Consider the following 101802-nt stretch of genomic DNA (forward strand, 5'->3'; position numbering starts at 1 on the left):
GAGGGAGGCTGCCGGCTCCTTTAGCACCGAAATGGTTAAGACCAAACGGCTGCAGCACCAGGGGCCTCACCGGCCCTTTTAAAAGCATCTGCTTGTTGCTCTTTCCCTGTGTAAATTAAATCGATCAGCTGCGCTCAGCCCCCCTTCTCCCTGCCCCCTCCTAAATTAAGTAGAGCTTTTAATCAAGTGATTTATGTTGAATTCACCGTCCTAGATTAAACTCGCAGCCAGGAGCGGGGGGCGGGGGGCTCCATAAATCACCCTCGCCCTGGGACTGGCTTGGCGAGGCGGCTCAGAGAGCTGGAGCTCGTGTTTACATCACCAGGAACGGCTGCTATCACCATCTTCTGCTCATTTCCTGGGGTTACCAGGAGGGCAATTAAATATGATAATAAGCAGAGCGGCTCCGGCAGCGCTGCTAGTGCAGGGAGGGGAGAGGCACCCACAGCTGGGTACCCCCTGCATCCCTTGGACCCGGCGCCCCAGGACACCGCGATGCCCTCTGCTGAGCCAGAGCCTTGGAATTCTGTAGGTCCTGGAGCAGGGAGACCTGGCTCCTCAGCTCTTCCTGGTGCAGCATCTTCTCATGGGCAGAGGTGGAGGCCCCCTGAGGTGGCATCGTACCCAGAGCTGGCGTCGGCACCGCTCACCCACAGAGCAGGGGTGCAACGCCGTCCCCATCACCCAGCACTGTGGGGTCCCTGCCCAGGGATGCTGTGGCTCCTCCAGCGCTGAGCAGCTGAGCTCAGGAGGTGGGTGGGATGGGGACCCTTGGGAAAAGACCCCGAAGCAACAGGGGATCTGGAGCTGCCGCCTGCAGGGGCGGCCAGCGGGGCAGAGCATTGGTGGCCACCAAGCGCTCAACCTGCGACAACACATTTGGCTCTCACAGCATCCTTTGTCTCTTCCACTCCTCACCTTCCTCTTTCTCTCCTTTTAAAGCCCTCCGGCTGTGCAGGACCACGACAATCCCTTGGCCCTGGCCCAGGACGTGGCTGCTCCGCTCGGCGCGGAGCCGGGCTTTGTCCGGCTGCCAGCCAGGGCAGGAAACCTCTGCGGCTCCACCGTGACGCGGGATTCCACAGCCTGGATCCCGGAGCACGGCTCGGCGGGCACGCAGGGACTGACCCCCCACCCAGAGCCATCGCCCTCCGCCCCACGCGTCCCACCCCGAGGCAGGGCCAGCAACGACGTGGGGCAGCGAGACCCAGGGGCTCAGCTCCAGCCCCCCGGCCACCCACGGATGGAGCCAGATGTGCGCAGCTGTGGGCTGCAAGGGGTGAGCGGCTGCCCCAGAACCCTCGCCGTGTGCGAGGCAGCAGGGCTGCCAGGCAGCTCCCCAGCAGCACCAGCGAGCAAGAGATGGGATGGGATGGGATGGGATGGGATGGGATGGGATGGGATGGGATGGGATGCTCCCAAATCCTCAGCCCGGTGGTGGCACCACAGCTCAGCTCCAAGTGCAGGGAAAGCCTGGGAGCAGGGGATTGGCACCCACGCCACAGGCACGAGGACGGGCAGGGGTGGGACAGGGTGATGCTGCCCACACCCCGTAACGCTCCACACAAGGTTCGGCCATCGCGCCCTCCTTCTGCATCGCTTTAAGCTGGGATACGGCTCTGTCTCCTTTGTTACAGAGCTGTAACAGAACTGAAATCCTGCTAGGAATGCGCTGCTCGAGTACAGGAGGCTATAAATCTCAGCCTTTGTTGTGCTTGGGCCTCACTAACTCAGTGCTTTCCCCTCTGAATATTAATCTACTCCAAAAGTGCTGATCAGGCATCTTTCCCCGACAGCTTCCAGGGGAAGGGGCTGATGCGAGGCTGATGCGATGGCTCTGGCACGGGAGATGGGTCTGAATCCAGCACAAGTCCCCTCGTCCCCCAGGGAAGCGGCCGCCCTGGTGCCAGCGGGATGGAAGCAGCGCGGGTGCCACGGTGCCCGGCGCAGCAGCCGCGTCCGAGGAGCCGAGGGGAGGGCTGAGAGGTGTTTGGCACCAGCGAGGCTGGAAAAGCTCTCCCCACGCCAAAGCACACACGGCCCTGGATCTCTGCAGCGTTTCATTTGCCCGACGCTGCCGAGCAGGACGCGGTTATTTATGGGGCTCCGCTGGGGTCGTTTCCTCCCCGCGCTCAGGGGGATGCAGCAAACCTGCTGCCTCGCCCCTCTCTGAGCCTGTGGGGCACAGGGGTCCCGGCGTCCCAGCCAGAAGCAGGACTCGTGCCCCGTCCCACCGAGAGCCCCGCAGCAGCCAAGGAGCTGTGAGGGCTGGGGAGAGGGGGAGCGGCCGGGGCGCACGGATTTGGGGCTGGAAAGGGGTTTGTTTAGAGAAGCGAGTGACCCAAGGCTGCTCTGGGTTCACAGACATCTGCCTGGCTCCAGCTGCCCCTGGAGAAGGGTGGGTTTGCTCACACACTCTGCTTGGTCTCAGGCCGAGCACCCGAGGTGGAGGTCAGGAAAACCAGGGGAGAGTGAACCCCAGCATCCAGATCTTTCTAAATTAACAATACAGGAGGGAAACGGGCACCCCCGTGGCCAGGGCTGCAGGGAGAACCTTCCGTGGAATCACAGAATAGGTTGTGCTGAGCACCTAGCCGGGAGAGTTCAGCCAGGTTCAGGAGTCAGAGGAGGCAACACGACTTGCCTCATTATCCTGCTTTATGTGGTACGAGATGTTGTCCTCAGGTGTGTTCAAGGACTATCAGAGACTTCCAAGGGAACATTACACATTCGCAGGAAATTAAGGGCATTATCTGTGTAATTTTCTGCCCACCTCTCGCACAGGGACCATAAAAGCCCCCGACAATTCGAAAAGCAACTCCAACTCCTCCAAACACCCTGGAAACTTCCCAGGCTGCCAGAATAACGCGGCACTCGTCCCTCAGGCATCACCTCATTCAGCATAGAGCCCAGCGGTGGGATCCCACCTCGAGGTGGGGATGCTGGGGACACTGGGGGCTCCTCGGGTGCTGGATTTCCACGTGTCCGCAGCCCCATGCTGCTCCCCAAGACCTCTGGGCTCCAAGCAGGACCCCTGGCAGGCTGGGGGTCTCCTCTGGCTCCTGGGTTGGGTGCAGCCCAGGATGCTCCCCAGCCACCCTCACAGCCAGACTGGTCCCAAAGCAAATCCCTGCTCCCCCAGCACCACCTGGCTCTGCAGCCGCCCCCACGCCCAGGGGCGGGATTTGCCCTTTAAACCCAGAGCCAGAGAAGGGCTCCTGCCCCACAGCTGCCCCACAGCCCCCAAGCAGCCCCAGCACCTCCGGTAAGTGCTTCTCATCTCTCGTTCTTATTGTTTGTTAGGGAATGGTTTATGGTTTTGCAGACCTGAGGCTGTGAAATGGGCTGAGAGGGGTCTGCTCCCCACGGCTCCTGCCTCTGCCTGAGCTGCTTGGCTGCCAGGGCAGGGCTGGGCTTTCCCTGGAAATGCTGCTGGTAATTTCTGGCTGGTTTGCTCTGTTTGTAGCCCTTGTCTCTGCAGAGGGCTGTGGGCATGGGCTGGAAACCCTTGTTCCCTGGCGTTCAGACCCCCCAGGTGACCCTTGCAGGGGGATCAGCCAACTGGACAGCGTTTATTCCACAGCTCCAGAAGCAAGGGCAGGAAAACCCCAACTCCTCTGGGCTCCTGGCTCTCCTGCCAGCCCTTTCCAGGGCGGCTGGCACTGCTTGGGCACACGCAGCCTGTGACCCCCTCAGATTTGCAAGTGAGTGTTTGTATGGAATCCAAATCAGCTTTTCCCAGCCTGCCCCTGTTGGGTTGTTTACCCTGCGAAGCTGATGGCCTGATCCTGCTCAGCTGTTGGTGCTGCTGGCGTTACAATGTCGGATGCAGCTTTGAGGCAGGGGAGGATGAGCCTGAGTGCTGTGCAGGAGGTCCCTGCCAGGCTCACCCACGAGAGCAGTGATGCTGAGCTTGGTGAGCTCTTCGGAGCGGAGAAAGCATCCGTGTGCTCGCTTGGGGGCCTGGGGCAGGGCAGCGATACCCACACGTGGAGCTTGGGGAACCCACGGCGATGCCCTCGGGGCTGGGGAAGGGGCAGGAGGGGGTGAGGAGGCTGGGTTGCTGGCAAGGACGCGCGGGGCCAGCTCCACACGCATCCCAGCGGGCTCCGCTTGCCTCTCTTGGCTGGAGCAGGTCTGGCTGCAGCACCAGGGTCTGAGCTTTGAAGCTGCTGCTGCAGGCACGGAGGGAACAGAAACCTTTGAAGTCTGGTCAGTGAGGAAAACACTTCATTACCCTGCGCTAATGAACGGCTGATTTGGGAATCTGAAGTTCTTCAGCCGTGATGGGCGCCTTCAGACGGGCTCCAGCAAGAGGGGATTTCTGGGCAATGCTCCCTCCTGGGGCTCTGTTGCCCCTGGAAATAAAAACAATTCCTCCCCCAAGCTTTGCCTGCCCTGGCCCAGGCGCTGGCTGCTCTCGCAGGGTTGTGTGCGAGGACCGGGCTCTCCGTGTGCTGCCCTGTTGTTACAGGGCTGCAGCCAGCCCTTTAAAATGAGAAAGGACTCGCAGTGCGCCTGTACATGTGGCTTTTGTGTGCTGCTGGGGAGCTGGAGCTTGAACCGAGGGCCGTGGGCTGGGTGAGCACTGCCAGGGGCAGCTACACGTCCTGCATCCAGGCTGGGTTGGACACCAGGGAGCAGCAAGTGGGAGCCCAGTGCAGTTACCAGTCTGTACAGGATCAGAGTGATTTCAGGCCTGGGTGACTTCAGCCTGGAGAAGGCTCTGGGGAGCCTTCCAGGACAGAAAAGGGCTCCAGGGAAGCTGGGGAGTGGCTCTTGATCAGGAATTGCAGGGATAGGATGAGGAGGAATGCTTTTCAGCTGAAAGAGGGGAGATTAAGATGAGATCTTAAGAGGAAATAAGTGAGTACCTCACACTGTGCGAGAAAAACTTGTCTCTTGGTAACAGTAACTTAACTGTTGACTGCTGGCAAAGAGTGGAAGTTGAGGGAAAACTCATTGATAGTCATGGAATTGCTTTTGTGAGTGTGGGACAGGGATCAGCTCCCTCAGATTGCGTTGGTGTTCGTAAAGCTGTGCATCCTGCACAGACAGCTGTGGAGCTGCAGTTATCGGCACCACACGCAGGCAATTGGAGGAGGGCTCAGCCCTGGCGCAGTGCAGCGACTCTTTGGGTTCCTGCTCTTCCACTGTGTGCGTAGCTCTGTGAAAGCACATGAAACCTCCTCTGGCTTCTGAACCGACACAGCAGCTTCCGTGGCTCAAAGCTTGCCCATCTGCATGGCTGGGGTCGTCCCAGTCCCCACAGCAACAACTCAGTCAGGTTTAGCTCTCTGCCACTTCTCTTTCACTTGAAGAAATCCTATCCCATTACACCTTATCAACGAGACAAACTTTCCCCCTGGTGGTGATGTTCTGGCTTTCAAGTGTTCAATGACTCAGGCTGGCTGCGGAAGCCCAGTTCATGCTCTTTAAAACAGGGAGATTTTTCCCTTGGGTAGCTCTTCGCACTAACCTCGTGGGAATTCCATCTCTATTCACATGCTTCAGCCATAAGACAGAAATCACCTGCATTCTTTTACTTCTGGAACATTTGTATCCAGCCCCTGATGAGGGGCAAAATGCTGTTTGGGAAGCAGAATGTGTTTGAATAGCAGCGACTATCAGTGCCAGCAAGGAGAGGAGGCTCCTGCCACACAGACAGCAGCCAAAGGCTCTTCCATCTCAGCAAAGCCATGGCTACTGCTAACCTCTCACCTGTGCAACAGAGACACCAGTGACACGTGAGCAATGGGGTTATTTTATTGAAAGAATGCGTTCTCCTTCACTCACCACCACATACAGACATGCAGCAGGGATGCTGGCTGGGCTAACGAGGCAGGGGTGCGGGTATAGAGCTACGAATGCTGTACAATGATAGCTGCCGTCCGCAGGCTGTGGCTGCGCTGCTGTGAAAGTTGGGAGTCACAGTTAAAGTGCTGATAACACCCAGCCTTGAGCTGACTGGCTTTGGGAGTGGGACGGTTCTCAAGGCTGTCTGACCTCTAGAAAAGACGTTTTATTTTACTTAGCACCAAGTCTAGCATTAATTTTACAGTAAGTATAAATACACGTATTTAAAATCCATGATGTAATTTCTAAACTTTTATAGAGGACAAAGTAAAAAAACTAACAAATGCTAAAAACAGATCCTCATAATCCTCCTATGGAGTCTACCAAAACCAAGCCAGCCCTGGAGTGTGCAAAGAATCATTTTGTACGGTACCAGCAGTCAGAGTGCTTGCTGATGTACAGCTCTGAGCCTGAGAAGGTTTAGCCAAGTCTTCCATCAGACTTGGGAAATGCCTGTGGGTCCCTAACCTGTTCCCTCATACAACCCACTGGGATTCTAAAACTGCAAGGCTCTGCCATTCTTAACAGCCTCTGACACTAGCTGCAGCTCTTGCTGATGAGTGCAAATACTCATGTCGTGGAAGCTGCCCTCTCCACTGCTCTGCTCTCCTCCAGCCATGGAAGGTGCCCTCTCCACTGCTCTTCTCCAGCAAGTTCTGTCTTCCTGAGCAGTTCAGTTCAACCACAGCACTGAGGAGAGCACTGGTCCTCCCTTTGTGATGGTTATTCTCCTCGGTACAAATGTCATCGCTGAATACAATGGCTCCATGGGTCATTCTGCACTCTGGTTATTGGTTAAACCACGCTAACCAGGATCAAGAGCTCAAGCTTGCAAAGCTGCAGCAGCAGGGTAAGCTGCAAGCCCTGGATGTGCGGGTGTGCTCCTGCAGAGGACTTCCAACTCCAGGACAGGCTTCACTGGACTTCCAGCCTATCCCATCCCACACGCAGGCCTTTATGACCATGAAAAGCTGCCTTTCCTAAAGTCTGAGAGCACAAACGCTGCCTGGCACCAGCACAGACAGCAGTATCGTTATTAAAATCTTTACAACATAAGTTAAAGTGGCAGGGATCCAGTACAATGAGCCATCGGTGCCATCCCCACAGTCCTAGCACAGCCTGGCTTGGAACAGACGGAGAGGACCCTGAGGGCTACTGACACCTTGTGTCCAGCAGCTTCCTGGAAAATCACCTTTCCCTGTAAGGAGGTGCAGAGATGAAAGCTCTTCCCTCCCAGTGTTAGTGTGTCCGTGCTGGCTCCAGGCTAGACTCCGTTGGCACCGGCCTTGCTGCTCTGAGACGCTTCCATTTTAGTCTAGGTGTGAGCAGAAGCGCAGATTTTAGGCAATATGAATATAAATGCTTCTCAAAATTAAAATACTTTTCTGAAGAAGGTATCTTCCCTTCCACTAAGAGAAGCTGCTCTGGAGAATAACAGCTGATTAAGAACAAAGTGCTTCAGAGACAAGGCGCATTCTCCTGTCGGTTAAAGTCAGTCTGGACTCCCTGCTGCCTCAAGTGGGCAGCTACATCAAAATAAGATACCCCCGGAAAAAAAATGGGCAGAAAAAAAGGCAAGTTTGAGAGACACAAATGGCACCTAATGCTACAGCAGTTCTGACAGAAGGCTGGTCTATCCTCACAGTCTAAAGCAGGTTGTTAAGGAGGAGCACAAAGCATGGACCTACAGGTAATTCCCCACAGCACTCTGCTGCCTCCCCCAGTCTGACTGCAGTCTCGCAGTCCCACGTGGCAATTTTTGTATTTAACGGCCCTAGATGCAGATCTCATCCACAGCTTCTCCAGTCGCACCTTGAACTTGGCACCCAAAGCATCCCATAGCACCAATTTCCAGTTTGTCTGCAATTTTGTGCAGAACAATCCCTTTGGAAAGCAGAGAGACTGTGAAAAGCTTACCTCTCTCGGGGGAGGCTGAATGGACACTGTGGAGATGGGCAGTTTGTCTGTCAGCTGAGATACAAAGTCTTCATTCTTTAAGGAAAAAGCAGCTTCAAGTCACAGCACCCTCTTGGAAAGCAAAGCTCTAGCTACACCCCATCCCATCCCCTCTCCTTTCTGAGCAAGGCTATTCCTGCATGTTTGTGAAAGCCGTGTGTCAGCATTTCTATCATTTCCTCTACGCAATTTCACAGGGCTGTGTGGAAATCTCTCTAGCAGTGGACACAACAGTCGCCTTCAATGTCTGCACTGCTTTTATCAGCTTGGACTAATCCAAGGAGTTCGCTTTAGCTTTAGCTTTCTTACCCTAGGTGTTTTGGACTACTCAGCCCAAGTTCTCCGGGAGAGCTGAAAACAAGTCACCTTTAATTGGCTCCTCTGAGCTAAACATGCCTGGGTTGAAGTTGCTTTATTTGCATAAATAAAGCAACTTAAAAGGTCCAAGCGCATCTCTGCTGGACACCAGTAACATGGTGTTGAATAACCAGCTGTCACCAGCCGGACAAGATGTGCCACAGCAGCTCTTGGTGCCCTTTCGTTGTCTCGTAACTCAGACTATGCAGCTGTGAGGCTCTTGGGCAAAAATGTATGTGCAGTGGAAGAACATGAGCTCATGTGCCCTTCACACGCTGGTTTCTCTCTACCCTCTCTGCTTCCATGCTCTTCCCAAGGATTACAGCGCTCCACACTTATTTCCCTACTTGTAGACTGCTATTTTCTAACCTTTCTTCCCTGCACAACAGGGGCAGGATCCACCAGGGTCTCTTGACCTTCAGGAACAGATGTCGCCGTTTCAGCAGCTTTGCCTCTCTATGGAAGAACACAGAGTTCAGTACGGTTACAGCTTCAGTCCGATCAAAGAACCAGATTCACATCACAGTCCTTCATTTTTATAATGTGTAATGGTTAAACCATTAACATGAAAGTTTTATTCAAACAACTCACCTTATTTTGTGGAATGGGAACAGATTGTGGCTTTACATCTATTAAGTATAAGGCACGGGAAAGCAGAAGCAGAGAAGGTGGAACGTTCTCTTTTAAATGCAGATCCAGCCACTGTTAGAAGAAAACAGAAGGAAGTTATTTCACAGTGGATCTACTTCAGTACTTATTAATAAGCACTCTTTTCCCTACAGATCTTAAAGCTATCTTGAATTTGGCTAATACAGTTTTAAATTACCATAATGAGAAGAAACTGTTTTGAAGTGTAAGGAGTATCATATGGAAAACACTCCAGAGAAGAGGTTTCCAGCTACCAGCGAGGTACCAACATCACCACCACCAACATTGAAGCGAAGTACTTTGAGTTATCTACAGATACAAACTGCAGCACCTGCAGCAGCATCTGTAACCTGTTTGAACACTTATAAAAGACCAGTGTTGGCTTTGCTACAAGTCTCTGAAGCTTAAAACATATTCGACCCTTCCACTTCACCTTGCTTTTGGCTGGTCCTGATGCTACTTGGTTTTCCCTTTAGTCAAAGACATAACCTGGATACTTCATGGCTCAAAGCGTAGCCACACATGTAAGGATCCATCTGGAAACACCTGGATGAGCTCCTAGTGCAAAACTTCCCTGCTCTATCTGAATATTCCATTCTGTCCTAGCAGAAACCTCGTCAAATGAGACCAGAGCAGCGCATACTTGCCTGTCCAAGCTGTTCTTTTAGTTGCTCTTCCGAGAGACCCAATGACCGCATTCCTCTGGCTCTGCATGCACTCTGCAGCTCAGACACACTTAGGCCATTGACTCCTTCCCTGGCAATCATCTGAAATGAAGAGGAACGTCTAAGCCAAAACCATGATGAACTTGAGCTTGAGTCCAAAGGAATGCCTGTTTAGGTCACTGTGCATAAAGTCATACCAACGCATCGCTGAGACAGACCTGGCTTTGTACACAATTCACCCTGTCCTTGGAAGCTGCCAGTCTTCAGCTACAGAAAAACTTTGATCCCGATTACTTCCCCTCTGCCTGGTACTGGGAATTTCACTTTTACATGTGATCCTACAGGTGTGAAGAAGTCATTCCAAGACAGGTAACCCTGAGAGCTGTCAAGACTCTAGGCTTCAAAGCTGAAGCTTCCGAGCTGGTCACTTCTTACCAGCAAGGTTTTCCCATCTCTTCTGTGTCCTAATAGGATTTTTAACACCATTTCAGATCACAGGTCCAATGCACTCATAAAAAGTTAGGAAGATGAACTCCCATTCTGTTTCTTTCTGTAATCTCTCATGGGAATAATCACACTCCCATCAATATTAAGCTTTAAGGCGAGGACAGAGCGTGGGCAAGTGACACATGCCTTACGCAGTGGAGGCAGTTGGTGATTCAGAGGGCAGAGCCTGAGATGGCGAGATGCGTGTGTCCCACCAAAGCAGTTATGACTGCGCTATTTTAAACTTACTTCGTCATCTGCCTTGATAGTTCTGAGTCTCAGCAGAAGCTGAAAGCGGAGCAGGTTGTTGGTGCCGATGGGCTGCAGCTCAAGCAATTTGCAAAGAGCTACCAGTTGCGACCGTTCCAAGTGCTCCAGTGTCAGCTCATCCTCAAACAGCTTGGAGAAGCGTACGATCTCCTGGGTGCTGGGCTGATGGCCAGTGTAACGGATCTAGGGGAAGCAGAGGCATCAGGGCCAAAAGCCAAACTACACCAGTCACAGCTTGCGAATCCTCTTACCCCCCTGAGGAAGAAGCCCTTCCTGTTCCTCATACTGATGTTCCAGTCTCTCAATGGAAACAGAATGATATAGTAAGAAGGCCAAAATGAAACAGTGTTTTTCAGTAGCTGCTTAAAGAATTCACCGGGGTAAAGCTTACACTGTTGCTCCTGGATGGCAATGCTTGTTTGCATAGGCAGCTCTGAGAGCTGGGATCACTGCTAGCTCCCCAGGTATCAGCTGCAAGGGGGGATCCAGGGAACAAGAATACCCACAGGAGAAGCTCTGTGCTGTCAGATCTCTACAGCCTTTGTACAACACCCATGCTCTCTGCCTAAACCAGCAGCAGTAAAGCTGGTCTGAGTCCAGTCACTGCCATCCGCAGTGCGGCCCCTTTACCTGGTGCACATAAGAGGAGAATTGTTTCCCTTGTCCTGTATCCGCTTTGTTCCTTTTGGCCATCTCTGTAATCGTCTCCCGCAGGAACTTTGCCAGCTCCAGCTTTGCATTTAATTTCTTTTTCTGCTTTTCTTCCTTCATTTGGGAAAGAAAGAAAACACAATTATAAATTCCACTTGAAAATTGGCAGGGAGGGGATTCTTGGAAAGAGATGAAATAAGACATCAGTACTGAGAGTAAGCAGGCCTTGGCTACTGGGAAAATGAAACTGCTTTGCACTTTCCTGCTGATCCCTGTTCACATGACAACCTTCAACTTCTGCTGTGCTGCCTACGAATAAGGTAGGAATGCCGGACTCAGGTATGTGAGTGAGGCCAGTACTTGTTCACAGCAACAGGCAGGAAACAAGAGCTCCTTATGCAGATGTTCTAACAAGCTGGAGGCTACTGCTGCATCTCCAGAAATGACACAAACCCTTTTTGATTCAGTCTCAAATGTCGAAGGCAGCATTTCAGGAAAGAGCTTCAGGAATACAGGTAACAGGAACTCCATGAAGGGGACAATGATGAACACCAGGAAGGGAACCAGCCGGAAGAGATCTGCGCAGGTTCTTAGCAGCTGCATGGAGAAAAGCACAGCAGAAATTAGTACTCAACCAAGCACAGACAACCAAAGCAGCATGGAAATTGAGCAGTTCTAGTCGGACTAGAGCTTAGAGGGCTTCTCCAGTCTCTGTGAATCTATAGTTTTGTCAAGGTGTTGGTGTGCCTGTCACTTACCCTTCGTCTCTCCCTCCGTGTGAGGACCTGGCCATGTAACAGCCTCCACACCATCCTGGCAGCCACCTTGGTGTCAATCCAGAGCAGGTGGAATCCATTGTAATAGTGCTTCAGTTCATCCACGATTCTCTGGCGTAAAGGCTTCTTCCCCAGGGGTGTCTCTATGGCTTGTTCTGTTGGGGTTTTAGCCAGCTTACTGCCCTGGTTTACGGCACTGCAGCGGGGCAGAGGTTTGTCCTGGAGCTCCTGATGCAAGCAGGCAGCTGTGTGAAATGCTGGCACAGCTCTAGGCAGTGAGGGAGGCAGGGCAGGGCCCAGCCATGCATGGTGCAGCAGTGGCCAGTTGGCTTGTGAGCAAGTCCAGTGGAAATGAGAACCCAGTAGGTGGACAAAAGCAGCTGCTGGAGCGTACGGAGGACTGGAGTGCACAAGGAGGTGGGAGCCTCTGAAACTGGAGAGGGATTTAAGAGAAGAAGAGGGAGTTGTGGCCAAGGTACCAAGCATTACACAAAGTTAATGTTCTTCGTGCCAAATGAATCTCATTAAACTGATCTTGTGGTTGCCCCAGTACTTCTCTCTCCCCCCGAGGACCCCCATACCCTTTCTGTCCCCTCCTTCTCTCCGAGGACCCCTGCCTTCCCTCCTCCCCCGGGGTCCCTGACCCCCTCTACCCCCTCTCCCTCAACAAGGGCCCCCGTCCCCTCTCCTCGGCCCCTGAGGACCCCCCCCCCATCTCCTCTCCCTCCCGCCGGGGTCCCCTCTCACCTCGCCCGGACCAGCCCGCGGATCGCGCCGCACCCGCAGGCAGCCATGGTTCGCGGTGTCACCGCCCCCGTCCCTCACAGCCACCGCCGGGGGGCGGGGCGGGGACGGGCCAGCAGCGCTGACGGCGCCCCGGGCAGAGCCGGTTCCCGGGGCCCAGGCCCTCCCCGCTCCTCCGGGCCGGCCCCATCGCGCCCCACCCGCGCCGCTCTACCCGCCGCGCGCCGCTCTATGGTTCCCCAGCCGCGCCCTCCGGCGCCGGCCAATCAGAAGGGCCGGAGCGCGGCGCGGCCCGCCGGCCGCCCAATGGGAGCGCGGAGGGGGCGGGGCCGACTGGCTGCGGGGACGTGCGGGGCGGCAGGCGGCGGCGCGGTGACGTCACGGAATGGGGCGTGACGTCACCCCAGGGCGTCAGGGCGTCATGGAGGGAGTTGGGCTGGAATCACAGAATCACAGAATAACCAGGTTGGAAGAGACCCACCGGATCACCGAGTCCAACCGTTCCTACCAAACACTAAACCATATCCCTCAGCACCTCGTCCACCCGTGCCTTAAAAGGAAGGGGCCTCAAAGCCCATCCAGTTCCACCCTGTGCCCTGGGCAGCGATACTCCTCCCTGGATCAGGGGCTCCCAGCCCCATCCAACCTGGCCTTGAACCCCTCCAGGGATGGGGCAGCCATGACTTCCCTGGGCAACCTGGGCCAGGGCCTCCCCACCCTCATGATGAAGAAATTCCTCCTTATATCCAGCCTAAATCTGCCCCTCTCTGGTTTATGCTCATTCCCTCTCATCCTATCTCTCCAAGCCTTTGTGAACAGTCCCTCCGCAGCTTTCTTGTAGCCCCTACAGGTACTGGAAGGTGTCTAGAAGGTCTCCTTGGAGCCTCCTCCAGGCTGAACAACCCCACCTCTCCCAGCCTCTCTTCATAGCAGAGAGGAGCCTGCAGGGAGCCCTGCAACTCGCCCTCCACGCCAGCCAAGTGCAGGAGGCAGGCAGGTGTCCCTGGTGACCTCTCCATTCCCCCACCCTTTGTATCGTGGCACGTACAAACGCTGGGATCTGCTGCTGATGGGGCTGTGGTTGCTGACTGGCGTAAGCCGTCGGCTGGGATCTGCTGGAGCTGGGAATGCAGGGCCTGGCGGCGAGGTCCCACTGTTGGCAGAGCAGCAGACGGGGCTTGTCTAGGGCTGGGATCAGCCGCCCACAGGTGCAGGGGGGTCCTGGTAAAGTTTGGCTCCCCTGTGTGCTGCTTCAGCATTCTGAGGAGTTGGGGCGCTCCTGCCTGCGTGGTGAGGCTCAAGAAGCTCCTTCGCGCCCTTTCATTTATTTAGGAGAGCAGAGGAGAAGCCAGGAGCCATGCACAGGATGGGCGTCTGGCCAGAAAGGAGACTCTGGTTCTGCTCCGCACTCCTGCTGCATTCCATGAAGCCTTGGCTCCAGTCCTGGTGCAAGGTAGGAGAGCTTGTTGAGCAGTTCGCATTGACGTTGTTTGATCTGCGGCCACACTGAGTGTTTCCTGCTGTGTTTGTAGGGGTTTGAGAAGAGCAAATGTCATCGGTCCAAGCAGCTGCCTTTATGACAGGGTGTATGGGAGCCAAGTCTCCCTCTGTGTTTTCCCCTGAGGACAGATTTGCATGGAATTAGGTGTCAGAAGGTAGTTTCAAGCCCTGACATGTTGGAGACAAACACTACCAGTCTGATGAAACACAGAGGCAGATGGAGAAATGTCCTTGGTAGGTGATGGGAGGCTCAGTCTCTCATAATGTCTTCTCTGTCTGAGTGGGGAAAAGCATTTTCTTGTCCCTGGAAAAAGAATGTTTGCGACCTTTTGGTGCCTAAACAGGTGAGCAATGTTTGAAAAGTAGGAAATTGGGAAAGATGGGTAGGAAATGGGACAGAGCGCTCCCAAGGTTCCAACCAGAGCTGTAGGTGCATTGCTGTTCTCCACTGACTGGAAAGCACATTTCCCGTGAAGAGCTGGTCTCTAAGCCCTTTAAATTCTGGGAAAACCCCACCCCACTTTTTATCGAAATCCACTGTCCAAAGCATTCCTGTGTTAACGCAGACCATGGAATGGAGCGATTTACTTCCTGTGCGCTTTGTCCTGCTGGAGTTGGTTCTGCTAAATCACATCCCAGGAGGGCAGAGGGGTTTTCCCTTGGGAGAGGCTCTTGCCTGAGGAGGTGACGGAATGGGGATTTAAAACCAAATGAGCAGGCAAACACAGGCTCCTGCCATCCAAACCCAGCCTGGGAATGTGGCCTCTGCCCATCTGCCTCACCAGCCTAGCACTCCAGCTTTCCAGAACTTGGGAGCGCTGAGTTTGTCACCTCATTTGTCTCCAAGGTGAAGTTGTGAGGTGGTTTTGAGGCCATGCAGACCGGAGGCTGTTGGATCTTATTGACCTTCCTGCTCTCACAGTGTTCAAAGCTGTCATTTAACCATATGTCCATGATGTTTCCAAGCATTTTTCCTGCGTGAATGAGGGCTTGATGCTTCTGTTTTTAAAGGAGCCTGGTGGATGGGTGCTCCTGCGCTGTGCTGAGCATCTGTGAGGAGGAAGGGAGTTGCCTTTTAAATTCACTTTATTACAGCAATTCCAACTCCCACAGACATGGAAAATGCCCCCTCACTGTGGGTGTGGAGCCTCTGCTTTCTGGGCAGTGGGAAGCATTGAGGATTTGGGAGTCCTGGCTCAGCCTTTGCTCGAGGACTAGCAAAGTATGTGGCTCTGGCTTATTCCTTCGTGTTGGGTCATGCCTCTCTCTACCTAATCCTTCTTGGTTTATTGTCTGACTGGTTCTTTTCTGATACAGCTGGCATGGTATCTTCCCTTTCGTTTACTTTCCATGCTCCTATGCTTCTCTTGCTTTTCAGCCTGGAAAAGAGAAGGCTCCAGAGAGACCTTAGGGCAGCCTTCCATTTCTGAAGGGGACAACAGGAAAGTTGGGGATGGAGAGAAATTTTTTGATCAGGGAGGGCAGGGAGAGGATGAGGGGGAACGCTTTGAAGCTGAAAGAGGGGAGATTGAGATGAGATCTTAGGGAGAAATGTTTTGCTGTGAGGGTGGGGAGGCCCTGGCCCAGGTTGCCCAGAGCAGGGGTGGCTGCCCCATCCCTGGAGGGGTTCCAGGCCAGGTGGATGGGGCTTGGAGCCTCTGATCCAGTGGGAGGTGTCCCTGCCAATCGCAGGGGGCTGGAAGTGGATGGGCTTTGGGGTCCCTTCCAACCCAAACCATTCCATGATTTTAGTTAATGTTTTTGCTGTGGGGAAGGTTTATCGAGCGCACATCAGTTGTGTTTTCCCCAAAAAAAAGAAAGGCCTGAGGGTTGTGTAGGAGGGGAGTTAAGTGCATATTTTTCCAGGCAAAGCGGCATCAGGAACTGCGAAAATGAGCGCGACCGGCCCCTCGCTCCATCCCCGAGGCCGAACCCCCGGGGCCTCCCGCGAGGACTACAACTCCCGGCGTGCCTCGCGGCGGGCCCCGCGCGGGCGGCCAATGGGGCCGGGGCTCGGGGGCGGGCCCTGCGGTACCGCGCATGCGCGCGTCGCGGCGGCCAATGGAGGGCGGCGGCGGGCGTGTCCCGCGCGGCCGCGCATGCGCGGTGCGGCGCGGCGGCGGTGGCGGCGGGGGGGGCGGAGGCGGAGGCGGCGGCGGAGCGGGGCCGGGAGCCGGGGCCGAGCGGCTCGGAGCGCCGCCTTCCCCCGCCGCCAGCGCCCGCCCGCGCCCCGCCGAGCGCCTCCCCGCGGCCGCACCGGCCGGGAAGCGGGCGGCGGTGCGGGGTGGGGGGCGGGGGGCGCGCGGATCGAGGCCGGGGTGTCGGTCGCGGCCTGGTGGCGCCGCGCGAGGAGGTTGAGGAGGAGGCGCCGCGCAGGCCCCGCCGCCCCCGCCGGCCTTTGTGTGCGCTGGGCTGGGCGGACGCGGCGGGGGCCGTTAGAATGGAACAGACTGAAGGTGAGGGGCCGCCGGGCTTTAAAGGGGCCGCGGCCGCCATGTTTGGGGCCGGGGCGGCGGCGGCGGAGGGGGAGGCCGGGGGCCGGGCCGGGGACCCGCTCGCCTCGCCCGCCACGAGGGGTTCCGCGCAAGTGGCGGACCCAGTGCCCTGCTCCCCCCACCGGGCACCGGGGGAGCCCGTCTCGGCGGCCCCCAGCGCCCTGTTCCCCTCCTGGGCACCGGGGTTTCCCCCCCCGGGAACCGAGGGAGCCCGTCTCGGCGGTCACTAATGCCTTGTTACCCCGTCGGGCACCGAGGTGTCGTCTCCCGGGTACTAGGGGAGGCCCCTAGCGCCCTGTTCTTCCCTGGGCACCGGGGTGTCCCCCCCTCGGAACCGGGGAGCCTGTTTCAGCAGACCCAGCACCCTGTTCCCTTCTGGGCACCGGGGTGTTTCTCCTGGGAACTGGAGGAGCCGGTCTCGGCGGTCCCTAGTGCCCAGTTTCCCCCACTGGGCACCGGGTGGACTGGTTTCGGCGGGCCCCAGCACCCGGTTCTCCCCCTCGGGCTCGTCTCGGGGAGCCCCCATCACTCGGTTCCCACCCCGCGCACTGGGGCGCTGGTTTCGGCGAGTGGGGAGAGCCTGGGATCAGAGCTGCACTCCCCGGGGACCAGGCCGGGCACTGTCACCTGTGCTCGGGTGGCAAAGGTGCTCAGAGTGCGCCCCTGGGAGCTGCGTGTGAGCCGGCTGCTCCGCAGGGGGTGTGGGTTGAGGAGCTATCACACTCAGTTCTGTTCAGTGTCTTGCTGCTTGGTTTTGGCTGTTGACATGCTTAGCAACTCTAGCACCGATTTAAGATTGTGAGTTTGTTGTTATAAAAAAATTCGTACTGATAGCATCGTTGTGTTTACACCAACCACCCCAAACATCGATGTAAAACAGCCTGGAGTCATAGATGAAGGAGAAACTGTAACTCCTTCGATGACTGTTCAGGTATTCCAACGGTTTCTTGTAGAGATGCACAGACGATGTGTCCGTGGTTCCATTGTTTTAAAAAAATAACTTATAAATTAATTGCTTGGAAAGGTTTTGCTCCAAAAAAGTGAGCAGAAGTGTGCTTGGTGAAGTTAGGGGTGAAGAGTTAGAGGGTTGTGGTCAGAGACTGTGTGTTTTGTTCTAGTGCAGCTGGGCTTTGTGGTTTTCAGTTTGCTGGTTTGAAGGGACGTGTGTGAGGCTATTGCGGGGTTTTGTGGGAGCATGTCCTGACTCTTCAGCGTTTGGTGTTGCTGAAGATCTGACCTCTGGGTTTGTGTCAGTATCAATCCATGACTCTCCCCGAAGAACTGCGGATTTTCATCCTCATTCACTGTCTGAGTCCCAGGGCTCTAACATGAGCACGCTACGCTCATCTTCAAGACAAACCCCTTTTTCTCTCTTTTTTCCTTTCATTTTAATGCCCAGCATTTCCTTGTCCAAGCTGCTTCTTCCCACATCAGCATGGGAAACATTCAAAGCAGCGTTATCGAAGCCCTGTCACAGACGTGACTGTTTCTTCTGGCATTTAGAAAACCCCACACCACCTTCAAAAAGGTACCTGGGGCAGCAGTCAACCTTGCTACGTGCTTTAAAGTTTGTTGAGAGGGCTCTGATTCACCAGTGGCGCCTGCCAGGAGAGCCTGCGCAGGCCAGCTGAAGGCTGTGGGGATCCACGGGCTGCAGATTTTCTCCTGGTGGATCTGTGTGCTTGTGAAAAACTTGGTGTTGTCTTAATGTATGTAGCTAAAACTTCACATGCATGGTATGTTAGGGACATCCAGAATGGAACAGGTGGTAAATACTGTGCGCAGGAATCAGTAGGAAGAGTTCTTTTAGGAGTCTGGGCACGGTGGGATGCTGCAGTTGATAAAGGTGGCTCTCCAGGTGATTTGTGACCTGGCTGTGGACGCAAACATGTCCAGTTCTGGCCAGAAGTTTGGTGGCTGTTGCCTGTGCTGCCCTGCAGCGAGAGCTGCAACATGGTTCCCATGGTTCCCAGTTGTGACAGTTTTGAGGGGAGGAATAAACACACGACAAAAGTCGATTGCGTCACTTAGAAGTCCAGACCAATGTGGGCTGCTCCAGCGGCCTGGCAAGCACGTACCGCAGGGAGCGTCTGTTGAGAACAGTCGCTGTGCAGGTCAGATGCTGGAGATGCCCAGGGCCGGCCCAGGTTGGATACAGGCGCGCGCGGGAGTGGAAAAGCATGGAACACGGCAGTAAGCGTGTGCGTGGTGACTGTGGTGGTGAAAGGGCAATAGGGCACAAACAGATCCTTGAATCCCTCCAACTTAGGTCTGCGTGGAGAGAAGCTGGATTGCTGTTTGTGCGTGAAGGTGGCCTAGAACCTCGCTGAGTGATGAGGCAGTGACACTGCTCGCTGAACACGTAAGGCTGACTCAACCTGCTGCTTTTCACCTCAGTCAGTGAGCCAGTGGGACAGTTCCTGTTCTCACCACAGATGCTTTCCTTTTCCATGAAAGCCTTGCCTCGAACAAGCGCTTACCCAGCTGCTTCAGGCAGGGCCACCCACCTGGGGGTTGTCAACAGAAAAGGGGAAAATTAATGCAAAAAAAGGTTTTGTGGGAACTGGGTTTTAAATCTGCGTGTGCTGTGCGCGGCATCAGTGTGTGTTGTGCCAGCTCCTCGCTGTGGCCATAGCCAGCTGCAGGCCACCAAGCCTCTGTGCCTCTCCTGTCTGGAAGCAGTGGGCTGAGGTGAACAGAAGCCTGCAGATCACAGTTGTTCAGGGCAAATGCTCTCATTCTGCACTGGTGCCTGGCTGGGTACGGGCAGCTCCTTAGAGTTCTGTGTCCCATAGGCTTTGGAGTCAGTCCTCCAAACCCTCCTACTGCTGGGAGCTGTTACCTTGGGCTGGTGAGGAGCCGGGGTGCCTCTGGCCTTTAGGGAGTTTCTCTTGTGCGTTGCATAGTTCCTCTATCTTTTGTTGCTGTTTCAAGCTCTTCCTGGTTGAGCAATAACTTGTTGGATTGATGCACACCCGTGTGTGCGCTAGGCCAGTCTGACACGATTGCTGTTTTCAGGGCAAAACTCCTTCATGGGAGGAGAAAAAGCTTCCATTGGTAACAAAGGGGATCAGCAGGGTCTGACAGTCTGAGAAGTTGGTTCTTGTTTAGTCTGGGCATGGGTGTTAGAGAACTTCGTGAGTACTTTGTTTTCTGTCAGTGAAGCTGCAAAATAGGCTGAAAATGGCTGCAGATAAGCATGGTTGTTGAAGAAGACTGCCAGCCTTGGAGGATTCCCAATCTCTCTGAAACTTTCTCACGACCGAGCACTCGCTGTCGAAGGTGTGGTGGGGTGTTTCGAGTTCTGCACAGTCAGGCTGAGAACCTCGGGGTAGGAAGTGAAACAAGCACGGTGTTAAGACAGGGAAGGTCACTGTAGATCTGCGAGGCTAAGCTGCCTGCCTTGCACTCTTACCTTCTTTATTTCATTTACTTTTTTCTCTGATACTTTGAGTCGTGACTCTCCATGGGCAACGTGAAAATGTTTGCTCAGTCAGTGTCTGTAAACAGCCCTGTTCCCTGCTCCATCAGGAGATCCTGCAGCCGTGGGAAGGGATGAGTACCAAATGTTGGCTGCCTGGTTTTAGAGAGCAGGTTCCTTTCCCTCATTTAGTTGCAGTTGTGAAAGAAACCTGATTTCATGTTGTTTCTCAGCTGCTCTACAGTATCCATTTCCCTAAGCCCTGACATAAAGAAATTGTTTCATTTTCTGTTGGTTGAGTTTCAGTGTATCAGCGCAGTGTCTGCTATGGGTCAGATTTGGAAGCTAAATTCCACAGGCTGCAGGAGGCTACTACTGTAATTAAACAGATTTATTGCTGTTGTAGTGAGAAGAATTTATTCCCAAATACTTTTCTTGATCACTGAAAATCCTTCTTGCTGTGGATGTAAGCAGCGTTCCTCGGCCAAGGAAGGGCAGGGGTGAATTCTGCGTCTGCTGTTGATGTTTCAGCCACAGTGGGGTGTTCTCTACATTAGGAATTGGGAGCGACTTTCACAAAGCAGTCCTTTCTTTGGGTTAAGCACAGAGATTCCTGTAGGTCCAGGATTCGTTGTTCTGTTGTCACAGCAGATCCAGGGGGGCCCTTCTACCGTAATGCAGCCCCAGCGCCACTTGCCCGGGTGGCAGCTGAACAAACTGATGCAGAGTTTTGTTAATAGGAAGAAGGGTGGGAGAATCTGGGTGTATTCACCGCGATGACAGAGAGACTTGGAAGGAAGAGGCTGTGGATGATGTCAGCTCTGTGGGAGGAGAACAACTCCCTGTGTTTGAAGGCTGCTGAGAGCAGTGATCCGGTTGCTCTGACCCTTGTGGCTGCAGCCTGGCAGGGTGGTGATGAGGCAGGGTAGGGATTGTCCCGCCTGTGGAGCGCAGACTGGCGCCAGGTCTGGCTACACAGGTGAACTCCAAAGGGAATTGCTTCCAAAAACAAGATCAGAACTGTTTCCTTGTGCCTGTAACTCCTAAACCCATTGTGAGGAGGGTGTTTTGGAGTTCATGAGTCCACAGCTTCTCTAACAAAACTAAGCACAGTGCTGATCCCCCTCCTCAATGCATGCACAGACAGCTTTGGGTGCTGTTGTGCTGTGAGAAGCAGCGCAGGCTGGGCAGTCTTTAACCTGGAGTGGATACAAGGGACCAGGCATTGTCCCACAGCTTTTAGGTTTTGCCAATGCCACGTCGGGATCTCATTAATGCTAGGGCAGGGGTGGCTGTGTCAGGGTATCAGCACAGAGCTCCTGCTCCTCAACACTGACAAAAGTGCATTTTGCTGCTGTATTTCAACCGTTCCAAGAAAGACAAGTTGTCCTGGTGAGAGCATTCTTTGTGTATAGGGATCGACTTTGCTGGCTGCATTGATCAGGTGTTGCCTCTTTCTGGAGACCCAGATGGACATGGCCATGAAAAGCCTGTAGTGTTGTCTTGGCTTAGTGCTTTTGCCTCGTGACAGGGAGTTCTTCCTGTTGGGGACAGGGCTGAGGCTCAGCAGCAGCCGTTGTGAAATTCATTCGGCAGCCTGGAGATCATCAGCTTTTGAATGAGGTTTGTGGATGGAATTAGAGCAGGTGAGTGTGTGTTGTTATCAGCCAGGTAGATGCAGGTGACATCCTGGAGAACAAACCAACCTCCTCATCCCACTGAAACGCTGCACACAATGTTTTGGATTCTGTTTTAAAGCGTGGAAGCTCTTTTAAGGAGAGGCTGAAAGTTGACAGTGTTGACAACCATTGCTGGTTGGAAAACAGGTTCCTGGAGGGTCCGAGTCCTCCAGGAACTGGATCCAGTGGTGACTGGGTGAGGATGAGTTGTTCAGGTGATGACAGGGTTTTCCTTGTACACAGTAACAGGTTGTAAGGAAGGCCAAAGCCTGCACCTTGGGAGAAATGCTTTTTAAAGGAATTATCCTCTCTCTTCCCTCTTAGGAAAGAAATGAAAGCATTACAAATATATTACCACATCATCTACTGGCATCCTCCAGCAGGATCCACAACTTACGGAGTTCCCGCTCTTTATCAGACTTCTAAGCTGGCAGACAGAAAGGGCAGTTATTGAGGTGCTGTGTGACCTTAGCAGAGCTGCTCTTAACGAGGCACAGAATGCTGTGGAGTTTGTTGTTTTATTGAGTTTTGCTTTCTACAAGTTGATTTTTGCATTTTGTAGTTCTGATGTTGCCTCAGCGAAGCTTGGGTCCTGGTGCGATAGACTTGAACAGAGCCCTTAGTTAACGCTCTGGGGCTTGGTCCTACTAAACTGGATGGGTGGTTGTACTGTGGGTGAGAGAAGGCAATTTAATTACTACTGAAAGAAAATAACAGCAATAAAAAAGTGGGAAGTTGAGTGGTTCTAAAATTAAACTGTTTCTGCTTTGCCTCTGTCCCTCCAGCAATGGAAGTGACCAAAAGCACTGGTGCAGCTTTGCACATTAAGGAGGTTTTAAGTACTCAAAAGGAAAAAAAAAATTATTGAACCTGGTTGTAGTAAGAGATAAAAGCAGCCCAGGGCACAGTTTGACTGGCGTGAGGAATCCGCTGTTTGCTCTTCAGCCTGGCAGATGTATTGAACAGTTAATTTGTGCACAGTATGAGCAGTCCCACTTCCCCTTCCTAGAATGGGGGTGGTGATGTTGTTCCGACCTCGGCCCTGACTGCCCTGCGTGAGGTCCCTCCGCAGGAGCTGTTTGTGTTGGTTTGTGGCTGCTGGAGAGAAGGGGAGGCTCTGCAGCCACGGATTCACCCGTTACCGCAAGTAGGGAATTCCGCTGTGGAGCACTGGCTGTTAAGCTGTTTCCCTAAGTCGCTTAATTACGGCGACGAATGTGCCCCTCGCTGACTGCACAGGGCAGTGAAGATGAACACAGTCATGGATGCAGTCTGTCCAAGTATGAAGGGCACACAGCAAAGAGCAGGCTCCTGATCGAGTTCTTGTTGCTGTTATCACATCTATCAGCAGCCTCAAAGGAGGGAGGGGCTCTCGGTGGTTTGGAAGCCGCTTGGTGAGCTGTTGGGATGTGCTGCACTGGGAGGACAAGAGCCCAATGTGGGCAGGGTTCTGTGTCGATCCTTGTTAGGAGAAGTGTCTGTGGGATGTGTTAATGGCACCTCAAACCCTGACCAAAAGGGCATGGTAACCCTGCTTTGTGCCTACAGGGACAGAATAAATAACACAGAGCTGTGTTTGCTTTGGAAGGGCCAAACTGATCTCACTTGGGAGCAACCTTGTGTTTCTCACCTGACGTTCGGGTCACTGGATATTTTTCTCATTAAACATTTTTGATTATTTAAACAACTGTGAAAGACTTCTCTGAGCCACTAGTTGAGATCTCGCTCTGATTTAGTCCAATTTTGATGTTTTAGTGTGCAATGGAAAATTGAAAGCATGTATGATAGCTTTCCTGGCTGAAATCGAGTTCTGTGAGTGACCACAGGTTTGGGAGACTTTTTAACACCGAGGCTGTTTTTCTCCATCAGAACCACATGGTAGTTAAGCCCAAAGTGTTTAACATTAAAGTAACGCAGAGAGTGAGGATAATGACCTTTCACACTTGGCTGCTTGGAACCAATAGGTGCAAACTCTGCTCTGCTCTTCTGGTGAGGGAAGAGGTTGGGGAGCCCCATCTGAAGCTGTCCTGCACTGTGTAGGTTTCCCAGCAGCTGAGGTGGAGTTGCCCATTCCCATTAGCTGTGCCAGGTTCAGAAAGCCTATGGCTTGGGTCTCCTTCTGGCCAAGGGCCCTCATCTGTCCTGGATTTTGAAAGAGGTGGGGAGGATGAGGTTTCTCTCATTTGAGTGGCCTTTTGGGACTGGGCGGGGGGGGTGGCTTGTTCAGTTTGCAGCAACCATGGTGTCCGGAGAACTTGGTGTCTTCTGTCTGCTTGAGGATCAGAGTCTGCTCTGCATTACAATAATGCTTTCTGACATCAGACTAGGGGGCCTGTAAGGAGTGGTTAAAGCTTTAGCACTGTTATTCTGCCTTTCTAACACTCAGGCTCATTGTTTTTGAGCATCTGAAGGTGCTTACAATATTTCTTTAAATATCTTGGAAAAGAAGCAAGTGGTGGTGTAAAAAGCTGCTCTGCAGAGCTGTGTCAATAGCAGTTTCTAAAGATTTGCTCTTCAGATTTCTTTTTCTCAGCAATTTAATTTGCTTAATTATTGTCTTTTGATTCACACTGACTTCTTGTTTCCTTCCCCCATCTCTAGGCCCTATGAAAAAAAGGGAAAGCTAAGGATGCTGGAGCAGAACAATGGATTTCTCTTTCTCTTTCATGCAAGGGATCATGGGAAACACAATTCAGCAACCACCTCAACTCATTGACTCCGCCAACATCCGCCAAGAGGATGCCTTCGATGCCGGCAGCGACATCACTGAAGGTGGTGGCCAGACGCCGTACGAAGCCGCCCTGCAGCAAGGCTTCCAGTACCCCCCGCCCACGCCGGAGGAGCTACCGCCCATCGCCAATGGCTACCCACCGGCCATCAACGTGTACGAGCCGCAAGCCAAGTACCAGGCCTACAGTCAGTACCCCAACGGCTCAGCCAATGGCTTTGGGACAGGCAGGAACTTTAGTCCCTCTGAGTATTACCAAATGGAAAACTCCAACACAAGGCCGCACGAAGTCCTGGAAAAGCCTTCCCCTCCGCAGCCGCCGCCTCTGCCGCCCCCCTCAGCGTCACAGACAGTGATTCCAAAGAAGACTGGCTCACCAGAGATCAAACTGAAAATAACCAAAACTATCCAGAACGGCAGGGAATTGTTTGAGTCCTCGCTATGTGGGGACCTGTTAAATGAAGTCCAAGCGAGTGAGTACACTAAGGCAAAACATGAAGGGAGAAAGGAGAAAAGGAAAAAGAGTAGCAAGCATGACTCTTCCCGGTCGGAAGAGCGCAAGTCGCACAAAATTCCAAAATTAGAACCAGAGGAACAAAATGTAAGTGGAATTGTGGCTTCAGCCATCTTTGTACTGGTATTGTTGTGCAGAGTGCGTTTCCTTCCTTTTAGCCATGTGCCTGCTTAAAAACAGGAGGTTTGATTTGCTGCTCAGGTGCTCCGTGTTAGCTTGCTAGGAACTGCATTGGTGAGACAGCAACAGTGCTGGGAGAACGACTGCACGTGGAAAGTAAACATTAGAACAGGTGCTGTAGTGCCTTTTAATGTTCTTTAAAACAGAGCTGGGGTACAGCCTGGAGAAAAAAAAGCTCTGGGGAGACCTTAGAGCAGCTTCCAGTACTGAAAGGGGCTCCAGCAAAGCTGGGGAAGGGCTTTTTACAAGGGCTTGTAGTGCTGGGATGAGGGGGATGGCTTTAAATTGGAGGGGCGAAGTTGTAGGTTAGATATTAAAAAGAAATTCTTCATGCTGAGGGTGATGAGGGCCTGGCCCAGGTTTCCTAGCGCAGTGGTAGCTGCCCCATTCCTGGAGGTGTTCCAAGGCCAGGCTGAATGGGGCTTGGAGCACCTGCTCCAGAGGGAGGTGTCCCTGCCCATGGCTGGAGGTTTTGATCTGGATGGGCTTTGAGGTCCTTCCAACCCAATGCATTCTATTATTCTGTTTATTGTTCTAGCATGCTTGGGATTTGCTGCGCTGTGGATGGTGTTGGAGCTTTTGGGCAAAAGCAGACAAGTGTGTGTGTTTCTGAAACTGCCTCTTAAAGTAACACTGGGATATTTGGTGGAAGGTCGGGTGACGTGGGGTGTTCACTGCAGCTGTTAATTTTTGAAGGGTACTCTGAGTACCCTGAGGTTGCACAGGTCCCTGGAGCTACACAGTGTGTGGAGAGGCCGGTAGAAATCAGCGTTCTAAACCAGCTGGTGAATTGGAAATACTGGTGACTGGGGCACCTTTGGGAAAGTTCAGCATTGATATTTGTTACCGTTTCTGTCAAGTTCTGTAACATAGTTGTATGCTTATGGGGGGTGTGTACATAATACATCTATATGTGGTGGTTTAGGTTAAATTGCTGCTACACAAATCACTGGGTTTTGGTACTCTCCACTGTTGTTCTTTCCTCACTTTTGTAAGCCATTTCATTATGCACATTTCCTTTTCTCTTGCTATCCCTTGCCATCTCTGTGTCACTGGGTTCTGAATTTCCCAGCTGGGGATTCAGGTTGTGGGGAGGGTACAAGTGTCGGGAATGGGGAAGTGGCTGTTTCTGCCCGGACAGAAACGGCCCAGCAGGGCAGGATTGGGTGGTTACAGCACAGAGCAGGGTTTCCCATAAGCTCGGTGAAACCCCTTGGTCCTTGCTGCTTTTGAAGGTCTGGGAGAAGATGCGGTCCTGTCAGGAGTGAGACTCGGGTCTGGTATAGCAGGTTGGTGGATTATGGTGATGATTTGTAGACGCATTGGTTTCACCCCCCAGGAATGTTTACAGGTTTTAGGAATGCTTATTTGGAGGGTAAGTGTCATCACTGTCTTCTGGCCCCTCCAACCTGTTCCTGTCCTGCTCTGCCAGAGCAGACTGCACATAAGCCTCAGTGCACTGTGGGCTCTAGTTGCTGGCTTTTGATCCTCCAACTCCGTCTGTCAGCCATGTGCAGTTTAACATCAGTTTTACAGATTTCACATTGTTTATTTAATGTGATTTTGGTAATGTAGATTTTGCGAATACCTGCTCTATAGCAAGACTCATCCCAGTCCTTCGGATATCCTTCATGTGTTCTTCTGTGTCTCCTTGAAGCTGTGTGTCCTCCTGTTACCTGTACAGGAAAAGAGTGTAGGGGTGAGGGTGATGTAAATAGCACAGGGGAAAAGGTGGGATTTGATTGTGCTGCTGTGTTTTGATTTGGCCATTCATATTTTTTGGGTTTGTGGTTGCTTTCTCTTTGTGAATTATTTTTTCAGCCTGGTTTCATTCCTGTGCTTGGTTTTGGTTTACTCTCCCCTTACCTTGTGTGTATTTGTTTTCCTTTTCTCTCTCCATTGTTACCAATTTCCTAGAGACCAAATGAGAGGCTTGGCTCGCTGTCCGAAAGGCCCAGAGAGGATGCAGCACTGGAGGACACGCCGGTTAGTACACGTGCTAATTAACACCTTTGAACTTCTAGCCTGTTACTATTTGTGGACTGATTATCGCATGGCAATTTGTCCAATGGATCAGTTGCCGTTTCTTTGGAACTCTTGTTAATCATTAATCATTACTGCATCAAAACATCTTATTTTTTATTGCTTTATTGTATTTCCAAACCAACATTCTGAAGTGGATGAAGCAGAAATGTTTTTGGGGTGGTGGTGGTTACTGTTGTGTCTTGGTTTGTCAGTGACTCTCTTGTGTAAATCCTACTCCTTTCTCTTGTGTGTCTAAGGAATGTTCAGCTTGTGTTCGGTTATTAAACGCCAGGGATACCTGAGAGGAAAATGAGTCCCTGTGGGCAGGGTGTGCCTCGCTAAGAGTGCTGAGTTGTCTCCTGTGGCTTTCAGCTTGCGTTTTCTTTGCAGGTACAGCAGCTTTTGCCATCTCTTCCCACACAAGTCAGCCACGATGTCAAGTTTCAGGTTGGCGATCTTGTTTGGTCCAAGGTGGGAACATACCCGTGGTGGCCGTGCATGGTTTCGTGTGACCCACAGCTTGATGTTCATACCAAAATCAATACAAGAGGTAAGGGAGGGAGAGCTTTGCCAGAGTACATTGGGTGTCTGTGGTCCTTCTTTTATTGAAGATACATTATCTTTGAACTCCCATTGTGGGATGAATTCTTCTTGTGGATGTGCTAAATGGGATATTCCTGAAGTGTATAAAACCAGCACTAATTAAATTACCTCTGCAGATGAGCCTGCACAAGCGATGCCCGCTTTTCTCAGGACAGTGTATTTATGAGAAGACACTGATCAGTGCCAGAGTGCTCAGTGTGGGCAAGGCACACTTACTTTCCCATCTCAAACTGTGCTAAATCTAGGCCTGTCTTCCTTCTAAACTTCGTCTAGGTGCTTCCACCTGCAGGATCTGAGCAGTTTGGAGGAGGAAAGTGTAAGCTAAACCAGCAAAGCGCTGTCGATGAAGCTGCTGACTAGAATGTTTCCCTTTCAGGTGCCCGCGAATACCACGTTCAATTTTTTAGCAACCAGCCAGAGAGGGCATGGGTGCACGAGAAGCGGGTTCGGGAATACAAAGGACATGAGCAGTATGAGCAGTTACTGGCTGAGGCTGCCAAGCAAGCCAGCAACCACTCTGAGAAGCAGAAGGTACGGTGAACACTGATCATGCCAAGACTTCTCCGCAGAGCCTGTGCGAGTGAAACTCTGGCAGGGCGGTTCTGAAGCACAGCAGGACTGTACTGTGTTTAGGACTGGCTGCTTTTTGCTGGCAGGAGTGTTTTTCACAAAGATAACGCCAGTGTTTTGATAATTTGGTAAATGTGGGAAGGCTGATAGCCAGCCCTGTGTTATTGGCTCCACATGGTGCTTGTCACCCTGGGCATGGGAGATAATTTCACATGTGCATTAGAATACTGAATACCAGCAGTGCCTGTGTGTTTCCCAGTAACCTGTTCTTTGGAGAACACAGTTAAAGGACACTTCCAGCCCCTGATAACAGAGGATATATTCTTTTCCGTTGCTTTATTGGAAGGAAGCATTAGGTACAGGAATTGCTTACTGTGTAGATGGACTTACTCAGTCAGTAGTTGTGCTCATCAAAATACTGGTGTGTAAGGAAAGGAGTGTTTATAGAACACTAGGGAAGATTTAACAAGTAGCTAAATTAGGATTAATTGTGTGTCTTATCAGAGTTATGGGCTTGACTCCTGCCTGTTCCTGCATTTAGTGAAGTTGTGGCTCAGGGCAGATGCTTCTAATTGCAGTGGTCTTATGATCCAGCTTGAGTGTCTGCCTGTGCTCTGAGCAGGGGGCTCTCTGCCCGCCTTTCCCATAGATGGAGCGCAGACTTAGATATGCTGCTTCAGAGACTGCAAAGCCCTCAGGATTATGTTTATGTGCTATACATGGCAAAATCTTCTGTGTAATGAGCTGCCTGTCTTTGTTCCTTAAGATTCGCAAACCAAGGCCACAGAGAGAGCGTGCTCAGTGGGATATTGGTATTGCCCATGCTGAGAAAGCATTGAAAATGACCCGGGAAGAGAGGATAGAGCAGTACACCTTCATTTACATAGACCAAGAGCCAGAGGAGGCTTTGGCAAAAGCCAAAAAGACTGCTGTGTCCAAATCAGAGACCAAGAAGAACCGGCGACCGAAGCCAGCGCTGAATGCCCAGCCGGAACACGCCAACGTTACAGCATCTCCTTCAAGTGCTGAGATGCGAAGACAGAGCCAGCGGAGGCAATCTAGTGTGGACGAGGAGGAGCCACCTCCTGTGAAAATCGCCTGGAAAACAGCTGCAGCTCGGAAATCCCTACCAGCATCCATAACCATGCACAACTTGGATCTCCAGAAATGTAATATGTCTCCAGTGGTTAAAATTGAACAGGTTTTTGCCCTGCAGAATGCCGCTGGGGATGGAAAGCTCATCGATCAGTTTGTTTATTCCACTAAGGTGCGTACTTCGTGTGGTGACCCCTCTTGTCCATGTATTATCCCAGTCTGTCTCAGTACGGAGCTTAAGCTTGTGCCACCAGGCGTTCATGATCAGTGTTCCTTTCGTTGGCAAGATTAAACTGAATGCAGGACAGATGTGACAGCAGAATCCTTTAGTGCGCTGAGCTCCTGATTTCAGTGCATCCCAGAGTCTGGCAGTAACTGTTCTGAGGGGAGCAGCTCCCTGTAGACAGTCACGTTTTAGCTCATAACACACTCAAACTGTTAAAGCTGTTGAGTTCCAGCTTCTGTGTTGAAATAATCTCTGTAAATCTTAAAACCGGTGAATTTGTGGGGAACAGATGAGATGACAAAACTGTTAACAATGTACTAAAAAGTGATGCCTCCTTTTTGTGTGACAGCCATTCACAATGAGTTCTGCCTCGCAGCTTCCCTCAGGTGCAGCTTCTCACAGTCAGTGTCAGGAAAAGGTTTAGGACTATTTCTCTGCCTCCTTCTCCTGCCTCTCCCCAGAGGGCGTTTATTGCATCCTAAGCGTTATAGAGAAGGTAATGTTTAGAAAAGTCATTGGAATACTTTTTTTAACTTGTGTGTAAGGGGAGAGTGAGAGGGATGGGAAGTTCTGCAGGGAAGCAGCTCAGCAGTGTGTGTCGCATTGAAGAGCGCTGAGTGTTTCTGTTCTGAGATTTAGGGGTAGATAATAATGCCTGTTAACAGCAATGCATGTGTAAATAGGTTAAGACAATTTTTTTTCATTTTTTTTCTGTTCAAGGGGGTATGTAACAAACCAGAAATAAATGTGAAGGGGCAAGAGAAACTCAATTCTTCGTTAAATCAGAGGAATGAGAAAGCAGCAGTGCAAAACGTGTCCTCTCCTGAAATGACTCCTGGGTCAGCAGGTAGGAAAAATTGCAGAGTCCTGCACTGAACTTTAGCACTGAAATTCAAACATCAAACCCAGTGTCTTCTCGTTTGTTAAAAATGATCATTAACATCTTTCTGTTTGCATAACAGCTATAACAAGCACGGCTGATATCACACAGGGTGAGCCCAGGGGCTTGAGAAATGGGAGGTCTTTGTTTTGGGAGGACGTGGTTTGGCCTCAGAACTTCTAGTGTCTGCACCTCCCAGTCTTTGAGTTAGAACATCAGCAGGGTGGTGCCTTGTGGAGAGCAGATGGGAGGTTAGTTTAGAAGACAGCATCATGGACGTGTGTTAGCAGAGCACTGTAATGGCTTTAGGAACCAAATGTAGAGCACACCAGCTGGGATCACAGGAGGGAAGTCTGGAAGGGCATAGTTCAGCACAGAATGGCTCTGAATCAGGATGGGTGCTGTCCTGGACTTTGGTGTTGAGTTCCTGCATGACCTTTGTAAAGGACAGTGATTTCTTTAAACTGCTTCAGCTAACTCCGTCAGCAAAATGAGACAATCCTTGCCTCCCAAAGGTGTTTCAGGGACCCCACCACGAAGCACTAAGGTTTGGAGTGTTCTGTTGGAGGGAGAAGAACCACTGAAGCAAATAATGGAGGTTGAGCTTGGAAAGGGGAAGTCTGGAACAAGCTGTTTGATGTTTGATTTGTAGTACAGTAGTAGAGAAGAATGAGAAAGATAAACGGTATGAGGGCTCTCTAGGCTTGGAGCAGAAAACAGCAGTGTTTTCCTGTTCTGATTTCTGAGAAATAGCTGATGGGAGCCCTCCCCAAGGGGCTGAGCTTTGCCCCAGCAGCATAAGGTTGCCTGCAGTTTGTCCTCTCGTCATCCTCAAGAGGAGGAAACGCCCTTTGGGGAAAGGACAGAGGTTCCTGAAAAGAGACAGCTTTGAGTCATCCTAAACCAAGAGCTTCTCAAGTTCCTCCAGCCACTGCAGTGACTTCTGATCTAATGTAAAATCTATTAACTCTTGCAGGTTTGTTCCTGTGCTTGTACCCATCTCCTTGGTACAGTCTCAGGCAGACTCAGTTTTACATTGGGTGTGTAAAAAACAGTTTCAGGCTGCAGCAGAACCCCTTGATTTTCTCTCACAGTGGGATGTGCCCCTGCTTAAACACCAAAGATGGGCAGTTTGGTTAAACATTACCCAAAGTGGAGACTGTGCTTGAGAGGGATGTTGGGAAAATATGTACCCTATTCTGGATCCCAGCTCTATGTCTCGCTTTGTTACTGGTGTCCCTTTCCCAAGCTGATCCCTATAGAATCGGAACGTGCTGTTTGCAGCTCTGGCACTGGCTGGCAGAGAGCTTGGAACTGGAATGAAAAATAAAACATTTGAAAGAGGAAAGAGTCTTAGTTTCCTTACTTTATCTGTTGATCGGGTGCTGAGCACCTTGCAGGGAATCACATAACGGAAACCTTTTTCCTTCTCCAGGTTCTGTAGAAAAGAAGCAACAGCGAAGATCGATTCGAACGCGCTCCGAGTCTGAGAAATCCACTGATGCTGTGCCAAAGAAGAAGATCAAAAAGGAGCAGGTTGGCTTCCTCCATGTAGAGAGTTAAAATATATCGTATTCATAAATGTTGTGGCTTATCTTGGTGCCTTTTTATTTGTCTCCATTTTCCCCACCGGGTTCAGTTTTGGACTATCCTCCATGATCCCCCTGTCAATGCCATTGCTGTCACTCTGCTACTGGCGTCCGCACAGTATCAGTCAGGCGATGGAAAATGGGAACGCAGTGATGCAAGACTCCTAACGAACCTGCCACGTTTACGTTGAGATTTGTGTTATAAGCAAACCGATCCTGTTTCAGTAATTTCTCTTTGATTGAATTGCCACTAAGGCTCCTTCCTTTGCTCTTGATTCAGCTGCTGGTTTGTACTGAGGTGTTGTTTTTAGACTGGTTAATCTGAGCGCTTCTGAAAATGGACTCTGAATGATTTCATCTCACGGCGAGTAGTCAGGCTCTTATCAGCCAAACAGACCCTCTTGGCTGTGCGGTTGTTCCTTCAGTAGATCTCACCTGTACAGGGCATTCCCTCAGTCTGGATGTCAGACACAAATGTTGTTGCTTTACAAAAAAATTACAAACCATTCTGCATGGAAACAAGTAGGGGAGTTCAGGGGACGGACATGAATGTCAAAAAATGAATGCGCTTTTTAACAAGCTGGTCAAAGTTGTTGGTTCTTTTCCTTACATGGTCGATTTTCCTCTGCAAGGGCCTCTCCGCTTGAAACCTGAGTTTTATATCAATATTTGATAGCGTAGATTTACCAGTGAGAGCTTTTTAAAAGGGACAGTCAGGCTAAAGATTTATATGGGAAAAGGGGAAAATGGGGTTTATCGTCTTTATTTTAATTTATTCTTTGCTCTTTGCGCTTTGTTTTGCACTTCATTCACTTCCGAGATGGAAAGTGGACCCAGTTGCTTTGTTTTTCTTGTGGGTGCTGTAGCGCTCGCATCCGTCTGCAGCAGCAGAACGCTTCAACTCTGGGAAGTTTCTTGCTGAAACTTTAAAGCGACTTAAAAGCTGGGTGTGAGAACCTGGCACAGTCCCTTCGGCCTCTCAGCACGGGGCATTGCAGCCTCTATTTCCAAAGGAGATATTTTGTGTTCGTAAATGTTTCTTGATTTAACAAAGGTAGAAGAACCAACAATGCGAACTTCATGGATCCCCGTTAGCTTTGCTTGCTGATACTCCCCAGCTAACGGCGACTATGAACGTGAAAGTGCTTTTCTCAGGAAAAGTGTATGACTAAAACTTACGCCCAGGTGCGCTGCGATGCGCTTAGTCCTGAATGTATTAAGTTATAGCTAAAGAGAAAAAAACCTTACTAACTTCTTACCGATATGCAACAATATTTGTTACCCAGAAGTTTTCTTGCAACTGATTCCCAAATTAGTCTGCAACAGCTTGGTATGAAATTATAACTGGAACGAGTACAATTAATGGGGCAAACTGTTAATGCTACTGTTACAGTGACGAGTGGAGAAATAAAAGTGATTGTTTAGATTCTATATTTGTATTACAAATTGTATCCTACACGAATCCTTTGTTGTATGTTTTTACCTATTGTACAACCAAATAAAATATTTTTTAAAAAAATTATAGAATAATCCTTACATATTTACGGAACGTGTTTGTACCTGGCAATCTAAAGCACCCTGTAAGGAGAACTCGTAATTCTTAACCACAAAACAGGCTCTAGGCAACCGCTTTCTTCTAGCATTGTGTTGCAGCTTCCAGACTCCACTGTATTCCCTGTGCGTGAGCAGGGCGGTCTCTGGACGTGTCCTCCTGCCGCGGGACCGAGACTGGCACCGTGCTCGCATGGTTGTGACCTTGCCTGCTTGGCTCCTGCCACCGTTGAGTTTCCAGCTGTATAGAGCTCTGTAAGGCCATGCACGAAGGCCGTCGCCTTGCAGCGCTCTATACAGGGAGAAAGCCTGGTCCCAGGAGCCGGAGTGCCCACGGGGTGGAAGCGCCTTGGCTGGCGGTGCATTCTGAGTCCCAAACCCGAGTGTCAAGCCTACCAAGGGGAGTTCGAGCTGACACAGGCGTGGGGTTGTTCAGAGGCGTCAGGGCTGGCTGCCAACCGAACCCCGCTTCTGCCTGCTGGACATGGATAAAGCTTTCCTGACATCTTCATGCCCAAAGAGTGATTGGAAGGGCCCTTGCTAGAGAATATTTGGCTGCCTTCTGTCCTCGTGCTCAGCATAGGCAGCTAGGATTAACCCAGTGGGACATGCAGGCTAATGCTAAGGAGGGGATGGCAGCCTCCCTTCGGGCTCAGAGATACTAACGCTTAACCTGAAATGTTTGGTTTTTTTTTTATTACTAGGGATAAAAGTTCCTCTGGTTTTAACTGTGGGTTTTCCTATTCAAACAGGTTGAGATGGTTCCGCTGGCAGCGGTGAAGACGGGACTGCAGAAAGGTGAGTTACACAGGAAACCAACCACGCTAAAAGCTCCTGGCTCATCACGCTGTGGCAGTGGTTTTGTTCTGTGTAAACACAAGAGCCCAACGCTTGCTGGTGATGAACAGGATCGATGCTGGGCTGAATTTTTTGTTGTTCATTTGTTTATGCATCACTAGTTGGAAAGATGGGGTTTGTTACTGTGCTGTGTAAACATGTGAGGTCAGTCCTGGGCATTTCCTAATGTGAAAAAACAGTCTTTGCTTAGCCATATCTTAATGATGAACAATGAAGAAGTGATTTCCTAAGGGTTTATCCTCTGGTGTAGTTGTTTAGTAGCTTCCTCCACTGTGTCACCATATTCACAGTGTGTCAAAAGGTTTTCCCAAGGCAGGTTTCAGTTCATAGCTTTTCAGGAGTTCTACTGAAAATTAAGGCTTGCAAATAATGTAGAATTTCAGGCTGTCTCTCATCTTTTTTTTTTCCTTTATTGTAAGCAGAGAGTTGGGAACTCTATTAAAACTAATTGCAGTGTGTTGTGTTAAGGTGCCAGCGAGATTTCAGATTCTTGTAAGCCTTTAAAGAAAAGGAGCCGTGCCTCGACTGATGTGGAGCTGGCGAGCTCGGCCTACCGGGACACATCTGACTCTGACTCGAGAGGACTCAATGACCTGCAGGTAACGGCGTGTTGTTTCTCATTCCTTTACTAGGTAGAATAGCCTTTTCACTGCAGATTCTGAAATACTTGAACACTTTTCTACAAATTTTGTCTTTTATTGCCTAGGGAATAACCCCAGCCTTTTTCTTCCTCACCCTCTTCATCACTTTGATAAAAAAAAGACACAGTTTTGTTTTACAAATGTTCCTACTTCTTTGGCAAAACAATGGTTTAGATCACTGGCTTGATTTGCTCTGTGGGAGGTGATTGAATTCTTAGGAATTGGGGAATACTGACGTGTGTTGGTGTAATTTAGAGACATGTCTTGAAATATTGAAATAGCTGTGTGTTTTGGCTTGTACAGGTAAGAGATGTCGGGAAGGCAGCACTTTCATTTTTGTAAGGAAATTCAGCTTTCAGTGATCTCGGTGTCTCTTGACATATTGAGAGATCCTCTTGTCAGTGATGACATAACTCTTTCAGAATGTGGTTGTCCTTTGCAAGTGCCTTGTTTCGATTGCCTGGTGTTTCCTCTTTGTAGGGCAGTTTTGGAAAGCGTTCAGACAGCCCATCCGCTACTGCTGATGCTGATGCTTCAGATGTGCAGTCAGTGGACTCCAGCTTGTCCAGGAGAGGAACTGGGACAAATAAAAAAGACACTGTTTGTCAGGTAAATGGTGGTCCTGTAAAGGAATGAACACTAGAGATGTCACCCATTTCCATTAGTGTGAGCTGACGGACTTCAAATGACACTGTTTGGTGTTAACTGTCTCTCATAAGTCAATATCTTGGATAAAATACCAAGGCTTTGGGAAGTTTTTATGCTCTGGAAATGATTCATGACCGCGGTAGTGCTAGAAAACTTGAAAGCTAATCCATACGTGCTAGCATAAATAGAAAAAGTAGAAGTTTTCTGCTCCATTTGATGATTTCAGATAGGACAGAGTGAGAATTTTCTAGTGTTTCAGAGAGAGAATCCTGAAATATTTTCCTGGTCAACAGTGAGGGAACAAGTTGCTCACTCTTCAGGTGTGTGAAAGAACAAAGGGTCCAAATGGGTGCTGTAGTTCCTCTCCTGTCTCTGTCCTGGCTCGTGCTGTTATGAGAGCAGGATGCAGAACTTCTGGGATTGTCTCCAGCCCAGAGACTTGCCAGGCCTGCTGTGGCATGTAGGCCAGTTCTCCTGCCTTATCCTGACTCTGAAGAGATTCCAGCCAGTTTCTGTTCGTTGTTAACACCTGCATTCATGCGCATTGGGTGCCCATTGTTCTCTGACCATCTCTCTGTCTGTTTAAGATCTGCGAGAGCTCTGGCGAGTCCCTGGTGTCCTGTGAGGGCGAGTGCTGCAGCGTCTTTCACATGGAGTGTCTGGGCCTGAAGCTGATGCCTGAGGAGAAGTTCATTTGCACTGAGTGTAAAAACGGTGAGTCTGGAAAACAGGGAGGGATCCCTGACTTTAAGGAGCCGTGTGGCGGTCAGAACAAATGGAGATGGTGAGTTCCCAGGTGTGGGGAGTGCGTTTGGGTTATTCTGTCACTTTTTTAAACTCTGAGGCCAGATTTCTATTTGCCATTTAGGATGTGGGGAGAGCTCTTTATCAGAGACTGCAGGGATAGGACAAGTGGAACAGTTTTCAGCTGAAAGAGAGGAGGCTGAGATGAGATCTTGGGAAGAAATATTTTCCTGTGAGAGTGGGGAGGCCCTGGCCCGGGTTGCCCAGAGCAGTGGTGGCTGCCCCATCCCTGGAGGTGTTCGAGGCCAGGTTGGATGGGGCTTGCAGTCCCTGATCCAGTCCCTAGTCTCCCTGTCCAAAGGGATGAAGCCTCTGCCACTCAAACCACTGCAACTGTTCACTTCAGAATGTTTTTAACAACATCTGTGCTTCAAAGACTTGGCCGTTACAGTTGGGCTTCCCTATTCCTTCTTTTTCAAGGAGAACATACATGCTTTTCATGCAAACTTCCTGGCAAAGACGTGAAGCGCTGCTCTGTCAGCACGTGTGGTAAATTTTATCACGAGGCCTGTGTTCGCAAGTTTGCCACCGCCCTGTTCGAGTCACGAGGGTTTCGCTGCCCTCAGCACTGCTGCACTGCCTGCTCCATGGATAAGGACATTCATAAAGCAAGTAAAGGTGAGAGCGGAGCGGGCTGCAGGCACCGGGAAGGAACTCAAATATGTCATAGCAATAACAATGTGTGTAACTATGCCCTCTGTGATGCAGCATGCAGTAAGGAACGAGAGTTTCCTCATTACTGAGGTCATTAACTTATATCTGTCTGTGTGGGAAGCAGTCTGAGACCCTGTGTTGATCCGCGACACCAAAATAATCTGTTGTTGCTGGGTTTGATTGGAGCCAGGGGTTGGTAGGGCAAGGCCAAGGAAGAGGTTTGTTAAGAGACCCTTGGTGGGCGCCGATAGAGCAAATTTTTGTCATGAAAAAGAGAATCGTGTAGAAATTAACCAAAATACTTGAACAAAACAAGAAGCTTGTGGAATGATTAAACTTGTGTGCTTTTTCTTAGCGATTTTAAAGTGAAAGTTGAGTGTTAACTTCTGTGAAACTTTTTTTTTTTAAAAGATGTAAATGTCTCTCTTAAATCCAGTTCTCTGTGATAATTACTGTGATTGGTGTCCTCTGCCATATCCTGACTGTGGGTGCATTTTTCTGCGTTTGTGTTGCCCAGGTCGCATGGTGAGGTGTTTCAGATGTCCCATCGCCTACCACTCAGGGGACGGCTGCATTGCTGCAGGAAGCTTGTTTCTGTCATCCCACATTCTCATCTGTAGTAACCATTCCAAAAGGAATCACTCCTCATCTGCTGTAAATGTAGGCTTTTGTTTCGTTTGTGCAAGAGGTGAGCACGCTGGGTTTCCCTCGGGTTTACAGTTCTACTGTGGTTGTTTGTGCAGTTTAGCGATAAAAACAATGTATTCCATAAAGAAAAATTCCCTTAGGGCTCTCTGGGGTTCAAATGCTGCCTGTGATTGTTTTCCTTTGGCCTCATAAGGCTCCCACTCCCTTATTTCTGTCTGTTATATTTGCTACTCAGGCCAACTTGTGTTGCCAGTAGGGAAACATAGGTGTGAGCTGCAATTCCAGCCATTGCGAGCTGAGTGTGGATGCTCAGTTATTCACTGCTCACAAAACTTTAACTTCTTAAGGGTAAGAGGTCTGATTTACTCATGAACTGGAAAAAATGATTTTAATTTATAACTGCCATCCCATTTGAGAACTCTGAAAGAAGAACATTTGCAATGCCGTATAAACACGTTTCATGCGGATTTTCCATGTGCCAACGTTCTCCTTTGTTTTTTCTTTTCCTTTTTTTGCCTATTTTTCCCACTTTTTACTTTCATGGGCCTTAAGTCACCTGTGTTCTGCCAGGCAGCAGGTGGAAAAAGCTTTGGGTCATCAATTGCTTCAGTCGCACCATGCAAAGAGATCATCATTCTGTCAGATTAATGAAGTGACATATTACGTGTTTGAATAATAATGTGTATCTTAGGCAGCGAGTCTGTGTTGGATGTGTGCTTTTCAGCAGCTCTCCAAGTCATAGAATCATAGAATTGTTTGGTTGGAAATGACCTTTGAGATCATTGAGTCCAATTGTACCTTTCCACTGCTAAACTACATCCCTGAGCATCTCATCCACACGTCTTAAGTCCCCCTAGGGCTGGGGACTCAACTACCTCCCTGGGCAGCCTCTGCCAGGGCCTAAGTCACTAATAAGGAAGCATAAATGAGATGGATCCTGTCGTTTCTTGTTTTCACTCGTGTCCATTCAGTTGGAAGTTTAGTATGGGAAGTATTGCCTGGGATTTGGAGGAGCAGAGTGGTAATTACAGACCTTTGAAGAGCAAGGGAAAGATGGTACCAGAATAATTTCCTTTCTGCCTCTCTCTCCTCTCTTCCCCTTTCCTTGTTTCCAGGCAATTTAGGAGCCATCACAAAGAATCAAGTTTAAAATAAATATTTCACAACCCCAGCAGCTTAGTGAGAAACAGCCAAGTGTCAGAATGAGCCTTAGAAAAGCTCCTCTGAATGTGTAAAAAGATGTTTACATCACAGGTCAATGTTTCTCCTTTTGTGGACTTATCTAAACATTTCAGGGCCACCCCTGAACAGGACTCACATGGTGTGAATCACAGCAGCGCTGCCTAAATGTACCTGTGCAGACTGGACACTGGATGTGTCTATGCCCTTCATTTTAGGTTTTAGAGAGCCCCATGTGTGCTTTGTGTTTAATTTTGGTTGATATATTATTACACGTGCAAACGCGTGGTCTGAACAACAAACCCACCATGTTGCTGTGTCTTTGGAATGGAGCTGGTGGGAAGCGCGTGGTGCGGTGTCCTATGAGCAGAGATGCCCTGGGGCATCCACATCGATGCTGCCAGTCGGGAAAACCAATACCTGTCCTGGAACATTATTAACTGAAGTGTCCAGAGCCCAGCATAATATGTGGAAATGAGTTTGTTTTCTAGACCTGGAGTAAAACAACTGAAAATGGCTTTTGCAGTAGGCAAAGGAGTTCTGGAATGTTTTAAGCCCTTTGGGTTTATTACATTTTTTGTCTCATCTGTCTGGACTCAGGCTAGCACTGGGATCAGAGATAGGGTTATAGCAGAAGAGATTGTGTGGATCTTTCTGGGTTTGAATGTCAGGTTAGGAATGGCTCTTGACAAGGTCCAGCAGTGCCTTTAGTCAGCCCTGTAAGTATGAGTGTGAAGAATTCAGTGTGGTAGGATGCTGTCTGCTTCCACTGCCCTGCTCCAACATGAGGTAGGTCATGGGGTTGTAGCTGTTAGAGAGCCACGGTGATGGCAGTGGTGCTGGTCTCAGTTGTGAAGCTGTGTTTGCACTCAGATGCATGTGGGGAGTGGTGACAGGCTTCTGCTGTTGGAGTTACCCTAAATACTTTGGTTTCTATCACTTTCAAGAAGCAGGAAACAAAGTGCTGCAGGAATACTGGGGCATCTGGGTGTGAGACCTGTTGTTTAACAAGACTGAGTTGACGTTTAGGTGTTTAGATGCAAAACATTACTGAGGTGAGAAAGTGGAGGTAGGAAACAGTCCATAAAATATATGAACTCGCTTAACATGAGGTACTTGAAATGCAGTGTATTTTTAAAGCATCTTGTTCACCTTCCTGGCATACTCTTCCCAAGCCTGTTATCACTCACCTAACCTATGTGTGTCACCTACAGCATGCATAGGAGACACTTTCCAGGTAGGGTGAGGCCGTTCTCCACGCAGCAGCAACAGGCACTGCGTTTGGAACGCTTCCCTCCAGCACTCAGCTCTGCCTGTGTCCCACCCAGGAAGGGAAGTGGTGGCTGTGCTGTTCGTTCACCTTTTCGGCTGCTCTGGGTCCTGGTTGCTCCTCTCGTGCCCTGAATCACTGACCCAGCGCTGCTCTGTAGCCATGGGGCCCTCACTTGGGCTGCTTGGCTCTTCAGAACAGTGAGGCAAAACTCTTCTTGGTGGAGAAAGCCAGAGGAGTGCAAAACACTGCGCTTGAACTAAAGGCAGATGCAAGAGCAGGGAGCGTGGTTGCTCTAAGGGTTGGGTTTGGCAGATGTGGGAGGGCAGGGAGCTTCACTTAAAAACAGGAGGCATAGGGCAGAGCCTTCATCCCTTCTTTCCCTTCTGGTGCCTTGCAGAATCACTCCCCCCCTCTGTTATTTTTACCAACACCGTTATAAAGGCAAAGCACTCTCACAGATAAGGCCTTGAGGCAGATGTGTGGTTTGTGGGGTGCTGAGCTCTCGCATGCAGCATCTGCTCTTTGGGCCTGGAGCCCCAGCTGGCGGCGTGGCCATGAGTGTCACCCCCAGATCCTCACACCAGCCTACGCTTTTTGTTTGGGAGGGAAGGTGGTTCACACAGACAGAGAACTGATCGCTGCTCCCGTGCTTTTCTATAAAAGCACAAGTACAGGCATTCCTCTCAGCAGCAGCTTGTAGATTTTCCCAGCGACACTTCTGGCTTCCAAACACAGCCTCTTTCTTAGGGAAGAAACCTGCTGTCAGACTTTTCTTTTTCTTCATTTTCTCCTTTATCCATTCCCACACAAATGCATTAGCAGTGTCCATTTGGTTTGTTTTATGTTCTCCTCGATGGAATCATGGGTAGTTTCATTGCAGCTCACCTCTCTCTGTTTGTTCCGTATAGGGCTGGTAGTGCAGGACCATTCTGACCCCCTGTTCAGTTCCTATGCCTATAAGTCCCACTACCTCCTGAACGAATCAAACCGGGCTGAGTTGATGAAATTACCTATGATTCCTCCTCCTTCGTCAGCTTCCAAAAAGAAATGTGAGAAAGGTAACCAAAATAGTTTCTTTCTCTTTAATTTACTTTTGCTTTTTCTATTTCTCTCTCTCTGACTCAAGAAATGCCTGCTTGTCCAGCACCACTTACTGCTTTGCAGTGAAATTCACTCATTGATTGTGAGCCTGTGTTCATGTGGTTGGCAATTTTTTTTAATTACAAAAGGGCTTAAAATAATTACTGTCACTAAATTCTCCTTGGAAGAGGTCAAATCCCCTTGCTTTTGGAAATCTCTGTGTACCTGGCCTGGGCTGTTCCAGCTCCAGGGAAGCTACGGACCCAGCAATGGGAAGAAGTGGTGAATGGAGCTCGACATTGCTGCAGTTCAGCCCTTACTGGAATTATGTAAACTATCTGCTTAAATGGGTTTTATATAGGGAGAAAGAGGGGGGGATGTTCTGTCTCAGAGCTTTTAGGCAGGGTATGCCAAGTCTGGGAGAAGAAAGGGCTTTCCAGGCTGCATGCGGGTGGGTCATGTTGCCATCCGAAGAGTGTCCGAAGGGGAAGGCAGTGAGGGTTTGCCTGCGTACGTGTCCCTTAGTCCCTGGGCTCGCGTTCCACCTCTGCCAGCTTGGGACAGCCAGCGCTCCTTCCCCTCCTGGTGGGATGGGCACTCGCATCCCAAAGAGGTGTGGGAGTGGGAATGGTGGGAAAGGCTTTGTCTTGCGCAGAAACCCTGCGGCTCCGGGGGAGACCGGGTGTTTATCCCAGAGCAGGGGGAGCAACAGCATCTCAGAATGCCTCTGGGGAGGAACCTGTTGTCTGTGTTATGCACTGAGATGTGATATTTCATTCCCAACAGAGGGTTCAGAGTCAGTGCCCCATTAATCATTCCGAAGCCAGGTCTCTTTCAGTATTCCTAGGTTGAGGCATCCTGTAGCTCCTGTAATTCCTGGAAAAAACAATTATTTTGAGCCCTCTGCTGAGCTTGAGCAATATCTTTGCTAATGCATCCTGAGAGCAAAGTGTTGATGGTTTTCCTCGCTTAGCACTGGAATTTGTGTTTGGTTGTGTTTGATTTTGCATCCCTTGGTGTTTGAGCGTGGTGGGTGCCGTTCCAGTAATTCACCCTGGGGCTGTATTTCCTCTGAAGTAACGTTCACAAAAAGACACACTTTAAAGGTTAAAATGCTGTTACAGGTTTTGAGAGCTCAGGATACTCCATGTGGTTGGATTGGTCTGGTTTGAGCAGAGGAAATACAGTGCTGGCCATGCACCTGACTTGATTAAGGAATGCTTTCTGTGACCGCAACAATCAGTGTGACAGTTTCAAAGTCTGTAGGTGGACAAAGTATGCTGATAAATGTTTGAAAGTTCTTTTAATATTGTGATTGAAAATAGCTTTAAATTCTCAAATCTCTCCAAGATTTTCCACCTGGGACACAAATTTGTGGATTCTGAAAAAGGCCATATATCTATAAATTGTGAATCTATATTTTATATACTTGCATATATAAAATATTACAGCGTGCAGTGTATTGAGGCCTATCGTGTGAGCTGCTTTGCTTGCTGAGTGGCTTAGAGCTGTGCTCTGGCTCCCCACATTTCATACACCTACCAAAATACCCGCCAGCCAAAACAACTTTTGCCCGAATCAGCGTAAACCTCAGAAATTGTTGTTAGCCGCTGTGCTCAGGTTTCCTTTATGCACAAAAGGAACTTTGGGGATGGAGACAATTGCATGGTGTCTTGTTCTGCATTGCATAATGTGCTCATACTGGTAAACGCTTCACTCTGTGGGATGAACACCCATACTGCAACTCTTTGGTGCTGCCCTTGGTACAGAAAAGCGTTGATCAACCTATGGTCCTTGGGGTTTGATGGGCGCTAGCGGATCGCTGGGGGATCCAGCCATAACAATGTTGATTGGAAAAATGTTGCTGAAAAATCTGTTTGTCTGTGATGGGCTTGGCCATCGCCAAAGACAGAGAAGCAAAGAGCACTGCGTTTGGATGCGATGCTTCCCTTGGGAGCAGTGCTCTTCTGCCAGCTCACCTGCTGTTTGACAAACTCCGTGCTGCCTAGCCGCAGCAGTGACGTGCGGTCACAACCTGTGCACCAGACTGCGCTGCAGCTCCATAACCAACATTGTTAAGGTGACTCAACCCCTTTCTTATGCCTTTTTTTTTTCCCTGTGGGGCAAATGAGGATGTGGAGTGGGTGATGTTAAATTCCTGTCTGTTGCTGTGCACAGGGGATGCAAATCCTTACCTCTATAAACCAAGCAGGGTTTCTTTGTTTAAAGGTGGAAAACTGCTGTGCTGTGAGTCCTGCCCAGCTTCCTTCCACCCCGAGTGTCTCAACATAGAAATGCCCGAAGGATGCTGGAATTGCAATGACTGTAAAGCAGGCAAGAAGCTGCGTTACAAGCAGATCGTTTGGGTCAAGCTTGGGAATTACAGGCAAGTTGGCTGGTTTGGGGTTTGATGTTTTGGATGTTTTCAATGCACTACAGAATTACAGGAAAACAATGCAGTGAACAAGAACTGGAAATACAACCACTCCATCTGCTTTGTGTCAGACCTCAGCATCGCCCCTTAAATTAAATTCTTTTGCTTTTACCAGGGATGGTGGATACTTCGTTGTGCTGGGTTCACTTTGTAGAGTGCAGCAGGTGTGCGGGAAGCCAGGGGCTACTCACAGAACCAAGATGTCCTGGCTTGTGTTTGCTGTTGGTCACCTGCAGAAACACGAGCATTTGTCTTGGCCTTAGAAACCCACTCACATGCCACCCATGTTCTCACAGGGATTTCCCCAAATCTGGAGTGAGAACTTTTCCTCTTTTGCACAGTGCTGCCCAGGCATTGCCAGAGGGAGCCTTGACTGCATACGGAAGTAGTTAATTCCTTTAAGAGAGGAAACCAGGCTTGTATTTTTCCATCCAGCCAGGCAAAGTGGGAAGCTAAGGCTGTGGGTCAGGGAACTTACGTCCTTCTCTTTTCCCCTGCTTTCCAGGTGGTGGCCAGCAGAGATCTGCAATCCCAGGTCTGTGCCTCTCAACATACAGGGCCTCAAACATGATATCGGGGACTTCCCAGTATTTTTCTTTGGTTCACATGACTACTATTGGGTACACCAGGGCAGAGTTTTCCCTTATGTTGAAGGAGATAAAAGCTTTGCTGAGGGGCAAACTAGTATTAACAAGACCTTCAAGAAAGGTAAAATCAAACAAAGTTTATAGCAGTTTATGACAAATTCCACGTGTTTGTGTCTCCATCACCACTTAACCTGCATGGGAATATGATGTAATTAGTGTTCTGTGTTCACGTAGAATTGCAAACCTTATGTAGATCCCTTGACTGCAGATAAAATGTGTTTATTTAAGTGCCTACTCATTGTTTATCGTTGGGGGCAAGTTCAGTTCTTCCACAAATTGGGAAGGCTAAGATGGAACTTGGGCTCTGCTGCATGGTGTCATTGTTTGGTATCTCAGTACCTGGCGATAGATTCATGATATAGTACAATAACTCATTTTTAGCTTGTGTTTTTCTTTATAGAGTTCTATTCCTAGCTTTTAAAGACATATAAATGTGCATATGTGTGTACATATGGTTAACAGCAGCTGGTGCTAATGGTTTCCTGTTTTGAACTCCCTTCACAGCACTTGAAGAAGCAGCAAAGCGCTTCCAGGAGCTGAAAGCACAAAGAGAAAGCAAAGAGGCATTAGAAATTGAAAGGAATTCAAGGAAACCTCCACCTTATAAACACATTAAAGTGAGTTGGCTTCTTTCTTTTCCTTTTTTTATTCTGTGCATGGGTGAGCTGTGTATTCAAACAGATGTTCAGAACAATTCCAGCTTAAGGAGATTCCAATAAATCCTTTTGCTGCTGCTGCTTTCAAGAAATTTTTGTTCTGTCTTATAGCCCCATAAAAGAGTCTTTTAGCAGAATATTTGTGCGAGTCAAAGGCTGAAGAACAGTTTTATCTAAGCGAGAATTTTGCTGGATGTAAGCTTGTCTCCTGTCTCAGACGCTCACTGGCTGTTAGAGCTCACTGGATATCACTAATGCTGAACTCAGTCAGAAAACCAACTGCTCACCCTGCTGCAGTCTAACTCTCGCCAGCAGCTCTGGAGACACGGGGCTCTCTGTTTTCTGTCACGTCTTTAGCTTTAATTGGAAGAAGTCCCAGTGAGGTGCTAGATAACCTCAGTGTGCGTGGGGTTACTGGGGCAGGAATTTTTCTGGGAGAGGCTCACACTGTACTGTCTGGAGTCACGAGTTTTGATGCTCCTCACTCAGACCGCTAGCCGTTGGGCTCTTGGACCAGTTGATGTCACCGGTTAAGTAGCAGTAGAGTGGCAGCTGCCATATCTGAAAACCCACGTGTCTGCTGCTGAACTGCAGGGACATGTGATCCTTCAAAGGTCTGTAGGAAAATGGATGACATAACCATTATTTTCTTGCCTTCTCCTGTTGGTTGATGATTGGCCTCTGACAAAGCTGTTAAGTGTGTGTTCTCTGTGTGTTGTAGTACTCGTGTATTGAGTTTTCCTTTGTTCCGCAGTCCAACAAGGTAATCGGGAAGGTTCAGATCCAGGTGGCCGATCTGTCAGAGATCCCTCGCTGTAACTGTAAGCCGTCAGACGAGAACCCCTGTGGCCTGGAGTCGGAGTGTCTGAACAGGATGCTGCAGTACGAGTGCCATCCCCAGGTGTGCCCGGCAGGCGAGCGCTGCCAGAACCAGTGCTTCACCAAACGCCTCTACCCAGATGCTGAAATCATAAAAACCGATCGGCGTGGATGGGGGCTCAGGACAAAAAGGAGCATTAAAAAGGTAGAATCGCAAAAGAGGTTGCTCAAGTTTGTCCTTACAGTAGCATGTGGGCAGCATTTTCCTGTCAGTGGTTGCTTGAAGTTGTGGCTTGCCTGTGAGATGGTTCTGTTTTAATGCTTTGTGATGAGTAGAATATATTTTTATAGGAAATGCTTTTTTCTGTGCTGCTTCTCTGTATCACCTTAACGAGTAGTAAGCATGGATTTCTTATTTATGTTTTCCTTTACTTTTCAGGGTGAATTTGTGAATGAATATGTTGGCGAGCTGATTGATGAAGAGGAGTGCAGGTTGCGGATCAAACGTGCACACGAAAACAGCGTAACCAATTTTTATATGTTAACCGTAACCAAGGTGAATATTAGAGCTTGGTTGGCATGAACTGTCTGTGATTGGAAGCGGAGGAAAAGTGCTGGCAGAAGCATCCTTACAGGGTTGATGTCCTCCCATGGACATGCGGGTTGGGGCGTGAGAGTCACATCTGTATTTCTTGATACTGGAATGGGTGAAAAAATGGAATAAAAAGCTGTATATCTGGGGGGACACGCTGCACCTGTTTCACTGCTGTAAACACAAATACTCAGATACTTCTCCGTCCAACTCACTCTTAACTAATTCACAGTAAGCATGTGCTTTGCTGCCTTAGCCATTGCTAGGTACTCATCAGCAGGAAACCTTTTTTATTTGTGATTACTAAACGTGTCTTTGTCTTTTTCTTGGAAGGACCGGATAATCGATGCTGGCCCGAAGGGGAATTATTCTCGCTTTATGAACCATAGTTGTAATCCAAACTGTGAAACACAGAAATGGACGGTGAACGGTGACATTCGAGTGGGGCTGTTTGCTCTCTGTGATATTCCTGCAGGTAAAACCCATGGCACTGCTTTGCACGTGTACTTCTGTCTCGAAACAGATGAGGTCCTGACTTGGCCAGGTTTTTTTACTGAAGTTAGTTCATACCTGTGATGTTTATAGGGATTTTCTCATTCCCTGTAGTGGAGACAAGTATTTGAGTTGCAGTTCTAGCAGAGATCTTACAGTTAGCAGCTTTCAGCTCTGAACTCTTTCTGTTGAAGCTCTCTGAAGGGCTTGCTGCAGTACAGTGTTAACTCTGTCACATAAATGCTTACCATAGCATTGATGCTTTCACCAGTTACCTTTCCCCTGATCTGTCGTTTCCCTGAATCGCTGTGACTGTAGAGCTGCCCCTTATGTCTGATCTCGGCAGAATTCGCTTCTTCTAAAGCTCATTAAACCAATGTGCCGGGTCAAGCGTGTTCTTTTTAAACACATTGCTGCTAGATCTCGCAGACCGTGAAGAGATAAAGGCTAACAAAATGCTGTTGTCACCAGCCATTCCTCAGAGTCTGTGGGTGAATTATTTTCCTTTATGTTTTAGGGATGGAGTTAACATTTAATTATAATCTGGATTGCCTGGGCAATGGCCGGACTGAATGTCATTGTGGAGCAGAAAATTGCAGTGGTTTCCTGGGAGTGCGGCCGAAGGTATGTAGGTGAAAACTGGTGCTTCTCTTCCCAAATCGAGATCTAGTGAGAGCAGGGCGAGGAGAGGGGTTTGATTTGCTTAACATTTTACTTCATGTAACGCATTCCACCCTTGAAAGTCTCTAAAGATTTTGCTGTCATGCTGTCATGTCAAGGGTGAGGTTACTTTACCAAACTGTGTTTGTTCAGATACTTGTGGATGGGCATTTCTGGCTTTTATAGCTTAAAAACTTCTTGGAACAGGTTTAATTTAAAGAGCATTCATGCAAATGATCACCTGAAGTTGATGAAGTTAATTCTAAGGGCAGGGGTTTATAAAGTGACTGTGCGCTGTGATCCTTGTCATTGCTAGACAGCATTTGCAACGGCAAATGAGGAGAAGGTGAAGAATGCAAAACTAAAGCAGAAGAAACGGAAAATAAAAACAGAGCAGAAGCAGATGCACGAAGACAACTGCTTCCAATGTGGAGATGGGGGAGAACTGGTCATGTGTGACAAGAAGGACTGTCCCAAAGCGTACCACCTCCTATGCCTTAACCTGACTCAACCACCTTTCGGTAAGGGCAGTCCCGTCCCTTCCTGGTCATCTTCCCCTTCCTGCGGCCAGGCAATGCTTGGGCTGAAACACAGCGTGCATTTACATCAAATGCAGCACATTTGCTTCTCTACACCGCTCATCTTTTAGAAGCAGGACAGGTGGCAGCGTTCCTAAAAGAGAACCCGTGGATAGAGAGGTGTTGCCGTACTTTTAATGTTCTTGTTACATTTCTTTCTTGGATCACATTTCCTCCTCCTATTTTGTTTGAAACCTAAGCATCATTTTGGTGTCAAAGGTCACCAAATGCAAATCAAATGACAGTTCAGACCGCTGACATAGTAAGCATGAGGTGTAGGGCTCAATTAATCAGTAAATGTGTTTATATGCTGTATCCTGATGACACAAAACGTCCATTTGACTTTTCCCATGCTAAGGCATAGCTTTTTCTAGCTAAGGTTCACAGTATTCCGCAATATAGCATCTTAATCCGATTGCAGGATTTTGTAAATACCCTTATCTCTTTAATCTTCCTGATTCCAAAGACTTTGGTGAAAATAATTGGAAGTCCAGATGAGTCTATGATTGAATTAACTAAAAGGCTGCCATGAATGAAGCTGAATCTGTCACATGCCTTTTCAGCATGTTAGAAACAGGGAAGCTGTCCTCATAATAGCCGATATGCTGGAGGGGGACATGATAGTACTGAAAGCAGCCTGAGTTGGGTTTTTGGTTTGGCTTTATTTTCCTTTGAGGTTCAGGGTGGGGTGAGGCTGGCCTGGAGGCAGTAGTTTAAGCTCTGGTTATGCATGCAGTAATGTTTTAAAGCGTAACAAATGCAGAATGATTAAGAACTGTTTCCAGTCAGAGTCCTCTGAATGAGAAGCAGAAGTAGCAAGATGTTTTCTGAGTGTTCTTGGCATTCATCTGAATGGTTACAGCTTGGAGGAGGGGTTAAAGGCCAACGCTGTCCCCAAAATGCACTAGTCTCAGCTTTCTCTCTCTCTCTCTCTCTCTCTCTCTTCTCCCCTCTCATCCTCAGGAAAGTGGGAGTGTCCATGGCATCAGTGTGACGTCTGTAGCAACCCTGCGGTTTCATTCTGTGAGTTTTGCCCTCGTTCCTTCTGTAAGGATCATGAGAAGGGAGCCCTGGTGGCCTCGGCGCTGGACGGCCATCTCTGCTGCTCCGCACACGACCCCAAATCTCCTGTGGCCCCTGAGTACTGGAGCAAGATAAAGTGCAAATTGGAACCACAGAGTCCTGCTGAAGAAGGAAAGGAGTGAATTTGCTCAAACACAAACAAGGGAGGGGAGGAGAGGGGCAAACAGGCAATGAACTTGGAGAGACTGCTATGACACATTCAGTCTTTGTCATCGGAGCCGTCGCGTGTGAGCTGGGAACGGGACGATTTAACCTTAGCAAGCAGAAGCAGGCGGCGGTGTTGGGTTTTTATTGTTCAGTCTTTCTTTTACCCTTGAATGTGCTGCAGCAGCTCTTACCATCAGAAACCAGAAACGTCTTGGCCTTCAGAGGAGAACGTAGATCTTTTGACAGTGAAAAGAATATTCTTTTTAAAATATGTTCTTTGGGTGTAGAAGGCGAAGCATAGCAACATATTTATTTATTTAATTTTTAAAGGGTATTGAAGATCTGGTTTTGATCAATCAACGTGTCTTTAAAAAACAAAGTGGAAAAGCCAGTGTAACTTCTATGTCTGGTTTATGGCAGGAGTAAAGCCTCCCCACTCTAACATTGAGATGCCGTAAAGGCATCAGACCAGGTGGCCCCGAAATGCCTCCATTCCCGTACTTGTTTTTAAAGGCATTTTGAGAAGGTAGGGGATGTATCACGTTAACTTACGATTATCATCGTAAAGCTTTTCCTAGGAGAAATTGGGTGCGTGGCTTCCTGGGAGTGCTTGTAACAGAAAACCTGGCGTTGTTTGAGGAGAGGAGAAATCATGGTTCCTGGCTGGAGAGCTGTAATTGGTGTTTGCAGACAGGTGGAAATTCGGAAGGAGCTCCATTGCACAGTGGCAATTGCTTTATCCAGCTGCCTTTGGAAAACCTCTGCAGTTAGGAGAGCCACCTGGCTTCGGTCATGTCTTGCAGCACGCTGGGAACTGAAGTCTTCTCGCTGCCAGTGGGAGCTCTGCCGCTGATGTCTGTAGGTGGAGGGCTGTGCTGTGCTGCACATGTGTGCGTCACCTGCCCGCTCTGCCCTTTTTTCACAGCTGTTATCCTGGTGGGATTCCTTACTGTCACCTTTTCAGACTCCCCGTGGCTTCCAAGGAAACTGGAGCACTTATGGAATCCAACCCTTGTTTGCTTTGATGGAATGTTTGGATTTTATTTGCTGAAATCTTCCAACTTTAATTTTCATTGTTAATGGAGGGAAGAAAAACCTCAGCGCTTTTGAGTGCACAGGGTGTTTTTCTGCTCGGGAAATGGGCTGTAGTCACGGGAGCCTCATGAGGCAGCGCTCTCTGTTCCTCAGCAGAGACAGGCGCCTTCCATGAGGCTTCTGAAGTGGTTTAGCTGGGCTCATGCTCCATATTTTCTTTTCCAAATCTATTTTCCTCCATTCCTTGTGCAAGGAGCCCAGGGAGACTGGTTTTCCCAGATTGCAGTTGGCTTGGTCAACCTCCCTCCCTCTCCCACCATCGTACAAAGCACCACGCGTCCCCCTGCCCTGGCAGTGTTAGAAAGGACTCAGGGCTTGTACATGGCTATTTGCTAACCTCGTGCTGGCTTTGTGCTAATGGGCATTGAAAATAATCCTGAATGAACAGAATTAATCTCAGCTGTTGCTGGCATCTGGCTAAATTAAGCCTCTGAATTAAGAACCTTGTCTCTCACGAACCTGCAGGAATGTGCTGACATCTCAGCTCGAGAAAGCAGTGGGTAGAAAAGTCCCATGGAGTTTCTGGGCACATCTTTCCCCTGGCTACTTCCTTCAGTTTATCAACAGGGGGAAACGCTTTGCGTGCAGCTGTAAAATCCCAGAATACACTACAGTCTGCACAGCTCCTGTGCTGCTGAGCCGGGCTGGCGGCTCCCTCCTGGAGGCTCCGCGGCAGCCGTGCTCGGGGGGCAGGGGCTGTCAGGATCCGCAGAGCCCTTGCTCACGGTGCTGCTGCCGTGGGGGTCAAACACTAACCTTGCTTGGAAGCAGCTCTGTATTTTAGTGTTTTTTACGAAGAAAATTTACAAAAAGGATTTTATTTTTCTTAACACTTTGATCAAATGTCTCTTTTTAAGCTCTTACTGGGGTTGGTGAACCTTTGCAGAACTTCCAGCCACAGCTTTTGCTGCGCCATCTGCGAGGCCTGATGTGTTTACCTGTAATTATTTATGAGGCTTGGTAACATTTAAATTATTTTCTCTTGAGAACTCAGAGCATTTGGAATATCAGATATGCTGTTGTGCGAGCACACCTACGTGCTCTCTTTGTTCCGTGGCTGTGGTGACTCGCTGGCTAGAGGGCAACGGTGTGGTGGCACCAGAACGCCCTCATGAGCGTTTGACAAGCGTCACCACGCCTGATGATCTGCTGTGCTGGCTCGCCAAGTGCCACGGAACGCAGGAGGTGCACAGAGGGCTTAAAAACACATAAAATGCTGTGAATTGAGGCCTGCTGCTACCCTGGTGCCACAACACCTGGTGTCTTGGGTGACTTTGCTTTCAAACTTATAACGGGTGCTCCTTTTTTCCACCAAAAAAAGATTTGTAACAGCCAACAGCTGGGCTCAAACCTAAGGGGAAAATCAGAGAGAGATTTGAGAGCTTGTACACCTTAGGCACAAGAAGTCTAGACAGGGTTTTGTGCTGTTGGAGAGGAGGTGAATCTTTCAAAAACCTTTAATGTTCAGAGATAAGAAAGTACCCAATTCCGAGTGTTCTGGTACCTGTAGGGAGTTATTTATGCCAAACAAAATGTTAAAATATGTATTTTAATCATGTCTTTGCAAACTAAATGACAATAACGGGATTCCTTTCTAAGGGCAGGATTTCACAGCTGGGGAGGGTGATTTAGCAGAGGGGGAGGCATCTGCTTGGTGGTGTTTGTGTGCTCCCCAAGGTGGGATCAGCGACAGGGGCAGCTGGGCCGGATCCTGCTGGAGTCAGGCAGAAAACCTGCTGCTGATTTCCCTGGAGAACTCCAGGCTGCAGTTGGAAGCCGTCAGTTGTTCCTTACCCAGAAGGCTGTCACGCCTTTCCCCTTCTTTGGTTTGAAGTCTCTGGGATAGCACCACGGGTCCGTTGAGCCCCTGGCTCCAGCTCTGCCACGTGGGCCACCTGCGTGGCTCAGCGAGAGGAATGGGGTTGGGTTTCTCCAAACACGTGGTGCAAACAGGAGTGATCGTAGCTTCCAGATTATCAGTGTGGACCTGTCCTGCCGCCAGGCTGTGTTTACAGCTCAGGAAGGATGGCTTAAAGACAATTTTGTGGGCAAATTACCTTCTCCGGTCAGCACCGTGGTCTTGAGAATCTGTTAACGTGGAGTTGTGGGGCTGGAATAGTTAATTTTGGCCTTTCTGCTAAAAAAAACTTCTTATATCTTAATTTCAGGATAGAATGGGAAAGACACAATTACCAGGCGTAATTAACAGTGAGCATAAAATCTGTATATATTGAACCTTTACAGAACTAGGGGGTGAGGGGTGGGGGGTGTCCAGCGCCGGTACGAAGTCGTCACTTTAACATGGAAACCTCTGCCTCATTGAATTCAGGGTTTAACGTACTTGAAGCTCTGCGGTTCCTTACACGGCTTTTTTATTTATACATGACTTGTTTTGTACCCATTGACGATGTCTTTGATTTCCCCGAGGTTCCTTTCCCGCTGTACAGTGAAGCTATGGCAAACGGGAGAGTTTCCCAAAGCGGCTGTCTCGGACCTGTGTGTGTTCCCGTGTCCTGCATGCGAGACGGCAGCCTCGGAGCGATGCTGTCCGTTTGCTTTCCGTTTTCCATCGCCTTTTCCCCCCACTACCATTTACCTTTGTGTAGCAGAAACATTTGCACTCACAGTACACTCCTAGACGTTGGATGTGTTCACAACATTGTTCTGAGGAAAAAAAGCAAAAAAAAAGGAAAAAAAAAAAAGCTGTTTGCTATTGTATTCGATTCCTGAAGCTCGGGTCCGTGTTCCCCTGCGAGGGGCTGACTCCCTGCTCTGGAGGAGCCGCCGAGCTGGAACTGTGCGTGCTTTGCCTCGAAGGCTTCTGTAATCAATGTGAACTCCAAAAGGGAAAACACGTGTGAATTTGCCAAAGCCATTGATCTCCTCATTCCCCGTTCCTGGTGTGGCGCGAGCTGCCGGGGGTGCTGCCGTTCCTCGGGCTGTCCTCTCCGCCTGGAGAAGATGCCGGTGTCCGGCCCTCTCCAGCCGTCCTCGCGCCGCCGGGCTCTCCGGAGCGATGTCACTCACTTTGGGGTTATCGACGGGCTGGATGAGGCAAAGGTTCCCGGTCACCGGTGGGGCCACCTCTCGTTTCTGGAGTGGCCGTTCCTTTGGGAGCCGAGGTGATTCCGCGCTGTTCCCGCTGCAGGACGGGCTCCATCCAGCGTGGGGCTGTCGCGTCCCCGGGGCTGCTGGCGGAAACCGCTGCCGCTGGTGTCTGCGCGAGCGATGTTGCACAACACGGATACCTGCGGATTCCGTTCCCGTGTGCTCTGTGAGGATGCCCTTTGTAGAGTCGTTATTTCTGTAGACTTTGTTTATCTGTAACAAACTTTGTAGATTCTGTGAAATGTTATTTTACCGAAATCACTCAGTCTTCACTAGCGAAGCATCGATATTCACCGACGTCGATAACTCGGGAGTTCTTGGAGGTTGACTGGAAGCTCTTGACACTAACGAAGTAGCGTGGAATTCCCTGGCGCTGCTCCGCGGGGGCATTACCGTTCCATGACTTGATGTTGCCGCATAGACTTTGGGATATACGATATTTTGGGGGTTTTGTTGTTCGGCCGATGTTCTCTTGCCTCGTGTGAAGCCCGTGAAGCCGGGATCCCTGTACATAGCCACGTCCCGGCGCCTGCGCGTAGCGTCCCTAGAGCTGCCTGTACGATTTTAGCTTCTCCTCAGTGTCCGTGATGGTAGAACATATAATTTTTGTACATTATATTTACTGAGATGTCGCCCCTTTTTTTATTTTACAAATACTTTGGAATTCGGATGTGGTTTTTTGCTTCCCGTGAGGATTCATTTGGAAAGGTTTTTAATGACATTCCACTGATTTGAACGTTTGCTTGAGGTTGACTTCAATAAATCGTTCTGAATGTGCTGAGGTCCCAGTGCTGTTCCGAGCCCAGGATGGGGGGGTCAGGGGGGCTCCCTGTTTCCAAAGGGGAGGGAAGGGGTAAGGAGGGAAGGGAGGGGGCGAGAAGGGAAGGGAAAGGAAAGGAAGGGGTGAGAAGGGATAAGAAGAAATAGGATGGGGTGAGAAGGATGGGAAGGGGAAGGGTGATAAGGGAAGGGATGGGGCGAGAAAGGAATAGGGTGGGATGGGGTGAGAAGGATGGGAAGGGAAAGGGTGATAAGGGAAGGGATGGGGTAAGGTGGAATGGGGTGAGAAGGTATGGAGGGGCAGGGACAGGGTGAGAGGAGACAGGATGGGGTGAGAAGGAAGAGGGGAAGGGATGGGGTGAAAGGGAAAGGAAGGTGCAAGAAGGGATAGGATGGGGCATGAGGGAGGAGAGGGGAAGGGAGAGGGGAGAGGGGAAGGGAGAGGGGAGAGGGGAAGGGAGAGGGGAGAGGGGAAGGGAGAGGGGAAGGGAGAGGGGAGAGGGGAAGGGAGAGGGGAGAGGGGAAGGGAGAGGGGAGAGGGGAAGGGAGAGGGGAGAGGGGAAGGGAGAGGGGAGAGGGGAAGGGAGAGGGGAGAGGGGAAGGGAGAGGGGAGAGGGGAAGGGAGAGGGGAGAGGGGAAGGGAGAGGGGAAGGGAGAGAGGAGAGGGGAGAGGGGAAGGGAGAGGGGAAGGGAGAGAGGAGAGGGGAAGGGAGAGGAGAGGCAGGGCAGGCTGCAGCGGAAAGGGCCGGGCAGGGGAAGGAAGAGAAGGGGCGGCGCGGGGCGATGCGATGCGGCGCCGAGGGATGCGGCGCCGGGGGATGCGCTGGGGCGCGGTGCGGGCGCTGCTCCCCGCGGCGGAGCTGGCGCTGCGGGCGCTGCTCTTCGGCGCCTTCGCGTGAGTCCGGGGCCGCCGCCCGGCGGGGACGGGGAGGGTCCCGGCGCCCTCGGGGCTCGGGGCTCGGCACCGGCCGCTCTGCCTTCCCCCCGCAGGGCGATGGAGCCGCTGCCGCCCTCCCAGCGCCGCCCGCAGCCCGAGGAGCTCTGGCTCTACCGCAACCCGCACCTGCGGGCCGAGCGCGTCCCCGCGGGGCTCCTCTTCGTGAGTCCCACGCTCCCCTCCTTAGCCAGGCTCTTCTTTAACTGCTCAGCTTTTCCCCTAGTTTCTCAGCTTTTCCCCTGATTGCTCAGCTTTTCCCCTAATTTCTCAGCTTTCCCCCTAATTATCCTGCTTTTCCCCCCGTTGCTCTGCTTCTTCCCTGTTTATCCAGCTTTTCCCTTAATTACTTAGCTTTTCCCCTAATTGCTCAGCTCTCCCCCTAATGCTCAGCTGTTTCCTTAACTATCCAGCTTTTTCCCAATGCTCGGCTTCTTCCCTAGTTGCTCACTTTTTTCCTTAATTGTCCACATTTTCCCTAATTGCCCAGCTTTTTCCCTAATTATCCATCTTGCTCTTTCCCCAGTGCTCACCTTCTTCCTTAATTGCTCAGCTTTTTCTCTGATTCCAGTGCTGAAAGGGGCTTCAGGAAAGCTGGGGAGGGGCTCTGGATCAGGGAGGGCAGGGATGGGATGAAGGGAATGGTTTTCAGCTGGAAGAGGGGAGATTGAGGTGAGAATTTAGTCAGAAACGTTTTGCTGTGAGGGTGGGGAGGCCCTGGCCCAGGTTGCCCAGAGCAGTGGTGGCTGCCCCATCCCTGGAGGGGTTCAAGGCCAGGTTGGATGGGGCTTGGAGCCCCTGATCCAGTGGGAGGTGTCCCTGCCCGTGGCAGGAGTTGGAGCTAGATGGGCTTGGAGGTCCCTTCCAGCCCAAACCACTCTGTTATTCTATGAAATCGCCGCTGGGATGTCATCCGTGGCTTTCTCCGAGTCAGCAGCTCCTGTGTTTTTTGCTGACGAGGAGCGTGGGTGCTGCTGGCACGTGGGGAGAGCTGAGGTGCCGTGCAGGGACGGGGATCATCGGGGTTTGCTGCAAACACAGCTGGGGCTGGTTCTGCTCTGATGGGAAGGGGGTTGTGTGGAGAGGACAGGGCGCCGCTGGGCTTTGGGGAAGCTCTCCTCCAGCAGCGGCTGTTGTGTGCGGTGAGGGGGCCCCCATCTACCTCGCTACAGACCCCCAACAGCGACCTGGTTCTGTGTCAGGTCATCGCGTTCCTCTCTCCGTTGCTGCTCATCGTCCTGGCACGCGTGTTCATGGGCGCCGACCGCGAAGACACGCGGGACGCCTGCCTTGGTGAGCAATTCCTTCCCCTGGGAGCGGCAGCTGAGCGGTGTCTGTGCCCTCTGGCCCCGCAGAGGGGTTCTTGCCTCTCGCTGGGGCGCGAGGCTTGTGCCGGGGCAGCAAACCTGAGCCCTGCAGCTCCAGCTGAAGGTTTCTTGTGCCTGGAAGCTGCACGTTTGGGTGGGCGCGGTGCTGGCGTGACCCCTCTGCTCTCCCCCAGCTGCCAGCCTTGCTCTCGCCCTGAACGGGGTTTTCACAAACACGCTGAAGCTCGTCGTGGGCAGGTGAGACACCGGCTCCCCCCGAGCTGCGCCGTGCACGGAGGGGACGGGAGGGACGACTGCGCAGGGCCAGGAGCTGATGTTGGACTCAGTCTGGAAATATTGTGGTTTTTCTAGCCATAAAGGCAATTAAATATTAGAGCAAACACCAGCAGGGACCTGCTGTAGCCAAGCGTGGCCGGTGGCTGCACTGGGACGGGGCAGCGCTCTGGGAGGGCTGCTCAGATTCTCCCGAGAGCCTCCTGCTTTGCTTCTCCACCCTAGGCCACGGCCGGATTTTTTCTATCGATGCTTCCCGGACGGACGAGCGAACGCGGAGCTGGCGTGCACGGGCGACCCCGGCACCGTGAATGAGGGACGCAAAAGCTTCCCCAGCGGACACGCGTCGTGTAAGTTTTCCCCGTGCCCTCCCCGCTGCAGCCCCAGGCAGCGACCTGTGGGGAGCAGGAGCCCCTGGGGAGGGTAGCTTGGATTGGCTTTCATGCACCGCACAGCTCTGGCTGCACCCGCTGCCTGTTTCGGGGTCGCAGCTTTCCTTCTGCGAAGCAGCGGGGTGAAAAATGAAACGCAAAGCTGTGTGTAACTCCTCGATGGGAGGAGGGATGCTCGCCGGGTTCCAGCTCCTCATGAGCTGCGTGAGCCCCTTCAGCCCTCCAGCATGGCAGGGGATGGGCAGAGGGCTTGGCCGAGGGCACAGGGCAGGGCCCGGAGCTGTTTCTGAAGCCACACGCTCCCCTTCCAGTCGCCTTCGCTGGCCTCGCCTTCTCTGCCTTCTACGTAGCCGGGAAGCTGCGCTGCTTCGCTCGCGGCCGGAGAGGCAGCGCTCTGGGGCTCTGCGCCTTCCTCCTCCCGCTCTTCCTCGCCACCCTGGTCGCCGTGTCCCGCACCTGCGACTACAAACACCACTGGGAAGGTGGGTCGGTGTCTGCGGACCCGCACAGGGAGCGTGTGGGGATCCGTGGGGGCGTTCGGAGCCCACGATGGCAGCAAATTGGGGGGTAAGGTTTTAATTACCCTCCTCCAGGGGTAATTTTGCTGCCTGCAAGGTGCTGGCGCCCTTTCTATCTGTGTTGGAAATAACATGCTGCAGGCTTTTACAGCTCAGGGTGCGGTTGCTGCTCCTGCTCGGCTCTGATCAGGCTGAGGAGCTGCGCGACGGAGAACTCGGAGGGGACCAGGAGGGCAAAGGGGAGTTAACTCTCCTCTGCTCTTCCCGCAGATGTGTTGGTCGGCTCGGCGATCGGCTTCATGCTCGCCTACCTCAGCTACAGGCAGTATTTCCCTGCTCTGACAGACCCCGCGTGCCACAAGCCACTCCTGTGCAAAGCCAAACAGCTGCCCGCGCACCAAGAAAAGCCGTCGGGTTCCAGCTTTGACCTGGCCGTGTAGCGACCGCTGCTCCCTCGGAGCTGGGACACGGGGAGGCTCGGGGGTCGGTCGTGGTCTGCGAGAAGGGGCTGAAGCGAGGGTGAGCCTGGAACGCGTGCAGGTGATCTCTGCGCTGCTGGTAAGCTCTGTCCAGGGGCCTGTGCTGCTTCGTTAAGGGAATTTTCGAGGTGTCGCTCGCTCTGGGCTGCTGGGAGGCACATGGCTGAGGCCACGACTGGATCACAGCAGCGATCGGGTGTGCTTGTCGGCAGCCGAGTTAATTTGGACTAACGAGCAGGAATCGACAGTCTTTAACCAGGGATTAAGTGGGGAGAGGGAAGATGGAACTAGCGCGATTGTTATTTGTGTTACTGTGCCAGCCCTGATTTATTATTTGCCAAATAAAGGTGTTTTTTAATGAAGTGCGGTACCAAAATCTTTACTGCAAGGACCAGATTTACTGCTGGGCAGACCCTCCCCTGCAGGGGTTTTTAGGAAGGCGTTTATTTTGTGTCTCTTTTCTCGCAGCTTTAATGCAGTTGTAGAGATTCCAATGAGTGGGGAATGAAACAGTGTCTGAGAGCGTCCCTCGAGGTGTTTGTTTCTCTGAGCTCTGGTTTGTTCCCGGCGAGGGACAGAGCAGTGCTGGGAGCCCCACGGCACGGCCGTTGTCTGGTTTCTGCCGCTCGTCTCCTCTGTGGCTTCACTTGTTCTTATCAGGTGTGTGGAGCGCAGAGAGCAATGGGGAGGCCAGAGCGTGGGGACAGGATCAGGACACGACAGCAATGAAACCGCCACCCCCCTCGCCTTCAGTCTGGGCTGCGTAAGCGCTCCGTGCCCCTGCAGCTTCAGCAGAACTGCAGAAAGGGCTTTATTTCCCCCTAAAATTGTGCACAGGTGAACTCCTCAGCCTCCTCTTTCCCCAAGACGTGCACACGTCACAGTCATCTACTTATTTATTTTGGCTTTTACTGGAAAAGACATTAAATTACATTTAAAATGTATTTAACTTTTGTTTTTTTACAAAGTGCACAACTTAAGCAGCTGCTGATGAGTGTCCCGAGTTAATCCTGTCCCTGTTCTACCCCCCGCGGGAGCCGCGTTACCGATCAATCAGTTCAGGCGCCGGCCGAGCAGCGCATCCGTTCCTGCAGTCCGGTAAAAGAACAGCTTCGGTTCCTGTGGGATGGGAGGAGGGGATGGAGGCTGCAAACAAAACCCTTCAAATAGTGCAAATAATGCAGCGCAACACAGAACAAACACGGGTGGTGGGGAGAAGGCTCCTTACCCCATGCAGGGCAGCAGTCAGCGGGAGGGAAAGGGGTTTGGCTCTTGCCCAGAGGCACCAGTCTGGGGGGTTGGTGCCCAGGAAGGGCTCCTCAGCTGCTCTCAGCCCCGTGCCCTTCAGAGCTGGTGAGAGCAGGGTCAGTGGGACGCGGCATCCAGGCTACGGATCCAGGCTCTGACTTCACCACCTGCATTTGCCTATTTAAAACCTAAACCAATCCCTGGTACCTGGCTGGCATAAGATCCCTGTGGCCCCTAAAAGCCACACGACAGCAGGATGCTCGTGTGGCTCCATGCCCGTGGTTTGCCAGCGCCGTGAGGATGCTGAGGAGTCACTGCACATGTTCTACAGCGGTCGAGTGCGCTTTGTCGAGCAGTCCTGCTAGGGCACAAAGCAACAGTGACTCGAGGAGATGAGGATGGCTGGTAAACGCATTCCTGTTCGTGCAAGAGCAGCCGCCTGTGCCCTGGCTTCACCTCCCAAAGCCTGCAGCCCTTATGCCTGGCGCTCTGTGTTACGGCAGGGAGAATTCCACGCTCCCCACGGGACAAGGCTGCTGTAGCTCTCTCCATGCTGCATGTTTAAGGCTTTTGTTCCTCGAGGTCACGAGCTGCGAGTTCCCTCGCTGTGCCAGGAGCAGTCAGGCCCTTGATGCCGGTTCCCAGCCCCGTCTGCTTCCGTGCTGGAGGTGCTGGTACGATACCTCACGTCGTGGAGGGTTAATGAACACGTTGCCACAGGGGTTGCCACAGGGAGTCACGGTGCAAGTGCTGGGTGTGTCCGAGCAGAAGTGGTTTCTCTTGGTATTTCCCTCCCCAGCCCCTACCCAAAATGGAGGAAAATCATCCTGATCTCCAGGGAGCAGCAAGGACCGGAGAAGTGGCATGCAGGACACAGCAGCAGAGGAGAGAGGAAGGCAGAGATGAGATCTGGACTTTCCTGGTGAGTACTTGGTGGGACTGGATCTAGGAAAGCAAAAGGAGAAGGTAGGAATAGCAGCACTAGGGCAGACCAGAATCCACCCATCCCAGCCTCCCATATCCAGGAATTATTAGGGCTTTGAGGGCAAGAGAACAAAGGATGCACCCCATCCCTGCTCCACTCTAGGCCAGCGGAGGAGAAAGCAGCCCTGTAAGAACCGCAGGGCCCTCGCTCTGCTGCGCTGCCTGCGCTTCTCCACAGCAGCAGTGGTTCCTTTGCTCTCCTCGTGTCTGGTAGAGCTTGTGTGTGGGACAAGGGGACAGGAGGCCAAAGGAAACCCAACCCAAACTCCTGCCCTCAACCCAGCACTGGAAATGAGGAATGTTCTTCTCTCCAACAGAGCAGGTGTCGTAGGAACTTCAGAAGGAAGATGAAGGGAAGGTGACTTACGTCACAACGGCGTAGGGTGGTCAGTGGCTTCCTGGCAAAGGCTGATCCAGTGTAATGCCTTGTGTCTGGTAGATCTCCTTCAGAACCAGCAGAACAGTGTCCTCCGACTCCCTGGAGCAGGAGGACATGGGAATTAGAAGGGAGGATGCTTCCCTCTGCTCCATCAGGACATCTGCGATGGCTACGGGGTAGGTGCAGCACTCAGGAAACACAGGTGGCACCGGGCAAGGAGAACCAGTCTCCTTCCCCCACCCTCTGCTGCGCTGCTGCGTTACAGGCAGGAGCAGACCTTGTTTGCTCAGTTAATATATGTAATATGTAAGAACCCATAATATAATGGCTTTAAAACTTATGGCATCCTGCTTTGAAGCTTTGACAGTCACACAAAATCTTACCAATAGCAGAGGTGTCCCTGTAGTGCAAATAAGTACTCGTTAAAGCTCTCTATCGGCTTCTCCTGCAGCACGTAGTCGATGCGGTTCCCTCCGTTCAGCATCCCCACATTAATCGGGGTGGCCTCTTCCTTCACTGCTGGCGGGGTCTCCTCTGGCTTTGTGTCTGAGGGAATGAAGAGCGATGCGGTTCGGCCACAGGGCACCAGCGGCCACACAAATACAGCAGCATCACCAAGCCCTCCCTTCACCCCACTGTGGGCTCCTGCAGAGGAGAGGCATGTAACGTGCTCAGTCCTTCCCCACAGGGCTTCCTCTAGGAAAACAGCATCACAAGAGACAGGTAGAGAAGGACGAGGGGTTTGGCAGGACTGTAGAGCGGTGTGGGTGTGCCAAGAGCCCCAGGAGGTCATTACCGCCCAGGCAGGCTGCCTCCTGTCTGCCTTCACCGGGCAATAATGAGGGAAAGCCACCGCGTTTGGTGAGCCGAGCGCATCCACAGCTCAAAGGCAACCGCTTTGCCGAGCACCAAAAGCGGCAGCAGCATGGGGGCTGGACGCCAGGCTGGGCGCCTCACCAGAGCCCACTGCTCCGTGTGCAGCCCGCGATGCTGCGTCCCCACCACCCCACGGACCTGGCTGCTGTTGCTGCTCCGCGCTGGCCTCGGCCTCAGCCTCTGCTTCAGCGTCGGCGCTCCCTGCCTCCACGGCCGGCAGCGGGGCTCGCGTGAACGACTGCCAGGCGACACGCAGGGAGCCCAGCAGGTTGTTCTTGAGGTCCACGCTCATGCGCGTCAGCCCTTCCTTCAGCTCTGCAAGGTGGGAGGGTTCGGTGTCGGGCTGGAGCCGCGACGGCGGCCGGGGCAGGAGAGGGGTTGCCCGAAACCTTACCAAGGTGCATTCTCTTCCTGCCCTTGTGGTGAGGCAGCAGCATGGGCTCGAACTCCAGATCCGGGACGATCATGGGCTCGATCCTGTATGCCACTGGGTCGAACTGCAGGGAGGAGGAGGATGGTGAAGTGGGGCTCATGCTCCATGCCCCTCATACAGGAAGGCTCTGGATTCTATACCTACAGGGTGGAAGATGTTGAAGAAGCCTTTGCAGGTGGGGAGGCTGTAGTTGGGGTTGATCCGCTTCACCCCTCGCACCGTGAGAAACATCCCGATGGGAGACCCGAAGGCAAAGAAGATGGTGGGCTTGTAGTTCAGCTGGGGATAGTTTGCTGAGACCTAGGAGAGAGGAGAGCCAGGTTTGTTCATGAGGCAACCTCGCTGCTGATGTTATGGGTGCCTGGTTGCTGCAGTTAGAGTGAGCTCAAGAGTTACCTGTCCTAAGCCAACGTCCCGGTATTGGCAATTCCTGGCGTCATCTGTGCTGTCCGGGTCATGCTGCGATGGGGACGCAGGCTTGGCTCCCTGCTCCCCACTGGTCCTGGGAGCTGCTGTGCTCTGGTCCTGCAGCAACACAACCGGGAAACCTCGCTACCACGGCTCCGGCAGAGCCCACGCCAGCAAGTACGTGAGGTAGCAAACTGCCTGGCACCTTGCATCCTCCAGAACCAGGGAGGCCCTGGCAGCCTCATCCCTTCCCAGCCAGCTCCCTCTCTGGCTGGCATCACTAATCCCAGTCTCTACCACTGCTAACGAGTCCTGCTGCTCTGTATCACCCTTACAAGCCACAGGATAAAGTGCCCCTGCAGTGGGTTAACTCCAGTGGAGGCCACGGGAGCAGCGAGCAGCTGGAGCGAGGATGGCCAGGAACGAGGAGGCTGGGGCGCTCAGGGACTGAGGTCTCACAGCCTGGGGACCCGGCTGACCACAAAGGCCGAGAGACATGGGACGGGACCTGGAGGAGGACAAGCCGTGCAGTGGACAAACCTGTGTCTCCGCCTTGGAGCTGATGTAATGAAGTATCTTCATCCTTGGTCCTAAGGGAATTCCCATTTCTTTAAGGTTTTCCTCTGTGCACAGGAACTGGAAAATAAGAAGCCACGTATCAGCGCGGAGCGGAGGCGGGCAGTGAGGAGTTCCTGTTCTAATCCTGTTCCTGCTGTGCTCCTGAGGTGCGTCCTTTGTGAGTGACTCAGGACCAGGAAGATGCACACAGGATGGGAGGGCTGGGAAGAAAAGCAAAGAAGAAACCAGAGACAGCAAAAGAGGATTGCACCTTACCAGTGCCTGCCTGTCCATTTTCTCCTTCTCAAAAACATCACAGTATTCGGAGAGCTCCAGTTTCTGCAGGATGTCTTTCACCTCCTCCGTACCCCTGCTGCTGGAGGCTGTCCTGGAGCCCTATGGACAGAGCCAGCAAGGATCAGGCTTATTTTGCATGTATTTTGCAGTCTCTCCCTGTTCCCCAAGCAGCTGCAGGAGCACGAGATTGGTGCACCCTCGCACAGCCCCTCTGTGAGAGCCCCATGGGTCTGGATGCTGCCAGAAAGCACGTACCTCTTCACTGTGCTCATCCTCCTCGGGATCAGCCTTCTGGTTCGTCAGGAGATCAAACAAAATGAGCGACCCTAGAAACCAGGCACAGGCAGACAGAGCATCAGCATCACAGCAGGACAGGCTGAGAGTTGGGGTTGTTCAGCCTGGAGAAGAGAAGGCTGCGGGGAGAGCTTAGAGCAGCTTCCAGTGCTGAAAGGGGCTCCAGGAAAGCTGGGGAGGGGCTTTTGATCAGAGAGGGCAGGGAGAGGACGAGGAGAGACGGTTTTTAAGCTGAAAGAGGGGAGATTGAGATGAGATCTTAGGAGGAAATGTTTTGCTGGGGTGGAACTGAATGGCCTTTGAGGTGCCTTCTAACCCAAACCATTCCATCAGGGCAACGAGCTCCTGGCCATCTCCTTTCTGGGACAAAAGCTCCTGGTGACAGCCCTTACCCAGGCTGTGCCCCGCAATGGAGACCCCCCCGCTGAACAGGGGGTTCCTCTGCAGGAAGAGCTCGTAGAGGCGGTTCATCTCCGAGGCCACCGTGTCCACGATCGTCTGGCAATAGGTGGAGCTGTTGTAGAAGAAAACGTCCAGGATGGTGTCGTTGATGAAGTGACGCAGGCGGTTGATGCTCGGCAGAGTGATTCGCTCCAGGTCACTGAGGGGGAGAAAGGGAGAGGGAGGGGAAAGAGGAGAGAGAGGGGATAGCAGTCAGAGGTGCCAGCCAACCCCACCACCTTCCCAAAGCAAAATCTAAGTCTGCAGAAGGACTGGCACCAACTCAAAGGATGCATGTTGTAATCCAGACCATACCAGGAGCCGAGGCAGGGCACAGCCTGGGCTCTCGCTCCAGGCAGGAGCCTGCTCCTTCTTTCCCAGCAGCCAAACCTGCCCCCTCCCCTTCCCAGGGCACCACAGAGCAGAAACAGGGACTCGATTTCCTTTGGCAAGGTGCAAAGGCCCACGGTCCCTCCTGACATCAGCCAGGAAAAGGCAGAATCCTCTCCCGCTGGATCAGAGCAGATGGCCAGGAGGGGGCTAGCATGGAGACCTGTGTGTCCGGCTTCCCCGTGTGTTTTGCCATTCCCACGGACACCGCACCAGAGGAGGGGGCTGCAGGGGACACTCACACATCTACGCCGGTGGAGTGGAGGGCGCTGTGCCAGTTGACGGGTAGGAATTCCACGCGGCCGATTTGCTGCTGCTCCTGAGCCTTCCTGAAGTGCGCCTGCAGCATGCTGTGGGAGACGGCCCTGAAGTCGTTCACTGGAAAAGAGCACGGAGCCTTAGCGGGATCCAGGGCCAGCAGGCTCCATCCACACGGCTTAATGAGATAAAGGGAAAGATCATTACCAGGGGCAATCCCACTGGGGTCTTTAAGCAGCTGCTGCTGCTACCCTAAGACCTTGCATCCTTAACCACAAGATCAGGGAAGGCTTCGTGTCCTTACGTGTGTGTTTACAGGATTGTCCCATCTGTAAGGAGCCTCCCTCCCACAAGGGCAGGACTTTACTGGGGCAGGCAGGGTAAGAAAAGCACTTTTAGGAGTTTAAAACAACTAAATCTGTTGCGAAGATGCGTGTGTTAGAAAAGGAATGCTAAGAGGGGAGATGAACTTGGAGTGACTCAGTCCTGAGGGAGAAAGACTGATTTCCTTCAGTTCACACAGTGAGCGGCCTTGGAAATGGGATGCATGTGTGGAAGAGGAGCCTGCGTGAAAGCAGAGGTGCATCCACAGGAACTGAAGACAGCCCGCTGGGAAAAGTCCCAGTTCCCTGATTTCCACAAGTTAAATTGTGCTGGGTTCCTGCTGTGTCAGCGATTGCATCCCCTACGGACCCGAAACAGCCGGAGCAGCAATAACAAACAGGTCTGGCCAGAGCAACGGGGTTTTTCGATCAAGCAACAGGATTCCCTGAGCCAGAAAGAGCATCCCTGCTTTTGGTCCAAAAATCACACAGTGGGGTGTTGCCTGTAAGGCTTCGCCCAGCGAGATTAACCATAGCAAGAGACAGGGAGGGTATTAATTAGTTTAGCAGGGCTAGGCAGTCACTTGGGAAACCTGTATCCAGTTTGGGAAACTCACTGTTTTTCAGCAGCTGCAGCAGAACAAAGTGATGAAAGGCGGTTGCCCAGACCTTTCCAGAAGGTAGGATTTACTGGATTAGTTGTGCTCACGCTCCCTATCACGGTCAGCAAATCTGACCATGGGGTTGCAAGGGCACGTGCCGGGACAGTCTGAAGGTTCCGACAGCGCTCCGTGTTGTCCGGGCGGAGGGGAGTCACTAAAGCAGCGCATGGGAAGGGCAGCCGGGCCGGGCTCTACACCTACCGCACTGGACGATGCTTCTGAAGCGAATGTCGCACGCTGGGCCTATCCCATGCACCACGAACACCAGGTGATCGATTTGCAGCGGCTCTCCTAGGGAGGGAGAGGAGTTCAGAGCAGGGGACATCACCAAGCGGGGCCCTGACCTGCCAGAACTGCAGGTTCTGAGCCAGGTATGAGTCCCTTGAGGCAGTGCTGCCCGCCCTGATATGGATGCACATTGATGGGACAGTGGAGGAAGGTGAGGCGGCTCTTCCCCTCTCCTGTCCCCGTCCTCGCATCAGCAGGATCCAGCCCGGAGAGGGTAGGAGCAGGACCTGGTCCAGCTCTGGTGCCCAGCATGCTCCACTGAGCTCAGCCCCAGCATCACCACGTCTTCCATCCTGTCTCCGCTTCCCACACACTCCAGTTTGCATACGCGCTTCCCTGAAGGCGTGCAGGCGTGGAAAATGAAGGGGTTGGATCCAGCCACCCATCCTCACCACAGAGACAAGTCCCGAGGCCTGACCAGGAGTGCGGAGACAGGCAGGGAGAGCACGTGCACCAGAGTCACCTGCGCATCGGTAAGTGACAAACGCCCACGTTCCTGCCGTGGGGAGAAACTCCTCCTCTAGCAACGCTCACCCCGAGACCCCAGGGGTGACCAGGCACTGCCTCCTCCCCTGTCCCTGCCGCCTCTGCGCAGCCATTTATGCTGTGGGCGCTCTGCTGCCAGGAAGGTTCTGAAACCTGTTCAGTTCCACCCAGCACAAGATTTTTAGACGTGCCCTTCATTTAAGGGATCGTGGAAGCTTCCATAAGTTTTGTTGGGAAACAGAGCCTATAGCTCTGGATGGGTGGGAGGGAGGGGGAAGCAAGCTCACCATTGGGGATCTCGGCAGCGATGTTTTCTACTCCTCTCTTCACAGTCCGAGGCCGCCCTTGTTCTGTAGGAGTTGAGCCCCAGTCATCAGAGGCAGCAACTGGCTGGTAGTGCACCATCAGCTGATGAGCGAGAAACAGCATAAAGAGAGGCCCCTGAGAGGACTGGAGAGATTCCCTGCTGCTCAACAGAAAGATTGCCAGGCCCTGCTCACCTTTGGGTTGTGCAAGATAATGACCTCCCTGCTAGGAGACTCCAGCTTCTTCTTCCATTCATCCAGGGTCACAGCAACCATGTAAGCTTCCTAAGGCAAAAAACACCCTTGGTGAGTCAGCTGAAGGAATTGCCATGAACGTTCAACCACGCAGGCCATTCCCCACCCATTTAATGGTATCTCTTATCAACACAGTTTGTGAAAGAGGAGGCAAAATCAGCCAGGTCAGGCCGGAGGAGCAACAGGGCCCTCGGATCCCTGCAGGAGCAGACCTCCCCCTCAATTCAGAATTGTATTTTTTGGTACATCAGAACACAGATTAATGTAAATATGTATATTTTAAAATATATACATTTATTTCTTTCCAAAGAACAGTCTCCAGCTGTTATCAGTACAGACCACTGAAGTGTCTCATGCTGCTTAGTGGTCTCTATAACGATGATTTCTCTCTCTTGCACTCACAGCTCCCTTGGCTTTGGTGAAACTGAGTGTGGTGAGGACTATCCCCACTCGGAGAATCAAACTCCGAGAAGGGAAAGCAGGCAGGTTCAGGCAAACACGGAGCTGCACAGCATGCTGAGCACCCAAAGGTGCAGGAGAGGGATGTCACAGCGGCCGGACGAGGCCAGGAGGAGGGGGAGCTGCCCAGCTCCAGCCGGCGGGGAGGGAGACAGTGTCAGTGTTTGCAGTTAGGTTAATCAGCTGTGAAAACGCTGTGCCAAAGCCTCTTTCGAGTTCATGTCCTCAGGAGTTTGGGACATCAGGGCCAGCATTTGACAGAGAGAAGCCAAGATGCCTCGTGGCACAACGGATGCTACCAGGAAAGGCGTATTTACCTCCAGTTCTTCGCTGAAGGCCTCCGAGTAGGGAATATACTTGTTGTCCTTGTCTCCCTTGTAGAACCAGGTGCAGCGGCGCACTTCGGACACCTCCTCCTCCCAGTACACTGCCACACGCTGCCTCTTCTTCAGGTGCACGTCATACCTGCCCCCCGACGTTGGGACAACCACGTCTTCATTCTCTTTCCCTGCAGGAGCCAAGGCCTGAGATTAATCGTGAGAGGACCAGAGAAGCTCGCTGCCAGAGAGCTGTCTGCACGCCAGCACAGAGGGAGGAGAATAAGGCAGCTTCTATGGGCAGCATGTGCAGCAACAGCAGTAAAAACCAATGTTCTCCATACCCAAAAGCACAGAGAACAGCTTCAGCAGGCATCCTAGGAAAGATCCCCAAGCCAAACTCCCCCAGAGGCAGAAGGTAAGACAAAAGCATCAAGTGACAACTGTCTTCCTGTCTGATTCAGCCTCATCTGACTGGTAAAATGTGAATTTACAGCCCTGGGGAGCACGTTGCCTAATGGTTGGGTTGAAGTTCCTCTGGTCTCTAAGCCATTCCCCTCTCAAAAGGAGAACTGCACAGAGATCCCAACATGGACTTCAAACCCCGTTAATGCCGCTGCTGTTCGGGTCTGCCCGCTGGCAGAGTGGCCGTGCCAGGCTGTGCTCGGCTCCACCGTGGCACTCGGGACCAGCAGCACAGCCTCTAATCCAAAGCTTCCTGGGAAAGGGAGGATGGGAGCAACCCTTGGGTGCTCGGAGTGGTGCCTGTGGCTGTTGGCTTTCAGCACTGTCCTGGCAGTGGGTTCCATGGACGGGTGGTGTTCAGCCCCACCACGAGCAGTGCTGCCTGGAGCAGATCCCGCTGCCTTGACAGCATCTTCCAGGAGCAGGGAAGCAGAGCACCACACATCAGCAGGGAGAACTCCCCCCAGGGGAATTTTCCTCCCATACAAGTACAGGCTGGGAGAGCTGGGGTTGTTCAGCCTGGAGAAGAGAAGGCTGTGGGGAGACCTTAGAGGGGCTTCCAGTATGGAAAGGGGCTGCAGGAAAGCTGGGGAGGGGTTCTGGATCAGGGAGGGCAGGGAGAGGATGAGAGGGGACGGTTTTTAAGCTGAAAGAGGTGAGATTGAGATGAGATCTTAGGCAGAAATGTTTTGCTGTGAGGGTGAGGAGGCCCTGGCCCAGGTTGCCCAGAGCAGGGGTGGCTGCCCCATCCCTGGAGGGGTTCAAGGCCAGGTTGGATGGGGCTCGGAGCCCCTGATCCCGTGGGAGGTGTCCCTGCCCAGGGCAGGGGGTGGAACTCGATGGGCTTTGGGGTTCCTTCCAACCCAAACCATTCCATGATCCCCAGTTATCCGTCTCTTCCCAGTGATTCCCAGTAGGTCCCTGGTTGTTCCTGGCCATTCCCGGCTGTTCCTAGCTGTTCCCCGGTGATTCCCGGCTACTCCTGGTGATTATCCCTGACTGCTCCCAGTTATTCCCGACGATTATTCCCAGCTGCCCTCATTTTTTTCCTGGTTGCCCCTGGTTATTCCCAGTTATCCCCAGCGATTATTCCGGGTTGTTTGCTGTCATTCCTGGTCATCCCCAGTGATTATTCCTGGCCGTCTATCCCTGGCTCTCCCCGTTCTCCTGGCCCTCCCGTCATCCCCGGTTACCCTGGCCATCCCCCTTCTCACGGATATTCCCAGCTCTCCCTGGTCACTCCCGGTTCTCACTGACACCCCCGGCTCCCCCTGTTGTCCCTGTCATTCCCCGTTCTCCCCGTCATTCCCGGTTATCCCTGGTCCTTCGCGTCCCCCCGGTTCTCCCCGTCATCATCCCCGGTACCGGCCGCTCTCGCCCGCTCCAGCCGCTCCGAGTCCTGGTTGCTGAAGGGCTCCCATCGCTCCCGGGCCCCGGCTCTGCGGTGGAACCAGTGCGGGCTCACGGGCTCGTACCGGGCCGGCCCCGGCGGCTGCGGGTCGCTCATCCCCGCCCGCCCCGAGCCGCAAGCTCCGCGCAGGCCGCGCCCCGCCCCGCCGGGCCCGGGGAGGGGCCGTGAGGGCCGGGGAGGGACCGTGAGGGCCGGGGAGGGGCCGTGAGGGGCCGGGGAGGGGCCGTGAAGGGCCGGGGAGGGACCGTGAGGGCCGGGGAGGGGCCGTGAGGGGCCGGGGAGGGGCCGTGAGGGCCGGGGAGGGGCCGTGAGGGCCGGGGAGGGGCCGGGGAGGGGCCGTGAGGGGCCGGGGAGGGGCCGTGAGGGCCGGGGTGGGGCCGTGAGGGCCGGGGAGGGGCCGTGAGGGGCCGGGGGGACCGGGGAAGGACCATGAGGGACCGAGGCACGTGCATGAGGGCCCGGGGAGAGACCCTGAGGGGCCGAGAACAGGGGAAACCGGAGGGGCGTGCGGGGACCTGGGGGACCCGGGGGGACCCGCTGGGACCCTACCCGCAGCCCCACACTGGGGCCCGCCCAGGGACAGCACTGGGACCCCATGGGACCCGCACTGGGACCACACTGGTACCTACTGGGACAGCACTGGGACCCTATGGGACCCGAGGGGACCCTGGCCGCAGCCCCACTCTGGGGCCCACAATGGGACCCGCACAGGGATCCACTGGGGCCAGCACTGGGATTCTGTCCGCAGCCCCTGCCTGCAACCCCACACTGGGACCGCACTGAGACACAGTGGGACACACTGGGACCCTGCCCACAGCCTCTGCCCTCAACTCCACACTGGGACAACACTGGGATCTGCTGGGACCATAGTGGGACACACTGGGACCCTCCCCACAGCCTCTGCCCTCAACTCCACACTGGGACAACACTGGGATCTGCTGGGACCATACTGGGACTCGCTGGGAACCTGCCCGCAGCCCCCTGCCCTCAACCCTGCACTGGGATCCTCTGGGACCCGCTGGGACCCTGCCCACAACCCTGTGCTGGGACACACTGGGACCCACAATGGGATCTGCTGGGACCTGCACTGGTACCCTGCTCACAGCCCCTGCCCACAGGCCCGCACTGGGACCTGCTGGGATCCACGCTGGAACCACACTGGGATCTGCTGGGACTGCACTGGGACCCACTGGGATCTGCATTGATCCACACTGGGACCCGCTGGGCCTCTGCCCACAGCCCCTGCCCTCAGCCGCTGCTGTCAGAGGGTTGTGCAGCCCCCGTGCCGCGCAAGCGGGCGATGCCAGCGCTCGTGGGGACCCCCCAGCCGCGGTCCCGGGCGGGCAGGGTGCGAGGTGTCGGGTGGCATCGCGGGTGCCTTCGTGCCGCTCGCCTCCCACGCGCGGCGTGGGCAAACACCGCAGCGCAGGGCGCTGATTTAATGTTTGTTTTGCAATCCCTTCCTTCCATGCCCCTTTCGCCTCGGTGGAGATTGAGAAACCTTCTCGCGTGGTGGGTGCTGCTCGCAGAGGCGAGAGGCAGCCCTGGAATGAGGGTTTGGTTTCTGTAGAGATGAACCTTGTGATAAATAGACGGGCTTTCTAATTCGGGTTTTTGTGCTGCGGGCGAATGCTGTAAGATAAACCGGTTGCCAGGGATTGTCATCCCAGTGCTCTCCACTACCACAGCCGGGAAGATCAAAGGCCAGAGGCATTAAAACCCTCTGGTTTGTGGCTGCAAATGTTGTCAGTGAGCCTGGTCTGCGCTAGCTCGGTGCTGACACAGCTCCCACCCGCAGCGTCGCTTGCCGTGAGCTGCAGCAGCTCTCGGTGCTGCAGGAGTCATCGTGCATCGACCAACGACCTGAGCAATTTCATTCTCCCTGCTGGGGTCTGTTGGCACACACCAGCTCTTGCAATAATGACCTTCAGGCCTTGGCTAGATCCTGTGCAAAAGGGATCCAGGCCTTTATTCCGACAGCCACGCCAACCAAATGAAAACAGAGATGTGGTAACAGGGAAAAATGAGCTCCTTGGTAACTCCTTTGGGAGCACAAATGCAGTGAGAGCGTCACCTGGACGTGGTGCCGCTCTTGGAACAGGCGGAGAGCGAAGCGCAGAGGTACCGTGCTGCCCCCATCCCTCCCTCGGCCGCTGAGGACAGGCACAGCCTGCCCGGTGTTTTGGTTATGGGCAGGTCTAGGTTACACAACATTGCCCGCAGCTTCTTTTTAAAGAACAGAGAGCCTGAGACGCCTTAATTACAAAACAACATTTAAAAGTTGTCAAGGTTTATTACCTTGTCACACACAGCAATGATTCGCTGAAGGTGATGTAACCAGGTTAACAGAAGGCTGAGCCGCTCCCCTCCCTCGGTACTGCACGGTGCCATGGGCACGGCCTCTGGAATACAAAACCTGCGGCATGTGGAAGGAGATTACAGTTAAAACATGGATTTTTATCCAAAGCATTTCCAAGCATCCTGCTGTTCTGGGTTGCTCTGCGCTGAGATTGTTCCTCTGCTCATACCCAGACTCCCAGGCTGTGTTCTCATGGCCATGGGTGACACCAGGGCCTGGCTCTCCACAGCTGAGGATCAGCACGCCGAGCACCGCCCGGGCTGTGAGCATGGCCCCTTCCCGCAGCTCCTTCAGCACTGAACCCAGACACGGCGACACGTGGATTTTCATGGCGAGGAAGCTGAAGCTGAACACGCAGGCAGTGACCGACGAGCCTGGAGTCCTGGATCAGGGCTGCTGTGGCTGCAGGAGGCACCCTGACTGCGCCAGGTCTGGGGGGGGGCTTTGTACAGCGATTTTCCTGCTGATGAAGAGGACGTGGATCCCCACGGAGCCGTTTGCAGCGTCAGGTGGTGCTGCTCCTCCAAAGCCTGGAACAACCAGGCTGTTTGCTGCCTTGGACCTCTCTTGATCTGTCTGGTACCAGGTTATCTGCTGGGGCTGGGCTGGGGTTTTTTTGTGGTCGTTTTGTTTCGTTTGTTTAACTCAGGGCTTATTGCTATTCTGTTCTCAACAGTGCGTTGCAGAAAGAGCTGGGGTTTCACAGAACAAGAACTCTTTGGAACCTCAACAAAAGCCTCTGCGTTGCAGCTGATGTGCTTTCACAGTCCTTTTCTTTCCAGTTTTTCCAGTATGGCCTGAATTCTGTGGACGGACTCTTTCCTGGCCTGCCGAACACCATCTTGGCCCCCGGTCTCGATGGAATCCAGCTCCAACAGCAGTTTGGTCAACATCTCCTCCAGCAGCCGGTAGGATTTATCTGTCTTTTTTCCTACAAACTCATCCACCTCTTGCTCCAGCTGCTCGGCCTCCCCCAGAACCCGGAGGATCCGCTGAATCTCCGGCTGGACGGCTGCAGGGTTGGCTGCCAGCTGGTCACCAGGTTTAGAGGCAGGCTCCCGGTTCCCCGCCGGCAGCTTCCGCGAGGCGCTGTCGTAGAGCTGGGGCTGCGCGCTGTACTGCACCCTGGGGTGCGAGGCGGGGGGCTTGGTGGCAAGCGGGGCGCCTGCCTTGTGGTCACTCACGGCCCCAGGGTGCTGGTGGTTGAGATGGGAGTAGTAGTTGTGTTGGTTTGCGCTTTGCTCAGGGCTGTCGTACGCTGCATCCTACAGGCAGGAGAAGAAAAAGTCTGTGAGTGCATTTCCCTTCAAGGCAGGTTTTTAATCCTGCAGGGAAGCAGGGCAGAGGGAACTGGGCAGCAGCCGAGACAGTGAGGGCTGGAGCTTGGATAGGAATGACGTTACTGGGGACCTGCGCAGGGTTTTCTAGATGGTCACACACCATGATGCCACCACACACCGAGCTGGCACCCTGTGTAAGGCTGAGCAGGCTGGATCCTCCATAAAGTCCCAAATCAGGACTTCAAAGCACGGATCCCAGCAAGAGGCACACATCTAGGAGACAGAACAAGCCACTGAACCCTCATCACCCAGGAACAGAGGGGGTTCTACACAGATTCCAGTGCTGTCCTTGGATATTCTGGAGCAGACACGTCCCTGCAGGCAGCGTGCTTTGAACCATTCCCATGTAACGGCAATACCCACCCCCAGATCCACACATTCCCCCACCAGGGCTGCTGCTATTCGGCTCCTGCTCAAACCCTGAGGAAGTGGAGATGAACAGACCCCAACGTTCCTCAGCAGAGGCTGGCTGTGCCCAAACCAAGCACTTGTGGGAAATGCCAGGGTCTGTAGGCTGACCCGCAGGTCAGTCCTTCTCTGTGTGCTGAGGATTCCTGACCATGGTCGCTGCTCGAGAGAGAACTGGACTGGTGAGACGAGGTCTGACCCGTTCCCAGCCCTGCCCTGGGACATGTGGTGCCTCTAGTGCCTTTCTGGCATTGCAGCCATGGATTTTGGCCTTTTGTTTCTACCTAACGCAGGAAGGGGCATTCCTGGGATTCAGAGGCAGGCTTTGGGGAAGCTGCATGACCCGGGAGGTCTGTGCACAGCCAGGACCCGGCACAGGCAGGCGCTGCGGCAGCATCAGCCGTACCTTTGAGTCCCTCGCAGGAGGATGAGAAGGGGCCCCGCTGCCAGGCCAGGACGGGTGGGAATCGGCGACGAAGGGGTTCCCGTGCACCGGAGCAGCCGGCCACGCGTAATGCGGCTGCACCCCATAGACGGGGTGGGGGGCCCACGTCTCCTCCGGGGCTCTGGGCTGCGGCGGAGGTCCCCGCGGCGTGAGTCCTGGGCCGCTGTCTCCGTACGGATACTGCGGGATGGGCATTCCTGGGGTCTGCAAGAACAGGGGGGATCAGGAGTCGCTCCGAGCCCCGTTCACCCCTGGCCGGCCCGGGAACAGCCGCAGCACCGGGATTGCTGCCCAGCTCCCGCTTTCCCAGCCCACAGGCTTGGAGTTGCCAGAGAACTGGGTGATCGCCAGTTTTCTCTTACCTGCGGAGGGGAGTAGCTGGGAGCCTGTGGCCGGCGGACCGAGGACCCTTCGGCTGGGCAGTCGTAGCTCCAGGGCGGAGCGGGCGATGGTGGTCGGTACATCCCCGGGGATTCGGTGGGGTAGGGGGGCCGGGGGGCCCCCGAGCAGTAGTACCCCCGCGGCTGCGGCACGCAGGCGTAGTGCGGGGCGGCCGGCGGGTACGGCGGGCTGTAGGCTCCGTTGGTATAGGGAGAATCCATGGCCTGGAGAGGAAGGAAGAGCAGAGGAGAGGTGATGGGCTGTGGGCACGGGGGTCAGGGAAGGAGGGCTGGCCCTTCCTGCAGCCTTTAACCGGGGCATTCCTCCATCCCAAGCCAATCCATCCTAGTCTGAAGTTTTCCTGCTCTAACGTGGCTTTCTATCAGCCACCAGCAGCGAATACCAGGCTGCCTCCAGCTCTGGTCTCACTTCAGGGAGACAGGCAAGGGGATGGATTTGTCTAGAGGTCAAGAAAAGGGACACACTAAGCCTAACGATGCTTCCAGACAGATCCGCATGCAGCTCCCCACAGTCGGCAGCTCTGTGGGGCTGCAGCCACTGCCTGGAGGACGGGAATCGCTCCAGGAAAGTTTATTTCCCCTCTCCGTCTGCAAACAGGGATGATGTAAGCAGACGGGATGTGCCAGTTCAGGGCCCAAGGAGCGGGACACTCGGCTCCCGGAGCCGCCGGCTGTGCTGGGCCTCGTGTGAAAGGTCTGGAACATCGGTGGGATCGATCCAAGCGTGCCCAGGCCATCGCTGCACGCCGACCGTGAGCTCCCATCCGTGCAGCAGAGATAATTACGCGTCGGGATTCCAGGATGACTCCCTGTAGCTTTGGGCAAGGCAGTTTTTTTGCCCACAAGCCGTTCCAGGGAGGAGAGATTTTATCACCTGCATGCCAGGAGTTAGGAAAGAGCCAGATCCAGCCCAAGCATCCAACAGGATTAAACCAAACCACAGTCATGTCTGGACAGCTGACAGCTTCTCCAGGAAGAACGAAGCTGTTCTCTTCCCACAGTACGTGTGCAGTGACCCCTACCAAGCCATTACTGTGAGAAATCCAACAAATAATGGATCCTGGGAAGAGCAAGGCAGGGGAATGGGGCACAGCCAGACCTGAAACACTTTTGCAATGAGCTGGTGGCTCCTTCCTGCTGGAGGGGTTGGTGAATGAATGCTGCCATCAGGGATGGGATGGAGATGGGATGGGGATAGGAATGGGCATCGGGATGGGATGGGATTGGGATGGGGATGGGATGGGATGGGGATGGGATGGGGATGGGGATAGGAATGGTGATGGGGATTGGGATTGGATGGGGATAGGGATGGGGACAGGAATGGGGATTGGGATGGGGATGGGGACAGGAATGGGGATGGGGATTGCAATGGAGATGGGATAGGGATGGGATGGAGATGGGGATTGGGATGGGGTGGGGATCAGGATAAGGTGAGGACTGGGATCGAGACGAGGACAGGAATGGGGATTGCGGTGGGATGGAAATGGGGGGCGGGGGCGGCCGTTACCTGCGCGGCGGGCGGGCGGCAGGACCCGGGGGGCCCCGGCGGGCCCGGGGCGGCGGCGGCGCGGCCGCGGGGCTCCATGGCGCCGTCCCGCCCCCAACGGCCGCTCCAGCCAATCAGCGGCCGCGCCCCGCGGCCTCGGACCAATCAGCGCGGCCCCTTCCGGCTCGGGCCAATCAGCGGCCGCGCCCTTTCCAGCCCGGACCAATGAGCGCGGGCGGCGTGGGTTAAAGGGGCGGGGCGCGGGGCGGCGGCGCTTCCGGGGCGGTGGCACCATGAACTACATGCCCGGCACCGCCAGCCTCATCCAGGACATCGACAGTGAGTGCGCCGCCCCGAGGGCTCCGGCACCGGGGGGGGGGCCTCTAGGTCGCTCCCGGTCCCCTCGGTGGGTGCCGGTTCCCCGTGCCCCCGGTGATTCCCCAGCGGGTGCTGCCTCCCGGTCCCCCCGGTTGGCTCCCCGCTCCCCGCCGTGCGGCTGCTGGGCCTCCCGGTCCCTCGGAGGCTGCCGCCCCGCCCCGCGCCGCACCCCCAGCCCCCCCACCCCCCCGCCGCGGCCGTGGGAGCAGCCGGAGCCCCGGGTCCCTACGGGGGCCCCTTCCCCGGGGGTGCCCGGTGCCACGGGAACCCCCCAGCTCCCTCTCTCCGTGGCTGCTGCTCCCTCTGGGACAGCTGGGTCCCCTCTTTCTGCGGGGCCGCTGCCCCCCGGGGCTGCTGCCGGAGCCTCCTCGCTGCCCTGGGGGCCCTGGGGCTGCTCCCCCCGCCCCCAACCCCGGTTCCTCCGCTGTTTTCCTGGGCTGAGGCCGCTGTCGCTCCCCCCTGGCTCCCTCTGATCTCCCCCTCTCCGCAGAGAAGCACCTGGTCCTGCTGCGGGACGGCCGGACGCTCATCGGGTACCTGCGCAGCATCGACCAGTTTGGTACGTCAGACGGCGCCGGAGCGGCTGGGGAGGCCACGAGGACCTCGGTTTGGGCTTTGGGATGCTGCGGTGCCAGCGGCGTGCGAGGCGCTGGCAGGGAGGAGGAGGAGGAGGGTAGCCCTCAGCCCGTCGGCGTGAGCCAGCGGTGCCCCTGTACTCGCTGGAGCAGCCGCCTCCCCAACAGGAGCCGAGTGGTCACGGGGAGTTGGGGTTTGGGCAGAGTTCCCTGTCGCCTGTTCCCCGCTCGGGGCAGCGGCTGCACCCGCTGGAGCAGGAGAGTGCATTTCCTTGGCTGAAAACAACATGAATTTTAAAAGGGCTTGTTTGTGCTGTGGTTTAAACACCTACCTGTGTCCTCCTGGACATGGGGCTTCCCAGGGAATTCTGCCAGATCTGGATGCTCCCCAACTCCTGATTCCATCCAGTACTGATGCTCTGATTCTCTGGAAAGGATCATTGGGCGCTGGCAGAGGCTGCCCAGGGAGGGGGTTGAGTCCCCTTCCCTGGAGGGGTTTAAGGGATGGGTGGACGAGGTGCTGAGGGACATGGGTTAGTGATTGATGGGAATGGTTGGACTCCATGATCCGATGGGTCTTTTCCAACCTGGTGATTCTGTGATTCTATTTTGGATGATGTTTGTGCTCACAACGAAGCCCCTTGCCCAGAGCCTGCAGCACCAGCGATGGCATCACTGGCACGTGGTGCTGGGGTGGCCTCGGGCTCCACTGGTCCAGGACTGTGGTCCTGCCTGTGGGAGCTGGAGGGCAGCAGCCACCTCGTGATGTGCCCCGTCTGTCACTGAACAACTGAGTTTCAGCCGGGAGACAGTTGCTGCCGTTGCTGATCTAGCTTAGGACCAGCCAAGAGGCGTGAAGGTGCAGGTGCCATCGCTGCTGTGGGTTCTCTGCCTGGCTGGGATGCGATGCTCTTCATAGCTGGAAAACACAGCAAAATATGAGTTATTTTCTCTGTCTTGATTGCTGCAGCAAACTTGGTGTTGCACCAGACTGTGGAGCGCATCCACGTGGGCAAGAAGTATGGGGACATCCCTCGAGGCATCTTCGTTGTGAGAGGCGAGAACGTTGTTCTGCTGGGGGAAATTGTAAGTAAGCGGCTCCCCCAGCCCGTTCCCTGCTCCCCAGCCCGGGCTGAGCTGGTGGTGGTTGATGATGTGACTCCAGGCAGCACCGACGCCAGAGCTGGGTGTCTGTCCGTCTTGTAGGAAGCGCTTGGATGTCACTGAAGCCCACGCGTATGAGACGGGAGGTGTTAATATCCTGGTGGGGACAGGAGTGCAGATCCACCCTGGGCCTTTGCTGTCCCACTGGCTCTTGGCCGCTCCAGCCGCTCGGGTGCACTGGGTAGAAGTGACGTGGGCATGTTCTGTGGCGGAGCGGTGCCCGGAGCATCCCCCGAGCAGAGCTGCTGCCTTGTGGCGCTGAGCGGGCTGTCATCTCTCTTGCAGGACCTGGAGAAGGAGAGCGACACCCCTCTGCAGCAGGTCTCCATCGAGGAGATCCTGGAGGAGCAGCGTGTGGAGCTGCAGGCCAAGCAGGAGTCGGAGAAGCTGAAGGTGCAGGCGCTGAAGGAGCGGGGCCTCTCGGTCCCACGGGCAGACACCCTGGACGAGTACTAGAGGTGCCGCCCCTCGGACCTCTCCTCCGTGGCAGAGCGAGGGGCGCTCTGGGATCCGCCCGTGCCTGAATGGATCTCCTTGGAAAGGTGGTTTTTACATTCAGATTGTGTTTTCTGTGGCACAGATAACTGTAAAAGAATCATGCCTGTAATTTCTCCTCGTGGAGGAGGAGAGGAGGAGCGGGGCCACCCTGTGAGGTGGCCAGATGCACCGGGGAGTGCAAGCGTTTGTGTTCAGGAGGCGAGTGCTTGGCCCTTTGGGTTTGGTTGCTTTTTCCTCCTCATGTGACTCTCAGTGAGAGTTTTCCTTGCCGTGTAAATAAATCCCTGATCTCAACAGCGATGTTTTCATCCCTGTTTGGGACCCAAAGCCTTCTCCCCTCTTGGGTCGACTACCCTCGTGCCAACTCTCATCCACAGGGGCTGTTCCTGGGCTCAGCCACAGGAGGAGGAGGAAGGCTGCTCTTCCTCAGCTGCTGGGGATTCTCGGCTTGGAACATCCACCCCCGGGGGAGGTGCAAGGAGCTGGTGCTGGGATGCTGGCACAGGCTGATGTGCGTGGGCAGGGGGTGATGGAGGGGCAGGATCTGCTTGCCCCCAGCCCTGGCAGCTCCCCGGCCCCTGTTCCACTAGCCCCACAGTGTGTCCATCCTGTTCGGGGGCGGGGTATTGCTGCAGGACCACCCCCCAACCACTGCCAGGTGAAGGGGACAGGGCTGGGACCTGATTTTGCTGCGTTTGAGCCTGTTATCTTATCACCAGCTGGGTGCGCAAGGGCTGCGGGTTTATCTGTGCTCTCCAAATAGAAACCAGGGCAGCCTTGGGGCACGGGTGCCCCTGATCCCCCCGGCTGTGCCGCAGGGTCCCTGCCGGGGGAGGGACGGGGTCACCCTGACAGAGTCCCTTCCTTGGGTGGGGGGACAAAGCCTCCCTGCTCTTGCTCCAGCCACCGCAAGGTGAATTGGGCTCAGAAAAGGGAATTTTCTCCAACGTGGGCAGGCAGGGAGGGCTCCCTCCATCCTTGCAGGGCAGCTTTGGGGTGCACCAGCCTTATCCCGGGGCTGGTAGGGAGGTAAGGGGCAGTGCATGCGGGCTGGGCGATGGAAAGTTCCCTTCCCCGTGCCTGAGGAAAGTGCTGGGACCCGATCCCATCCCTGGTTCTCATGGCTCCTGGTGCTGGTGCCACGGCAGTGCTGCCAGCCCTTCTTGCAGGTTCGGGGGGCTGTGTTGGGCATCCCAGCGACACGGTGACGGTGTAGAACCCCAAGAGCTGTGCAGAGGAGATGCCAAGGTCACATCAGGAGCTGATGAGGGTCTTGGTGGGAGGGGTGTCCCAGTTAACCAGCCCCTCCTGGGGGGTCCTGGTGTGCAACTTGGGCTTCTCTGTGCACGTACGGCACCATCGTGGGGCATGCCGGTCCCCGTGTCCCCTCCTGAGGGGTGCAGGGCAGCTTGCACCCTTCCAACCGCCCAGCCTGGAGCCAGAGGGCTGGCTGTGCTCGAGCTGTTTTGGTTCTTCTCCCAAACATCCGCGTGTCCTTGTGGCGAGGCCTTGTGCCTGGGAGCAGCTGCTCCAGCTGGGATAACAGCAGAGCCGCTCGGGGTGCAGCTGGGGTGTCTCCCTGTCCCCAGCTTCCCTGGCCGGGGGTCCCTGCACCGCGCCGAGGGTCTTATCTGCCCTCTCCGTGCCCGTGGGGGCTCGGCTTGTGTTCAGCACCAGCTCTGGGCTGCGAGCTCAGCAGCGGCTCAGGGATTCCGAGCCCTCCTGCCTCCGGAGCAGGAGTGCGACTGCAGTGAGGACGTCCCAGAAAGCACTTGGGAAGGAGATGGTGCAGCTCCTGGCTCCCACCGGCATCTCCTCCTCCTTGTACATCACCCATGTGAACGCAAGATGTCTTGGAGGAGAACAGCAGCCCCAGTGATGGAGAGGAGCGTCCTGCAGAGCGGCAGGAGCGTTCCCGGCTGGCAGGTGGGACCCAAATCACCTCTGGGGACTGGTGGGGGCGAGGGGTCCCCGAGGAGCGAGCCGGTGACCTCCCCCTTGGCCAAGTTGTTGCAACAGCGGGGAGGAAGGTCAGGATCCTCGCAGGAGGGCGCGGGGGCTGACGTCAAAGGGAGCAGCTGGTGATTCACGGGTTCTTGGGAGCGCTGCTCTCTGGAGCCGTAACTCATCCCACAAATGTCATCTCATCCTTGAGCGTTATCAGTGCTCTGCGTTGCCCACCGCTCCCAGCCCTGTGGCAGATAAACCAGCCTCTGTGGGGATGTGGGACTCCCCTCACTCCCAGCTCCTGTACCCAGCTTGAAATACTAAATATTCAGCTTCATATGGGCTGAGAGACCCGCTCTGTCAGCGTGGGGACAGGGGGAGGTCTGTGCACCCTGCAAAACACCCTTGTCCATGCAATGTGCACACAATATCCATGGAATGGGTTGGGTCGGAAGGGAACACAAAACCCACATAGTTTCAACACCTCCCACTGGATCAGGGGCTCCAAGCCCCATCCAACCTGGCCTTGAACCCCTCCAGGGATGGGGCAGCCACCACTGCTCTGGGCAACCTGGTCCAGGGGCTCACCACCCTCACAGGAGAATATTTCTTCCCAAGATCTCATCTCAATCTCCCCTCTTTCAGCTCAAAACTGTTCCCCTCATCCTCTCCCTGCCCTCCCTGGTCCAGAGCCCCTCCCCAGCTTCCCTGGAGCCCCTTTCTTCCCGGACGGTTGTGCTGCAACACGTTGTTATCCATTGATATCCATTGTTATCCACCTGTATCTGTTGTTACCCATCGTATTTAATCACTAGACATGGTTACCCATGGCTGATGATCCGTGCAGGACAGGACAACCCCCAGGTCTCTGCGCAGGGAGGTTTGTCCCCGGCACAGGATCGACGCACAGCCCCGTACAAGCCGTGCCGTGCCTGGGTCTCCCACTTTCTCCTTGTTTTGGAGCTCCGGGACGGCGGGTGGACGCCGTCTGCGTGCGTCTCGGGGCTGGCTGCGCGCGGTGCCCCCGCGGCCCCGGCAGATGCGCGAGGAGCTGGGTCTGTCCTTGGCCCCTCTGTAAGCGATGGTTCTTATCTCCTCGCTGACAAGCCAGCATCCTTCAGCCTGCGCATTTAAGGCCGAGCGCCGGGAGCGGAGAAGCAGAGACCATCGCCGCAGAGACCATCGCCTGCATCCCACGGCTCCCGCCCCGCCACCGCGATGCTGCCCGCCACCTTCAAGCTCTGCGCTGCCATCTCCTACCAGCACCTGCGCAACATGACGGGTGAGGGGCTGGGAAAGGGGCCGCGGGGCTAGGGGAGCTGCTGGTGGGGCGGGAGGCGGCTGGATGCTCTCCTCTCCCCGTGCCCTGTTGCTCTCTGCTCTCATTTTTTGCTGTCTCCTATTTTTTGCCACCCCTTTTGCCCCAGCCCTGTTTCTGGGGTGTGAGGGGGGGTGGCTCTGTGCCGCTGCTGAGCGTGGGGTGTAGCTATAGGCAACCTTCCCGCTGCCTGCGAGGCTGTTGGATTCCTCTGCTCCACTCCAAAGGCCTTTTCTGGGCAGCTCTGGGTATTTTTTGGCAGTTGCCCGCTCCGACCCGGGCCAAAGCCCAGGCTGCGGGGGACAACTCTGTCCCTGAGCCGCGCCCCGGCACCCAGCGCCTTGCCGAGCCCATAGGAACTTTGGGGATGGTAAAAGGAGCCAAGAGGAGACTTTCGCGATGTTGTACGGTTAAAAATAAAGAACCAGTGAGTGATTTCTCTCTCTCTCTGCTCCCAGGGCTGAGAAGACAAGCTGCGGTGGCCATCAGCCAGGAGCTGAGCAAGCTCGCCTGCCGCAGGACGGGACCCGGCACGTGGATCAACCAGGTCCGCAGGAGAAGCTCTTTGCTCAGTAAGTGACCGGCGGGTGGTGGGATCCAGCCCTTTCTGCTGGGTGATTGTCACGGGTCAGGGCTCAGAGAGCGGCTGGAGGGCAACCTGCTCGTGGGTTGACAGGTGGTGGAATTATTTCCCTTGCTCCTGGGCACTGAGAAGTGAATTTGATGTAGGTAAACCTTATAGAATCATCCAGTCCAACTGTCAACCCAGCCCCACCGTGCCTGCTAAACCATGTTTCCAAATGCCACATCTGCACACTTTTTGAACCCCTCCAGGGATGGAGACTCCCCCACTGCCCTGGGCAGCCTGGTCCAGTGCTTCACCACTCTCTCAGTGAAGAAATTCTTCCTAAAATCCAATCTAAACTTCCCCTGCTGCAATTTGAGGCCATTTCCTCTTGTCCCGTCTCTCACCACAACCTCCTTCAGCAGCAGAGAGCGATGAGGTCTCCCCTCAACCTCCTTTTCTCCAGACTAAACAGCCCCAGGTCCCTCAGCTGCTCCCAGAACCCTTGTTCTTTAGCCCCTTCCCCAGCTCTGTTCCCTCCTCTGCATGCGCTCCAGCCCCTCAACGTCCTTCTTGTAGTGAGAGCCCCCAAACTGAGCCCGGGGTCAAAGTGCTGGTGTGATGATGTGTTAGTCAACTGCTCGGTGTTCTTCCCTTCACTCCTGCTTTTGTCCGATCCCACACAGGCTCCAGGCTGGAGGAGAACCCCTTCAGTGAGATGGAAATGTCTTACATCAAGCAAGGAGAGGAAGCCCTCCAGAAATCGCTCAGCATCCTCGGGGACCAGGACGGCTGGAAGACGGAGACGGTGGCGGTGGGTGCTCTGCTTCACAGCCGGCTGGCGTGGTCCTCCTAGAAACGCCTGTGATGTTAAATCCGCCTTCCCCTCCGCAGGGTAACGGGGACAAAGTGCTGAGCAAGGTGCTTCCAGACGTGGGCAAGGTGTTCCGACTCGAGGTGGTGGTGGACCAGCCCCTGGACGCCGTGTACAGTGAGCTGGTGGACAACATGGAGCAGATGGGAGAATGGAACCCCAACGTCAAGGAGGTCAAGGTAGGAAGCGCATCGGACCTGCCTCAGCTGGCGTGGTACTTCTCTGTAGAGAATGTGCTTGGAAGGTGCTGGGCCAGCCTGTAGTTAAATCAGTCCTGTTAGTGGAGAAGGAGCAGTGCCCCCACGCGCAGGGAAGAGCATTTTGCCACTCCACACCTTGTCTGGAGTAAGAGAAGCACCTTCCCTTTCCAGGTGTTGAAAACTCACATCCTATGCTCTGGAATGAAGCAGGACTTGACCATTTCTCTCCCTCTAGGCCCCATGTTTTTGTAAGAGCAACTGTTTGACCACACACAATCAGTGCCAGCTTCTAGCTGTGTGTGCAGTAAATGCTTCAAATTAACGGGTTGATTCCAAACCCTCCAGATCCTCCAGAAGATCGGAAAGGACACGGTGATCACCCACGAGAAGGCGGCTGCTACCCCCGGCAACATTGTCGGGCCGCGGGACTTTGTGAGCGTCCGGTGCTCCAAGAGACGCGGCTCCACCTGCGTCCTGGCCGGCATGGCCACCAAATACAGCTCTATGCCAGAACAGGACGGGTTTATAAGGTAAATCGCCCTTGGCGTTCCCTTCTGCGGTGTTCAGGGAGCCGGAGTCCTGTGCTGGCTGTCAGCACGGGCTCAGAGCAATCAGGTTTGCTCTGTAGGAATGTTGAAGCCGAGCCCAACGCTGCTTTCCAACACTGCACCCCGGTCCTCTTACAGAGCCGAGAATGGTCCCACCTGCATGGTCCTGCGCCCACTGGCTGGCAGCCCCTCGCAGACCAAGCTGACGTGGCTGCTCAGCATCGACCTGAAGGTGAGTTTGGCAGCAGTTTTGGGGTAGGAGCGGGCTCTGCCTCGGGGACAGGTCCCGCTCACGAGCTGCGCTCTGCTCTCCCCAGGGTTGGCTGCCAAAGACCATCATCAATCAGGTCCTGTCCCAGACGCAGGTCGACTTCGCCAACCACCTCCGGGGTCGCCTGGCCCGCACCATGGCCAGGACCTGCTGACAGCACCGACCCGTCCTGCAGGGGGAAAGCAGGGAGCCTCTTAACAGGGCAATTAATTACAGCCTCTGCTAATTAGCCAGGGTCTCTAATAATAGACATCACTAATTAACGAAGCTTTATTTATTGAAATTAATTAGCTAAGGAGGTTGCAGAGACCAACTGGGCCCAGCACATGCTCATGGTGAAATGCAGAACCAAAAAATGGAGCTGAGCCCTGCATTTGCCCGCTGGAACAAGTGCTGGCCCAGCGAGGCCTCCGCAGCCTCCTGCACTAATGAGCTTTGATATAAATAAAGCTTTAATGAGCAGTACATACTGTTAAAGGCCTTGGCTAATTAGTTATTGAGGAGGTCCCAGACACCGGACTGGGAAGGCAGGACCAGCACATGCTCTATGGGGCGAACACAGGACAACCCCAAGCTTCATTTCCCTGCTTTTCCCCAAAACAAAAACACCCGCTTCCTTTAAGATTTTATTCCCTCTCCCCCTGTGAAGCAGCTCTAATTTATTTTTCCTGTACAGACAGACAAAGCGTCAAATTATTTATTCACTCCAGGCTCCACAGCAGCGAACGCTGCCAGGAGGCCATGTGTCTCCTGTCAATGCAGGGAGCAGGATGGCCTAAAGCTGAAGGAGCTTCTTGGAGTTTAGATCTCATTCATAGCGAGACAAAAAAAACCCAACCACAAGTAAGAGGTAAAGCCTTTATTTTTAAACTGGTTTCCAGTTTGTTGGGGGGGGAAAACCCAACACAGTTTGGACGGAAGCCCAAGTTTCAGTCCTACATGCAGTAGTCTCGTCACAACCCCCTCCTCCTGGCTGGAAGGCTGTGGTCACGACTGGCCCTCGAGCAGAAGTGTTGGTGTTGCCATGTACAGACAGCAGCTGGCCCAACCAGAGCTCCCTCGCGCCAAACGGCTGTTAGAGGCCGGGTCTGTCACACGAGGTGTTACCTCAACACAGCGCTCGCTTCTCCGGTTCCTGAGGAGTCCAGGAGATGCCCACAAACAGCACAATTGTGACCAGAACTGCACTCACTCAGACCCCAGCGCAGGGGTAGAACGTGAATCTTCTGGAGGTAACGCCTACCACTGAGGCCTTCAGCTCATCTGCTCCTTGGCCGATGGTTCCCAGTGACGCATGTTCCTCTAGAATAAAAACCACTTGAATGGATACCCACTGTCTCTCTTGTGTTAGTTCTGCGCCGCTGCCCGCTCCATTTACGGCTCCCAGGGGGGGCTCCGTCGCCCGTCCACCTCTGTCTCGACGTGATAGAGCACGTCTGCCAGCGTGTGCTCCACGACGGCTCCCCAGCCCATGTCACTCATCTGCAAAGGGACGGGGAGAGACACAGCTCGGTCAGGGGCACAGGCTCAGGGGCGACTGGCCCCGCACCCCCAGACTGTTCCACTCCTGAAAACATGGGGAGCAAATTTCCAAGGTCTCCTTAAACAAGAACCCACCCCCCGCCCTGTCTGACACAGGCAGGATCAGGGACTCCTTAACCTGTCAGAACAAGATGGCATCTACTATTAAGCTAAAGTTTAGCAAAGTTATTTGTTAGGTTCTGCCCTTAAATATTTTTAAATATACCCCCTCGGCTACTCTGTCCAAGTGCAAAGTCTGAAGAGGACAGAGAGAGTCTTCGGTACAAACCAACTCCCACCACAGCCACCTTTGGTTTAAACACCGTGAGGCCATGGCAAAGAAGGGAGGCAAAATGCTCCTGGTGTTACTCACGGGCCGGTAGGTGATGTCTCGAGGTGGGTACTTGAAATACGGCCCAAAGTTTATAGAAACCTGTTGAAGAGAGATTTGCCATTAGGCACAACACGGGCAAATTCCTTTAGTTCCCAGCCCTCACCCCTCCTGCTCCTGAGCCTCCTGCACTACTAAAACTACAACAGACTCGGGAATTCTCCATCAAAGATGCGTTACTTACCGTGCAGCCTTTGTACAAAGAAATAGCAGGAAAATAAACTCCCTCAAAAATGTCTTTAAAGGCAACTCCTTGGCTGGCACCATTCTTGAAGAATATGATCTGAAAAGAAAAACAGAGAGGTTTTTTTTCCATCACTACTTAACAACAAAGCCTCGGGAGGTAGCTCACAGCACTCACGCTCCCCTGCACCTGCTGCCAGATGATATGATATGATATATGATATGATATGATATAATCTGGCAAGCAAAGGGTGCAACTGGCTTCCTAAGGTCTGTGTTTATTGTTGCTTTAATGAAAGCATTCTCGTTTTTGATGAAGAACTAACGATCAGCCTCCCTTTGTGCTTGCTAAATGCAAGTTTTGGCAGGCTCTCTGCTCTTCCCGAAGTTCCGCACCCTCCACCTACGAACACCTAACTTACCTCGCTCCCTGGGGCTGGCTTCAGGCTCTTCTCTGCTTTGTCCACAAAGTCCTTTTCTTCGAAGTACAGGTAGCTTTTGAATTTGATCAGAGCCTGAAATATCAGAGAACAACCACTCTGAAATAATCCTGAAACCCTGTTACCTGTAGGTATGAAAGAAGGGCGCACAGAGGGGAGCCCTGCTCCAGGACAGGTGCGCCCATTGTTCAGAGCACCCATGAAGACAGTCACACATCTCCAGTATCTGAGAACCAGGAGGGAAACACGAGATGAATCATGATGTGGGCTCTCTCATGTAGCGATCCGCGCACAGGTTCCCTTGTGTGTGGGTCTGTGTGTTTTGAGACCAACGCTTTGCACCTCTCTGCTACCAACCCCAGAGGCAGGATGGAAAAGGTGCACTCAAAGGCCGCAAGAGTAAGGCCAGAGCGAGCTGTTTTCTGCTTGTCCACCCAGCCAATACTTAATCTGACAGCGAACCCGACACCTCACCTTGTCTTTGTAAGTGTCGGGCAGGGATTTGGCAGTCTCAGTGTCCTCTGGGAGGCTGATGTAGAATCCCAGTACATCCCCCTGTGCATAGCCAGACGAATAGTGCTTCCCTATTGACTGGTGAAACTTTGTTCCCTTTTTGCTGCGCCAGGAGTAACTGAACTTGTCATAACCCAGAGGCGCCTGGAGGTTCCCTGCGGAAAGCAGCGTTTCTTCATCAACACACAGTGCAGCAGGAGCACTCCGTGTGTCCCACATCACATTTTGTAGCAGTAATTACAGTCCATTAACAAACACGACTGCATTCACTATAACACTAAGCAAAGCCGAGGATGTAACAGCTCAAAGAGCCCACTCATACCACTTGCAGAAAACATTTCCCCTTCAGAAAAGCATCAAGGGAACAGGCAAGGTGAACGCAACTCATCCTCCTTAGTCTGAATTGCCAGCAAAAGAAACACAGGTACCAGTGGGATTCCACTGTGAAAAAAGGCTTGGTAGATTTACCGAGTGGCTGTGACCAGCCTAATCTGGCAGCTGTGTCGGGAGGCATCTCATCCATGGATATTTCGAAGTACCACGCTCCTTTCCGCACGCCGTGTGATGCTCGTACCATCGAATAGCCTTTCTCGCCAATAACAGTCAGTCTGTCATCAGAGATCTTTAATTGAGGAGCTGCGGTGGAGAGAAGACAGTATGAGCATTTCAGTTGTGTTTTCTAATGTGTAATGATGTCACAAGACAAGCAAAAACACATAAGTGGATTTAACATTTGCACCTCTCAAAGCAAGTATGTCCAAACTCTCAATAACTGGGGCCTTGAGGACACATATGACAGCCCCTCATGAGAAGAGCTGGCTATACAACTTGCGTATGATTAGTGAGCTCAATACCTCGGTCGTGCAGCGCTAGAAGCACCCGTTCATACAGGCAGGCTCTGTAGAGGTCCCCAGGAATGGGCTTTCCTGCCCAACAGTCCAGCTCCAGCTTTTCTGGGTCAGGTGCATGGGGGTCAGGCTCAGCCAGGATGTAACGATACCCATCTTTGTTGAATGGGTGCTCCAAAGGGTAACCGTGGGGCGGTAAGCGCTGAGCGGAGAACAGTGGGTCGCTGTAGAACACAAAAAGAACAGGTTGGCGTCTCACGGTGGCTGTGGTTCAGTCACAAGCCCACCAGAACAACCTCTTACAGAGTCCTCACAGCCTGCACACCACTTCGCATCCACAAGAGTCAGTGCTCATCCCTTTCAGATAATTCCAACACCACCACTGCAGGGTTACGGCATGATTCCCCACGAACCTACCAGGCAGGAAGCAGATGAAGGCATCGAAAGTCAAGCTGTGCCACTGACCGGCTCATTGCTGCACCACCGCATCGTCCTTCCTCTTACCTTCGGGTTTTCTTGGCTGTTCCCGTCGTCCCTCCATCTTGCTGCTTGCGCTTGGCCCCCCGTCCCTTCCCGCTGCTGCCTGCCGCGATTCCCCCTGGACACAGAAACAACGGCACGTGAGGCAGCTGATGATCAGGGAGAGCCCCTGAGCATGGAATCTCCACAGACAGAGAGGGGCAGAAGCAGCCAAATCAAAACCAGTTCATGAGCTTAAGTGCCTCCTGAGTGAGATTTATCAACAAAAGGAGCTCAGCTCAAGCTTTTATGATGAGAATTAAGAATCTCTGGATCTCCAAAAGCGGTATTGGTCGTTGTCATGGATATTCCAGTCCCAGCTCAGATTTATTCCTGCCCAAGCAGCGGAAACCCCAACCTGCGGCACACACGTGGCCTGATTTTAGGCAAAGGGCATTGCCCCACGGCACACTCTGCGGGAGAAACATGCCAGCACCAGGAAGCAATAAGCTCTTAACATAAAATTTCCATCTATAACGCAAAATACACCCAAGTTGAGGAAAACCAAAAAGCAGGAGGTGTTTCTCTTCAGTATGACCCAAATCAGCACTGCAGCCCATTGTTTCATGTGACAGCACTTGATTTTACTCATAAATAAGACTAGAGTAAAGAAAAAGCTATGTGTCAAATCTAACCAGACTAAGAGCAGTGTAATGTTTCAGTGTGTTAAATTGTGTATGCATTTTATCATTACACTGCTTCAAAAAAGATCATCACTGATTTAGAAGGAAAACTATAGAATTTTTAGGTACTGTAGATAAACACCTTTATATTGCGCTGCAACTAAAAATGGTCAGCTTTGAAATAACCAGCACTCCCCATCAGGGGTAAAGGATCCAAATCACTGGTGGAAACCATATTCTGCACAAACCTGACATGACCTCGGCTGCATCGGCTGGTTTTAATGCAGATAAACAATGGGGCTTTGTGGTTTGTCATCAGTTATTTCTCTAAACCACCAGAACACAGTACCAGCTCAGACTCAAACCACTTAGCTAGGCAGTAAGGTTTAAACCTACAACAACATTAGGTCAAATCAATAAATACAATTGAAAATAAAACTTCAAACCAGTCAAGTAGGGCAGAATATGGCAATTAAAAGCTTGTAACTGCTAGAGATTAAAAAGTAAAACTGCTGTTTCATACTAAAGTCTTACTGCAATCACATCAGGGCAGGCGTCTGATTTCTAATTGACTTTAGCTTCTAAGGTAATTGAGAAAAAAAGCTTTGCAAACAGGAATACTTAAGGTTTAGAAGCTGAAAGGTAAATATTCACCTCCCAAAGAGGCTCCACCTGCAAGAACAGAAGTGGCACCACACGTTCGTCAACCTTCCCGGAATTAAAGAAGAAACCACCAGTCCATGAAATGGAGACAACGCAGCCTTAGAGATCTCCAGTGCAGATTTAGGAGTACCCAGCAGAGGTGCTCGGGCTTATTTATGTATTTAATACAGAACGGTGCAGCCTGGCACACAAGGAAACCTCACCGGCAGTTAACGTGACCACAGTAAGATCACCGTTAGCAACCCCTGCGACAGCTGCCGTTCCATAAAAAGGAACAACAGGAAAGTGCACGCAGTAGTTACAAGGAATAACACCTGCTCTCCCCAACTACTTGCAACTCTTGGAGTAAGGGAAGCAGGAAATCTGAGTAATACAAGTGAGTAACTTAACATCATTACAGAAGACAACTGCCAAGCTCGGCCTTCTTGCCAGCACCTTAATTCAACTGGCAGCCGTGATGGGCCTTCACAAGAAGATAAAGTTAATCTCTTTCTGTGGAAAGGCTGAGCAGGTTTTGAATGGAATTGGCACAACCTCAGTTCACAGGTTTAACCACAGCACCTCAGCTGGCGTAGCTGCCCTGGTGCCTAGCAACAGGATGGGAAAACACAGCTTAGTCCCAGGTATTCCCAATGAACTTGCCATTTAAGCTCCCACTTGTGGACACAGCGCTGTTCTGTTTCTGATTGTCGTAGGCAGGACCAATATTGGCAAGATCCTGAAAGAGATAAGAAATCAGAGACAAGGACTCGGCCAAACTCTCCATTCCCAGGACAGCACTGCCACTGCCGGAGAATCCCAACCCATTGCTGGGCACAGCATGGGCTTGCATTAAGCTGATTTTTATTTATTTGACTGAGCCAAAGCCCCTGTCCCTTCCTGACATCCCCCTCGGCACAGTCTCCTTCCCTCTCCAATCACCTACTTGGTCTACAAGCCCAAACTTGGGGTAATCCTCTTCTGGGTCTTTACTCCCTGGGTCCGGATGTTCCTTCACCAAGAACACGTCTCTCTCTTTACACTAAAGAGAAGGAACTTAAGTTGCATAGGGTAAGACCACATCAAGTTAATTAACAATTGTTTACAGCATAAAATGGACTATTAATATTCATTTTAGTTAGTATTTATATTTATTACATAAGGAGCACCAAAATCTCCACCATTCAGCTCTAAATCCAGGCCTCAGCAAACACAAATGTCAGATCATCCACAGAAAATCCTCCCCTCCCAACACTCACCATGGTTTTGACAATGTTATTTGGCCACGTCATCTTCCCAGGTCTCTGCCGCGTTGTCATGCACTCCCAGTATTTATCAATAAAGGGGATAATTTCCTGTTAAACAATAAAACTGAGTCTGAGCAGCATGTTGGTTTGACCTTGCGTTTCACCAAAATAAGTCTCACAAGGAGCGGCTGAGGGACCTGGGGCTGTTTAGTCTGGAGAAAAGGAGGCTGAGGGGAGACGTCATCGCTCCTGACAGCTGAAGGTTGTGGTGAGATGGGTGCTGGGCTCTGCTCCCAAGTAACAAGTGATAGACAAGAGGAAACGGCCTTGAGTTGTGCCAGGGGAGGTTTAGATTGGATATGAGGGAGAAGTTCTTTACCAAGAGGGTGGTGAAGCCCTGGACCAGGCTGCCCAGGTCAGTGGGGGAGTCTCCATCACTAGAGGGGTTCAAAGAACGTGTAGACATGGCATTTGGGGACATGGTTTAGCAGGCACAACGGTGTTGGGCTGACGGTTGGACTGGATGAGCTTAGAGGGTTTTTACAGCCTCAATGATTCTATGAAATCTGCACTTGCATAAAGCCATGATCATTTCTGCAACAGCCATACCTTATCTTTTGAGAACAGCGTCTTTGGGTGCTCATCTTGTGTCCTCGACTGCCATGTCAAGTTGGCCAGAGCGCTAAGGCACATCTCCTTGAGATCTTCAAAACAAAGAGACACCGGAGCTGGCGTTACCCTCTGTGGGGAAGACCAAACGCTTGTGTACAGGGCGACTGCAACCCACACGGTGCCCGTGCTGCCCTGAGCAACAGGGAAACCCTCAGCAGTTCTGTCCTGACACAGCAGCCCACACTGAGCACAGATTTTCACCAACTTCACACATGAGCAGCAAAACACTTTGCTAATATGGGCCTAGTTGGGCTGATTTGCAAGAGTTTCAGCAAAGCCTATGCCCTGACTTCAAATAAAGTGAAGCCTCCAGGATTATCCTGCACAGTTTCAACAGATGAGCTTTTGCACTCACTCGCTTGTTTCCTTAAGAAGTAGGTGTTCCCGCTGTGATGGCAAACGTTGCAATGGAAACTGTAGTTGGTCATGAAAGGCAGGCATGATCTGGAAAAGAGCAAGGCAAGAAATTAATCATTCCAGGTTAATAAATTATCTATTCTCTCTCTGTCCAAAAACCTCACATCTGACAGGTTCAATGACAGTTTAGGTTTGCCTTGGGGATCAAGGAAGGCCACAAAGCTTTTGAGGAAAATGTAAGCAAGGGGAACGTTACCTTCTTAGAGAAGCCCTGGAATTCACTGAGTGAAACTGGAGTCCCCAGCCCAGAAGCTCTGGATGAGGAGCTCCACCAGAGCCAACTCATGAAATGTAACTGAATGTCCCAAGTACATTTTAGGGACATAATACACCCAAACATATACAGTTTTGATAATACTAAGGACAGTCCCACACAGGTTCTAGGACGAATGCTGAATTTGCTTTTCCCTGACAGTAAGATTCTATCTTTTGTTATAGACATTGACTGAAAATTCCCGCTGGAGCCCCCTCTGCTTTTCCGTAAGGCTACAGGCCTCTACTGCACCCAGCCTGAGCGCAGCTCCCAGAGCCTCGAGGTCTTTCACACAACATACCGGTTTCCAGGGGTCCAAGGACCTGGATACGATCTTGCTCCATGGGAATTTACACTCTAATACTCCCATTTTTGCCACCCAAGGTTTCACGCCCAGCACTAAGCAGTGTTTACATACGTGGTGTCGATGCCGAATGTGTCCGCCGTGAACCACTTGGTACAAATCCCACACTGCAGCTCTATCTCTCCGAGCTGGCGACTGTTCTCCTCATCCACTGAGCCCGCCTGTGCATCCATGACCTCAGAGCTGTCCCCAGCAGCTTCCTACAACCAGAGCAGAGCAGCACACTTGGTCCAGATGAAAGAACTAGCCAGGGAAGAAGCTTTGGGCAATGACCTGTCACGGGAGAAGAACTTGGAAGGAAAACACATTTGTACTGAGGGAGGTGAAAGTACTTTATGGATTCAGTTAGAACGAGGATGTGATTTCCAAAGCCATTCTTTAAAGAATTAAAAGCAGAGCCAGAAGGATGGAAAATCCTTGCCAAACCTCAGGGATGTGGTTGGAATTGGGGTTCTGAAAAACTACTTTCCCACCTTCCACATCTTCATCTTATCCCTGACTTAGCAGTCCTGGAAAAACAAGGATGATTCAGTCCCAGGCACTGCCAGACACAAAAAACATTTGATTTGCTGAAAAAACTCCTCTACTCTTGCTCCAGGCGCTCCCGCATCCTCTGTCATCCCAGCTCTGCAGAGCCCAGCCCGCGCCTCTCCCAGGGGGCACCTACCAGGGCGTCCTTCCCACTGGCAGACTCGGTGTCCAGGGCTGCGGTGACATCGGCCAGCGTCGCATCCCCCCTGCGAGAGCCAAAAGGAGACCTGAGAGGGGCTGTGGAGGGGCTGGGGCTGGGACAGCCCAGCCCTAGGAACTGGTGAGGACTGGGGCAAACTGGTGTCGACTGGGGCAGCCCAGCTCTAGGGGAACCCGAGGTAAATTAGAATCATAGACTCATAGAACTGCTAGGTTGGAAAGGACCCACCGGATCATCGAGTCCAACTATTCCTATCAATCACTAAACCATGCGGTTGTTGTGGACTGGGACAGCCTGGCCTTGGGAACTGGTGGGGACTGGGACAAACTGGTGAGAAGTGGGACAGCCCAGCCCTAGGAACTGGTGGGGCCTCGGACAAACTAGTCAGACTAGAACAGCCCAGCCCTGGGAACCGGGGGGGACTGGGATAAAACTGGTGGGTCCTGGCACAGCCCAGCCCCGAGAACAGGGGGGGACTGGGGCGAACTGGTGCGGCCTGGGACAGCCCGGCCCTGGGAGCTGGTGGGATTGGAGCAGCGCGGCCCCGGGCCCGGAGCGGCCGCATCCCCCCGGTCGGGGGTCCCTTACCCGCTCTCGGCGTCGGCCGCGCCCGGCTCGGCCGGTGCTGGCGGCTCGGGGCCGGGCGGCTCCGGGCCGGGCTCCGCCGCGTCCCCCGCGGGCGCCGCCATCGCCGCCGCCGCCGCCATCTTGCCCGCGCCACGAGATCTCGCGAGAGTTCGAGCGGGGAGGGGAACGAGGGGGGCGCGGGGTGAATCGGCGCCACCTGCTGGCGGCGGCTGGAACTGCACCGAGGAGGGGGCTCCCCGCCGTGACGTCACCCGCCCCGCCGTGACGTCATCGGGCCCGCTGTGACGTCACCGGCTCTGCTGGGGCGTCACCTGCTCGGCTGGGACATCCCATGCTCCTTTGTGGCGTCACCCTGCTCTGCTCTGGTGCCACCTGCCCTGCTGTCCGGTTTCCCTGCTCTGCCGTGACATCAACCTGCATGGCTATGATGTCACCCTGCTCTGCTGTGACGTCATCCCCTCTGCTGTGACGTCACCCTGCTCCACCGTGACCTCACCAGCTCCCCCGTGGCGTCATCTGCTCCACTGCGATGTCACCCTGCCCCACTGCGGCACCTCCGACTCTGCTGCAGCATCGCCCTGCTGCACTGCGGCATCACCCTGCTCTGCCGTGGAGTCACAGGATCATAGAATCATAGAATGACCCTGTTGGAAGAGACCCACCAGATCATTGAGTCCAACCATTCCCATCAATCACTAACCCATGTCCCTCAGCACCTCGTCCACCCGTCCCTTAAACCCCTCCAGGGAAGGTGACTCAACCCCCTCCCTGGGAAGCCTCTGCCAGGGACCAAGGGCCCTTTCCATGAAACATTTTTTCCTGCTGTCCAGCCTGACCCTCCCCTGGGGCAGCTTGAGGCCATTCCCTCTCGTCCTGTCCCCTGTCCCTTGGGAGAAGAGCCCAGCTCCCTCCTCTCCACAACCTCCTTTCGGGGAGTTGGAGAGAGCAATGAGGTCTCCCCTCAGCCTCCTCTTCTCCAGGCTAAACACCCCCAGCTCTCTCAGCCGCTCCTCATAAGGCCTTTACTCCAACCCCCTCATCACCCTGTATCTTCCCTGACTTGGGGGTCGATGCCACCAGCCACTGGCAGCAGTCACGGGCTCCTCCCTGTGCCCAGAGCCCTCTCAGGGCCACCAGCCCCACGCCGGGGGACCCGCAGGAAGGTTTAGCCCCTTTGCCCCTCGAGAGGAGCAGCTGCCAAAGCCTCTCACTGGGAGGGCAGCAGCGGGGACCCTCCTGCTCCTCACACCTCGGGGACAGCTGGGCTGGGGCTGGCAGCCGGGTGTCTCACCGCTGCTCCCGCTTGCTCCGCAGCCCCTGCCACCCCAGCGCAGCCTCCTCTGCCTCCCCAGCAGCACCAGAGCCCCTGCCGCATCCCCCAGGGCAGCTCGTGGCATCATTGAATGCGTTGGGTTGGAAGGGACCCCAAAGCCCATCCAGTCCCATCCAGGGACACCTCCCTCTGCATCAGGGGCTCCAAGCCCCGCATCCAGCCTGGCCTTGAACCCCTCCAGGGATGGGGCAGCCACCACTGCTCTGGGCAACCTGGGCCAGGGCCTCCCCACCCTCACAGCAAAACATTTCTGCCTAAGATCTCATCTCAATCTCCCTCTTTCAGCTCAAAACTGTACCCCCTCGTCCTCCCCCAGCTTCCCTGGAGCCCTTAGGCAGCGCTCGTCCACGGACAGTGCGTCCCCCCCTGCACCTTGCGGGACGAGCTGCGGTGTCCTGTCCTGCACCCTGTGCCCTCGTCCTGTTCCAGATGGTGCTGGGAGAGACGGAAACCGAGGGGGCAGAGCTCCTGCCTGGATGGGGCTGGAGGAGCGACGGGGGTGACGTCCGTGGGTGTCCCAGGTCCTGGTCCCTTCTGCAAGGACAGGATTGATGCATGGGTGCAGGTCCTGGTGCAGGGAGGTGGGGGCTGAGCCCAGGAGGGATGGGGACGGGGAAGAAGGGATGGGGCTGGAGATGGGGAGAGGTGGGAGATGAAGATGAGGAGAGGTGGGAGATGGAGATGGAGATGGAGATGGAGATGGAGATGGAGATGGAGATGGAGATGGAGATGGAGAGGGAGAGGGAGATGGAGAGGGAGATGGAGAGGGAGATGGAGAGGGAGATGGAGAGGGATGGGGGCTGGAGATGGGGAGGATGGGAGGTGGAGATGGAAATGGAGATGGAGATGGGGAGGGTGGGAAATGAAGAAGAGGAAAGGTGGGAGATGGAGATGGAGATGAGGAGGGATGAGGGCTGGAGATGGGGAGGGTGGGAGATGGAGATGGAGATGGAGATGGAGATGGAGATGGAGATGGAGATGGAGATGGGGAGGGATGAGGCAGGGATGGAGAGGGCTAGGAGGGAGGGATGGGGAGAAGGGAGGAGGGAGCAACGGGGGAGATGGAAATGGGAGGGGGGCAGCTGCGGGGCGGAGGGGAGGGAGGACGGAGATAGGGACGGGGATAAGGAGGGGGCCGGGGCGGCGCTCGGGGCCGCGGTACAAATAGCGCGGCTGTCGGTGCCCCTGCAGCCATGCGGGTCCCGCTGCCCCCCTCGCCCTCTCTGGCGCTCTGCGTGCTCGCCCTGCTCTGCCCGGGCTGCGCTCCCATCCCCGCATCCCCCCCTGCACCCCCCGCATCCCCCCCTGCATCCCTCGCATCCCCCCCTGCATCCCTCTCTCCCATCCCTGCATCCCTCGCATCCCCCCCTGCATCCCTCTCTCCCATCCCTGCACCCCTCGCACGCATCCCTGCACACCCTGCTTCCCTCCCTGCATCCCCCCCTGCGCCCCCCGCGTCCCCCCCGGTCCCGGTGCCGGTCCCCGCCGCGCCCCCCGCCCCGCGCTGCCCCGCGCTGATGCTGCAGCTGCTCCGCTCCCCGCCCGCCCCGCTCCGCGCCGCCGCCGCCGCCGCCCTCAGCCTCTCCCCGCACGGTGAGTGGGGCTGCAGCCCCGGGACCCCTTCCCGGGACCTGCACCGGCCCCGAGCATCCCCGTCCCGGGACCGTCCCCGGCATCCCCGTCCCTGAGCATCCCCGTCCTGGGACCAGCCCCGTCCCCGGGCACCCCTGTTCCCGACACCGTCCCCATCCCCAGGCATCCCTGTCCTGAGACCCGTAACGTCCCCTTCCCCGGGCATCCCTGTCCCCGGGACCATCCCTGCCCCTGAGCATCCTTGTCCTAAGACCAGCGCGGTCCCCAGGACCCGCACTATCCCCAGCATCCCTGTCCTGGGACCTCCACCATCCCCAGCATCCCTGTCCTCGTCCCAATCCCCAGCATCCCTGTCCTCGTCCCCATCCCCAGCATCCCTGTCCTTATCCCCATCCCCAGCACCCCTGTCCTCGTCCCCATCCCCAGCATCCCTGTCCTCAGCACAATCCCCATCCCTGAGCATCCCTCTCCTGACACCCTCCCCAAGCATCCCCGTTCCCAGACAGCCGCTGTCCCCAAGCCTCCCTCTCCCTGTGACCGATATTCTCTCTTCCTTCTGCTGCGCTCAGGGCTGATCCGGCTGTTTCCCCCCGTCTGCTCCCGCCTTGGCAAAGCCATCGGTCCCCTCACCGTGCGCTTGTGTTTCAGGTTCCGTGCAGAACGGCTCGCGCTGGGCGCTCTCCTTCGACATGTCCTCCCTCTCCAGCAGCCAGGAGGTGAGCCTGGCCGAGCTCCGCGTCCCCGGCCTCCCCGCATCCCACGACGTCTCCCTGGACATCTACCACAGCCGGCGGCGCAGGTGCTGGGGAGGTGGGACCTGTGCCCACCAGCTCCTCCTGGGCACCATCGCCGGCAGCCCCGCGTCCACGCAGGCGTCGTGGAACGTGTTCGAGGTCACCAACCTGCTCCGCTCCTGGCTCCACCAAGACGTGGTCCCCGAGCATCGTGGTCCTGCGGGAAGGGAGCAGCGGGAGGCGAGTGTGGCAGCCCCCCCGGCCACCCCCTCAGCGCACTCGCCCACCGCCAGTGCCGCCGGCCGCGGGGACCCAGCCCCAACCCAGGACACGAGCGATGGAGTCCTCCTGCTCGTCTTCTCCAGGGACAAGTCTCCGGGAGAACACAGCCTCATCCGGACAGCCGAGACCTCCAAACACGTCATGCGTGACAGCGGCTCCCAGGGCCTGGGGACGCGCAGGCATCGCAGGAACAAGAAGGAGAAGCAAAGGATCAAGGCGAGCGATGTTGCCGCTGCCGTCCCGGGGGACGAGGGCAGGTCCCTGTGCAGGAGGGTGGACATGATGGTGGATTTCGAGCAGACGGGCTGGGGCAGCTGGATTGTCTACCCCAAAAAGTACAACGCCTACCGCTGTGAGGGGCTGTGCCCGTCGCCCGTGGACGAGACCTTCAAGCCCACCAACCACGCCTACATCCAGGTAAGGGGGGGTCGCTGCCTCTGCTCCCCCCACGCGCCCCCAACCTCGCCGGCTGCGGCAGCGGGTGACGCTTTACCCTTCCCTGTCGCCCCACAGAGTTTGCTGCAGCTCTACAAGCCCAACCAGGTGCCCTGCCCTGCCTGCTCCCCGGTCAGGATGAGCCCCCTCTCCATGCTCTACTACGAGAAGGGCGAGATCGTTGTCCGCCACCACGAGGACATGATCATCGAGGAGTGCGGCTGCAACTGAGGGCAGCTTGGGGACTGTGTCTGCTCAAGGACTGGCTGCTCAACCCACCACCAACGCGCAGACCGGGGCGTCGCGGAGCCCCAGCACCCCCGGCTCCCACACATCCGTGTGCCAGGGGAGAAGGACGGGAGTGCCCGGTGTCGGCAGTGCTGTGGGGCTGCGGTGCATGGACACATCCAGGGACAGACACTTCCCTGCGGCACTGGGTGTGCGACGGCTGCGTTGAGCCAGGAGCCGCGGCGCTGGCAGCCGGGGCAGCCAGGGCTGGTGCTGCTCTGCAGCGTGAGGAGCTGGGGCTGGAGATGCAGCAGTAACGCTCCCTGTGCCATTAACGCTCCCTGTGCCAGTGATCGGCATCACCGGAGCCACCAGCTCTTGGTGGGCGCTGCATGGCGTGTCCGGCCACACTGAGCATCCACAACATTGGGATTTTCAATCTGTCCCAGGGTTTTGGCATTTCTCTTCAGATTTCTATTCTATCTCTATTAAAACTCTATCAGATTTCTATTACAGGTAAGCCAAGACAATGTGTTCGCCCGACGGCTACGGCCCGCAGCCGGCAGTGCCGCGCGGGACAGGGGTTCCCTGAGCCATTCAGGGAGGAGGTGGCTGGCAGGGGGGCAGCGATCTCCATCCTTACTCTCCTTGCCCAGGATCACACACAGCATGATGCAAAGGATGGACCTGAGGCTCCTGCGTCCCTCTCCAAAGCATCATCTGTTCACCAGGGGCCAGAGAGGTTTTGCTTGGACCGGAAATAAGGCAGCCCCATGGTCGATGTCAGAGGGTCTGAGCATCCCCCAGGATGTCCCTCCTGCCCTGAACATCTTGGCTCATGTGCTGCTTTCCTCTGTAAAAGAAGGTTTTGCTTTCTATGGCTTTGCTCAAAGCTTTTCCACCCCTCACTGGATGGGGCGGTAGTGAAAAGGTCATGGCTGTGTAAGTCACCAATAAATTATAACTATTAACAATGCACAGTAGATGATTCTGATCATTTCAACAACCCATTTCTGCTGTCAAATGGTTTTGGAGGGTGCAATTCCCTCCAGCTCCCTGGGCATCCTCTGCCCTGGCATCGTCTTCAGCTTCATTCCCTCCTAGTGTTGCTGGGTTTGCCAGCGAGCTGCGACATCTGGAACACACGGGCTGCTGCCCGACCTCGTCAGAGCAGAGGGAGCCCCTCGGATGATGCAAAAGTTGCTCAACAGCCCTGGGAATGGGAAAGCTGGTGTGAGATAACGAAGAGGCTGTTCCCACCCTGATGGGGTTTGCTCAAGAGCAAGCAGGGAAGCACCTGCAGCCTTTGAGGGGAAGGGATAAGGGGATTTTCCCCCTTTATTTACCCTGTGGAGATAAGGGGAAGGGGCACGTTCCCTAACAGTGCTGATTTTAAGCCAGGAGAGCTGTCAGCGCAGGCTCCTCTCTCTCTGGGTTCCCACATTCATAGGGCTGGGAGCAGGCGATGCCCGGGGTCTCGAGTGCCCCTGGGGACGGCCGTGCCCTGCGTGCCAGCCCAGAGGGGATGCTCATCCCGGGGCAGCCCCTAGACTCGGCCTGGGCTCCCCCAGGGTCACAGCTGTCCCCTGCCACGGCCATGGATGGGGACACATCACACGCATGGGGACAAGCAGGACCGTGGGTGTCGGGGCTGGCAGCGGGTGCCCTGGGTGGCCGTGTGGGATGAGGGCTCTCCCCATCCATCCCTCCCCATCCCTCCCCATCCATCCCTATCCATCCCCATCCCTCCCCTCCTGGGAGCAGCAGCCCCCACTCCACATCCCCAGCCCAGCCTGATTATCCCCAATCCACATCCGAGGCGGCGGATAAACAAAGTGTGTCTGGTTCCCCCTGTGCAGACCCTCCCCTGGGCCGCTCACAAATTGCACCAGCGCTTCACACTGGGACCATCCCGTCATTAGAGGGTCATTTGCAGGAGCTGTCAAGGGGAGGCGTGGGGCCACCCTTGGCAGGAGGCAAATGCGCACGGAAATCTGGTGATCTGGGCTCTTGGTGAAACCAAATTCATTTTTATCTCTTTTTTTTGGCCCCTTCCTCCCTTTCCCAAACTGTTGTCACTGTGGCAGCGAAGCCAGGAGGTCCCACTCCCTCCCACGCCCCCCAGCCCCTCGCCCAGCGCCGCAGACGGACCTCGGCGACCTCTGCCCCTCCGTCACCCAGCAGCGGGTTCAAAAGTTTTCCGTGGGGCAGGGGCAGCCGATCCCTGGGAAGAGCCGGGTGGAAAAATAAAAGCTGGGATTCCAGGGCCGTAAGGAAAACATCAAAGTGTGGATGGTGACAATAAAGCCGCACCAGCTTTGCAGGGCTGGACCTAATCTCTGCGCAGAGGGAGCTCTGCCTGGTCCTTCTCCCGCCCCAATACACATCCCTGCGGGACCCAGGGAGTCCCAGACACCCAGGATAATAAATCTGGGGGACAGGTAGAGCCTGTCATGGCCTCCTGCCATGACCCAGCTCCTGGTGCCCTGACAGGGACCCCTGGGCATCCCGGGGCCAGAGGCTGCTGGGCAGGGGTGCCGCGGGGGCACTGGGACGGCAGGAATGGAGCACAGAAATTTTCCAATCGTTAAGGTTGGAAAAGCCCTCTAAGCTCATCCGATCATCCCAGCCCCACTGTGCCTACTAAACCAAGTCCTGAAGTGCCACATCTAAACGTTCTTTGCACCCCTCCAGGGATGGGGACTC

The 101802-nt window shown here is 53.7% G+C and overlaps 9 protein-coding genes across 15 annotated transcripts; 5 read left to right on the top strand and 4 right to left on the bottom strand.

Annotated features, from left to right (window-relative positions):
- Window positions 1-5750: 5750 nt before the first annotated feature.
- Window positions 5751-12539, bottom strand: LETM2 (leucine zipper and EF-hand containing transmembrane protein 2). Of its 2 annotated transcripts, none has more exons than XM_069877504.1 (10): window positions 12413-12539; window positions 11648-12098; window positions 11343-11486; window positions 10869-11003; window positions 10218-10421; window positions 9465-9584; window positions 8761-8871; window positions 8539-8625; window positions 7774-7848; window positions 5751-6008 (listed from the first exon to the last, which is right to left on the bottom strand). In XM_069877504.1, exons 1-10 carry the CDS (start codon window positions 12457-12459, stop codon window positions 5862-5864), a joined length of 1521 nt encoding a protein of 506 aa, XP_069733605.1. In that variant the 5' UTR covers window positions 12460-12539; the 3' UTR covers window positions 5751-5861. The 2 variants fall into 2 exon arrangements, with proteins under 2 accessions (XP_069733605.1, XP_069733606.1); XM_069877505.1 differs by having other exon boundaries at window positions 5868-7171; window positions 12413-12537.
- A 3651-nt stretch (window positions 12540-16190) lies between these two features.
- Window positions 16191-54338, top strand: NSD3 (nuclear receptor binding SET domain protein 3). Of its 3 annotated transcripts, none has more exons than XM_069877669.1 (24): window positions 16192-16365; window positions 24106-24833; window positions 26844-26912; window positions 27342-27501; window positions 27931-28085; window positions 28891-29391; window positions 30166-30292; window positions 31761-31861; window positions 34218-34263; window positions 34792-34922; window positions 35445-35573; window positions 36200-36326; window positions 36837-37034; window positions 37588-37758; window positions 41079-41228; window positions 43480-43636; window positions 44190-44392; window positions 44836-44948; window positions 45742-46011; window positions 46246-46362; window positions 46732-46873; window positions 47408-47514; window positions 47867-48071; window positions 49092-54338. In XM_069877669.1, exons 2-24 carry the CDS (start codon window positions 24150-24152, stop codon window positions 49331-49333), a joined length of 4305 nt encoding a protein of 1434 aa, XP_069733770.1. In that variant the 5' UTR covers window positions 16192-16365; window positions 24106-24149; the 3' UTR covers window positions 49334-54338. The 3 variants fall into 3 exon arrangements, with proteins under 3 accessions (XP_069733772.1, XP_069733770.1, XP_069733771.1); XM_069877670.1 differs by lacking the exon at window positions 16192-16365 and adding an exon at window positions 22566-22898; XM_069877671.1 differs by lacking the exon at window positions 41079-41228 and having other exon boundaries at window positions 16191-16365.
- An 839-nt stretch (window positions 54339-55177) lies between these two features.
- Window positions 55178-58625, top strand: PLPP5 (phospholipid phosphatase 5). 2 transcript variants are annotated; one of them, XM_069877442.1, is made up of 7 exons: window positions 55178-55236; window positions 55332-55440; window positions 56478-56568; window positions 56777-56840; window positions 57102-57226; window positions 57580-57750; window positions 58057-58625. In XM_069877442.1, exons 2-7 carry the CDS (start codon window positions 55336-55338, stop codon window positions 58224-58226), a joined length of 726 nt encoding a protein of 241 aa, XP_069733543.1. In that variant the 5' UTR covers window positions 55178-55236; window positions 55332-55335; the 3' UTR covers window positions 58227-58625. The 2 variants fall into 2 exon arrangements, with proteins under 2 accessions (XP_069733543.1, XP_069733544.1); XM_069877443.1 differs by lacking the exon at window positions 55332-55440.
- Window positions 58626-59148: 523 nt separating this feature from the next.
- Window positions 59149-69916, bottom strand: DDHD2 (DDHD domain containing 2). Of its 2 annotated transcripts, XR_011339169.1 has the most exons (18): window positions 69757-69916; window positions 67927-68117; window positions 67091-67180; window positions 66878-66998; window positions 66018-66107; window positions 64816-64951; window positions 64135-64343; window positions 63704-63774; window positions 63428-63547; window positions 63134-63229; window positions 62582-62710; window positions 62330-62485; window positions 62147-62249; window positions 61891-62067; window positions 61260-61422; window positions 60865-60975; window positions 59494-60458; window positions 59149-59384 (listed from the first exon to the last, which is right to left on the bottom strand). XR_011339169.1 is itself a non-coding variant. In XM_069877441.1 (17 exons), the coding sequence occupies exons 1-16, from the start codon at window positions 69896-69898 to the stop codon at window positions 60885-60887; spliced, it is 2085 nt and encodes a 694-aa protein (XP_069733542.1). In that variant the 5' UTR covers window positions 69899-69916; the 3' UTR covers window positions 59149-60458; window positions 60865-60884. The 2 variants fall into 2 exon arrangements, 1 of the variants encoding a protein (XP_069733542.1); XM_069877441.1 differs by having other exon boundaries at window positions 59149-60458.
- A 2159-nt stretch (window positions 69917-72075) lies between these two features.
- On the bottom strand, window positions 72076-76351 carry BAG4 (BAG cochaperone 4). The gene is made up of 4 exons (XM_069877550.1): window positions 76263-76351; window positions 74717-74959; window positions 74316-74558; window positions 72076-73426 (listed from the first exon to the last, which is right to left on the bottom strand). Exons 1-4 carry the CDS (start codon window positions 76338-76340, stop codon window positions 72923-72925), a joined length of 1068 nt encoding a protein of 355 aa, XP_069733651.1. The 5' UTR covers window positions 76341-76351; the 3' UTR covers window positions 72076-72922.
- A 146-nt stretch (window positions 76352-76497) lies between these two features.
- On the top strand, window positions 76498-79150 carry LSM1 (LSM1 homolog, mRNA degradation associated). Its single transcript, XM_069877464.1, has 4 exons — window positions 76498-76580; window positions 77110-77178; window positions 78165-78280; window positions 78644-79150. The coding sequence occupies exons 1-4, from the start codon at window positions 76535-76537 to the stop codon at window positions 78812-78814; spliced, it is 402 nt and encodes a 133-aa protein (XP_069733565.1). The 5' UTR covers window positions 76498-76534; the 3' UTR covers window positions 78815-79150.
- A 2794-nt stretch (window positions 79151-81944) lies between these two features.
- STAR (steroidogenic acute regulatory protein) lies at window positions 81945-84890 on the top strand. Its single transcript, XM_069877688.1, has 7 exons — window positions 81945-82085; window positions 82580-82693; window positions 83373-83500; window positions 83581-83739; window positions 84106-84290; window positions 84447-84540; window positions 84626-84890. Exons 1-7 carry the CDS (start codon window positions 82022-82024, stop codon window positions 84731-84733), a joined length of 852 nt encoding a protein of 283 aa, XP_069733789.1. The 5' UTR covers window positions 81945-82021; the 3' UTR covers window positions 84734-84890.
- A 533-nt stretch (window positions 84891-85423) lies between these two features.
- Window positions 85424-94628, bottom strand: ASH2L (ASH2 like, histone lysine methyltransferase complex subunit). 2 transcript variants are annotated; one of them, XM_069877685.1, is made up of 17 exons: window positions 94492-94628; window positions 93880-93949; window positions 93267-93412; window positions 92534-92622; window positions 92116-92210; window positions 91519-91614; window positions 91206-91301; window positions 90923-90998; window positions 90272-90289; window positions 88980-89073; window positions 88482-88699; window positions 88096-88263; window positions 87589-87782; window positions 87097-87189; window positions 86676-86774; window positions 86474-86533; window positions 85424-86061 (listed from the first exon to the last, which is right to left on the bottom strand). In XM_069877685.1, the coding sequence occupies exons 1-17, from the start codon at window positions 94608-94610 to the stop codon at window positions 85954-85956; spliced, it is 1839 nt and encodes a 612-aa protein (XP_069733786.1). In that variant the 5' UTR covers window positions 94611-94628; the 3' UTR covers window positions 85424-85953. The 2 variants fall into 2 exon arrangements, with proteins under 2 accessions (XP_069733786.1, XP_069733787.1); XM_069877686.1 differs by lacking the exon at window positions 90272-90289.
- A 2389-nt stretch (window positions 94629-97017) lies between these two features.
- On the top strand, window positions 97018-99099 carry NODAL (nodal growth differentiation factor). Its single transcript, XM_069877535.1, has 4 exons — window positions 97018-97114; window positions 97322-97417; window positions 98066-98850; window positions 98947-99099. Exons 1-4 carry the CDS (start codon window positions 97018-97020, stop codon window positions 99097-99099), a joined length of 1131 nt encoding a protein of 376 aa, XP_069733636.1.
- The last annotated feature ends 2703 nt before the right edge of the window (window positions 99100-101802 follow it).

This window comes from Phaenicophaeus curvirostris, chromosome 27, assembly GCF_032191515.1.
Source record: "Phaenicophaeus curvirostris isolate KB17595 chromosome 27, BPBGC_Pcur_1.0, whole genome shotgun sequence".
Taxonomy (NCBI): Eukaryota; Metazoa; Chordata; class Aves; order Cuculiformes; family Cuculidae; genus Phaenicophaeus; species Phaenicophaeus curvirostris.

What these genes read in the sequence shown, in the direction of transcription:
- ASH2L (XM_069877685.1), bottom strand. Translation starts at nt 94,610, where the DNA reads ATGGCGGCGGCGGCGGCGATGGCGGCGCCCGCGGGGGACGCGGCGGAG. An exon ending in GCGGCCGACGCCGAGAGCGG is followed by an intron (nt 93,950 to 94,491) that starts GTAAGGGACCCC and finishes TGGCTCTCGCAG; the next exon opens with GGGGGATGCGACGCTGGCCG. An exon ending in AGGCTGGTCACAGCCACTCG is followed by an intron (nt 87,783 to 88,095) that starts GTAAATCTACCA and finishes TGCTTTCCGCAG; the next exon opens with GGAACCTCCAGGCGCCTCTG.
- LSM1 (XM_069877464.1), top strand. Translation starts at nt 76,535, where the DNA reads ATGAACTACATGCCCGGCACCGCCAGCCTCATCCAGGACATCGACA. An exon ending in CCTCATCCAGGACATCGACA is followed by an intron (nt 76,581 to 77,109) that starts GTGAGTGCGCCG and finishes CCCTCTCCGCAG; the next exon opens with AGAAGCACCTGGTCCTGCTG. An exon ending in GCGCAGCATCGACCAGTTTG is followed by an intron (nt 77,179 to 78,164) that starts GTACGTCAGACG and finishes TGATTGCTGCAG; the next exon opens with CAAACTTGGTGTTGCACCAG.
- BAG4 (XM_069877550.1), bottom strand. Translation starts at nt 76,340, where the DNA reads ATGGAGCCCCGCGGCCGCGCCGCCGCCGCCCCGGGCCCGCCGGGGCCC. An exon ending in GCCGCCCGCCCGCCGCGCAG is followed by an intron (nt 74,960 to 76,262) that starts GTAACGGCCGCC and finishes CTTCCTCTCCAG; the next exon opens with GCCATGGATTCTCCCTATAC. An exon ending in CCAGCTACTCCCCTCCGCAG is followed by an intron (nt 74,559 to 74,716) that starts GTAAGAGAAAAC and finishes CTGTTCTTGCAG; the next exon opens with ACCCCAGGAATGCCCATCCC.
- PLPP5 (XM_069877442.1), top strand. Translation starts at nt 55,336, where the DNA reads ATGGAGCCGCTGCCGCCCTCCCAGCGCCGCCCGCAGCCCGAGGAGCTC. An exon ending in CTGAAGCTCGTCGTGGGCAG is followed by an intron (nt 56,841 to 57,101) that starts GTGAGACACCGG and finishes TCTCCACCCTAG; the next exon opens with GCCACGGCCGGATTTTTTCT. An exon ending in CCCCAGCGGACACGCGTCGT is followed by an intron (nt 57,227 to 57,579) that starts GTAAGTTTTCCC and finishes CTCCCCTTCCAG; the next exon opens with TCGCCTTCGCTGGCCTCGCC.
- NODAL (XM_069877535.1), top strand. Translation starts at nt 97,018, where the DNA reads ATGCGGGTCCCGCTGCCCCCCTCGCCCTCTCTGGCGCTCTGCGTGCTC. An exon ending in CCCCGCATCCCCCCCTGCAC is followed by an intron (nt 97,115 to 97,321) that starts CCCCCGCATCCC and finishes CCGCGCCCCCCG; the next exon opens with CCCCGCGCTGCCCCGCGCTG. An exon ending in CCAACCACGCCTACATCCAG is followed by an intron (nt 98,851 to 98,946) that starts GTAAGGGGGGGT and finishes GTCGCCCCACAG; the next exon opens with AGTTTGCTGCAGCTCTACAA.
- STAR (XM_069877688.1), top strand. Translation starts at nt 82,022, where the DNA reads ATGCTGCCCGCCACCTTCAAGCTCTGCGCTGCCATCTCCTACCAGCAC. An exon ending in GCACCTGCGCAACATGACGG is followed by an intron (nt 82,086 to 82,579) that starts GTGAGGGGCTGG and finishes CTCTGCTCCCAG; the next exon opens with GGCTGAGAAGACAAGCTGCG. An exon ending in CAGGAGAAGCTCTTTGCTCA is followed by an intron (nt 82,694 to 83,372) that starts GTAAGTGACCGG and finishes GATCCCACACAG; the next exon opens with GCTCCAGGCTGGAGGAGAAC.
- NSD3 (XM_069877669.1), top strand. Translation starts at nt 24,150, where the DNA reads ATGGATTTCTCTTTCTCTTTCATGCAAGGGATCATGGGAAACACAATT. An exon ending in GAGGACTCAATGACCTGCAG is followed by an intron (nt 34,923 to 35,444) that starts GTAACGGCGTGT and finishes TCCTCTTTGTAG; the next exon opens with GGCAGTTTTGGAAAGCGTTC. An exon ending in TCCTGGGAGTGCGGCCGAAG is followed by an intron (nt 47,515 to 47,866) that starts GTATGTAGGTGA and finishes TGTCATTGCTAG; the next exon opens with ACAGCATTTGCAACGGCAAA.
- LETM2 (XM_069877504.1), bottom strand. Translation starts at nt 12,459, where the DNA reads ATGGCTGCCTGCGGGTGCGGCGCGATCCGCGGGCTGGTCCGGGCGAG. An exon ending in CTATCAAGGCAGATGACGAA is followed by an intron (nt 9,585 to 10,217) that starts GTAAGTTTAAAA and finishes TCTTCATTTCAG; the next exon opens with ATGATTGCCAGGGAAGGAGT. An exon ending in CTGTTGTGCAGGGAAGAAAG is followed by an intron (nt 7,849 to 8,538) that starts GTTAGAAAATAG and finishes TTTTCCTTAAAG; the next exon opens with AATGAAGACTTTGTATCTCA.
- DDHD2 (XM_069877441.1), bottom strand. Translation starts at nt 69,898, where the DNA reads ATGAGCGACCCGCAGCCGCCGGGGCCGGCCCGGTACGAGCCCGTGAGC. An exon ending in CCTTCAGCGAAGAACTGGAG is followed by an intron (nt 67,181 to 67,926) that starts GTAAATACGCCT and finishes TTTTTGCCTTAG; the next exon opens with GAAGCTTACATGGTTGCTGT. An exon ending in AAATGGACAGGCAGGCACTG is followed by an intron (nt 63,230 to 63,427) that starts GTAAGGTGCAAT and finishes CTTATTTTCCAG; the next exon opens with TTCCTGTGCACAGAGGAAAA.